Source organism: Phycodurus eques, chromosome 11 (assembly GCF_024500275.1).
Source record: "Phycodurus eques isolate BA_2022a chromosome 11, UOR_Pequ_1.1, whole genome shotgun sequence".
Classification (NCBI taxonomy): Eukaryota; Metazoa; Chordata; class Actinopteri; order Syngnathiformes; family Syngnathidae; genus Phycodurus; species Phycodurus eques.
In genome coordinates, this window is record NC_084535.1 from 9,069,477 (window position 1) to 9,212,532 (window position 143,056).

The 143,056-nt window shown below is 40.4% G+C and overlaps 4 protein-coding genes across 13 annotated transcripts; 1 reads left to right on the forward strand and 3 right to left on the reverse strand.

Moving 5' to 3' along the window:
• Positions 1-2,650: 2,650 nt before the first annotated feature.
• LOC133409379 (pleckstrin homology domain-containing family A member 1-like) lies at positions 2,651-31,215 on the reverse strand. Of its 7 annotated transcripts, XM_061689254.1 has the most exons (14): positions 31,123-31,215; positions 24,974-25,197; positions 24,444-24,500; positions 22,999-23,044; positions 19,549-19,646; positions 19,051-19,182; positions 16,911-17,051; positions 15,591-15,659; positions 15,114-15,178; positions 14,978-15,041; positions 12,368-12,457; positions 9,924-9,997; positions 9,317-9,391; positions 5,142-5,484 (listed from the first exon to the last, which is right to left on the reverse strand). In XM_061689254.1, the coding sequence occupies exons 2-14, from the start codon at positions 25,112-25,114 to the stop codon at positions 5,241-5,243; spliced, it is 1,296 nt and encodes a 431-aa protein (XP_061545238.1). In that variant the 5' UTR covers positions 25,115-25,197; positions 31,123-31,215; the 3' UTR covers positions 5,142-5,240. The 7 variants fall into 7 exon arrangements, with proteins under 7 accessions (XP_061545232.1, XP_061545234.1, XP_061545233.1 ...); XM_061689251.1 differs by lacking the exon at positions 9,317-9,391; XM_061689252.1 differs by lacking the exons at positions 5,142-5,484; positions 9,317-9,391 and adding an exon at positions 5,580-5,838.
• A 1,863-nt stretch (positions 31,216-33,078) lies between these two features.
• phactr2 (phosphatase and actin regulator 2) lies at positions 33,079-69,196 on the forward strand. Of its 4 annotated transcripts, none has more exons than XM_061689247.1 (13): positions 33,079-33,342; positions 56,816-57,001; positions 57,076-57,150; positions 57,275-57,418; positions 58,897-59,145; positions 60,651-61,164; positions 62,366-62,547; positions 62,617-62,773; positions 62,927-62,982; positions 63,916-63,977; positions 64,848-64,985; positions 66,314-66,390; positions 66,923-69,196. In XM_061689247.1, exons 1-13 carry the CDS (start codon positions 33,204-33,206, stop codon positions 66,936-66,938), a joined length of 1,995 nt encoding a protein of 664 aa, XP_061545231.1. In that variant the 5' UTR covers positions 33,079-33,203; the 3' UTR covers positions 66,939-69,196. The 4 variants fall into 4 exon arrangements, with proteins under 4 accessions (XP_061545231.1, XP_061545230.1, XP_061545228.1 ...); XM_061689244.1 differs by lacking the exon at positions 33,079-33,342 and adding an exon at positions 40,442-40,532; XM_061689243.1 differs by lacking the exon at positions 33,079-33,342 and adding an exon at positions 47,170-47,401.
• A 6,775-nt stretch (positions 69,197-75,971) lies between these two features.
• sf3b5 (splicing factor 3b, subunit 5) lies at positions 75,972-76,720 on the reverse strand. The gene is made up of 2 exons (XM_061690362.1): positions 76,641-76,720; positions 75,972-76,398 (listed from the first exon to the last, which is right to left on the reverse strand). The coding sequence occupies exon 2, from the start codon at positions 76,395-76,397 to the stop codon at positions 76,137-76,139; it is 261 nt and encodes an 86-aa protein (XP_061546346.1). The 5' UTR covers position 76,398; positions 76,641-76,720; the 3' UTR covers positions 75,972-76,136.
• Positions 76,721-94,144: 17,424 nt separating this feature from the next.
• Positions 94,145-116,227, reverse strand: oprm1 (opioid receptor, mu 1). Its single transcript, XM_061690820.1, has 6 exons — positions 115,968-116,227; positions 98,253-98,602; positions 95,794-95,969; positions 95,202-95,380; positions 94,334-94,517; positions 94,145-94,150 (listed from the first exon to the last, which is right to left on the reverse strand). Exons 1-6 carry the CDS (start codon positions 116,225-116,227, stop codon positions 94,145-94,147), a joined length of 1,155 nt encoding a protein of 384 aa, XP_061546804.1.
• Between the last annotated feature and the right edge of the window lie 26,829 nt (positions 116,228-143,056).

The window sequence follows — 143,056 nt, forward strand, 5'->3', positions numbered from 1 at the left end:
GTATACCGGGGTCATTCCCTTTAAAAGAGGCGCAATAGTCTCACGTGGAGACTGGAGCGTTGAACATTAGTGGTAAATACAGAATGAGCTGGAGAAAACTGCTGGCGACTTAAATATGTCCACGGACCTCATGTATCCATATCCACGCCAAAGATCACGCGTCATCAATCAACCAGAATTACGTCCGCATAGGTTGAACATTCCGAATTGAATTATAACAGCTACCTATTTCTGACAATTTGTCCGTAAACAAGCTGTTCTGAATTGTGATGTGAAAATTTAGCTAATTTACATAATCCCACCCCGAACCCAAATTTCTCCACCCGTGACTTGGCAGCTAGGCCGGGTCAAAGATTCAGCACCACTTTTAAGTGACAGCCAGAATAGTGTCTGAAACAACATAATTTTAAAGCCAAAAGGTAAGCCGAGGTGCATTGCGCTTTGTTGGACGCACAGGTTAGTGTTATCAAACAGCATCAGCTTCTGATAAGCAGCACATACCTAAGTACAGTTCAGTTGCATTTAACTATTAAGTGCAATACATTTGCATCAAATCTTTAAGAAATTATTATTTTTTTATTTACATTTTTATGTAACTTTTATGAGAAATACATTTTAATTGAATCATTATGTATTTTTAAAAAATGTCCTTTAAATATTGCTTTCATGTTCAAACTGAAAATTTTATAGTTGCTTCCAATAATATTAAATACACTCGTCAGGAATAAAACCTCTGTCTCATTTTTGACAAGCCCACTACACTACTGTATTTAATTGTTTTTATTTTTTTCCCCACCTTTATTGATTTGGGTGAGGAAATTGAGAACACTCAATTGCAAGTAATTAATGTTGGTCATGATGGTGGTACTTCATATGAGAGTTTAATATTGTTTTAGGTGGTACCTGGTGTAACAAGTTGGAGAAACACTATGCTACAGGTCAAGTCCTATCTGGAGGAAAAGAGTTATTTTGTAACCATTGGAAGTGTTCAATCTCATTGAATGACGATGACCGATGGGGTGCCTCAAGGGTCAGTTCTTGGACCACTCCTGTTCAGCCTGTGTTTGCTACTGTTGTGTCAAATTCTTCAGAACTTTAATTTTGACTATCATAGCTATGCAGATGACACAGTTACAATATATCTCGGAGTGTCTCCACGTGACTACAGTTCAATTGAGGTGCTGTGTCACTGTCTAAAACAGATAAATAACTGGATGAGCGAATATTTTCTTCAATTAAACCACAAGAAAACTGAGATACCATAATTCCTCGTGTGTAATGTGAAAGTTGACCTCAAAATGTCAGTAAACCCTTCTACCTATGTATAGTGCATTTTTACAATGCATGATTTTGCTTCTACCCGTATGATCAAAACATTAAGTATTATCTGTATTTTGTTAGTTTTTACAAATAATTATTCTGAAGTTAAGCACTTTATATGAACACGTATTCCTTTTTTTTTAAAATTTACTGGCTCTTATTTTGAAATTCACAGCCCTACTTTTATTTATTTAATAAATTAAATGTTCTATTTTTAGGGGGGATATGGTAAAAGCAGCAATCATTTGCAATCTGGACACAGAGGGGTGAACATCTACTCTGGAGGGAGTCTGAGTCTCAAGAGGTCCCCAATAACAGCACATAAAACTCACTCTTTTGAAAAAGAGAGGACAATATTTGACCAAATTTATACCTTTGTGACAGTGTCAATCAAAAGTGAGCATTATTCTTTGTAAATACAGATTTTGGTCATACCCACGTGTACCTCGTGGAGTGAGTGCATAATTTTGTATGCATTAACTCACGTTACTTCATTACTAGTTGAGAAGTCATTAATTTAGGAGAAAGACGTCAGCGAGACCACAAATGGCGAGCAGACGAGACAGGCAGATGAAAAGGACCTCATGCGTGCAGAAAATAAGGAACACCCGAGGCCAGGTCAGGGATTGGCGCCTTGTGACCGATCCTGGTCTAAAACAGCAGGCGGGTATATAATTAATCCATGTGTGAAGCCCCATGACTGTCTTCGGCCTCCACACCAAACCTGCAGTGAGAATTGCAGGACAAATGTGCAAGGATGAGAGTACAATGCTGCTCATTTAGCCCAGATTCGAACACCGAACATCAGGGGCATGAGGCCCGCGTGCCAACCACTAGTGCAACGTGCTGCCAGGAAGGAGGTATATTGACAGAAAATATATTGAAAATACATTTAAAGTTACATTTTAACATTTAAAAAAACATTATGAATTTCAATACAGTATGACACTGTCATAGAAGTATTAATCTAACAATATGCTCATTATTGTAATTATAGTGGGCAGTGTACCTATATGAATAAACATTGTTAAAAAAGTAACTCTTCACATTAATATCACGTGACTCCATAGATAAGTGTAATCATGTTACTCAGGTGAGTCAAAAAATATTTTGGGAGGGGGAATCCACAGAAACCCCATTTTTTCCCATAAATAGTATCTTAAATTGGAGGTAGCCATAAAAGCACCACAGTGAAGGTTGTTGTCTGACCACAAGAGGGCAGAGGGAGCCTGGTTGAGTGGCACGCTCACCCACCACCACTACGGGCCCCACATGAGCGCAGCACACTGAATAAATATTCAGCACTCCCATGCACATTTTTACTGTTTATTTAATCCACATAATAAATAGAGACAATCCAAAGCAATTACATCAGACTGGAATGGATGCTAAAATAGCTTCAGATGTGAAATGAATCAAGTTTGAATGGTGAGTACTGTATATTAGACCACAGTGGAGAGAGGGTCTGCTACGGTAACACATTGGGCAATGAAGCAAAGAAGCCTACATGTACTATACTGTATATATGTACAAAAAGAAATAAAAAATAAATCACAACTAATTTGAATGCACTCATGCGGACAAAAGAGCGGCTCTGGATGAACAATCTAGAAATGGGCTAATTAATTGACTTGTATTGTGCTTCCTTTAGACAGCATAGCAAATAAGTTTAGAATTAATTTTAAAGCTGAGCAATACATTTTGTCTCAATGGCTTGAAGACACAATGAATCGACAACACCGCACAATGAATCGATTTTGCCCATCCCTAGTGGGGAGTCATTAAAATGTACAAGATTTACTTGTCTGTTTAAAACATGTTTTTAATGAAAACAGCATAACGACAAAGAACAAAAAAAAAAACTTGCAGTGCCTCGGCGACTGGAGTGCTACTGTTAGCGGTGAGGCTAATTGAGCTCGAAGAAATACGTCAAACTTTTAACCGCTGCAACACACACATAAACACACACATTTAGTGTCAACACAAACTTATTAATATCGTTAGCCTAATAGCTTATTTGCCCAAGTCATTTTTAACTTAATGTAACACTATCAATAAAAATACCAATGTGCTTGCTAAAAATGGTCTTTTTTTCTTTATGTCTGTATCATTCCATGTCATGGTAATGAGCAAAGGTTGAACTGAGGCAACTGCACTCGTTTGTTGAACTAGTTGTTTCTGTTTTTTTTCTTCTTCGGAAAACCCCCCAAAATGACTTAGGCAATTACGCTATTAGGCATAGTTGCAGGTAGTCCGAAAACAGTCCAGGATCTGTGTGAAAAATCCAAACAGCGGGCTGGAGAGTGACACTGGTCAAACAAAAACAGGGTTAAATCCAGTGTTAAGAGAGTGTAAGAACCACACAGCTTATTTATACTCGGTCCATTAGAGAGATGAAAAGTTCAGTCCTCTTGTTTTTTTGTGATCCCTCAACGCTCCCTTTTATTCTCGGCACTTAGTGGTCAAAGAGGTGCATCCTCGTGAAGCAGAACATGCCCTCGAAATCCAAAGACAGTAAGACCCTTTTTCATAGTGACATTGTAACCCCCCCCAGCCACCTTCTCTTTCACTACCTGTATTCGCTAATGTGAGGAGATGCTAATACATTAATAAAGAGAAAGTGAGTTTGAATACATGAATCACATGAATTCCAGCGTGTTGAGCATTAGCATTCCAATTGTCACAGCTCGGATTGTTGTCTTGATTTGTTTTAATAACAGCTGACAATAGTTTGAAACGGCATATTATTGTAAGTACAGTGTTGGCGATTTCCGCACAGTGTGAGCGCTTTGACCGAGTTTAAGTCGAGCGTACTGCTTCCTTTGGTCGATAAAGACCAGGGGTGGTCGTCAAACTTTAGTACGCATGGGCACATGCGTGTGTGTGTGTGTGTGTGTATACACACACACACACACACACACACACACACACACACGCAGTGGATGTAAATATTTGTTCTTTTTTTATTCTAACAATAAAATGATAATTCTCATTTTGAAATTGTATTTATAATTATTTTAATTAGAATTAAGCAGTTATTAAAGTACAAGTAAAGTACATACATACGTGGGAATTTTTGTTTTTTTAAATTAATCAATTAACCAATTGTTAAAGTCATTTCAAATACAGTCAAATACATTTAAAATGAACCAATTTCGGGCTAAATTAATCCAACAAATATCCAACAAATATGACAGGACTTGATGATGTAAATGCTCAGAGGGCTGCATTAAAGAACGTAGCGAACCGTACGTAGCCCACCACTGCTACTGCTGTAATCAGCCAAGACAAGGCTTTTTCTCATAATTAGTATGATAAAATCTGACTTATACAGAGATGAAAAAGCAGCTCTCTCCTTTGGCTAGCAGGTCTGCCTATATTAGCATCTCAGCTGATGTGTTTTCACACTCGTCTGTTTGTCCTCACCCTGTCTAGCGCTTCTTTTAGTTACTTTTTTTTTTTTTTTTACCTTTCATTATGACGCCATTAGTGAATTCAAGCAGCAGATGTGAAGGTAACTGCAGGAAGAGACTGAGCTAAAGTGGTCTGATGTCACAGTGAAAAGGGTTCGTTAGTCATTTAGTTTGCCGAATAAATACGCCAAGGTAAATAAATGAGCGGGTGGACTGCGGGTGAAGACTGGGTCACCTTTGCACACAAGTTCAGAGGATGACCCGGCTTTTTTTTCGTGTGTGTGTTAGCACCGACAGCACCAGGAAGGGAGGAGCTTTTAAGTTCAGCACCGGCCGCCTTGTCTCCACTAAAACACTTCCTCATTGCGTCAGCCGTTTTCTGTTTAACAAGTCCTGCTCAGACCTCACTCACTGGCAGGTCGGCGTCGTCCAGGTTCAAGGGCGGCTCGTGGACGTGCGGCTCCAGGGCACTCCGCCGCCGCCACGGCGACTCCTCGGCGCAGGGGCTCACTTTGCTAGGCGCGCCTCCTGCAGGGAGAGGCGGGCTGGCGTGCGGCTGCGAGTGGGCCGGGGTAACAGGCTCATGAAGTGCTCGCTGTCCCACGCCAGGCTGCGAGCGTGGGCCGCACGCGACGAGGGCGGCGGCGGCATCGCCCCAATCTGGCTGGCGGGGTGGCGTGGAGGATACGGGCGAACGAGGGACGGGGGGGCCCGCGGGGCTGCGGTAGAATGTGGAGCGGCCGCTGTGCTCCTGCAGAACATAAGCAAAACCAATAAACAAAAATAAGAAGTCACACTCTGGACATTAATACAAATAAAAAGGTGTTAGAAAAAATGAGACCAGCCTGTGAGGCCTGGATTAGGCTTTAGCAGTGTTGGTGCGGCAGGTTGGAGGACGTAGCATTGTTAGAGTGAACATGGTGGAAGTAACACAAGTAGTAGTAGCAGAAGAAAAGGTAGTGGAAGGAGTGGAGAGTCAACAGGTTTTTAGTTTGGTAGTCTGGACATGTTGTGGAGGTGGAAGTAGAAGTAGTAGAAGAAGGAGAAGGAGGAAGCCTTAGGAGGCCTCTGTGCTCAGCAGCTTGTCGCTCTCAGATTTCAGTCTCTGGAAACACACAGCACACGTGTCAGAGGATGGAGCCAGGTGGCAGCGGGGTGTTTACACAAACGTTAATGTGTCACATGTAAAAACACTAGTGCTGCGGAACGTGCGCTTATGCAGGATTTGGCGGTGAAGTAACAGTTTGATGGCTCCAACGTGTTGGAAGAGACAGACAGAAGGAAAACTATCCATTTACAAACATGCTATGCAGGCACATCACTATCCTATTTAGATTATCTCCATCAAATTTGAAAGATTTAAATTGAAATCTTTTTTTTTTTTTTTTAGATCTAGTGGAACCTCCAAAGTGGGGGGGAAATGTTTTCTGAACAATAAATAAATAAATAAATAAATAACATGGCTCTAACAAAGTGCTGTACATGGTAAAGATTGAAAATAAGAAAATAAAATATGTATATAAATAAAATATTTTCTGATTAAAATATACTCCTTTAAAAACAAACTCCTTCAGCACCTCCACTCTATGTTTGACCAAACTGTCACAGTCCTTATGAACTACGTTTCAACCAGACGCACGTCTGCCTTACATTTAAGAGGTTGTGGCATCGATTCTCCTGTGTGGAGTTTGCATGTTCTCCCCATGCTTGTGCAGGGTTTAACCGGTTACGCTGGCTTCCCATCACATTCCAAAAACAAGCAAGTTAACTTCAGTGAAGACTCCGAATTGTCCACAGCTGTGAATGTTAGTATGAATGATCGTTCATCTACATGTGTTCTACAATTGACTAGCGGCCAATCCAGGATGGTTGGATGGAAGTTTAAACCGTCATAATTTTTCATGCTATTGAGAGGCCATGACAGAAGGGTACCAGAGATGGCAAAGAGAAAGTATGGTAACTAAAATTGAATTTATGATGATTGTTTGTCATTTTCTGATCTTTCTCCGTCTTTAACTCAACTTACACACACACACACACACTCTCTCTCTCCTTGCCTCTGTCTGGTCTGTGCGCAGTCATTGATTTCAGTAATTACCGCCTGCGATACAGAGTTCATTGGCTGAAAGGATGGCAGAACTTGCATTCGATTGGTCGTATAGTTCATCACTACCGTAAAGCATGAAATATGTTGTGCCAATTAAAAGAGAAGCAACCTGTATGTCTTGAATTATAACCTCTTTTTTGCCTATGGTGTGGGTCCGTTTGGGACTGCTTCTGGGTCCAGACGCGGACCGTGAGTTAGTGACCTCTGTTTTAAACAATGTCGCAACAATCGAGCAAACCAGCGCAAGCTGTTTAGCTCCATAGCACATTAGCTAGTTAGCTTGCGGGTTAACGAACATAATAAATAGTTAACTTTCCCTAAAATGCCCCAGTTGCTTGCATCTATGGAGCCAAAGCCGTTCCGCTAGCGGCTCGGTTCGTCACGAGCAGAGCGCCGGGTGTTACCCCAACTATGAAAATTTATTGAGTCTGGGGGGGGGGAAAAAAAAAAAAAAAAAAAAGTCTCATGTCCATTGTATTTTATGAGTTATAAGTGTTGGAAGTGTTTAATTTGTTCAAAGTAAAATGAAGAACCCTCGAGAGAGAAAAATATTTCCTTCATCTCCCTTCACCAAAACCCTCATCTGTTTGGGTACATGATGATGATGAGTTATATTTTTATTCCTTTCGGGCCACATTTACCACGACTTGACTCAAAGTTTTGCCACTTACAGATCATCAGATTGGCAATATGTTACAGAGTGACTACAATGAGCAAAAAGGACACTGTATGTACCGTTATGGTTGCATTATACTGTCCTTGTCACGGTCACGGGGAACAAAAACAAAACAAGCTACACAGTGCAACATATTTAAGCCGACAGTACCCATATTTAAAAGAGACACTCCACAGCCAGCGGTGCTAATGTTATGTAAAGTAGACTAACGTTAATATCACTGATTTGTGCTATGTTAACTTCACCTCTGTCTCTCGGGCCCTGCGATGCGGCGTTACACTTGGCGGAGAGACAGGTCTTTGTCACATTTTGCAACCGCTGTCTACCCGCTCATCAATCAAACGCTTCAGTTCCGCGTCCACGCATCGGTGAAGTAAGCACGTTGTGTCACATACGCCAATGCCTGCTTCCGTCTTCCCGACCGTCTCCGCAATAATCGTAGGTCAGCAATGTTTGTGCGTCAGTGGACCCAGATCCACCATGTTTTTGATCTGACCTGATCATTTTTGTGCATCTAGGACGCGGGGCGCACATCAAAGCACTTCTCTCGCCCCATCTAATGCCTCAATTTAATTTTAATTATTATTTTAAAACCAACTCGGAGCAAGGAGAACTAGCCAATCAGTCATTTGCGCACACCCACCGTGCACACAGAGGCTCACCGCAGCCTCTCACAAAGATTATTATTATTGTATATTATTAGTATTGATTATTACTATTATAGTTTCTTGACTGGATTATTTAACTCTGGTTAGCAACAAAAGTTAAAAGAAGGTTGCACACCTCTCTCAAGACAAATCAAGGGTAAGGATATATACCGATGGTGTCCTATACGCGGATGCTGCATGGCTGAGCTTGGAAATCCACAGCGTATGTGACGTCATCATTCTCACCAAGTTGTCTGGTAAATTGATCATCTCTCTTATAGTTTTAATTGATCGTACATTACCAAAAAATACAACATCAAACCGGTAACATTTCGTGTAGCATTGCACGCTCAAAGCCGACCGATGTGCACTCTAAGGCAGCCAGGGAAGCGCAATACATCAGTGGCCCTCGGGATCTTTTTTTTTTTTTTTTTTTTTTTTTTTTTTAATAAAGTTTAGTGCATTGGAGGAGTGTCTTTGGGCAGACAAGCGAGGGCGCGGGACTGAAGTGAGGTGACATTAAAATTTTGCTCGCAGTTTGAAAATTGCATACTGTACCTATAATTTATCTTTATGGCAGTCAAGAATGTTAAAATGCTACTTAAAAACTATGCACTTAATGCAGGTTTTATGATGGCAAGTTTGAAACAGGAATGAATTAATTAACTTTACATTATTTCCTATGAGAAAAAATGTGAGGAAATTAGAACAACTTGTAAATCAACCAGTGTCACAATGGATTATATCCCACTTTGGAGGTTCCACATACTCGTAGTACCTCAGGTTAAGTTTTATAGTGATTTGGTATTTCAGGGGGTCCTCGGTTTACGACGTTCGTAACTTTGTGACATTCGTAACTTAAATTCAAGTCAGAATGCGCCACAGTCTATCATTAACCTAGACTAACACAGTAGTTAGTCATGATTACAGTAAATATATGAATGAAAAATACTTGTAGGCCAGAATATATAAGACAATCAGATGAAAAACAGCTAACGCTGCAGTGCAACACAAAATTAAACATGTACAGTACTTATGACGTTAGTACACAATTAGTGATAAGGAAGGTGTGGGAATTCAACGAGGGAAACTACTGCTGCGTTTACAGGAAAAAGGTGTGGGGGGCGGGGTGGTGGTGGAGAAAAAGACATACAGGCTTCGAACAGGAGGGAGGAGGAGACACAAGCAGGAAGTCACACATCTAAGACAGGTGCTCAGCTGCAACAGGCTGCAGAGAGAACAGAGGGCAACGAAGGAGGGAGGGAGAGAGGGAAAAAGAGGATGTGAGAGACTCACAGAGCGCAGGAAGAATCACATTCATGTAGCAAGTGTGGGGTGGCATGTGTTTGCATTAATTTACAGCGAATCATGGAGAGCTGTGTGTGTGGGGGGGGGGGGTTGATCCAGGGGTTAGATGTCGTGACTTCTGCTGCATGTGTGCCATGCTTGTGGCCAAGTCAACTCAGCCAGTAAGCTACGTGACAAAACGTAAAGCGAGGCGCATGAAAGAGGCAACGGGAGGCGTGAAGGGAAGAGAAGGAGCGCTTGTTGGGTTATCAGCCATATTCAGGGTGTGGTCGGGTGTATTTAGAAGGGGGAAGGAGAAAAGGAGCGTCAGTTGTGTCGTGATGAGATCTGATCTGCTTTCGAGGAGGAGGAGGGGCCGGCCAGTGAGTAGAAAACAGCGTTAAAATAAAATAAAAACGTATAGTTTAAAAAGGGGAGGGTTGTTGTTTTTCTAATTAGACGAGCTGACGTACGTGCTGCTGCACTCCCCAATTCGTGACGTATACCTCTGTATACAGGGGTTCGACAGCCGTCTGGCCTGCCGCATCTGCAACAACACAGCGCAAAGCAGGGTTAGAGCAGATGGGCTGTCTGCCCGAGGAGAGAGAGGGGGGGGTCGAGGGGAATGAAAAAGATGCAAGAGAGAGAGACAGAGAGACAGGAAGACAACAGGTGGCCGAGGAGGGAGGTGGAGGGAACAGCTGTGTCACCACATCGGGTACACGTGTAGAAACAAAACAAGATGGAGGTGGAAAAAGAGCTACTGTCCCCCCCTCGCTGGTGATACGAGGCTCCTCCGTACTCTCTTGATTATTTAAGTTGAGGTCATGTGGCATGCGGTGAGGGATGTCTAAGGAGTCAGTTAAAAGTCATTACATTCACTGCATGCTCAAAACATCTACATTAAGCCCCTTGTCCACATTTTCGCAGCACTATTCAGCTCCTAATTTACCCTGTCAAGCGTTACACAGTACAGTGAACCCCTACCGATTTAAGACTCACTATTTACAAACTCCCCTACTCCTGAATTTGGAACCTTAAACAACTACTTCCTGAAAGAGCCAAGTTAATGGAGGAGTAGCCAAAGTAGTAGACAAAATAATTTTTTTAATCGTCTTACAAGTGAGGATAAAGCCTACTAGTACAGGGACCTTAAGATGAATATCAAGGATACTAAATGAATGCGCAAATGGCTTTCCATAGGCCAGCTTGACAGCGAACAGCAGTGTGATGGAAAATTCCAGTAGCGGTCCGACAAACAGGCGATGCTCCTTGAGGAATAGGATTGGGCATCGAGAATCGAGAACTGATTGGAACCGCGACTAACATTCCGCTTCTACCGGAATCGTTGAAATTTTGCAGCTGTGTCACCACATCGGGTTCACTTTTGCACTGATGGTTTTTAGCATTTATTTTAGTCCTCAAAACAACGTAAGAGCCGATGACAGGAAAAAAAAAGCTTAACATTGAGCTAAAACTTCACAAGGTCAAGCGAGCAACTTTACATCATCATGAATTGGGACAAAATTCACATAAACGTTGTCTCACAGTATCGCAAACACTAACCTCATGCCTAATCGGTGGGTAGGTAAAGGAATAAACGTTTTTTTAGCATTTGGTTCCATTACTTTCGTTTTAAAAATTCACCGGTGTAGTGTGAAGTTACTTTTCGTGCCAAAATGCTGAGTTCTGGTGTGTACCTTTCAAAATAAAAGGATTCAAGCTTAAAACAGGAAGTCAAGTTAAAACTTGCACATATGAATCATTTGACATGATAAAACAGTCCCAAATAACTATTTTAACAATGCTATATTTAACCTTTAGCTGAAACATTAAATTATGATTATTAAGTCAACTGGGTTAGTTCCACACACATTCCCTTTTTAGTTCTGATATTGATACTCGTTATAAATAATTTTATTCTATGCTGCGGGGTGCTAAGAAAATGGATGTTCATAATTTGGACACCCTTTATTTGAACCATGCAAACTTTTTTGACCCAGCCCCCTAAAAGAATGGGGCTCGAGAATCGTTTGGGACCGGAATCGTTCGAATTCAAACTCTGCTCAACCCTATGGAGGAAGCAGGGTGGGAAACGTCCCAAGATGTTGCAGTGAAAGGTCTGGATCGCTATTCGCAGCGATGGAAGTTACCAGCTAACTAGCTGGTAACGGTTAGCTGATTAACAGTAAGTGTTCAACTAAAGATAAAGTATTATTTCCGATGAAAATTAAAGTACGTATCTACATAGCAATGAGTCAGAAACATAATAAAACAGCTAATACGAAAGCAGTACTGAAGTTCATATTTTATGCCCTGCAAAGCGGTGACACACATGCCAGTATCCTCGCATTTCAGGTGCAATTTATTTTCCCATATTAAATAATAATAATAATAATTTATAAAAAAAAAAAAAAATTTTTTTTTTACATTTTTAGATGGGTTTTCAACAATATTAAGGTGTTTTTGGATTATAGTTAGAGGTATATTTCGCATTTAAACTATTAATATATGCAATTGTAAAAAATTTGGGAGGGACATATTCAATACTCGCAAATTTTTGCTATTCACAGCAGGAGGAGGGTTCACTGTAAAGGGCTCAAAAATAACTGATTCAGGCAGTAACACTTTTTGACATCATTTAGCTGCAACACTCCAAAGAGTGAAGATAGACACACTGACATTTTGGCCCCTTAGTTACACTCAGTCCCACTGCTGATTTCACACTCATTGTAAAGTTAGGGGGGGAAAAAAAAGCTATCAATACGTGCCTAGCTGAACTGAACACTACTGCTTAGTGGAAATGAGGCTTCTGACTTCACGGAGGCCGTAGTTGTGAGTCAATAGTGTTTGGGGTCCATCAGTTCAAGTAAAATTCATGATGACGGCATTGTTCTGTTGCGTGAGTGACACATACTGTGGCAGCGGACCTCCCGGGTCCACGCTGGGCCACGATTGCCCCCGAGACAGCCTTGATCCAACTATGCATTTCCTCGGGACTGTCCGCCTAGGAGATCAAGTTTATTACGTGTGATTCTCTGGTCAGCCACTTTTAAAATACAACTCCAATTCCAATGCAGTTGGGAAGTTGTGTTAAAACAAATAAAAACAGAATAGAATGATTTGCAAATCGTGTTCAACCTATATTTAATTGAATACACTACAAAGACAAGATATTTAATATTCAAACTGATAAACTTCATTGTTTTTAGCAAATAATTGTTAACTTAGAATTTTATGGCTGCAACACGTTCCAAAAAAGCTGGGACAGGTGGCAAAAAATACTGGGAAAGTTGAGGAATGCTCATCGAACACCTGTTTGGAACATCACACAGGTGAACAGGCTAATTGAGTATATAACCCATATAACCCATGATTGGGTATAAAAGGAACTTCCCTGAATTGCTCAGTCATTCACAAGCAAAGATGGGGCGAGGTTCACCTCTTTGTGAACCAGTGCGTGAGAAAATAGTCCAACAGTTTAAGGACAATGTTCTTCAACGTACAATTGCAAGGAATTTAGGAAATTCATCATCTACGGTCCATAATATCATCAAAAGGTTCAGAGAATCTAGAGAAATAACTGCATGTAAGCGGCAAGGCCGAAAACCAACGTTGAATGCCCTTCGATCCCCCAGGCGGCACTGCATCAAAAACCGATATCAATGTGTAAAGGATATCACCACATGGGATCAGGAACACTTCACTTCAGAAAATCAATGTCAGTAAATACAGTTCAGCGCTACATCCGAAAGTCCAACTTAAAATTACTATGCAAAGCAAAAGCCATTTATCAACAACACCCAGAAACGTTGCCGGCTTCTCTCGGCCTGAGCTCATCTAAGATGGACTGATGAAAAGTGGAAAAGTTTTCTGTGGTCCAACGAGTTTCAAATTGTTTCTGGAAATTGTGGACGTCGTGTCCACAATGAAGTTATACATGGATGAATGCGAAGGGTGGTGGGGGAAGAGTGAGGATACAGGGAGAAGAGATAGCAAGGGTGGATGACTTTAAATACTTGGGTGTCAACAGTCCAGAGCAATGGTGAGTGTGGTCAGGAGTGAAGAAACGGGTCCAAGCGGGTTGGAACGGGTGGAGGAAGGTGTCAGGTGTGTTATGTGACAGAAGAGTTAGGATGCTAGGATGCTGCTAGGATGAAGGGCAAAGTTTACAAGACAGTGGTGAGGCCAGTCATGAAGTACGGATTAGAGACAGTGGCACTGAAGAGACAACAGGAAGCAGAGCTGGAGATGTCGGAAATGAAGATGTTGAGGTTCGCTCTCGGAGTGACCAGATTCGATAAAATTTTAAATGAGCTCATCAGAGGGACAGCCAAGGTTCGATGTTTTGGAGACAAAGTTAGAGAGAGCATACTTCGATGGTTTGGACACGTCCAGAGGAGAGAGAATGAGTCTATTGGTAGAAGGATGATGAAGATGGAGCTGCCAGGCAAGAGAGCTAGAGGAAGACCAAAGAGAAGGTTGATGGATGTCGTGAGGGAAGACATGAGGGCAGTTGGTGTTCGAGAGGAGGATGTAGGATTGACATCATAGGATTGTAGGATTTCGGCTTGTCCCTAAAGGGACAAGCCGAAACGAAAAAGAAGAAGTGGACGTCGTGTCCATTCGGAATGTTATGGACGCAAAGTTCAAAAGCCAGCATCTGTGATGGTATGGGGCTGTGTTAGTGCCAATGGCATGGGTAACTTACAGATCTGTGAAGGCACCATTAATGCTGAAAAATACATACAGGTTTTGGAGAAACATGTGCTGCCATCCAAGCAACATCTTTTTCATGGACGCCCCTGCTTATTTCAGCAAGACAATGCCAAACCACATTCTGCACGTGTTACAACAGCATGGCTTCGTAGTAAAAGAGTGTGGGTACTAGACTGGCCTGCCTGCAGTACAGACCTGTCTCCCATTGAAAATGTGTGGCGCATTATGAAGCTTAAAATATGACAATGGAGACCCCGGACTGTTGAACAGCTGAAGTTGTACATCAAGCAAGAATGGGAAAGAATTCCACCTACAAAGTTTCAACAATTAGTGTCCTCAGTTCCTAAACTTTGCTGAATGTTGTTAAAAGAAAAGGTGATGTAACACAGTGGTAAACATGACCCTGTCCCAGCTTTTTTGGAACATGTTGCAGCCATAAAATTCTAAGTTAATGATTATTTGCTAAAAACAATAAGGTTTATCAGTTTGAACATGAAATATCTTGGCTTTGTAGTGTATTCAATTAAATATAGATTGAACATGATTTGCAAATCATTGTATTCTGTTTTTATTTATGTTTAACAAAACGCCCCAGCTTCATTTGAATTGGGGTTGTACAATAGAATACAAATACAGCAAATTTATGTTCAAAATGTGGAAAAGTGTGCTGTGAATACTTTCCGATTACACTAGATGTACAAATTATAGCCCAATAGCATGGCATCAATAATGAGAACTTCTAGTTCAACTGTAGTTATAGCAGCTGTACATACATTAATTACATTTACAGTGGCTGTACCTACATTACCTGTATATAAAATGTCCGAGACGTGGTGACCACCTCAAACAGATTGTCACGCATCATAATGTCACTGTAACACAACAAGAAAGGTAAACCTCCCACATCTTTACTGTCTCAATGAAGAACTACACTTGTTCAATACCTTTGTTTGCACTCTTGCACTTTGTGAACTTCCTTCAGCGGGATCATCCTCAGCGGATCTTTCTCCTGGAGGTGGGAAAAAGGTAAATGGGATAAATGGTTTCATTTGCAAACGCATTGTTCTAAAATCTTGGGTTGATAAGGAGACCGTCTTGCTGCAGACAGAGAGTCTATGTCCTCAGGGCCTTGTGTTATCTTCAGCACAATGAATATGTGCATGTGTGTGTATCTGTGTGTGCAGCTTAAGCTGACAAGAGACGACGGAGGCCGGAGGGGCACGGGGCATGACAGGACATGTGAAAGGAGGCAGATGAAATTCCACTGACTGCAGATAAAACATGCCAGGACACAGCACTGTGTGTTAGTCGTTTTTGCCTGACTCGCACTGCAGAGCTGATTCTAATCTGCAAGTGTCACGGATATAAAAAAAACAAACAAGATTCCTAAAGAGCGTGTTGTAACTCAAGAGCCAATTTACCAGATCTGACTTGAAGTAGCTCATGGAGTTTTCCTCCAGGAGGAAATATCGCCGTTTCCAGTTCCTCATCTACATGAAGGGAAAATGCGGTTGTTAGTTCACAAGATCCATCAGTTAATATTTGCATTTTGTGCATCAAGTGCACTAAAATCTTTGCTATAGCTCATGGTTCGGTTTTATCACAGTATGATTATTATTTTAGTATTGTGGGAAAGCTCACGGTATTGCAGGAAGATTGACGGTACAGGTGGGGCGAAGGTGGGAAAGCAGGAATAATGAAAAACCTCTCTTTTTCTTGCTCGCAGAATCCTTCTCAAAGGCTTTAGTAGTTTTCTGTGCGTTTCCCCACAGGTTTTTTGTGAAAAAGACATCATGTATTGCCTTGCACTTCTATCCCCGTCCATCCATGGTTTACATTTGTATACAGTGCATTCAAAACGATTGAAAAAATTGAAAAGTCTATTGTGCATTTACAGGAGGTCTTTGTTTTGCCACAGTTCCGACACGTTTTTAAGGTTTCGAATGTTGCACATTGAACTAGTTTGTGCAGCGCCGTGAGAATAAGTAGTCGTCATTCAGCATAACAAGGCGAGCTCAGTTATCACCATAGTTACTGTTTTTTTTTCATACAAATATTTATGACTGTTACTGCTGTTAGCGTACGTTAATGTCACCGCGCAAGGAACGGAGCTCCATCATAAACTGAGGTCCCCCTGTGCTGTGAAATATTCACGCAGACTTTGGTTTCCGAGGCATGGAAATTACCTTCATATTTCACAAGTCATAGGACTTTACATTCCCTACAGAACAGGCAACTATTGAATGGCAACTCTGCAATTAATACAGTGGTACCTTGATTTACGAGTTTAATTTATTCTGTGAAGAAGGTCGTACGTTAATTTACTCCTATATCAAATCAATATTCCCCATTTAAGTGAGTTAATCCATTCCAGCCCTCTGAAACCACCCTCGGAAAAAAGTCCCAAAAACATTCGAGCTGTGTTCCTTAAAGGGGGCGTGGCCTAGTGAGTGAAATCAGGAACATGACTCGTTAGTCTCTTTGAGCCTCTGGGTAGGAGATTTGGCTTACTGTAGCTGCTTGCAAGTTTTCTCATTTGTATGTGTTTTTGACTGTTTCTACCATTCAATAAGTGGCTGAAACCACGCGCACACGCACGCACGCACACACACACACACACACACACACACACACACACACACACACACACAAACACACACACACACTTCTATCGAGCGGTGGCGCATCTGAAGCTCACTCGCAAATAAAATTTGGGCTTGCACCACAAAGCAAAAACTCACCACGGCGCCTTGCTTGACACAGTAGCCCGACTTGATGACCGTGTGGTCCTGGGCTGGCCTGCCCAGAAAGTACGGCAGCTGGCTGTGCGAGCGATGCATTGCCTCGCGCTCCGCTCGCTCTGCCCCGTCGCCACCTTCATGCTGGAAAGGGTGACGAAGACTGGGTGAGCGAGTGCAAAAAATGACATTTGGTGGTTAGTTACGTGACAACCAATTGCAATGGACTTTTGTCGAGGGTTGCTCGGAAGAAACTATTCAATTTGGAAACAGATCCGGACAAACAACTATCTTCATTTACACTGGAGCCAAGTGAGTCCTTGATCTACCAGATCCAGATATAGCTTGGAAATGCAAATCATTTTTGCAATGCACATTACTGCCACCTACAGGGCTAGGGACGAATATCAGCACCCTGCACTTTGTGATTTAAAAAAAATAAAAAATACTGCTAAAATTCTAACGATTAGGTCAGAATACAGGTCTGGAATACAACAACATCACCCATTACATTGTTTTTTTCTCTCCAGTCGATCATTGAAATTTAATGATCACACTTCAATGTTACCTACATGATTGGAGTAGAATAACCAGCCATACATTGTGATTATTTTCTGCTATAGTTGGGCAACAAAATTAATTGATCCGAGTTCAATGCTACCTACAGGACTGGAGTGGAACAACATCGCCCCTGCCCATCAGGATAAGGGTTGGGCATTGTTTGAATTTGAGCGATTCTGGTCCCGACTCCGGTTCTTCATTTCGATTCCGGTCCCAAACGATTCTCAATTCCGATTCTTTTAGGGGGCTGGGTCAAAATGTTTGCATGGTTCAAATAAAGGGTGTTTTCTTAGTAGCCTGCAACATAAACTAAAAGGAACATTTGACTCGGCGTTCTTTATTACCAGTATCAATATCAAACCTAAGAACTAAAAGGCAATGTGTGTGGCACTAACACAATTGACTTAATATTCATTAAATATTGTTTCCGCTAAAAGTTAAATACACCAGTGTTAAAATAGTTATTTTGTGACTGTTTTAGCACGTCAAATGATTTATATTTGAAAGTTTTAACTTGACTTCCTGTTTTAGCCTTTTATTTTGAAGGGTACGCACCATAACTCAGCAATTTGGAACTAAAAATAACTTCACACAACACCGGTAAAAACTAATTTAAAACGAGACGCAAGACAGAGTAATGGATGGAACCAAATGCTGTGTAAAATGTTGATTCCTTTACCTACACACTGATGAGACACAAGGTTTGTGTTTTTGATACTGTGAGACAACATTTTAGTGAATTTTGTCCCAATTCATTGTGATGTAAAGTTGCTAGTATGACCTTTGGTGAAGTTTTACCTCAATGTTAAGCTTGTCATGCGACTCTTTCTACTTTCTTGCCAGTATGGTAATGGTAAATTATTATTTACTTATATATTTTATTTATACTTTCGCTTACATTGGTTTGAAGACTTAAAATAAACACTAAAAACCATCAGTGCAAGAGTGCCACCCACCGTTTAACTTGTTAGCTGCCTTAATGTTGGCATAGACGTATTTTATTGTTTCACTCACCCACTTGACTGACGTTCTGCGCAGTGTAGGCTGAGGCTCGGAGCGGGAAGGAGTGCGTCAGACTTCTACACATCGTGAAAGCCTCCTTAACATAAAGTGTTGCACTGAGGTGACTGGTCATTTACTTTAACATAGTTAACACTTTTGTTCGCCGCTGCCTTTGGGCACAAGCGTGTCTTCGTGCGCGTTCTTCTTTGGTTTTCGACACTTTCATCTTCGGGCTCGGCAGACTTTAGGCATCAAAAGTGGGAACCGAATTTTATTAATTTGAACGAATCCGGGAGAACCAGAATGTTAGTCCCGTTTCCAATCGATTCAAATTGGGTTCTTGATTCTCGATGTCCAACACTAGTCAGCATTTTTCAATCCAACGGGTTTGATTGACTGTGTCTTTTATCTATTTATCCGCTCGCTGTTAAAAATAAGTCAAAAACAGAAAATGAGTGATTGTTTTGTTCATAAAACATTGAAAATGGTCAAGCTTGAGTCCCCCCCCAAAATGTCTTCGCACAAAAGTTGTTTATTGACTTGACTTTGTCTTTATGACACCCGTGTGGGCTGTGTTTACCTGGGTCTGCGTCACAATGGGAACCCCTCCTATGATCTCCGTCTTATAGGACACTTGTTTCTTGGGTCCCACGGCATCCTGCAAAGACTTGTGGTTTTTAGAATTCTGCTGGCCGTCGGAGACCTTTGGAACCTGAAAAACACAGACATGCCCCATTGATGGAAAACACATTTTTCCTCACACGAAGAATTCAAAGTTGAAACAAATCGTGCAGAAAAACATCTGCATGCGGCGACTCTTGACGTGTTTTATTACTATTGTTCTGGGATGCTATGGCATCACGGCAAACAAAGCAAGCAGCCTTTTATCCCTGGACTCAACTCAACTGCAATACAGCATCCTGTTAGTCAAACTCACTCCCATTGACTTTTATCATCTTAGTACCCTCAGGAAATAAGGAGCAATTCCTTCTTCAAGTGACTCAACAGAAAAAAGGGTGCTTCATCTGAAGTGAAAGAAAGGAAGTGCATGTCACATGACCGTCTTTGTTAACCTCACCGTGATCTTAGTGGCTTTATTGAGCGCGTTGACCCAGTCCACCAGGTCCTGCTGATCGTTGGCCTGCAGGAAGACCTTCCTCATCCCGGCATTGATGACTAACGGAGCCAAACACAAAAGTAGCAAGCGCAGGGTTAAGCTTATGAATTGGTATTGAAGTTACATGATTTCAAATAATTACAATTAGTAGAGAGGAAGCACTAATGTCAAATAAAATCGTTCCTGGATGCTAGCGGACTTCTGCTTTTAGAATATTTTTCCCGACAGAGATAATCTGTCCAACCGAGTACAGTAAATCTTTTATTTCCTTATTTCCAAAAATGTGTCTCTGACAGTGTCCTTCTGAATTTGGCCGCCCACACAGGGCGTTTCTCTGCCCATGACATTACAGATAGCCATGGTGAAGATTCAGAGCCACTTTCAACCAACGGTTAGACGACACTGTATGAAACTGCAAACAAGTTTACCACTGTAGCCAGTAGCCACTGTTAAATGCACAGTCGGTGGGTCACATACTTTCTGTTGTATATTCCTTACACCTCTTGTTGAGGCCAGTCTTTTTGGAATAATTTCAAAAAACCCAAAGACAAAGCAATGATGGTCTTCCGAGGTATATTGAGGTATAATGTTCACACTTCTAATCTTTCCCAAAGCCTTTGGTCAAATTCTTAAAATTGTACAACTTCAAGGGCATGTTTCACGATACTAAAAAGTGGGAAAAGTATTGTTTGACCCTATAATAATACAAAGAGCTCTCTAAAAAAGTGCACTGGGAAACCTTTTGTGTACTTGCACATAAGGCTGCACAATTCAGCTACTTCCTTCTGCAACTGCCTACTCATTTCTCAGCATGACAAAGGCAAAAAAAAAAAGGCAATACCTTGACTGCAAATAAATATTCAAATGCCTTGTCACAGAGCAACTACATTTTTTTTAGGTCGAATGGTGAATAGCTAGGGGAGCATAGTATTTAGGACATCCTGTCTCAGGTTGTCCATTTCCATAGCACTGAGGATGTGCGCAGTGAAACCTTCACTTTCTTCTAAATGCGTCACCTGTGTCAACATCTGGTCAGGTAATTGTGCACAAGCGAGACCTCACTCTTCCACTTTCCCCCACTTTGCCGTAAATAATCGTGTGAACTGAGCTGCACTCTGTCGCCCCATGGATGCATAGCGCTCTCTGGACACATGTGGGAGTATCCCGGTGTGAGTCATTGCCGCAGACTGAAACATGTGCTGGGAAATGTAGCCCCCGCCAGCGCACGGATGGTGTGTCAGCACCAGATACAATGGCACCCTGTCCTGTCTGGTTTCTGTCTTTTCTTTCTCTTAAAATCTACCTGCGAGTGTGACCTCTCTCTGCCTTACAGTACATGGCCAGGCACCGCTTGTTTGGTATCACTGCTGGGGCTTACAAAGGAGGAGACGAAGTGGCAGAACCCATTGATGTATGCAAAACATGTGGTCTACAAATGGCGCGCATAGAAATAACCTCTTGACATCTGTGAATCAGGTCCCGATTTGAGTGGTGACATCCTGTCAGAACGCACGCACGTACACACACACCCTTAAGTCAACTTCTTGTCATAGACCAGCATTTCCTGCGATTGAAGCATTCGAAAGAGGAGTGTGATAAACAATTACAGGGACTAGAGGCTTGTACTAAAAGTGTTTTGTGCTTTAGCGAAGCTCACAAAGCTTGCTCATAATGTTTCCTCATTGGCTTGTGATGTCGCCAGTATGTGCGATTAAAGCAATGAAGCCAAGCTGCGTGCTGGGGGGCAAGCTATAAGGATTTCTTCTGGCCGGGATATTTGTCACCCAAAAGAGGTTTAGTCTCGCTGTGACCTTGTGGAGGTGAGTCATTCAGAGTTTTGTTGTTTCACGGCAAATCATCTAACTTTCCTGCCAAGCTCCACCCACACACAATGATGAAAACTAATTCTTGGAAATTTAGCATCGCTCAGCTGTTTGGTATACTCGATTCAAATTTGGTGGCAATTGGACAAAATCTCAGAGTTTTTCTTTGAAGGACTCCTGGGAAAAAAATGGCCAAAATGAGCCTTAAAATGCCCACTTCAAACCAAAATGGCAGACTTCTATGTGTTTTCGGGCAGATGAGTTTACTGCATGGGAAAGTTCTGAAAGTGGCGATTTATTACAGGTACTTGTTTTATGATGAGTCAAACTTTGCCGCCATGCTCCAGCCACACGCAATGACAAAAATTTTAATCCCTGGCAATTTAGCGCCACCCATTTGTCTAGTATTTTTGCTGCAAATTTGGTATCAATTGGACGAAATCTCTCCGAGTAGTTAGTCTTTCAAGGACATCTGGGAATGGCCAAAATTATCCTTTAAACCAAAATGGCAGGTATCCTGTATCTTTTCTGTTTCGAGCTCAATATATAGCGGTACGGTGGATTACTGGTTAGCACATCTGCTTCACAGGTCTGAGGTTCAGGTTCAAATCCGCCGTCGCCTGTGTGGAGTTTGCATGTTCACCCCATGCGTGTATGGGTTTTCTCCGGGTACTCCGGTTTCCTCCCACATTCCAAAAACATGCATGGTAGGTTAATTGAAGACGCTAAATTGTCAATAGGTGTGAATTTGAGTGTGAATGGTTGTTTGTCTACATGAGCTATGTGCCCTGCGATTGGCTGGTGACCAGTTCAGGTGTACCCAGCCACTCCCCCGAAGTCAGCTGGGTTAGGCGCCAGCACAGCCATGACCCTAGTGAGGATAAGCGGTTCTGAAAATGGATGAGTGGGAGTGTGCGTATGTGTGCGAGCACACACACACACACACACTTCAAACCAAAATGGCAGACTTCCTGTATCTTTTCAGGCATGAGTCTTTGAGATATTTTTGCAGGTCTCTAATCATGATTGACATGACTACCAAATTTCACAATGCTAAGGGAAAATGGCTTCGTAAGTTGAATTAAAAATAAATACATAAATCTAGGGGGTATTTTGACACACACACTCACATACATGTAATTGAGACACAGAGATAGTGGGGTTTTATATAGTGAAAAAAATATCTCCGTTAACTTCTCATAGCTGACCTGGAATTCTTCTTTGATCGCGAAACAGTTCACAAAGAACAAGACAATTTTATTTCCAACTGCTACTATAAGCCTTGGCCATTCTAACTAACATTTGGGCTTGTGCCTTTGTTATTTTTATTATTTTTACATGTACAAGCAAATGCTGTAAAAGCAGTATTCTTTTCAAGTTTGTATGGTCACAGCCTGACAAGAATGTGTTAATGTTGATACGCTGCCAACGCTAACCAACAACTCAGCTGCTATGCTGCCTGGCCACTTCTGCATCATTGTGTCAACTATAAACACTCGACATGCCTTTGTCTTACTTCACCCTACTTCCAAATCATCTCAGCAATTTATTACGGACATAAAAAGTGCAAGAATAGGGGCTTTCTTACCAAAACAGAACTCTGCCTTTGGCCGCAGCTTAGTGGCATCGCTGACCTAGAAGAGAACAAAACTTGCAATTGTTAGCTTTCCAGTAAGTCAAACCACAATATTGACAGAATTTTATGTTAGTGTCCATCCAACCATCCATCGATTTTCCATAGCGTTAGTGCTCATCAGGGATGCGGGTGAGCTGGAACCTATCCCAGCTGACTTTGGGTGAGAGGTGCAGTACACCCTGGACTGGTCGCGAGCCAATCACAGGCACGTATAGACAAATATCCATTAATTTTCTATACATCTCATCAAAGTGAGGGGCCTGGCTGACTTGGGGAGAGAGGCGGGGTACATCCTTGGCTGGTCACCAGGCAATTGTACCGCAAATATAGACAAACATCCATTCAACCATTTTCTATACCACTCATTCTGGTCAGGTTTGTGGAAAATTTGAGTCTTCAATGAACCTAACATGCAAGCTATTGGAATGTGGGAACAAAAGAAAATGGTGAAAATTTGGAAGCATTTCATAGTGAAATGCAAGGCAAGCAACCGTTCGTTGTAACATGGACCTTTCTCTCTGCCGAGTATGACGCCTCGTCATGGGACCCGAGAGACGAAGTTGAAATTATCCTAGCGCAAATCAGTGAGATTAACGTTAGTCTACTTTACTGATATAATGTTAGCCCTGCGTAGAGTCTGTTAATTATGAGTACCGTCGATTTATAGCCAATCTGATTAAGTGGTGAAACTTTGAGTCAAGTAGGTGAAAAATGTGGCAAATGTGGGGGAAAAAAAGTTAATTAGAAGAGGGTTTGGATGACGTCAGATGAAGAAAATATTGGTTTTCTATCGAGGCTTCCGCATTTTAGTTTGAACAAACTGAACACTTCCAAAATTTGTAGTAGTACAAAGAACATTTCTTATTTCTAGTCAGCTGGTCAAAGCTTATAATGCACATCCATGAACCTAATGTTTTAGGATGAGACAAAATCCTAGCTTCTTAAGGTAAGATGCATGAAGGTTGTTAATCCATAAACATTATCTTTTGTGCACAATGTGAATTTAAGAAATAAAAACTATTGATTATATAAAAAAAGAAAACAATTTGGCATATTCTATTAAGTGAAAGCTCTTATTTTCTCTTTTGTATTCATAATTGCGATTGTTCGATGATATTTTCAGTAGGATAGTTGAGTATTAAAATAATTATTAGGCACAGCCCTACATTCAACTCCCCCGTTATATTGTCGTACCTTTATTGTTTCATAAAACCCTTGCTTCGGGTCCCCGTGTGATTAAGATACAAAAAATTGCTCCTCAAAATTAGAAAGTTGTTCCTCAAATGAAGAAATGATAAGCAAAACTGCTCCTCAATGATAAAAAAAAATTAGAGCCTTGTAACCACTAGGTCACCCTGCTGTCTCATGTCAGTGTCATACAAGATATTTTAGCTTACCTTAGAAATGTAAGTGAGCTTCAGGGAGCCCACGCAGTCCGCGCCGACTGGAAGATTCTGTGGAATAATGACGAGAAACTTCAGTAATAGATAAAAAATCATCGATGAAAAGAAGTTGGATTGCAGGCTTCTTTTCACGGTGCCCAAGTTCTGGGATTGTGACTTTAACCTCATTAAAATTTAAGCCTTTGCATTCTATAAAAAGAAAGGGAGCCAGTGAATTATTCAAACTTTCTCTGGTGCTACACCATCTATGAATACTTCATGCAACAACTGAGCACTTAAACACACTGCCATGCTAATGTGACGTGACGACAGTCAGATTGCAGACGTGGCGACGACAGCGAGGTTGAGCCGATTGCCTCTCTTGACTTAACCGATGCATTGACCTGCTCATAAAACATTGTCGTCTCGCAGTCTACCAATGCTGATAGGCGGCCTGATAACAACTGACAATGTAGGCAGGGCGCTTCTCGGACATAGTCCTGGTGCTACATGCTAAGCTAACGCCCCCTCCGCCCCACGGTTACCTGCGGGTTGTCCATGAACCACACCAGGCTGCCCTGCTGCGTGTCCAGGATGAAGTAGCGGCGCAGGAACTTGCCGCTGCTCTCGTGCTCCTCGATGTCCAGGAAGCCACAGATGCGGTTCTGCCGGTCCACGTAAGGCATGGCGCCGCCGGGACATTCCCTGGCCTGCTCGGGCCGAAAAAGCAGAGGACAGGAGCAGAGAGAAGAAGAGCAAACAAGAACTCCTGGGAGGAAAAAAAAAAAAAGAGTGAAAAATGAGGATGAGGAATTGTCCTTATCTTGGCTACATTTCTTTAAGGCTATTCCACAATGTTTTTCCCGTGATTGACAGCAAGACCTCAGTGTGCTGCCAGATCACGTGACGCAAAACAAAACCTGCCCCACCCACTTTCTCTCTCCCCGTTTTTTTACTGGACACGTCCCTGTTTTCCTTCCCTAGTAACACAGACGTGCGCGCACACACACACACACACTCTGTCACATTCTATCCCATCTCCTCCACATACCAAGGCTTCCTCTTTCTTCCTGCTTTTTCACCGCTTTCTATCTCGCTCTCCTTTTTTCATTCCCGCTATCCCCTCCCAACTGCGCTCTGATCTGATTTGGCAAGCCTCTGGCCGGCCCACTCAGTCTCCTCCCCCTTCCTCCTAAACAGAGCGCCCACTTGAGCATGGTGAAAAGGAGAAAGACATGACAAAAAAAAAAAAAAAGAAGAAGAAAAAAACCCTTGCCGAGTGAGTTAACCCCTGCGGGAGCTGAAGTGGAAGAACGCAACAAGCACGATTTAACCTGCAGACATATGACACACACCTGAACGCTACATCACACTAAAGCCAACTACTTTGGTGTATAGAGTAGAAACACATTAAAACTGCACAATTTGCACATTAAAACGGCACAATTTTAAGTTTAACCTACATTCAGTGGAAAAATACACCTCTCTCACCCCACAGAAATATACCAGTGATGGCAAAAAGTGTGAACACCATAGAAGAAATGGAACTTCCAGCAATGTAAGAAAGCAGTACACACATCTTTGGCCTGGCTGCTCATTACAATAGAGTCCTGTCATGAAGAGCAAAAAAACGAGTAATAATTACAAATAATTACTAATAACAAGTCACTGTTGGTGTAGTGGTACACTCGCCTGACTTTGGTGCAGGCAGCGTGGGTTCAGTTCTCATTCAGTGACGGTGTGAATGTGAGTGCGAATGGTTGTCCGTGTCTATATGTGCCCTGCGACTGGCTGGCGACCAGTTCAGGGTGTAGTCCGCCTTTCGCACGAAGTCAGCTGGGATAGGCTCCAGCGTCCCGTGACCCGAACCAGGATAAGTGGTGTTGAAAATGGATGGATGGATGGATACTAATAACAATGACTGACGCGCCCTCCCCCCAAAAAAATATTTAGAATTGCCTATATTCATAGTTTAAACCATAAGTATACCACAACTATCATGAAAAACTTTAATATAATTTCAAATTCATCTTACAAGATTAGCCTTAAAAACTAAATGACTTACAGATGATTTGATTAAAGAAACAATAATGAAAATAATGCACCGGAAGTGCTTGTATACATCCAAATGTAATCTCCATAACTTCCACTAACAACCAAGGCTTAACTTAGCTTCTCCGCAACATAAAAAGATCTTTGTGCTATCACTTCAACATACTTCCTCTACAGCAATTGGTACTTTCCTATGAGCCAGGCCCTTGGCAGTATCGTGCAATATCTCGGGGCACTACAGAAAGAGCAGAAAAATACGCAAATCAGCTTTTTTTGGGGGCGAATAGCTGAATAGGTCAATTTGTGAATAGCTAATCGCGACTAGACGGGGGTTCAGTTCATGTCGATGTGAGTAGTTTTACTTTAAATTCATTTTAGTACAGTTGTGGTAAACTTATTTTTACACTTGTATGACAGTAACGCATATTGCAATGCTACTTAAAATATTGCCTGTACACAGTTAAAGGTTTTATTATGGGCACAGACCCTGTAAAGGTACATTGCTATTTCCATTATTACCTATGGAGAATTTTTCTTTTTTTAATATGAACAGATGCGTCAAGCTATGCTTTTCTTTCTGAAATACTGACTTTATTGAGAACTGTATAGGTATAACTAATGAAGTCTCAGAAGAGAGTCCGTACGACACCACGTCTCAATGTCAAGTCCTTTGTGGGTGGGCATGGCGTTACTGTAAGCATACTGTGACTTCAGCCTGTTTAAGTTCCTAAACTATGCGAGTGAGATGGCTTCTCGGAAAGAAACGCAGATAAAGACACTCTTTCTCCGCGGCATTATGAGCGTGCGGGCGGACGGGCATAACAAATGGCCCGGTTGTTGTGCAGCACAGAGTCTGTAGTGCTGAGACCATCTCAGTTAGCCGTGACGTGGACTTCAACAGTCTCACGCATACAAGCAAACACACACACACACACAATGCGGAGAAGATAACTATTAAGCACCAACACAAGCGCCGATTGTTGAGAGACTGTGACAGACACTTCTGTTAAGTTGAGCCTGCAAACGAGGTGCTGAGTTCAGGTTTAGTGTCGGAGAAATCTTTATTTATTTATTTTACACCAAGTAAGGGAAATACATGCTTTACTCAAAAAAAGTTGGGCTATTTGGCTTTCGGATTAAACTGCAGGATGAACCTAAAAGGCACTACAGCCTGAACAGGTGAACATAATTTGACCAATGCACAACTTACCGTTCTCAAACAAGGAGCGTTCAAGGACGTCACTTCTCTGACTTTCTGTTACTCTTCCAGTTCTCATTATCTCTGCTACAACCCACTGATGACATTCTGTGACACTCAAGCTCGATGGCCACTTGCCTCTAAGAAAATCCTGTTTGAAGCCTTGCAATGATGATGAGGTACTGTTTTGATAAATTGCCAATTACTGGGTAATTTTGGAAGTATTCAAATTGAAAACTTTAATGGGAATTTTGAGAATTGATGCCAATTAACAGGGGACTTAAGGATGTTTTAATGGAATCTTATTCAAGCATAAAGTCAAACATTTTGTTTCATCAAAAGAAGACATCCATGCAAAATAGTTTTCCTTATCCACATGAGAGGGCATTACAGTACCTTGTTAACAGCATGATGAAGAGGACTATTTAAATACAACTTTTAACTGAATCAGGAAATGTGTTAGGCGATTAATGCATCAAACACCTGCCGTGAATTTGACTGTTCAGGTGTACAAAAAGTCATAAAACATTTAACAGTTAGGACATGCGCATTCAAAAGTTAGGAAAAGGTCACATTATGTTCACTTGTAAAGGTTGTAATGCATTTTAGGTTCATCCTGAAATTTCACCTGGAAGCTGAACATCCCTAACGCCTTGTAAGTAGTGTATATTGAGTGAATTTAGAAAGCATGACATGAAATCCAAAAGCAGATGGTTACAAGGGAAGAGGAGATAAGTGTTCTTGCAGTGGTGGGTGGGGGGGCTACAAAGACAGAAAGCCAACATTTGCTACGCCTGGGCTTTTGTGCCCGGCGTCACGTGGCGGCCAACTGGTCATGCAGGGACGGCGGTGGGTCATAAAAAAAAAAAAAAAAAAAAACGCATGGGCCAGCTGGACACCTCGGCAGAGTCAATATTTTCATTTAGACCGTCATCTCAAGCCCCTGTTGTAAGGAACAGCTGCCGTGCAGCATGGGAGCTTGCGTGTTTCTCGTGGGGCAGCGGTCTGTTGGGTTGAGACGCTCTGCAAACCAAACAGTTCCAAGAAGGCAAGCAAAGTAGCTGAGCCTCACTGTCCAGTTTCCGCCTATTTGGTAGGGTGCTCAAAATGATTGATTTTTGACACACGTTTCTTAATCTAAAAGCCACAATATTACTTAAGATATGGTATGGTCACTAGTGCAACAAATGGATATTTAAACATAATTGTTGACAAATACTATATTTGGGTCTCTGGAGTGCCTGCCCAGCCATCACGTATGAAATTAAACAACCAGGTAAATCATTTGTGAGCTGTCTGTTGCTTTTCATCAATCTGTTATTTTACATACACGTTTTAACATCTTTTAATATGCATTCTATATTTGAGCCCATTAGTTAAAGTGGCTATAGGCTCACAAATAAGGCGGAGAAGTCTTCAAAACTCTCCCCCCCCCCCAAAAAAGCATTGAAGACCTTGCTTACATTTGCAATAGTCCATCTTTGTGAAGGACATAAGTAGCACACTTTGGGTGTCATTGTCTCACATTAGCCCAAGATGGGACCAGTTCGTGGGACACAAACAGTAGGAACGGTCAAACACCAAAACGCTTAATATTTTGAAGCCTGCCTGTCCCGTCTTATAACACACTATTACATCAGTGTCGTAAAGCGAAGAGTGTCACTTTTAGTGTCACGATGTTCGCGTGTGTTGTAGAGAACAACTTCTATGATGAATAAAGTTCTTGTCAGTGCCCAGTTGTCATCTGTGCATTAGTACAGATAACATTTCGGCAAGGAAGCTGGAGTCTGACTGCGCCCCTTCCCTTGCTCCTTGCCGCCAGTCCCGAGGTATCGCTGGTATTAATCTTTTAAGACTAACGGCAATCTGAATAGCCGCTAGTGATGCTAACCGCTATTCTCAACCACAAACATCTTATTTTCATACTCTGACCCATTGGAAGACTGTGTCGCCTTGTTGGCTGGACATTTCGCTACTTCATAAGTCTTAAAGTATGGCGACGGCAGCAGATGGACAAGTCGAAAGTCCTCTACGTGACGAGAGGCCGCCATCTTTGTGGAATTTTCGGGAGAAAAAAAACATGGAACGTGCTCTTCAAACGCGTCTTAAAAAACAACAAAGAAACAATTAATTACTAAAGAACTGTTACCTCATCCAGTAATGTCCACATTGCTCTTATTACCAGCAAGGTTGCATTTGTGTTAAATAGATCATGTTTTTAAGGCAAGTGATACCGTATCAAATGTCACGATAATGTTGAGAAACTATACTGTTTTAATTCAATTTCAAGGCTTTTTTTTTTTTTTTTACTAGATTTTCTATAGGCAATATCACACAAAACCCTTCCCCAAAAGACATTTTTTTCCCTTCACAAAAAACGTAACTTCTCTGGAACACATTCTCTTGATTTTGAAAATTATTGGTGCCTTGTACTCAGGTTGAAGTGGCCGTTCCAACAATTACATAATTTACTACAATTGACATAAAAGTGAGATGCATTTTAATTAGTTGTGTTTATTTGCTGCTGAGCCCCTCTGTCAAAACATGTTTTTTTGCGTGAAACCGGTTGGGAACTGTACTGTGCTGAAAACAATATCACCAACATGACTTTTATTAAATTAGTCGACTAAGAAGAAATCTTTAATCGTTCAACCATTGCAGTGTGTGATCTTTTATGTTCATAATTTACAATACAGTGCTGTTTTTTTTATTCATAACACGTAACGGGAAAAAAAAACAACAACGTGGTGGTTTTGAGGCGTTTGCAATGGATTGATGGCATTTGCATTCACTTCAATGGGTAAAAGTTAATTTGAAAACTCGGCAAGGCACCACTGACGGAAGTGACTGAGCCGCAATGACAAAGATGAGGGTGAGAGGTGTTTTAAAGCGGGTCAAAGGTCAACTTTACAACACAGTCATGGTCACTTTCTGCCTCCGAATGAAGCACCTCGGCCCGAACAGGTTTGGCAGGGGTCGGCCTCCCTCCCTTCAGTCGGTCACACTCTACCGCCCGTTTTCTATCTGCAACATACCGTGAATATATTAAACCATTGACACCGACTATGACCTGGGTAATCGAATCAGTTAGCCGAATGAGCAAGTTAGCATATATTTTAGCAGCAAGTGCCTTAAAGTTAACCAGGAGAAATGGCTAGCCTGCCATTAGCCCCCCTAACAAACGAGATTTACAATCTATCAGGAGATTCCTACGGGACACAGACGTTATAATATCGTGTAATTTTCATCTAAAAAAATAAATAAATAAATAACAATTTAGTGAAGAAGTTTATTTTACACGTTAACCCGGTCGGTCGGGATAATGCTGTCGAGTACCGCTGCGAGGCGTCCCCAGCTATTAACCACATCACGAACAGAATTAAACACACACAGATACGTTCAACGGCGACTCCAATACTTCCAAAAGTTAGTCACCCTACCTACCCGCAGTGTGTGACCGCGGTAACCGCCTCGCTGTTGCTGGTGGGAGGTTCGCCCTTCTCCGCCTCAGCCCATCTCTGATCCAGCAACAACGGAGCCCCAAGCACCGCAGGCGCGACAGAATGCGGAGAGGCGGAGATCGTCAATAGCGAAGATGGTCACTCTATGTTAAAAGCTGAAATGCACTGGCTTTTCGGAATGATGACGAAAGTAACGTGACGATACGAGTACGTATCGTTTAGCTTCGTTCACCTGTTTAATACATTACCAACCGAGCACGTTTACTCATTTGTATTTTTTAAGCGCCCAGAGTGAGAGGTTTTTAACTATTTTATCTTCTTGGTTAGAATCCGGCAGAGGCGGAAAAGCATGTAGCGAGTATTGATTTAGTGACATCTGGCGGTCACATTTTGTATTGACCGATAATTTCGTTTGAAACCAAAGTACAGTGCCTTGAGATAACATCCATTCATCCGTTTTCTGAGCTGCTTCTCCTCACTAGGGTCGCGGGCGTGCTGGAGCCTATCCCAGCTATCATCGGGCAGGAGGTGGGGTACACCTTGAACTGGTTGCCAGCCAATCACAGGCCACATACAAACAAACAATCATTCACACTCACATTCATGCCGACTGGCAATTTAGAGTTGTCAACTAACCTACCACGCATGTTTTTGGGATGTGGGAGGAAACCGGAGTGCCCAGAGAAAACCCACACAGGCATTGGGAGAACATGCAAACTCCACACAGGCAGGGCCGGGGATTGAACACCGGTCCTCAGAACTGTGAGGCAGACGCTCTAACCAGTCGTCCGCCGTGCCGCCCCTTGCGATAACAGTTAACTCGTAACTCAAATCACATTTCTGCACTAAAATTTATGGAAAAGCAGTTAACCCCAAACACCCCAGATTCGTTTTTTAACGTTGTTTCATTTCAAAATAGCACTCAACGGTATTGTACTGTATAAAAACACACATTTGCTGTCCACATAACCTGCAAAGATGGAACAAAACAAAAAATCAGCCAGGCAACGGCTCGTATCTAAAAAAGTGAAGCCACTCGTATATCAAGGCACCACTGTACAGTATTAGACGGACAAGCAGCGGAAGGAGGAAGAGACAGACGGACGGACAGACAAACAGACAGACAGACATTGAGGCGGGTTTAAAATAAATTTTCATTTCATCAAACAAGTAGAAAAAAAACAGAACATTAAGATGATGCATGTTGGTATGTGGGAACTTGGAAATAATACATATAGTCTAACAATGCTATATTGACATTGTACAAATTGGGAGGTAAAATATTATTGACACGGTGATATTTCATTAGCATAATAGCATCGTTGCCCTGGTCATATTTGAATGTTTTTGGAAAACAAGAAAAAAAAAAAACCACAATTTTTAGCCAACACATTGTTATTTTTTTTATTGTTATTGGGACAGTAAGTTAAAAATGACTAGCAATTTTGCTATTAGGCTGAGGATAGAACGATACAATGGTGAGTTATAATACACCCGATATGTACAGTGTATAAATATATTGGTTTTATTGCACATTGAAAGTTATATTTTAACAGAGTACAAATTGAGAGGTTTAAATATGGATTATAATATAAACCATCGTGTATAGTACATACAGTATGTTAATATGTTTGATGCACCGAACTTAACATTTGGTTTCACTGCTCGTGCTTTAAACTAACTCTCTTTTATTTTTGGTAACCATATAATCCCAACGAAAATGTTTTAATATCTTCATGACTGCAATGATGTAATGTCTACCTTAGCGTAAATCCTTAAACTCCATCAGCATTATTGCAAAAGCTTCTTCTGTCAATTCATGCGCATGTTTCATTGAATTTTAAAAATGTTGAAAGAACAGGTTTCCACTTTGCAGTCACATTTCAAGGCGAACTGCTTGTTTTAGAGGGTGTGAACGAATACAGGAAGACACGCACACCCGCTCACACAAATATACACGCACACAACGAGTCAAGTTTGAACAAGCTGAGCAGGAAAGGAAGGTGTAGGCGTTTAAGTGAACGTGGCACCTTTCTCAGTGTTTTTGGGGGGGTTCAAGCCACCATGGAGGCGGAAGAGTGGGACACTCTCACGGAGGTGAAGGCCTTCCCTGCCCTGCGACCCGAGTCCAGGTTCCGCTCCCTAAGCGATGCTTCAGGCTTTGCCACCAGAATCCTGTGGAGGCTCAGAGGAGCTCGCACAGGTAGGAATACACACTTTAGCTCACATAAGGAAACACCATTGTGCAACATTTAGATTCTTATCTATCTATCTATCTATCTATCTATCTATCTATCTATCTAAACTGTACGTGCAATGTTGTACTGTACAGGTAACATTTTTGAAACATTCTTAACTGCCACACAAGTTTAAAAAGACTTTAACCACGAAAAAATAATGAACAAAAATAATTGAAGTCAGTCAGGAGACAATGCATTTTTTAAAAAAATAATTTAAAACACTTTCCAGGTGTCTTCATAACATCTATGACATGCTTTTGTCCAAATACATTAAGGATCAATAATTACAGCTCTCTTTAAAGATGCTATTTCCTGTCTTGCTGAAAATAGCCCATTTGAAAGGGTGGCTCGAGTCATGCAACTGGACACCACAATCCATCATCTCGTGCTAGGCGAATGGCAATCACAGATTTTGTTTCCATGACAACCGAGCAAATCGAAGAGTGTAGGAAATAAATCGATGAAAGCATTTTCACTTGTGGAGGCAGCAGTTCATATACTACGCTGTGTCTATGTGGTGCATCAAATTTCAAATTCAGAAGTTACACTGTATTCTCAAAATTGACTTACTAGGTTGCCGTAATTGATCCTTAAAACGTAACGTTTGCAAACAGTAATTTGTGACATTTGTGTTTGATCATTTATTTCTTGCAGCATTTACTGCTCATCACCGCTTAATTGACGAATTATAGCGAACCTTAAATGTTGAATCGCTTTACGAGTTTGGTCGGCGTCGATTCTGTGTGTTTTGGTGTATCGCTTAAATGTCACTCTGCCCCACTTTCACAACCACAAGTGTTGCTGTGTTTCCTACCAGCCTTTTGTGTTTGAGCCTCAATCCCTCATGGGTAAATATATTTGTCATGACCAATGTAGTTTTCGTTGCCCAGCTCACATTTATCTGATGTCTTAAAAAAGATCGTTTAAAAAAAAAAAAAAAAAATAATACAGAATGCACGTCGGTAGCATTTTTAATAATACAATAGAAGCCTAATGGTTAACATGTTGAATCTTGGCCCATGATCTCGGGTTTGCACATACTTGCATGGGGTTTCTCCGGGTACTCCCACATTCCAAAAACATGCATGAAAGAGTCATTGAAGACTAAACTGTAAATTGTCCATGTCACGTACGTGGTTAGGGCGAAGGCGAGGAACGCAAGGCAAGAACATGGTGGACCCAATTGCAGGGAAGCAGGGAGGCAAGGCAGGAGTGCGGGAGTCTCAAAATAATAATATTTAATCTTCAAAAAAGGAAAACAAGGATATTGGATAAAGCAAAACTGAACAAAGTCCCACAACAGATAACAACCAAACCAAAGTAACAAAGAAACACTTGAATATCTAAAACTGGAAACAAACTATGACCTGTGAGTAAGATGTGGAATAGATAGGGAAAATGACACCTGACAATGACATACCACAATGATAAAGACAACTGGCGACTATGACATGGCAAAGAACCGACAAGAACTGAAAGAAACCAGGGAACTAAATACAAACAAATTGACGAGACAACGAGGAACACCTGGACAAGACACGAGTGGCTGGAGAGAGCTGATTGGTCGACACAAAGTAGACGAGAACAGGTGGACACGACAACCTAATGAGCACACGACAAACATGGAACACAGGAAAACATGGAACAAAACTAAACACAACCCAAACCAAAACACAGACCATGACAGTCCATAGTTGTGAATGTATGTGTGAGTAGTTGTTCTGTCTATTCTGTATGCGCCGTGCGAATGGCTGGTGACCAGTCTAGGGTGTACCCTGACTCTCACCCAATCTCAGCTGGGATAGGTTCGAGCTCACTCGCAGCTCTAATGAGTTCTGTCGAAAATGGATGGATGGAAAGATCCTCCAGAGTTGAACTTCCAAAAAGGGGCACAATTTGGAGTTCAACCATTAATTTTACCAACAAAAATGCATCAGTCGTGCTGCAGGAAATGATCCAATTTTCTTTACAGTAAATTGTCCGAAAATTATTATCAACTAAAAATTCCATATATCTATGTTCATCTTTCTATGCTAAACGAGCAGAAAATTAAAAGCTTTTCCACTAAAATTAACCTGTGCATCCACCTTGATGCCATTCATACAACAGTCAATTCTCCTAATTTCGAAATATGTATACTCTACGTTTTTTTACATTTTTGTTTAGTGGTGTGCTGATTTTTGGGCGGCACGGTGAACGACTGGTTAGCACATCTGCCTCACAGTTCTGAGGACAGGGATTCAAATCCCGGCCCCGCCTGTGTGGCGTTTGCATGTTCTCCCCGTGCCTGCGTGGATTTTCTCCGGGCATTCCGGTTTTCTCCCACATCCCAAAAAACATGCATGGTAGGCTAATTGAAGACTCTAAATTGCCCGTAGGTGTGAATTGTATGAATGGTTGTTTGTTTCTATGTGCCCTGCGATTGGCTAGTGACCTGAAGATAGCTGGGATAGGCTGTGGCACGCCCGCGACCCTAGTGAGGATAAGCGGTACAGAAAATGGATGGATGAAATGGATGGTGTGCTGATTTAAAAAAAAAAAACGTGAAAAATAGCAAATATAATTAAACGTTCGTCTTTTAATTTTTTTTTAAAGTTTTGACTTGAAAGTTAACCAGCAGATTGTGTTCCACTTTTGAAGTTCTGCTCTATTGTTTGTGTGTGTACTGCACAATAATATGAAATGGCTTTTACTTCATCATTAGGGAAGTTGTTTCCACAAATAGTCCATAAGGAATGATGTGTAGACTGTAAATAGCATGTTGACCTCCAAATGGACACTATATAGTATTACTCTCTTCTAATTACACAGGCAGAGGGAACAGTTTGGGCAATAGTGGCGGGATATACTAAAATAAAATGGGTTAAAAGTGAGGGGAGGGGAGAAAAATGTGACTTGAAACAGCAAAAAATAGGAGAGTGGGCCAAATTAGATGCGAGGATAGTGTGATTAAGGAGGAGGAGAGTGCAGATGGAAAAAGGCTGAAGAAAGGGAAGAGGAGGGGGATGTCGGCTCACTCCTTGAAATAGCTGAGATTAGACAGCCTTTGAGTTGACGATAAGCACTTGTTAGATGTGTTATTTTTGATCGGGGACAGAGCAGACATTGCCCCCAGCTGAAATTTGTGCAAAATCCTTTGAAAACCTACAAACTCAATGAGCGAGCTTCTTTATTAGGGGGGGGGGGGAAGGACAGCTTAATCAGAATTTACAATGGAAAATCTTTGACAGAGATAGAAATTAATAATGATTTCAATGAAACGTATTATGTATTTATTTTCACAATTTAGAACGGTTTCCAGGTGTTTAGTAACATGTCTGAGGCATACTTTCATTAAAAATATGAAGGGATCAAGAATTGAGAAACTTTACACACCCTATTTCTTGTCCTGGTGAAATTAGGCCATTTCGAGGGGGCCTCACTGTCTCGTGCAAATTAGTGACTGTTCACCCTGCCCCTTATAATGCCGGCCCAATGGCGAGTACAGCTTTCATACCCATGACGACTAGAGGGGTGAACATTTCACTTGTGGAGGCAGCTCTTCATGAACTCCCCTGTAGGTATTTGGCGCATGGACATACAGGTATCACCAAACACCAATGCCACAGCAACAATCAATTACTATATGTGCCACTTATCAGAAGGGAACACTGTCAGCTAACGGTAATCTGTACATCAGACAAAACTCAATGCAGCTCTGCTTACCTTCGGGCTTTGACATGATTTGTGTTTCAGACAGTGTACTGTAGTCTGAATGCGGCTTGAAAGTGGCAAGTCATGGGTGGAGAAACACGGTTTGAGGCTGGTATTATGCCAAAATGGAATGGCACTATTTTGCAAAATTCAGACCTTCTTGATCACAGAAGCATTTTCAGAAATAGGCAAATAACAAAAGATTTACTTGGTTGTGTAATTTCGCACTTGATGGGTGAACAGGCACTCCAGAGAGTTCAGCTACTTATCTATAACTACAAGCCATTAAAAAGTATTTTTTTCCCCTTTTACTATCATTCTGGGAGTAACTTAAAACAAGCCACTGAGGATTTAAATCGACACCACTGACCCCAAATGCCACCTTCAACTGCTTGGTACAGACGCAACTCAACACTGCAGTATAGAATATTGCAGAAAAATTCATTGATTTCAGTGCTTCCCCAGATATTCACGCGGGATGGGGCCGTGAACAGCAGAAATCTATAACTGACCCCCCTCCCCACAAAAAAAGGTTCATAATAGCCTATCATTGCCACAGGGTAGCATAAACGTTTGTGTACAGGAACCTCCTTAACTTACTTCAATATAGTTCCTTGGCAACAAGATGCCACAAGATACTTTTGTCTCAATGAAGCTCCATGATTTCCTTCAACACCAAGATGCCACAAGATGGCACCAAAGTAATTGTGTTATTGCTTCGGTCTGAGCACAAAAACAACAAAAATATCAGTTCCTCCCAAAAAAGTCCCCAAAAATGATGAAACAAAACATACAGTTCAATTCAAAAAATGAAACTCATATAATTCGTCCTCAAAACAGATTGAAGATATGTAGCTAACAACACCCAAAATAAATACAAATCCTAACTTCAGTTTATCAGTTTGAACATTAAATATCTTGTCTTTGTAGTTTATTCAATTAAATATTGGTCAAACATTTTCAAATCATTGTATTCTGTTTTTATTTATGTTTAACACAACGTCCCAACGGCGGCACGGTAGGCGACTGGTTAGGGCGTCAGCCTCACAGTCCTGAGGACCGGGGTTCAATCCCCGGTCCCGCCTGTGTGGAGTTTGCATGTTCTCCCCGTGCCGGCGTAGGTTTTCTCCGGGCACTCCGGTTTCCTCCCACATCCCAAAAACATGCATGAATTGGAGACTCTAAATTGCCTGTAGGTGTAAATGAGAGTGCGAATGGTTGTTTGTTTGAATGTGCCCTGCGATTGGCTGGCGACCAGTTCAGGGTGGACCCCGCCTCCTACCCGATGATAGCTGGGATAGGCTCCAGCATGCCCGCGACCCTACTGAGGAGAAGCGGCTCAGAAGATGGATGGATGGACAATGTCCCAACTTCATTGGAATTGGGGTTGTAGTTTCCCGTCGTACTGTTCTGAAATCTAAGGGAGAACTCTCAAAATTGAGTTGAGGAGAGCTGGGAGAAAATGCAAACCTCACACAGTTGAGCCTCGGATTTGAACCCAGAATCTCTCGATTTTGCGGTAGCTGTTATACACTATAACCACCAGGTACAATTTTCAGACAAACTTGAACTCTGGAGCTCGCACTCACCGGCTTGAAAGGCTTTTATGCACTACCGACTGAATATACGTAACCAGCAGTCTATAGCTCATAAAACAAAAGAGTAAAACTAGCCAAATTCCATTTCCAACCAAATTTGGTATTTCAAAATGAGACCCATGAGAGACAACATAATGACATTTAATGTGAATGCCTCATGTGGTTTTTAAACTGGGACTTCCAGTTACAGTTAAAATCTTGTGTCTTGTGTTCTAAGCAGGCTCCTTTGAAGGTAATTATGCCCCATTTTAATACTCTAAATTAGTTATTTTTATCACACAGTGAAGGCCAGCAAGTTACTGTTTATTTATACTTTCAGTGACACCATGAGTCAGGGTTTTATTCTTACTGTGTAGTTAAAGTCTTACCTTCCCAGTCTATCAGTAACTCTATTTGGTTACTAAGTAACAAATTTACTAGTTTTGAAAAAGCATGCGAATGTGCCCGATTTTGTTTCATTTCCGTGACTGCTCGTACAGCATGGTTTATTACATCCTGCGTCATTATGTTCTCTTCTGTTAAGAACAGGAAATTAAAGAAATCAAACCCTTGCAGCAGAACAACACATACATGTGATTCAATGTCTCCATGCTCAATATTGGATGGTGACTCATTATTATATTACCGGTAATTATGGTTCATCTAAGTCCCTTCCCTCATGATAATGTGTATTTTTTTTAAAGAACATACACAAGTAATTCATGTTAAAAGTATTTTGACATTGTTTAATATAGATAGAAAGGAAAATCATCCAACACAAGTGAAGGATGAAGGATATAATTAAAGGCAAAACCTACATTTATACTGTAATACTTCTACTAATAATAATATAATAAATCAAAATCAGCCAAACCCAGTCTGAAAAGAAGGAATAATTTAAGATGAAAATGTTTTCGCTTCACATCAACAAGTACATTTTATGCTGCACTTTTCGAGAAACTAAAACACACCTCAAGAAAAAAAATGTGAAGTTACACAAAAAATTGATTTCATAAATTTATAAATGGCATTTGTAGGAAAAACATACGTAATATATTTACGTATGTTTTATGTACTGTATCTGTATTAATACATACAGTAGTAAAATGTGTCCTTATACAAGTAGCAAGGGACATGGTGTTAATGGATATATGCTTGTCTCAATTCTGTCTTTAAAATAGAAACTAACTATAACAGAGTTGTTCTTTATGACAATGAAGTTATGTTTTGTGCGTGTTAAATGCTCCATTATGTACTGTCTTAACTACATTCTGAAAAATGTTGACTCTGCTACTTTGTGGCTTGGTTTTGTATCTTTTGTCATGGGACACTGTGCGACCGGTTGAAGGTGCACCTATTGTTGTAACCTCAATGTGTGTTTACTGTATGTGTGTGGTTAAGGGAAACTGACCACTAGGCAATTGTTGCTCATTTCACAGCATTCGTTGTAATAGGAGTGGATAGAAGTTGAACTTTGACTTTTTGCAGTGACTCTGCACTATGTAACTGCGCTGATTACCAGTGGCTATAAATCATATCTGGCAAACACGACACCCCTCTAGCTTTCCTTTTCGCCTCCTCCTCTTGTTTTTCTACTATCTCATTTGCATGTTGTTGCGTCACGGTGGGACCTCACCTCAATAGGGAGCCAGGCTAGGGGATAGGAGTTCGACTCAGGCAAAGACAGGGGAGAATGAGTACCTGAGATGGAAAGGGACATTAAGTTTTAATGCTCTTTACTGGAGTGAGAAGAGGGAGGGAGGCAGGTGGGAGGAGCGAGGGATGGAGGGAGGGATGGAGGAGGAGGGTGTAATGTCAGGAAGAGGCGAGGATCAACTCACACTGCTGATAATATTCCCTGGGTCAAGTCATGGAACATGATGGTGAGTTTCTCTCCATTATAAGCATTTTTTTGTTATGTTTTTTCTTTGTTTTAACCTTTACTTTTTTTGTAAGTAATTGTAAGTGACCTTTTAAGGAATCAAAAGGCTAGGTTTAACTGCTCTTTTATTCCCATCTCACGCATGATTCATGTTGTCTGTTTTACGAGGTGTGTGAGTAGCGACGTTTCAGCTTGACATAACAGCAGAGTAAGCAAATAAGGTTAGGTTCAACCAGTCAAGTAAGGACTTTTCACCTGTCAGCTTTATTTGTTGTGTTTAAAACAACATACACTACCTGCTATTCACTTTCATTTTAGACGTGTATAATGGAAATATTCCACTTGGTGCTGATTTGTGTTTCGGTCAAATGTAAACCAAAAAGCAAGACTAATTGATAGAGCATTTTAATTTTTTGAAATACATTTTGGCAAAAGAATTCAAGCAGAACTTATACATACAGTATCTACACAACAATTAAACTTCAGTATTGGATGTATTAAATAGTGACATCTATCACCAATAAATATAGATACATAGCGTTTATACTGTATATCCATCCATCTTTTTTCCACACAATACTTAATTGGGTTGTGTAGCCTATCCTAGGACTTTTGGGCAAGAGACGCAGGGTACACCCTGGACTTGTCACCAGTCAATCACTGGGCACATGTAGACAAACAGCCACTCGCACCCATGGAGAATTTAGACTTCGATTAATCTAACATGGATGTTTTTGTACCTAAAGAAAACCCTCACAAGCATGGGGAGAACGTGCAAACTCCACACAGTCAAACCCAGAACCTCTTGACTAAGGCAGATGTCCTAACTACTACTTTTATAACCTTTATAACCTTTTATATATTTATATTATACTACTAACCTTTTATATTCTAGTGCATCTTTGTTTTGTGATGAGTTTGTAAGTAAGAATTCTGACTTACATTAGGGCCAAGGGGAGGACTGCCCCATCACATCCAGAAGATGGTGCTTTTTTCGGTATTTTATAGTTAATGTTTTTGGGATTCAATTACCAGATTAGAGGGTATAAATCACCTTGTATTGTCGTCATTATACAGTCCCCTCCAAAAGTATTGAAATGGCAAGGTCAATTTCTTTGTTTTTGTTGTATACGGAAGACATTTGGGTTTCAGTTCAAAAGATAAATATGAGACAAAAGTTCAGAATTCTAGCTTTCATTTCATGGTATTTAAATCTATATGTGTTAAAAAACTCAGGACAGAGCACCTTTTGTTTGAAGTGAATTCAGAACTTTTGCAGTGGCAATTCGGCCACTTCCTTATTTTGAATAATTTATTCTTAATAACTTGACCTCTTGGTGTATGTGCGAAGCCTAGCGGTGAATGGACGGTATACGACACCACTGTTTCATACTCTATGTTTACCCTTGTTTTGGCTCAGCATCTGTCCAATACCTTCTTTTAAACTTTTAGTGCTAAATAGAGGTGAATAATCAGTGATCATTTCAGCAAAGCTCCTGAAGCCCAAGGATGTCAACGCAAGGCTGCATTGGGTGCCCACGATTGCACAGCAACTGATTGACCACACCTCGTAGTTCAAGTCTTCTGTCTCTGATAGGTTATTTTTCCTTGGGCGCAGTGGACTCTTAAATCTGCAAACTCTCCTTTAAGTAGATTTTTTCAGGTATCGGAACTATGTTTATTTTTCTAGCAACCCTTTACACCCTACATCTGAAAACGGTTATCTGTACTTTTTACTTCTTACTTTGTCTACTTTCCTTACTTACATAACGATAATAACAAGATTCGGAGAAGCAAGATCGTTCCATTACATGGCCTTATTTAACAGAACTTTTTGATGTTGTCGGCTACAAAAATAATTTGTGGCGACTGTGTCGTGTCTTGTACCAGCCCAGATACCACCAGCTTCTGGCATGAAAAAACTATGTTCTGAAAAAAATGTATATACAGGTTGGGTGTATTTTTTTTCTATTATCATTAGCTAATTTGGCATTTTTGTAACTCAGTTCACAACATTAGCAAAGCTATAGGACCACGTAGTTTTGATAGCATAAAAGCCAGAGTCAACGTTAGCTAGCGGTTGTTGTTTTTTTGTTTTTTTTGGGGGCATGCCAAGTTATTGAAATGAGTATTGAATGTAATGGGAAGTCAAAATTCGTTTTTATTTTTTACTTATCAGAAGCTGTACTTTTTTGCTTTTTTTGTTTGTTTGTTGAATCAGTGGTTTTACTTTCAGTGGTCTTTTTTTTTACACAAGTATCTGACCTCTATGTGTAGAGTGTGAGTACTTTTTCCAACTCTTGGTGCCTCAATATTTATTTATTTATTTATTTGTGTAAAAATCCTATTTTTTTTTTATTCTCAGTGCTTTCCCATTTATGTAGTGTAATCGTAGAATAAACATGCTGTGATGCTTTCTGCACACCTCCCAAGCCACAAATCAACCATCTTTACCCAGTGGCAGTGCTTTAAAAACAAACCTTATCACACCTTTGTCTGGGTAATAAAGGAGTGAAAAGCAGCCCTCAACTATGCAAACGGGACATGCAAGTGGCTGCGCTCCTCCAGTGTTTGTACTCAGCTCAGACATGACTGTGTACAGAATGATATGAAGGAGCAAAGAAAGAACGCTCGCTTGCTTATACACCTCATTCTAATACAAGTGTGTGCAAGTGAGCACCGGCTCATTTCCCCACAAACCGTGTGCCTTTATTCAGCTCTGGTTACCAAACGTTGCTTCACCACGGCCTTGTCGCCATCTCTCGCTCTCTATCGCAAGCCCTTCGCTCGAGCTCTCCGGCCGCCCGTCTGGCAGGATGTCAGCTATTGATTTAATACAGGCATCATTTTAGCATTATGGCTCATGCCAAAGAGTATACAACAAACAGGAGATCGGGTTGCAAGCGAGCTGGCCAGGGCAGATGGGAAGAGCGAGAGACATGACAGTAACCAGTCCTGTAGTACTCCCAAAAGACTATGCAGGTTATGTTTGAAGGTCAATTTCCTGACACAAAATAGTCATATTGAAACAGTGGCCACTCATTATCTGATTAGATAGTACTGTGCGACTAAGTTTAATAAATACGTCAGGGCAGTGGGGGGCTCTCAAAAGTAGCACTTAAACAATTATTAGCCCCTTGTTCCGCTGAGGCCACCTCTTTAATATTTGATGACTGCCTTTTTCCCCTCAGCCCTTTCCTTGTCCGGTCAATAAAAGTCAGGATCCCTCGGGTGAGCACTGTTATTTAAAAACATGCCGCCCCTAAAAATGCCACCTTGATGTACTTGTTACTCGAAGGTAATCTTGTGCTCAAAACAACACTATCTGAGACCATGACTTGCCTGAGACCAGATCTCTCCAAGACCAAGACAAGACCAAGACTTTTCGGAGTCGAGGCCAAGTCAAGCCCAAGACCGAGACAAGCCGAGACTGAGACCAGACTATAAAAATCTACTTTAAAAACCATGACAAGGTTGAACAGTTAAAGAGCATTCTCTCTTTAATTTTAATTTTCTTTTAAATACATTTGGCAGCCGAAAACACAAATTCAATTTTTGAATTCAAAAATTCAAATCTGAACAGTTTTTTTCAAGTAAATTCTTGCAAAAAACAAATAATTGTATGTACAGTATTTAAAAAGGAAAATTTAAAAAAGGTGGGGTGCCATAATAATGGGGCAGGGTGGGGTCTTATAATAATGCCAATGTAAAGTGGAATTAAAACCGCCTCCCGAAATATGGCTGGGGGTTTACTCAGTCATAACACCACGAAGGTTGCAGTCATTACAGGGGTGGTGGAGGCTTAGTAACATGAATTGAAGGTATTTGTTATTTTACCAAGTGGTTCTCCTTATTATCACATTAATGAAGTTGAATAATAAGAGATCAGTGCTGGTCTTGAGGGAAAATCCCGAGTCCAGCCAGCCTGAGACCGAGACAAGACCAGACAAGGCCTCTATTGCGGCTCTGATATTACCTCTGAAAGCAGAAAACCGTTGGGTTGACTTCGTCCTTCCAGTTCTGTGCCGTGTTGCCTCTGTTGCAGCTCTGATAGCACCTCCTCAGAAAGCGTAAAAATACCAAGTCAACTTGTCTGTCCCGTTCTGTATTGGTGCCCCCTCTCTCTGTAACAGCTTTGATACCACCCCAAAAAGTGGAAAATGGCTGGGTGGGCTTTGTCTTTCCCATTGTGGGTTGGTGCCGCCTCTGTTACAATTCTGATACTACCGGCCGACATGGAATTGGGAGGCCGGAATTGGTTCCTTCAGAGGCAGAGCTGGATGGATGGATGGATGGAAGTCTTTTCCACAATTCTGGCAAAGGGCTGTAAAGTTTAATACTCACTTCTCCCGCCTTGTTGTGTAAAAATCAATTGCCGCTTTATGACAAGTATTTCATACAGACATATAATTATCTGAGATGCAGTGTTGGTGTTTGAACGTACACACAGTTACGGTAACATTCCACTTTGCTGGTTTCTGTGTAAAAGGCAAAACAGAAAAACACAAACATCTTTTCGTACAGCTTTGATTCAGCAATTTTGTTGTTTTTATGTGTGAAAGAGGCCTCCTTAGGGTCTGGTCTGATGAGTTAACCGACCAGAGACATGTCCAGTGAACGTCCTGCGACCCTTACGTGTACATACTGTACCTCCTATAAGCTCTCCATTACTTTTAATTACACTTTAATTCCAGCAAGGTAGGGTGTGTTGACTTGTGCTTGGACATAAACAGCTTCAGGGAAAACACTTCATACTTGTGGTGTTTCTGAAGAGTATTTATAGCACTAGATGGCACCATTGGTCTTAGTGGCATGGTGAAAGCAGTAGGCGTGTGGCAGTGCTCTGCAAGGTCTCAATTCCACACAACAGTGATGACAGAAAACACACACACACACACACACACACACACACGCCCCACAGAGGCTGCTCTCACTCCTGTTTGTTTGCTTTTTATCAGCTGGAAGCAGGAGCGTGTGATCGGCCACGTTAGCCACCCTGAGGTCACGCAGCTAATACTAAACACTTGTATTATGACTAGCAAAGAAATATGATCAAAGACTAAAGTAACCCTCTCTGTTCTAAATATTCCCTTTGTAAGCAAATCTATCTGAGGCTACCACATGCTAAAGTGCAAAAAGTGAACTGATAAACAAAAAACTGGAAATCCCTATATAGTGACATTTAGGCCACGTCCTCAACTGTTCCTCTTTTGGTTTTTAGCAAAAGCCATTATGAAGCAAAACAGACACTAGTGTGATTTACAGTGGCGCCTTGACTTATGAGTTCAATTTGTTTTGTGACCAAGCTTGTAAGTCAATTTACTCTTATATCAAATATATTTTCCCCATTGAAATGAATGGAAATGCCATTCATCCATTCCAGCCCATAAAGACAATAAAAGCATTTTTACTGAATAGGCAGCACTTAATACACAATACTTTGCATATGTGGCACAAGGACACATCACCAAACACAAAAATCCACCCCACCCAAGCTACACTAGCAACTTCACAGAGCAATCGTGTGTGTGCCGCTTGTCAGAAGCTAACATTTTATTTTTGTATTGACAAAAACTCATTGTAGCGCTGCCGATCTTTTTTAACATCATAAACTGCATTGCTCGGCTGATCCCATGTCAGTTGTCAGAAGAGTAACACGGCACGCCGTCCAACTCTCTCATGGCCTTTTCTTGTGTAGACCTGTACAGGTGAGGCAAGGTGACCTTGGCAAAATATTTGAAGCACATATTTCAGGTCACAATTTTCTATCACAGCTGCTTTTGAAACTTTTAAATGGGCGCAAAGTCTATGGAAATTACAAGCGAGCTTCAGATAAAAAAAGGAAAAAAGGAGGAGTAACCGTCCCCAATGCACTTTTTCATTGAAAGAGCCAAAAACAGTCAAACACACAAATAAAAAATGAAAAAAACTGGCAAGGAGCATGTTCACTTGCCATTGATGCCCCTGAAAGTTGATCGTCTACGGGACTTTTATCCCGCTGAAGTGGGGGTTTCTTGGATGTCCCCTTCCAGATGGATGCCAGGGACAATCGCATTGTCCGCCTCCCCCTTTGCACTGCAGCTACATCCCTAGTTATGAGGGTGTGCACACTTGTGCAACCTCATTATCTCAGTTGTTTATTACTGACCCCATCAAAAAAAAAAAAAAATCAATTGCGTTGTACAGGTTCAGGTCATTTATAGTGGAAAAGGTTTTCAAATCTTGTCTCATTTTTCAGACTTTTTATATCAATTGAATTTATATACAAACATTAAAAAGTCTAATTTACGTAATGTGCCCCCCTTTCATCGCCAACTGATTATTTTATTTTTTTCCAAACATCTATCAGTCTTCCCATTAAATATGCGACGTAAAGGAAGTTTCCCAGGGCCTTTTTCTTTCTCCTGCTGTGCTGTGTCCAATATAAACTGCTGGTGCCCTAAGGTGGCAGCCTTTACCTTTGGGCCCCACCAGCGCCTCTAATCTGCATGGGCTGGAGGAATGAGAAGCATCCACCACGGGAAAGGAGGAGGAGGAGGAGGAGGAGGAGGAGGAGGAGGAGGAGGAGGAGGAGGAGGAAGAGGAGGGAGAAGGAGGAGGAGGAGGAGAGCAGGACAGGGGCGGGAGGGGAAGTTACGACCTAGCAGCAACTTAGTGCCGTCAGTCGAGCGAGCAAAAAAAAAAAAAAAAAAAGTTTCCTTTCCAGGCGACATGAACTCTCACGGTGGTCGCGTACGGGATTTATGCGGCGATAGGGAGCGGTGACTGCGGGTTAAGGATTGAGGAGGGCAACCTCCTCCACCGGAGCTCCGCCGGTGAAACCGAACATGGGCCAGACTGCTGTGTCTGCCGTGTCTCACACACCCAGTGGTGAGTGTTTCCTCCTCGCTTACATTTCGCTATTTTTTATTTATTTATTTATTTATTTTTTACCCCCAAGACGTGAGGCAAGTCACTTTTTGCCTCCTTGTCGTTTTAGGGTTGTGCACGTTTTTGGTCACATTTCCACCGAACTTCAACTTTCAAGCTAGCTTTCACGCTAGCTTAAACGCGTCAAAGTTAAGTTTAAACCCACCAGTTTCGTCATATGTATAGATAAATTGGACGAGTTGTTTACAAAAAGATTGACTCGTTTCGCTCTTGTAATGAATGTGTTTCGTAAAGCGTAAGTGACTTTACTTTTAACTTTAACACCTCACCTTATCATTGGCCCCTTATCAAAGAATACAGACCGAAGCTGATCCAGTACATTAAAGTCTGCACAGAGGAACCTGTTGGACTTGACAGACTCTTTTCAAAGCAAACATTTGGTCGTGCCGCTTCTTCCCAGGAAATGTAATCCAGGATGCACTAGTAGTTTTGCTCGGGTCACAACAGTGACTGTTTTGAACAACTGATCTGACAGCTGTTAACAGTGCAAATGCACTATAGTTGAGTGTGGATTTGGCCTATAAATGTTACACAATTTTGGTGCGTCAATCACTTAACAACTCTACTGTTCTTTTTTTAAAAATTATTATTATTAAATGGGACATATGGGCGGGACGGTGCATGACTGGTTAGCACATCTGCCTCACTGTTTTGTGGACTGGGGTTCAAATCCCGGCCCTGCCTCTGTGGAGTTTGCATGTTCTCCCTGTGCCTGCGTTGGTTTTCTCCGGGTACTCCGGTTTCTTCCCACTTCCCATAAATATGCATGGTAGCTTGATTGAAGATTCTAAATTGTCCTTAGGTGTGAATGTGAGTGCCAATGATTGTTTCTATGTGCCCTGTGATTGGCTGGCGACCGGTTCAGGGTGTACCCCGCCTTCCGCCCGAAGATAGCTGGGATAGGCTCCAGCACGCCCGTGACCCTAGTGAGGAGAAGCGGAACAGAAAATGGATGGATGGATATGACATATATTATGGACAATTGACTTTTTAACAAGCAGCTCAATCTCACAGTTCAGAGGTTTGGGGTTCAAATCTTTGCGCCGGATTCCCTGTGTGGACCTCACATGTTCTCCCCATCCTTACGTAGGTTTTCTCCTGATACCCCACTTTCCTCCCACATACCAAAAACATGCATGTTAGGTTCAATGAAGACTTGAAATTGTCCATGGGTGTGAATGTTTGTGTTGTGTGATTAGGTGGCGACCAGCCCTTGGTGTACCTCGCCACTTGCCGAAAGTATGCTTGGCTTCAGCTCAACCTTATGAGGATAAACTGTACAGGCAATGGATGATTTTTTTTAATGTCTTGAGTGCAAATAGATTGGTCCCTGGAGTATCCATCCGCCCATCCATTTATCCTCATGAGGGTGGTCATACTTGGCAAATAAAGATGATTCTGATTCTGATGATGAGGATCGTGAGCTGAAGCCTATCCCAGCCAACTTTGGGTGAGAGACAGTCACGAGGTACAGCCTGGACTTGTCACCAGACAATTGCAGGGCACATATACTGTATAGACGAACAACCATTCACACTCACTGTGACAACGATGGAGACTTGCTTTTGAAATATGGGAGAAATCCGGGGTACCCAAGGAAAACTCATGCAAGCACAAGAAGAACATGCAAACTCCACACAGGAAGGCCGGAGCCAAGATTACCAGCATTTACTGTAGTTTCTACTAAATGACACTTTATTGCTTCGTGAAGTTGTTCGGGGGCTGCATGTTTTTGGCGATGTGTCCATGTGCCACACAAATGATTTGATTGCCTTGGGCGCTCTCTTGTTTTCTGTAGGCTTTACTTGTTCATGATTTTTGGGACCGATCAGCAAGTTTAAAAAAAACGATCACCGATTTGATCACAAGATGGAGCAATGTGTCTATTTAAATGACTTATTCATTTACTGTACATACTTGTGTACTGTATCTCCAAAAATATTCTCAACTCAGGTCATATATTCTAGTCAGTAAGGTCAAACCAATATTACAACGTGACAGAAATAATGGGTGCTAACTTACTGTAATTAAATTACTTCACACACCGAAACTTAAACTTAAAGCATAATTCAACAGAATGCCTGCATGTTTACGTACAACCCTTAGTGCTAGCACTAGCTTGCTAGGCTACATAACGTTTTGTTGGCTGCTTGTGAGCCGTATCGTATTAAAAGTACGTGAACATACCTCAAGCAATCCTTGAACGAGCTGCTGCTCCTGAGTACCGGTGACCACCACCAGGACACGTTTGCCCCCATTTTGTTAATTTTTTTTTTACTAACACAATACACACGCGATCCATTGTTGTTGTCGTGGCCGTGGTAACGAGTGTATCCAGTCGCGTTTGATTTGACAAAGCCAAGTATTCGTAAATGACGTCAAAAGACTCGTAATAAGGCTAAAAATAAACTTGCTTTTGGATTAAAATATACTGTATATGACGGCGACGCAGAGTAAACGAGGCGATCAATGATGTAATTGATTGGATCTGCGAATTATGACATGAAAGCCGATCAGCCGGTCAACATAAAATGCTAATTATCTTCCGATATCGATCAAGGCGATCAGATCGGTGTAAAGTCTAGTTTTCTGCATCCTGGGCTCTGAATGAGCCGATTTCACTTGTTAAAAAGTATGCTATAAAAATGTGTCTACAATTATTGATCCTTGGGGTATTTTGAACAAAGCATGCTGTAGATATGTTATTAAGACATCTAGAAACCGCTTTCAAGGAGAGCAAGCCATTTTAAACACTTTAAATGTGTCAATAATTTATAAAAATCACAGACCAACCTGGAGATTGACCAACAGAATAGATTTGTGAAAAAATGTGAAACTGACCAAATGTGGACATACCGGTAGGTTTCCCGCTTGATAGTGATGATATGCACATGCACTATGAAAAAAGATTCAAGAAATATATGTATTAAAAAAAGTCTGTCTTTACAAAGATAATTATACTCAGTCAGTTGACGCTGAGCACTGATTAAGCCTTTAAATTAACAGTATGTTATTAAATAGTATATAATACACAAAACGGTGTTGTGGTTAGCACATCTACTTCACTGTCTCGAGGGCCGGGTTCGAATCTCGTGCTTGTTCTCCTCATGCTCGCTTGGGTTTTCTGCAGGGACTCAGACTTCCTCTCTTATCCGAAAACTATGCATATTAGGTTCATTGACGACGCTCTCGTCCTTCGGTGTGAATGTGAGCGCAAAGTGTTGTTTGTGTATCGAGTGCATACATTTTAAAAATGCATTTGATAAATAAATAATGCAATTACAGATTTGAAAAATAACCAACCAAAATACAATTTAAAAAAATAATTAACTCACTCTTTTTGGGCTCCTGATAGGATGTTTTTTTTCTTTTTAAAGGTGTTCACATATTGTCCTAACCGCTTAGTCCATCACACCTGCTCTCAAGAACATCAACAGACTTGCAACACGACATGCTAGATAAACTATAGCTTTATTGTGAAGGAGACAGCCTCTGTGCTACTTGCATATTTCCCCATTGAGAATTCCAAAGGTGATTTGTTTCATTCTACATTGCCTCTAATTCCACCTCCCAGTACAAATGCATGAGGAGAGAAGAAAGCTCTGCAGTGTTTGCTTAAGATTCTTTATAGCCTGCCTGCTTATCAAAAAGTAAACATCAGTGTCATTTTTATGGTAATATTTGGTATCTAGGGAGAGTTTATGCTGAATAGACTTCTCTTTTCTTGTGTAGCAATACACTTGCACTGCATTATGAGTTACATAATTGTGTTGCGACATTAAAATTCTTAATTCACGCAACTGAGAGGAAAGGGGAAGTTATTCTGTCTTGTTCAGTTACAGTTTCATGCCGCAACATTTTGGCACATAGATGCTACTGCGGACATAATCCAAACCTTGAGGTCCTCAGAGAATTCAGGTTTAAGACTATTTTATTGTCAGAGGAAGGATTGGAAGCATTGACACACTTTTTCTTTGCATGATGGCATTTTCCATGCTTTCCCAACCTCCATCCTTCTTCCTGTTTGTGACTCGTGGTCCTTGTCCACCCCCCATCCCCGGTGACACGCAGTGGAGGAAGGAAGCCTCTCCCTTTCCCCCTCTTCATACACCTCCTCCTCCTCAGCACGTTCCTGTTATGAGGCCTGAAGAGGACATAGTACATACATCACCACTTCAATATTTTAAATTGCCTTGATTCGAATAAATATCAATTTTAAGGCTGTCCAATATTCATAAACTCATCAAAAAGGAAAATGTAATTCTGCTAGGACAGTGATTCCCAACCAGTGTGCCAGGGCACATCAGTGTGCCGTGAGCGCTCTTCAGGTGTGCCGTGGGAAATTATAAAATTTTACTTAATTGCTCAAAAAATTATTTATTTCCAAGAAATAATGTATCTTTATTCATCTATTTATGCCAGTGAGCCATAGTGACAGGCAGAACAAAGAAATGCTCTTCCATTAGATGGCAGGATGTCCATACAGTAATTAATGTATCCACTTTTTGTGACGTTGTTTGTTGGTGTGCCGTGAGATTTTTCAATTGGCTCCATAAAGGTTGGAAATCACTGTGCTAGGAGACAGGAGATATTTTGAAAACAGGAGCTTGCCATAGCCTTAGCAATGTGAAATTGGGTAGACGTCTATCGTAGTAGACCTACAAAAAACTCTCTTGTAGCCATGCCCGAAAAGACACAGGAAGTCAGCCTTTTTGGTTAGTAAAGCAACCTTTTTTGCTGGTTTATTTATTTATTTTTTTAAGGTGTTCTTCAAAATTGAGTTCCTACTAGAGATTTCGTCTAATGGCTTCCAAATTTGAACAATGCACGGAGAGTACAGTGGAACCTTAATTTAACGAACTTTGTAACTTGTCTGTTACAGCTGATAGTTTGATTGTGTATGTTCACTGTTATGGGTAAAATGCAGAGAACTAATTTTGTGTGCATGCATGTTCATGACAATAAAGTTGATTCTTCCTCTTCTTGATACATGGGGGGGTGGGTGATAATGGCGTGCAGCTGGTAGAACAATGCTGTGGGGGCGAGTCTAGGGTCGCTTTCATGAGCTGTGAAGTTTGCACACTTCCTTTTTTTTCACCTCCATTATGACTGGATGCCATGTGCCAAAGATGTGTACATATCGTCGAGCGTACTGTAACTCCACGACGAGCACTCGTTCTAGTAAACAACAACCATAGATGTGAATCCCTTCATACATGATGTGCCTTACTAGGGCTACGCAAAGCTAATTTCCTTGCGTTGCCCTTGATGGAATGTCGCCACATTCAACATGGCTGCCATATATGCACGTTTGTTAGCTGGATCTAGTCTTCATACTGAAAATTTGTGATAACAGTGACATAACCCGGAAATATGTGTCCCAGTTTCTATTGATTGTACCACAGCGCCAGTAAACAACAGCAGCCAATTATGGAACCAACAGACAAGCACTGGTTTAAGTAACAGCTAGACACTATTTTTGGACAGTTTTATGTCTGTTTTCCTCCCACATCCCAAAAACATGCATCAATTGGAGACTCTAAATTGCCCGTAGGTGTGCATGTGAGTGTGAATGGTTGTCTGTTTGTATGTGCCCTGCGATTGGCTGGCAACCAGTTCAGGGTGTACCCCGCCTCCTGCCCGATGACAGCTGGGATAGGCTCCAGCACGCCCGCGACCCTAGTGAGGAGAAGCGGCTCAGAAAATGGAATGGAAAAAAAAAAACATCTGACAACCGTTAAATCAAGATTCTGTTCCACTGTGTATACTAAATACAAAACATCTTCGTTGCTGCATTTAGACAGCGTGACAGCAAAATTTGATGTCTCACCATAAAACACAAAATTTTTAAGTCATGAGTTTCTTGTTTTTTTTTTTTTTTTTTTGGTGTCCAAAAAAACTACTTTATCACTGTTTATCATCATCAAGTAAACCCACAAAAAAGTCTCAAGAACCCATGACCAAAAAGAGTCAGCCATTTTGCTTCAGCTGACTGTTTTTAGGTAATTTTGGCCGGTTTCAGGTGTCCTTTCTTGAAAGTATGAGCACTACAATGACAGTTTCAAACCAAAATGGCTGATCTCCTGTTCAATTCAGGGGATGGTTTCTCTGGGCTTTTTCATGGGACTGTAATGATATACCTGTTCCCTGAATTTTGTGTCAATTTGTGAATTTGGTGTGATTAACTGATTAACTTTCCAGCGACTGTTACTTAGAAAGTGTTGAGTTGTTGTGTTTAGGAGTCAGGATACCCAAGTTATATTAATTTTCACCAGGCTTTAAAAAAAAAGTGTTTTTCAGGCATGTGGAGGTCCACCAAATAGCCAATTCATTCATCCGAAAAATAATAACAAACGACGATTCCAAAAGGACAATAATTGTGCTGATGAATTAATTGTGTGACAGTGACCCACCACATTTGGCAGATAATCCTTACTTTATGTGGTCATTTTACTGTCACTTTGTAATGAGCATGACTCCCACTTACAGGACTGGAGTGGAATATTTTTGCCCCGTGTTCATTTATCCATCCATTTTCTTTACCGCTTATCGCGGACTGGAGCCTATCCCAGCTATCTCCAGGCGGGAGGCGGGGTACACCCTGAACCGGTCGCCAGCCAGTCGCAGGCCACATAGAAAAAAAACAACCATCCGCACTCACATTCACACCTCCGGGCAATTTTGAGTCCTCAATCAACCGACCATGCATGTTTTTGGGATGTGGGAGGAAACTGGAGTGCCCGGAGAAAACCCACCCAGGCATATTTATCTTGAAGTACAGTCACTATCTGCTGTATACATAGGGATTTCCCTTTAATTTAACAATCCGTCAGCACATTTCTTTTATAGAATTAACACTGACGAGCACAATTCAGTTTGCTAAGTAACCCGGCATGCGCTGACTTCACTCAGAAGCATCTGCTGTGCTTCAAGTTGCATCTGTGAACGCTCACCACACACACACACACACACACACACACACACACACACACACACACACACACATGATTCCTGACTCTCTCATCTGGCGTGACATTGCGAGTCATCTGCTTGAAAGCAGAACGCCCCTGTTGTGAAATCTACTGTGAAACTGTCGAGTCAGCAGTTGTAAGAAGGACCCCTCGAGCTGGGAGAAGAGGTGGCCGATTAGACAGACATTTAATTAATCATCAAGGCATTCCGGAATGGTCGGAAGCTGCTTTGTTTCCTTTTTTGCTTCTCTGTCATCACCTTTTGCTGCTCATTGCTGCTCTTTTCTAGTCCCCCTTTGTTATGATTCTCTATGAGGGCGTGGGTAAGGATAAAGTATGGCCCGTCGGTGTTAATTTATAGTAATTTTTTCCTCCAATTGGTTAAGTAAAATATTTGTTTTCTTATTTATTTTTCATTCATTTATCGAATTAAATATATTTTTAGTTTTGTTGATTTATTTAAATAAAATTAAAAATGTTAGTAAACTGAAATACAGATTTAATCAGTTCCTATATTTTATTGATTAAATAATTAAATTGTAATTAATAAAAAACATGAATTATTTTATTAAACGTAACAATTTTACATACGTATTAAATATAATTTGTGAATTATAGTTAAATTATGTATATATAAGTTAACAATGAGTGAATTATTTTATTAAAACATTTGTTGCATCCACTTAACTTTAAATAATCAGTTAATTACATGATTAAATTATAAATATAACACAAAATGACAACGAATAATAATAAAAAAACATTTTACTTACATTTTAAGTAATTTTTTTTAACTTTGCTTTATTTTAACTTTTTAACTTTGTCTTTTTTTTATACCCCTCATCTACAAATGGGCTTTCTGTGCATGATTTTTAAAACCCAAATTGAGCACAAAAGTTGACCCACCCCTGTTCTACATCTGTGTGCCAATGTGGATAAATGCCCAAAATAAGTGTCTGGGGAGTGTCCCAAGCTCTGTGGTGTACTTTTTATGCCTTCATTAATCGCCCTTTAATTGCCATGTTGGACATGTATGCACACACGCTATTTTGTGTCATTTTCTCCCCGCATTATTTGACAGCCGGGCGCCTGAGTCACTTTGGTGATGTGACAACTGCATATTTTCTCTGCCTGATGATACACGACCTTTGTAACATTACTAAAATGGACCCAAGTACTGTATTTGGACACACTTCTCTTCCACCTAGAGGAAGTGAAAATAGGGGAGTTGGCCCCTTTTTTTTTTTTTTAAACAGTTATAACGCCTTTCAAGAAGGTGGGAAGGCGGTTCACACTTTCTGTTGTAGTTCATCCTAATGGTGTTTTAATCGGGTTCTTCCACACCAAACTCATGCAGCCGTTTGTGAAGTAGTCATGCACCAGGTTTTTGGCTACCGTGAATGGGCCAAAAATACGCCTGGCTAGCTACCAACGTTGCTAACAGTATGCAGAATTAATATTATCTTATCACATAATATACTCCAATAACTGTCCCACAGCAACATGCTTGACATAATTTTAAACAAATAGATAATTCAGAAAAAGTGTTCTGGCAGTGAATTTTTACAGATAGCTCTGCAATCATAACCATAAATTACATTTTACTTACAGTTGGCAAAATAATTTCTCTGTTTTCGGTTTCGGCCAAGAATTTTCATTTCAGTGCATCACTATTATGGACCTTGCGTGGTGGACTGGGTATTGCCTAAACTTTCCACAAAGTTGGACGCATACAATTATCCGAAATGTTAAGATGGAAAAAGTGGCAACTAAGGGACTAAGTCTAATCACCGATGGATGGATGAATTTATGAATTTAATGTAAAGTGCAATCATCCCAATCAGACAACACGCTGAAAAGAAAAACATAAAAAAAATTGAGTAAAGACTTCATTTATGAGTATAGTTATAATTTCACCCCTAAAAATATCTTTAACATCACAAGATAAAGTCAGGTGACTAATGCTCTACTGTACTGTATATTTGTGAAATTAGGAGCGTATATGAATTAAGTCATAAAATTATGAGGAAAAATGTTTGTTGTATTATGAGAAAAATAATATTTTTTTAATAGGAGAATAAAGATTTAATTAGCTGTATTTCTCTGAGGAAAAAAGATGAAAAAATGTGTCATGAGAAAAAAGATTTGAGAAATAAGTCGTATCTTTTAGAAACATTTTGTTATATTATGAAAAGAAAATATGAGAAAAAATATTTGAGAATATGAGAACAAAGTAGTATTTCTATGAAAAGTAAATTGTTATATAAAAAAATAAAGTTCTAAAATGACAAAAATTAGGTCTTTATTGTTATATTATTTTGTTTTAATACTCCATCATATGAGTCAAAGTTACTGAGCAAATGTCTCCCAACATTCCCTCCAGTTGATGGTTTGGAGAAATCGTCATCACTGGCCAACTGCGATGTGGTATTGGACAGCGGCGGCGACGCCCACAATGCACCTGAGTCACGGCAGCAGCGAGGAAAGCTGTCCACTCTAGGCAGACTCTTCAAACCCTGGAAGTGGAGGAAGAAAAAGAGCAGCGACAGGTTCCAGGATCTCTCCAAAGGTCTTCATCTTTTGTGTCTTTGTATCTTCAAGCAGACCAACAGGCTTTGACCTTGAAGTCGTTTGTTTGTGCAGTTTTGGAGAGAAAAATCTCAACGAGACAAACCAGAGAGGAGCTCATCAAGAAGGGCGTGCTTGTCCCAGAACAAGGTTTGTCTATTTGCTCTTACCGCTACGTAGAGGACTCGAGTCGGATGTACTTCTTTAGGATGATTCGACTTTAGCGGAGGTCTGCAAAATAAAAGGGGACTGATCTTTCTTTATATGTCTTCAGCAAATGAACTCGTCAGCAGGGAAATCCAGAATGGTCACGCCAGCTCCAGCGTGTCACCGGAGGAGGTCAAAGTTGAGATTGAAATCAAATTCACCCAAGCTGTGGACCCTGCTCCTGGCCCTGTGAGCACCGTGGACAAAAGAGGTGACATATTCCATCTAATGCTAGATGTTGAGTGTATTTTAGCATTGATACTGCCACAGTTGCAAGAAAAAGTACAGTATGTGAAGTGAACCCTTTAGAATTACCTGGGTTTTTGCATAAATTGCTCATGAATGTGATCTGATCTTCATCTAAGTCATAATAGTAGCCATACATAGTTTTGTTAAGGTAATACCACAAACAATTAAAGCAGTACCTAGGAGTTTAATTCATTCTGTCACCAAGCTTATAACTCAATTTGCTCGTATTTCAATAAAATCTTCCCTACTGGAATTAAATGAAATGCCTTTAATCCGTCCGATTAATTTTTCTGTCGATGATAGCTATGTGTCCAGGCCCTAAGGAATAGAGCATTCGCAAACCATGATGTCTCGTCTACCATACTTTACAGTTGGGATGAGGTTTGTGCTGTGCCTTTTTCCCCCAATCCACACATTATGTTGTGTGTTCCTCCCAAGCAATCAGCTTTGGTTTCCTCTGTTCACACAGTAGTTTATCATTAGCCCTGTGGAACATCAAGGTATTCTTTAGCAAACTGCAGACGTGTAGCAAATGTTGTTTTTTTTGGACAGCAGTGGCTTCCACTGTGGTGTCCTCCAATGACATCCATTCTTGATAATGTACTTATTGTACATTTGCCAGCGATTTCTGTAGGTCTTTAGCTGCCACTCTCAGATTCTACTTCGCCTCATTGAGTGTTCTGCACTGTGCTCTCTCAGTCCTCTTTTAAGGACAGTTGCTGCTAGGGAGAGTAGCAACTGTGCTGAACTTTCTAGAGAACCTGTCTTACCATGGAATGATTACCATCAAAGTTTTTAGAGATACTTTTCTGACCAAACACTCCCAATCGCATTACATTGATTGGACTCTAAATTGGCTGACTGCCGTTAGCATTAGCATTAGCCTCGGGGTTTGACATACTTTTTCCATCCTACACTGTGAATGTTTACATAGCGTGTCTCATGAAAACATAATTGTTTGTGTGGCATTAGTTTAAGCAGAATGTTTCTGTTGTTGTGATTTAGATGATCAGACTCATTTTATGACACATTTATACAGAAATCCAGGTACTGTATATTGATAGTCATAAAGGGAGCAATCTTACACATACCGTGTCTTAATTGAACGTGTAGTGGCGAACATGTAGAGTGAGAGTACTATGTGTCCTGGTTTTGTCGTTGCGATATATTGCAGTAAGTACCTTTTCCGGTTTAATTGTTATCGCCCTTCTTTTCCATCCTTGCTACCCTTCTTTGGTGGCATCACAAAAGAAACACTTGTGAATTTAACGACCTACACGATCCAACAGGTTCAGTTGTCATCCTCATTCGACTGACCCATCCCCTTCTCCTTTCCTCTTCCTGTATGTAACTACATGTATGTCCATCTGCATGTCTTAACTTGCGTTCAATCTCCTTTTAACATTTAACATCCCCATCTGCTCCCTCTAACCTGATCAGAGAAAAGTGACACTAAACCTGTCCCCCGGGCGGGTCAGGCGCCCCCGCGGGATGCCCAAGTTAGGAAACAGCAGAGCGCCGCTCTGCCTGCCTCGTCCAAACCTGCGGGTGGCGCTGCTGTCACGACCAGGCACAGCAGGGACGCTTCCTCGGGGGCTAAAAGGTCCGTCAAAGCCCCAGGGAAGTTGGGCTCTGTGGCGCAAGCTAAAACTAACCCGCGGAGTTCTAACAACAGTAGTCGCGTGATTGGTAAGTTTAGCTGATTTGATATTCTTTCATGCAAGTGTACACAATCCTGTATGGATTAAATGTACTTTCACAATACTGGTAGTTTTTCCTCATTTTCTCCTTCTTTTCCCCGTCATTTTGAGGTTGTATGTTTACAATGCAGTTTGTAGTGCCAGTATGAATTTTTTGTGTTTTTATGTTCCAGAAAGCTAAAAATAAATGTTATAGAGATGTGCTATGATTGAGCTCTTATCAAATATTTTACTTGCCATCCTTGCAACCCTTCTCTGGTGGCATCACAAAAGAAACACTTGTGAATTTAACGACATACACGAACCAAGGGGTTCAGTTGTCATCCTCATTCTACAGACACTTCTCCTTTCCTCTTCATGTATGTATGTACATTTGAGTCTTTATCAAATGACTTAATTCTTGGTGGTATTCCTCAACCTTTTTTTGTCATTTTGGGGCCTAAGCTAAATTCTTCTGTGACAAATAAAATGCGTAATAACACAGAAGCAGTGAGGTGGACAAGTGGTAGGCACATCTGGCTCTGTTCTGAGGTTTTGTGTTTGAATCTGCCTCTGGCCTTGTGTGGGCTTTTCATGATCTCCCTGTGCTTGCGTAGGTTTTCTCCACATCCTCTGGCTTCCTCCAACATTCCCAAAAACATGCATGTATGGTTAGATCAAGATTCAAAATTGTGTGAATGGTTGTTAATATGTAACCACCTGTCATTGGCTGGCATCGCGTCCAGTGTCTCCTCTGCCTCTTGCCCAAAGTAGTTATCTCTGCTTTAATGGGCGCCGTACCTGCATTAATCACAGGGTGTGACGTCCAATTGAAGAGAACAAAAATCTCTCCCCAGATAGACTGCCTGTTTTTTCCCCTCAGGAAATGTTGCCTCTATTGAAGGAAATACAGTACATCAAGTATGCACATACTACCGGTAAATACAATTTAATTTATTGTGCTTATTAAACTTAAAAACCAGAGGGTCTTTCCACCAACCAGCCCAGGAACTTTGAGTTACTAGTTGCAAAAGGTTCCTGTGGCCCATCAGGTTTGCGTTTCCGTCACACTTATTAGTTCAGGGTAGATAAAGCAAATGAAGCTGATTTTGAACAATACGGACACCTACTGGATATAAAAAATTCTGGCATTTCAAGCTTTCAAGTTAATATGGTATTTTATATCTAAATGTAAATCTAGGTAAATACCTTACCTAGATAAGGTTCAATAAATAAATAAAAAAAAATATATGACTTCACGGACAGCTCTTAGTCAGTTTTTAAATACAGCAGTGTGATTTGGTATCTGTGAATGCGTTTGGATGGAAAAAAAAAAAATCAGACTGTACATTGCAAATATTCATTTGTGAACATACAAACACAAAAATCCGGGCTTCAATTCCTTGTCTTGCACTATGGCAAAAGCAGCATTTTTCCACACACTGGAGCTGTTGTAAGGGGCATCCAGAACAAAGACATGTAGGATGCGTCTCATTTTTCTGTTTTTCTTTTCAGCCAAGTCCTCTCTTCCAAAGAAGACGCAAGGAAGTGCAACAAAAACCACCACCACCTCCTACTCCACTGTCCCTCCTCGCTCTCGCGCACCCAAGGACGGTGAGTCGCATAGCAGAGGTGACAACACTCGGACCAGCCGTACAGCAGAAGTCAATTCTCAGAAAGCTTCTGCGGAGATTCCCGGTCAGCCAGAAGAAGTCAACTCCTCGGACCCCCACGGGAGCTCTTCTCAAGTTTCTCTCCCCGAAGTTGAGGAGACCCCTGTTGTTTTTCAAGCCGCACTGGAGAAAAAAGCTCCTTGCGGCGATTCTTCTGCGGGCCAAGAGACCCTCAGAGATGCATCCCTCGAGCCTGTCGTCCACTCCCCACACATCAACACTTCCACAGAGGACACTTCCTTCACAGAGGGGGTCGTTGAGGGCAATGCCCAGCAGGAGAAAGATGAGAGGACCAGAGGGGAGGCAGGAGAGGCGCAAGAGGAAAACGGCGAGGCTGCTGAGGAGACACACTCAAGGTGAACTCATCACTGGAGTAGTTTTATGAGCTGTATGGATTAAACAAGTAGAGAGCACTCAGCATTCTGATCTCTGCCAATACTTGAACATTTAAATTGTGTATAATTTATTGTGTCTTGAAGCAGCAGATGTGAAATGGGGTTACCAGGACAACTAGGTTAACGTCTAAACATAGCAAGTCAGTGTGATTTTGGTCTACAATGCACATTATGCCACAACTCCTCTTTCTCAATATGACACTCAAATCAAAACAAGAGTTAAGAACCTTTAGATTCTGACATGCCATTAAAAATATTCTAAGGAAATAGTAATTATTATCTATATTAAGTGAACAGAAACAATTTAGGTTCTTAATAGCTTAAAGGGAGGTAATATAATGTAAAAGGCATAAAATTTGGAGATTTCATGATTTTTGTTTGACCAAAGAACAACCCCCCCCCCGCATCTGATAACATTTCACAGAGATATAAGCATCGAAACATTGTGAAAGGGATTTACTTTTAAATTTTTGCCAAACATATACCATCTGGATTGGATCTGGATGCATTCAAATGGCAAAATAAGATGGCAGATGTAGTTTGCCTTGTTTTTCTTTCTTTTTTCTTTTTTTTCCAAATACATAGAAGGTATTTTTTTCTTTTCCTTTTCTCTTTTTTCTTTTTTTAAAATCTATTTCTCAGTCACCTATCTGGCAGGGAAGGAGCCCGAACTAGTGTGAGAGGTTGAGAAGTTCCGACAAGACAGAGTCGGGCTCTCCTCCACATACAGCTTGGACTCTGGCTCCAATCCTCTTCCCCTCTGGAGTTGCCCCCCCCCCACAGTGAGACCTGGAAGGGCGTGATTGGGAGGAGGTGCCCCCCTATCAGAACCAGAGCGGAGTTCTGTTATTGGACTTATGTGCTCATCATGGATGGTCCATAACAAACACCATGTTCATGTGTAAGGGTATCCATATGTGCACTTGGCACCAGGACACCCAGGCTGCCCAAAATGAATGCCACTCTAAAATGTGCAGTTTTATTGTGTTGTTCATCTTATGAAAAATGGGAGTAAAAATAAAAGTTTTGTGTTTACATTCTGTTCACTATTGGTTAGCAACAAACCAACCAACACTGAAAAAACCTACCCGGGTGGAGGTTGTATGTAGTGTGTTTGATCAGTTAAATATGTGCTTACATTTGCGTTGTGTTGTGATTGTAGCCCAGCTGATGTGTACACTGTGAAGCCGCAGAGCCACAAAGTGAACATCCAACAGGCAGAGGTGACGATGATCCCCGACCGGCCGACGGAGAGCCAAGCCAGCGACTCGGACTCAGACGGACCCATCCTGTACCGCGATGACGACGAGGAGGAGGAAGAGGAGGAGGACGAGTACCTCAACAGTATGGAACTACCTCAGCCATCAATGAATGTCTATTGATGCATTTTGACTGAACACTTTTCCCCTCCAGGCTCTCTGGCCAGCAAAATCCGGCGACGGGACACCCTGAACATAAAACTGGGCAACCGGCCCAGCAAGAGGGAGCTTGAGGAGAAAAACATCCTGCCGCGCAGCTCTGAGACGGAAAGACACGAGCTCCGCCAGCAGATCGGCTCCAAGCTTGTCAGGTGGGCATGCATTTCATCACAGGCTCAGCCTGCGGTTGAGAGCGCCTTTAGCACTTTATCAAAGGATAAAGAAGTCATATTATCTTTAGATGTATTACTACACATGTAAATCTGTTCATGCACACACAAAGTAAAGACTGTTTCTCATTTCAGGCAGTTGAGCCAAAGACCAACCACTGAGGAGCTGGAGCAGCGGAACATCCTCAGACGTAGGTCATCAAACATTGCTGTGTATGCCTGGGAGGCAGGAGTCTTCACATTAAGACTGGATGCAGCAACTTTGTGGTGCACATTGCCCTTTTTATCGATGACTTTGACTTGCTTTAGCCATGTAGTACAGAGCAGCCAGGACTGAGACGAGCGCCACTATTTGATTTCCTGTTGTATAGTTACCATCATCATCATCACTTTTTTTTTCTCCGAGTTGTGCAACTTTTGTGACATATTTTACAAGGAAATGTTGGTAGGTGGACGACTGGTTAGAGCGTCTGCCTCACAGTTCTGAGGTCTGGGGTTCAATCCCCGGCTCCGCCTGTGTTGCGTTTGCATGTTCTCCCTGTGCCTGCGTGGGTTTTCTCCGGGCACTCCAGTTTCCTCCCACATCCCAAAGACATGCGTGGTAGGTTAATTGACGACTCCAAATGTGAATGTGAGTGCGAATGGTTGTTTGTTTATATGTGCCCTGCGATTGGCTGGCAACCAGTTCAGGGTGTACCCCGCCTCCTGCCCGATGATAGCTGGGATAGGCTCCAACACCTCCGCGACCCTTGTGAGGATAAGCGGCTCAAAAAATGAATGGATGGATGGTAGAATTCACAATTTGTACGTCTTCAAGGAATTTATTATTATTATTTGTTTTTTATTTTTAAAAGGTTCTGCTGTATCATGAATCTACCTAGCGCTGAACAAAACGACTTTATAATGTTTGGCTAATGAAGAAGTATTTTACAAGCTACATTAGTTAGGGTTAGTGGTTATATACAGAAGTTAAAGGACATCATTTGGCTTGGTTTGACGAAATTGACGTAACCAAATGGCTTCATATCTACTGGAATACTTTTAATAAAACCCAATATCATCTTGCGGCAGTTATAAATAGAAGTGCAAAGCTAAGTAGGTGTGAAACTTTTGTCTGCGTGCAGAGAAAAACGAAGTGGAGGAGCATGAAGCCAAGCAGGAGATTAAAAGGAAACTCTCTAGAAAGGTAAGCGAATAAAGCAGGGGTTGACAAACTCTGTGCTCAAGGGCCACTTTTGATTTTTAAAATGGGTGAATGGGGCAGGTCATTTGTAGATGAGGTAATAAATAAATAAATAAATCTTCATTAAAAAAGTTCTTTATAATAAAATAATCATTCTCGTTTTTTATTTCTTATGAATGTCATTGTATGCTATCAACTGTTTCATAAAATGCCATGCAAAATTGTTTATTCCACTAATATTTTTGTATTGCATGTAAAAGACAAAGTATTTCAATTTAAAAAAGCATTAATCTTTTTTAAGTTCATAATTAGATTTGATTACCCAATGATTCAATAAAATGTTTTGTTTACTATTTTTTGTTTTTTTAAATTTAAAATTAATTAGATTAATCAACTAATGATTCAATATAATATTTTGTCATTTTTTCTTGGACTAATGTTTTGATGTGAAAGAAAAACATTTTAGTAATAAAATGCATGCCCATTTTTTTAAATTTAGAATTTAAAAATGATAAATTAACCAATGATTTAGTGTTTTTATTTATTCATTCCACTAATCTTGTATTTTGCATGTAATTCTTTTAGTCGTTAAAGTATTGTTAAAATGTTGATTTTTACAAATTGTTCCATTTTATTTACAATTAATCAATTAACCAAATATTTAATTCTACAATTTTTTTATTTGTTTTAATTAATCAATTTCAGAAAAAAGATAAATTAATGCAACAAATTACAGGACACTTGATAATGCCCGATGGGCTGCATTAAAAGACTGGGTTGTATTTGGTCTGTGAACCATACTTTGCCCACGCCTGCCACAAAGGAAGCACACACCATCTTAAAAGTGAGGACTAAAACTGTCATTTTGTACAGCTCAGCGTGCGGCCAACGGTGGCAGAGCTCATCGCTCGAAGAATCCTGCGTTTTAACGAGTACGTGGAGGTCACAGACGCCAAGGACTACGACCGCCGGGCGGATAAGCCGTGGACGCGACTCACACCCGCTGACAAGGTGAGGCGGGCCCACAATGCTCTTTTTGTGTACTTTCCCTTTAATCTACAATTTTTAACTCTCTATTTACCCCCTCTCTCGTGACACTAGTGCTTATGCCTTGTATGGACTTTTCACAATACAACATACCAAAAGTAAAACCAAGCAGTTACACAAGGTTGTTCATTGTATTCAGTAATTTGAGAGATTTCATGCATCAAGGCTGCTCTCTGCTGCTCAAATCTAGTGCTACATTAGCTGACCATCCATTTTTTGTAACGTTTGTTCGAGGCTTTACACGATCAGGATTTTTGGGGCCGATCACTGAGTTTAAAAAAACGATATCCGATCAGAAGATGAAGTAATGTGTCTATTTAAATGACTTCTTCATTTACTGTATATAGTTGTGTACTGAACACTGAGTATCTTCAAAAGTATTCTCTATTCAGGTCATGTATTGTAATCGGTCAGGTCAAACCAACATTACAAAATGACAGAAATAATGGGTGCTAACTTACTGTAATTAAATTACTTTATTGTAATTAAATTACTTCACACACACCAAAACTTTAGAGCATGATTCAACATTTATTATTATTATTTATTTATTGTCAGATATTTACAGTACTACGTCAAAAGACACGCGACAAGGCTAAAAATAAACTAGCTTTTGGATTCAAATATACTGTACATGAGGGTGACGCGCAGTCATTGCTCGTACCGACGAATTATGACATTAAAGCCGATCAGCATAAAATGCTAATCATCGCCGATACCGATCAAGCCGATCAGATCGGTGTAAAGTCCAGTTTGTCCTAGTCTGTTCCAGCTGACTTTGAATGAGATGTGGGATACAAAAGACACAACTAACAACCATTCACACTCATATTTACACCTGTGGACTGTTTAGTCTTCAATGAATTTACATAGTTGTTAATTGTTAGTTAGCTAATTAGTTGTAAAATAATAAAAAAAAAAAAAAGACTTTAAAAAATGTATGACTAATTTTGTAGTTGTAACATTTCAAGTTTCCAAGTACTTAAATGGCAGGCACGATGCAAGGATACAGTACATGTACACAGTAACGAAATTTGTTCCAAATAAATGCTTTTTGTTGGACAGCAACATAAAATAGCTTCTTAGGTTCACATGAGGGCCTTTAAACAGCCTCAGAGTTCAATCAGGGCAACTCAACTGGGAATGTGCATTAGCCTGGCCAAAGCACAAGGCCGGTGAGCAAATAAAAGTGGTCGTTTACGGCTTAATGTAGTTTTTCATTTGTGTGCGTGCGTGTGTGTGTGTGTGTGTGTGTGTGTGTGTGTGTGTGTGTGTGTTTTTTCACGCTCTAGGCGGCCATCCGTAAGGAGCTGAATGAGTTCAAGAGCAGTGAAATGGAGGTGCATGAAGACAGCAAACAGTTTACCAGGTACACTGAAGTGTTCGCCTGTGCTTTTAAACTGGCTCTTCCGTGCTGTCAACGCCTCTATTAACTAAATTTCTTAGAATGGAATTTTGGAATTAAAATGCATTCCTATAATTAGATTTTAAATCTATTTCTTTACTTAAATGTATTTATTTTCTTTATGCATAGTTATAATCTCACTCCGTTCCAATAATTATTTAAATTTATTATACTCATTTAATTACATTCTATTTAAATGTTTTATACTCATTTAATTACATTCTATTTGATTTGAATTATACTTTGTATTTTAAGTTAGTATACAAATAAAATGACATTTCAATAAACAATGAAAATTATTTAAAATATGATTATTTTAATAATAGTAGCACATGTGCCCATATGTTTTATGCAATTTTAGGAAATACCAATTTTAAGTCATAAATGTATACACAGCTAGCATGCATAATATTGCCTATTTATTTATTATATATTTCAAAAGGAAAACTTCTGGAATCTGTATAACACATTTTCAAATATTTGTATGCATTTTCAGATTTCACCGGCCTTAATGAGAACTGGACATCAGCATCAAAAGCCCCCCCAAACAAAGAAAAGTCCACCAGGCCATCAGACCTGCTGCTGTCAGTCAGTCTGGGCATTCCACTCTGTCTACTTACTTGCGCAGTAACAACAAATGCAGGTTTGTCTTAAGGCCCTGGGCTCCCCGTGTGGGCCACTCGTGGAACTTTATTGCACATACTGTACCTATACTCAGAAAAGTGGTTTCCCGTTAAGAGTGATTTATTTATTACAGAGTGTGAGGAGGACTTGCTGGAAAACGTGTTTGTTTTTCGTTTCGCGCCGAGAGGTGTAAAATGGTGCGTTATTACAGGTATGAATGTGACTAAAGAGAACTGCAGCTTTCGTGCAAATGCTACAGTATGCTTTGTTCTGACCCGGAGCACCAACCAATGGATCATGAGGCGCTGTTGTCAAATGATTGGGCCACTAGAGGGCATTACGACATAAGCACATTTGCTTGCTGAGCTGCCATAGTAGGTAAACTGCTGTGGACCGAAGGACCATGCCAATGAGACCTCTATTGCATTAATAAATGCTAAAAAAAAAATCTCTTAAGTGCTTGAAATACTCTTTGAAAGTTGCACTTTTTAAGCTTTTAAATCAGTTTCAATCAGTTTAGCTTTCTTCACACAGTGTCTTGTGTCAAAAAGCTAATAATACCTTACAAAAACAAAGAGGCACTAAATCAATCAACTCGCCATGAAGTAGTATTCTTTTCCCATTTTCATTTCCGCAAACATTCTTTTTTCTATGTCTATCTGCCCTTGGTGGTTTGGACCCCTTATGACATAGCAGTCGATATTTTGCCCTACTTTTTATCGCACTCATGTTAAATGCTGATGAATCATCTCGCATTCAGAGCACAATTCCATTAACCAAGCTACGCCGAGCTCAGTTGAAAAAGTACGTCTCTACGCTATGCTGCTTAGATCCCTACAATGCTGTATTTGTGTAATTGTGTAAAATTTGTCAATCTACAACGTGCTATTAAAGAAGAGTCAGTGGTATGGAGGCAGACACGACGGCTAAGATTCCCATTATCCTAGCCAAAAGTGTCCCCCATTTTACAGGCTCTTGTTCCACATTTTGTGAGTTAATCTGTGTTATTTCCTGACAATGCACAATGTTTTTCAGGTAACCGTGATAACTTTTGAGTTGAGCGCCAGCTAAGTAGCCGGCTAACTCAGTTGTGCTAACTTGTTAAGAAGCACTTTGTCGTAGTCCAGTGAACAGAACATATCTCTACATACTGCGAGTTAGTAATTTTTAGTTGTTTTCCTGAAAAAATACAAACTCAAATAATTTCTAGATGCATGTTTTTATTCAAGGACAACTGTGAGTTAGTGAACTAGTTGGCTAATTTGCTTGTGTTAACCTGTCAAGGAGATAAACTATATTCTACGCTACGCTGCTTACATCCCTAAATGCTGTTTTTTGCGTAACATTGATCAAGCTATGATTTGCCATTAAAGGAGAGATGCCAGTTTGGAGGGAGGCAGCATTAGCATTCCACTAGCTCAAAGCTAAAAAATAAAGTGTCTACCTTTTACAGGCACATTGGATAATTCCAGAACTGAAATTCTCTGAACTTAGCATACAACTGGAAGCTGTTGACATTAGACCTAAGTATTCTTGTCTGATTAATCTGGACACATGTTAACTCGCTGGCAAGTCTCACCATTGAGTGTTTATGCTAAGCTAAATCACCTTGCTGGAGCTAAAACCAAAGTGAGGCACCGTAACTTCAAATTGTGAAGTACTGCGAGTCAAGTGGAAGTATTTAATAGCAAAGTGACCTTTGTTTTAAGAGAGGAGACTTTGTCTAAACAACCAGAGAGTTGGCTCGATTTTTGTGCATTTGCGTCTATACACCAAATAGGCCAACAGGTTCAATTAATGATGATTTTGTCACAGTGTGTGTTTGGGATGAGCAAACCTTGTCCATGTGCAAACATAAACTCTCAAATCCAAAACAGTCAAATACAAAGTTTATGTCATGTTCCTGCTAGCGTGGTAGCGTGACAAAAAGTGATTGACAGTCTCATCAGGAAATGTACAAGTGTATGTGTTGTTGCTGCTTCTTTGTATGTACGTATAACCTAAAGTCATGTACAGTCGAACAGTATTCCTTCTTTATGTATGATGTACTGTATATTGATTATTTTGTACAGAATGTATATGGAGCATGTGCATACACGGTCAATTTTATGCTACAATACAACTATGATGTAATTGTTTTAAATTACTTACTTGTTTGTCTTTATTCGATTTGGATCATATTATGGTGCAGCATGGTTGTTTGGTGGTTAGCATGTCTGCCTTGCCTTCAGGTGATCCAGGTTTTCTCTGCCTTCTTCCCACATTGCAAATGTGTATGTTAGGTTCGTTGAAGACAAAATGTCCATAGGTGTGAATCTGAATTCATGTTCGTCTATACAGAGGTGCCTTGTGATATGAGTGGCTTGATTTAGGAGTTTTTCTAGATATGAGCCATTATTCGACTGATTTTATTTTTACTTTTTTTTTGTGTTGACTTGCAAGCGCAGACTTGACATACGAACGCCTTATGTTAACAGTGAACTTAACACAGTTTCAAGTTGCTATTGCCGTTCGCAGTGGAAGTTCACTGCCAAACTAAACATCAAACAAAGAGAATTGCACCTTGTGTATTTAAAACAGCCACATATTTTTTCAGTCCATTACTGGTAACTCTACTTAGCAGCCATGTTGCTGTGCTGTAACAACCCTTTAAGCAATGGATTGAACACAAACGGTGCAGCAACATGTAGACGGACAATATAACAATACAATAATATTTATCCTCTGCATAGAACATCTTATATTAGTGCCGTACTGATGAGCTGAGAGAGGAGGTTAGACATCTCAATGAAGCGTTGTGACACCCCACTGCAATGTGCCGCTGCATCCAGGCAGAACAGCGTACAGCAGCCAATCCTATTATTTGTGCCATGTGATTGGCTGGCGACACGCCAAGGTGTACACCGCTTCATGCCTAAAGCCAGCTGGGATAGACTCCACCTCAACTAATAGCAACCTCAAATAAAATAAGCGCTTCAGAAAATTGATGAATGAAGGGTCAAATTAGCCATTGATGACCTTGTGCAAGCATCATTCATTTGCAGTCTGGACGCAGAGGGGTGAACAGGAGTCTCCAATAACGCCACAAAAAGTCACTAGATTTGTTACTAGTTGCTGTAAAACATTTTTTTTTTTTTTTTTTTTTTTTTTTTTTTTTTATAAATAGTCACTAACTGGGCAGCACTGGGTTCTCCATCCCTGGTAACAAAAGTCATATTCTGCATTTACATGATCGAAGCACACCCCAAACAAAGAGTGGTTTTAATCGGAGTGTTACAAGTGGATGTTAGAAACCTTTTATTCAAACTCCTGGGAACTGTTTTAAATTGTGAGAAAATTTGTATATCACAGTATGTCTCCTTTAAAATATGTGCAGCCTCGGTTGTGTCAGAGTTACTCCCTTTGGTTACTTTGGTTAAAGGACAAACCTATCAGCTTGAGTTCATTGTCCTTAACGACCACTGTCGATTAAGCATGCAGACAGCTCGTTAAATATGTTCTGCTTGAAGCCAAGCGAGCTTGTTAGCCAGCCCGCTGACCTTAGCATTAATCAACATGTCGTTGGCGTGCTAGCGTGTCTGCCCGCTGCCATTAGTGTTAAAAGGTGAAGCAGCCAGCAGGAAATCAGTGTGGTTTCGTTTTACAGTGGACACCCCAAAGAGGAACATAACGACGCAGGTTGACTTTTAAATTATTTCTTGTTTTCAAAACGATTTTTCCCAAAGGAAGTTAATGAGTAATTGTGTTTGTTTTTGTTTCCCAAAATCAAATTGTGGCCACCATAAAACATGAACTGCAGAGGTAATATTTATCAATTGCATTAAACTATAAAATGATGCTATCCACAGTGTGATGAGTAAAGGTACTCACCCTGTGAAGACGCCTGGCAGTGATGTTGTTCACCTAGTGGTGTGTATAATCTTGGTAAGATTCATTTTTGTGTAAATTAATTATTATTGATTTATTTATGTATTTAATTGCTCGTTTTTTACTGAGCAGCCAGACACTTTTCTGTGTTTCTCATTTACATTTGAAGTACCATTCCAAATGTTATAATTCACAACTACTGCATTATCTTGTCAAATTAGGGTTTTACCAGCATTTGGGAGGTAAATTGGGTTTTCAAGCCTGAGTTAGGGTTCCAAGACTGAATTTGGCTTTCAAGCAAATGTTTGTGTTTCAAATTGAATTTTAAGCCTAGTTTATGGTTTCAAGCCGGGGTTAAGATTTATGTTGAGCAAATTTAAGGGTTTCAGGAGAGGTTTTGAGTTTTTTTCAGGGTTTCAACCCAGGTTTTGAGTTTTAAATGTCTGGTTTTAATCTTGGGTTACGGTTTCCAAAAAAAGGTTGGTGTTTCACGATAGGGTTTCGAGCCTGGGTTTGGGTTTTAAGCAAAAGGTTTGGTTTCAAGCCTGAGTTTTAGTTTCATATTTGGGTTAATCTTGGGTTAGGGTTTCAAGCCTGGGTTTTAGTTTCAGATTTTGGTTAAAAGCCGATATGTTATTGGTTATGTTTTCAAATAAGGGTTTGGTTTCAAGCCAAGGTTAGGCTTTCAACCTGGGTTTGGATTTCAAATTTGGGTTTCCAGCAAATATTGGGGTCCTAAAGCCTAGGTTATGGTTTCAACCAAAGGTTGTGGTTGTTTATTTACCCTGCTGACCATTACAACATTGAATTTCCGCCTCAGATGTGGAAGTCTTGACGGAGACAATTTGTACCTTATGGAGTTGCAAAGGAACAGGAGGACAAGGAACCTCAGCAAACCTGCATCAAGGTCAGAAGCTCATTTTGTGGCAAAACACCGGGTTCACTTGTTTTTTGTTGCTGTTTTTTTTTAACCATTGCACCGCCTTCTCCTGTGCTGAAACTGGTGATAAAGCCAAGGATGATAAATCTCTCATCGTAAACCATACACACACGCACACCCATAGACTTTACAGTGTCGATATTTTGCTAAGCAGTCCTTCTCCTCAGGGGAGTCGGCATTGCCGTAAAACACCCAACAGTAGGTTTAGTTATGGGATGACAAGGTTGATTCCACCCCAGAGGTGTTGGCCGCAGTTGGGTCGTTATCGCAAATGAGAAAGCGTGGAAATGAATCAGTAAGCCGCCCTGAAGCTGATTAGGAGTCAAAACGTGTGACACTTTTCATATTCCACCGCTTCTCGTCGTCCTCATTACCTGCGGGGATGACTAAAAGCAAATGCAAAGTGTATTTAAAGTTTTCGAAGGTGCACTGGGTTTTCTATTTTTGTCCATGTAGTGTATTGGTTCACAAATGGGTTGTAGTTCGCCTGTATGCTGTTTTCCTTTTATTGATAGTATGAATGTTTGTTTAACTCTGTGTGCTATCAAAAACTACTGTACATTAATTTAAAACTAAATACATTACATTATAAATACAAAACAATGCTCGAAGAATAATTGAAATATTAATATTCCTGATTGAATTAATGTTTACATTATTTTATCTTTTACAATGTGAAAATGTACTAAATGATTAATTATTGGACTAATATTAAAATATTTGAATGTTAAATATTAAAGGCAATTTTATTTTCATGTGCCTGCTATAATAAAAAATACTGCATGATAAAATTGAATAATGTACTGTATTGTTCAATAGCCTCACATTAGAGAGTGATGGCTAAAGAAGGGAAAGCACAACAATAGAGGAGAGCAAAAGGATGGTAAGCATATTGAGAGGCGGTGGGTGGCAAAGAAGACCACAGATTGCATGGGCTGACCACTTAATGTTTTTTTTTTGCGGACAAAAGTGATTGTGTAATCATAGATGGGGAGGAGGTGATGGTCCGCCAAGATGCTCTCATCAGCATGGACACACGGACCAAGTGTTTATTACTCAGCTGGGCTCCATTGCGCGCAAACAATCAGCTGCTCATTTTACCCCAAACTAGTGGAGCAAGCTTACTTCAACGCAAATTTAAGGTAGACTGGTTTTTAAATACATCTAAATGAGTAAAAAAAAAAATCTTATGCAAAAATGTGTTGCGCGTGAGACTTATCTGCAACATTAGACCTTTGTTGTTAAAGTTGTGATGGAGTGTTTATATTTTTAAAAGTAGGCTTTCAATAATAATATTTATATACAGTGGTGCCTCTTAAAGGACACTTAAAAATAACTTGGGGGCTTATTAAAATCCATATTTGAGTGGATGTGTCTATTCAGGTTTGGAAATGGTTTCAAGCCAAAATTAGGGTGTTAAATTAGGGTTTCAAGCCTGGGCTAGGGTTCCAAGCCGGAGTTAAAGTTTCAAGCAAAGGTAGAGTCACAAATTAGGGTGTCAAATTGGACTTTCAGACAAAAGTTAGGTTTTTTTTTTAGGGTTAAAAGTAGGGTTTCAAATACAGATTAGTTTCAAATTGGGGGTTCAAACCAAGGTTAGGATTGCAACACAAGATTAGGGTTTCAAGGCATGGTTGGGTTTTCAATGTTGGGTTTTAAGGCAGTGTCAGGTTTTCAAATTGTGGTCAGGTTTCAATTCACGGCTGTTGTTTTAAAGTTTCAAGTTTTATTTTTAACACTTCAAGCCTATGTTAGGGTTCTTCTATGTGCTTGCGTATAACCACAGCAGCTCACCTGCAAGCCTCATTACCTTCAAATAAGGTGAGTCCTCTTCTCATCTATTTAGGTACTTGACTCTCAAGCACAAGAAGCAATGTGCGTGTGTGTGTGTCTCCATTATAATTACGTAAATATCTAGGAGACCTGGATAAGCTTAAAGATGATTTAATATTCTTGCAAGAAAGAACAGCAGCAATAGAGCAAAAGCAGCTCGTGAAGTGGATGATCGAAGAGAACTTCTAGCTTGTCTTTTCTAGCGGCTGTCACGCCCCATCAACTGTCTCCTCTAAACATGGACTGTTCTCTGAGTTCCTTCATCTTCTCACATCCCTGAAAGATGATCCCGTCGGACTTTTTTTTTTTGTCTTTCTCCTTTTAAAAAAAAAAAAAATATTTCTCTGATGTAATCAAACAGGAATTACAATAGTCCCCCACCCACAAACATACTCAACAGTTTAAACAGTCATTAGTCAATATTTAGAAAGTCACATAGAGTATGAGACTGTCAGAATGTACAGAAGTTAATCTAGCATTTACATTCTCTGTCAGTGTGTGTCTCAGTATGGTTGTGTGTGTGTGTTTGTCTCAGTAAATGTGTTTTTCTTACATTGTGTGTGTTTCTGACCCACTGCGCCCCCCTTTGCACGCCAGTACGCCACTGTGTGTGCGTCTCTCACAGCGAGCGTTCCATGGCAGTGTGGTTTCCACCATGGAGGCCAGATGGCGAGGACTTACCTGGCTCGGAAATCTCCCCAAAAAGATGAAGGCGAGACATGGTGTCTCAACGCGGTGATTTCATCATGCTGACTCGTTGCCTGGCAATAACAACAGTGACTCATGCACAGCATCTTCGACGCTCCCCAGTGTGTGTGTGTGTGTGTGTGTGTGTGTGTGCGTGTGTACATGCAATAAACAACCTGGGCACCAGCAGAAGCACCACATGACTGCCAGGCTTCTTCCCTCTGAAGCCATTTTCAATTTGTATCATCAAACATATCTCCTCTAAGCACATTACGGATATTATGGGTGTGAGAAAAAGTCGGGTTTCAAGCAAGGGTTAGGGTTCCAAAGTTCGGTTTCAAGCAAAGGTTAGGGCGTAAAGACAGAGTCAGGGTTTCAAAATAGGATTATCTTTTCAAAGTGTGTGTTTAAGTACGGGTTAATGTTTTAAATTGGGGTTTTAAGTCTAAATTGGGGTTTCAAGACAGGGTTAGGGTTTTTAAATTAGAGGTTTAATATATTTGCACGGTTTCAAGTTGGGTTTTAGAGTTTAGAGGTTATCGTTTCAAATTGGGGATTCATGACAGGATTTGCATTTCAAATTTATTTGTTTTAAGCAAGGGTTAAAGTTTTAAATTGAGGTTTCCAACCTAGGTTATGATTTCAAGTAAAGTTTTGAGTTTCAAATCAGGGTTCCAAGCTTAATGGAAAGGTTTCAAAACAGTATTATTGTGGTTTCGAAATAAGGTATCAAGCCAGGGTTAGTGTTTTAATTTAGGGCATAGTTCAGGTTTCAAAATGGGATTAGTGTTTAAAGCAAAAACTAAGATTTTAAATTAGGGGTTCAAGTCAGTGTTAGGGTTTCAAACCAGGATTAGGGTTTCAAATTAATTAGCAGAGCAGTCTTCATGTGAAAATTTAATAATGGGAACTGTGTTTACTGTTTAAATGTGTGTTAATTTAGGGCTTTTTACTACTTGCCCACAGTTTGTATTTCCCCCCATGAACTCAAAGGCACATTTATGAAGAAATATCAAACCCAACTTTAATAAATTCACCATGCCGCTTTGGCCAAATGGAGACTGTGTATATACATATAGTATATATGAGGATAAATAAAATCATGCATCACACTGAGATGTCTCTAAAAAAAAAAAAAAAAAAGTCCCTTTGCAGCTCTTGTATGAGATCAGGAATGTTAAAACTAATTTTTGTCATAAGCCACATTGTAGTTATTGTTTCACTCAGAGGGCCGTTGTGGTTGTGAACCCATGTGAGTATGATCGCCTCATTACATATACACAAATGAATGGATAGTTTTGAAATCAGAAGCCAGTAATAACTGTTTGTTCAACTACAGTATTATTACATTTATTTTAAATGGGGGCTTGGTAACAAAAAAAATGCTTGCAATGTCAACATTTTTAAAAGTGAAGACAATTTGCAATTTTAGCAAGAAACATTAAGTTGATGAACATTATTTGCTGTCACGGGCCACATAAAACGATGTGGTTGGCCCCTGGGCCACCAGTTTGGCACCTGTGCACTAGATGGTGTGTATCATGAAGCCAAGCTACTTTTCATGCATATTAAATGATTCCATAAAAGACAACCGTGGAGAGAAAGAAAGCTTTAAGAACACCAACAAAAGTCCTCTGTAACTTCAACTAATGATACTAAAGTATCAACTCCCTCCCCAAAAAGTCCAAGTGTCTTCTGTATATGTAAAATAAAAAAGGAAGAAATGAGGTGGCCACAAAATGGTGTCGCAGGTCCAAATCTATGATTCGTCCGGCTTGTCTGCGGGGGGTCCACACGGCTGGAGCATCTTCTCCATCAGGTTAAAGCGGACCCGGGCTTTGCTCTCGTTCTCGGCCACGGAGAAGTAGTTGAGCAGGTCGAAGTGGCCCATGTACGAGCAGTGCGAGTCTCGGTGCTGGTTCACCAGCCATTCCCACTTGCTGGTGTCGGCGTGGCCGGTGCCGATGTACTTGGACTGGAGGTGCTCCAGCTGGCTGTGGATGTTATAGCGGTCCGTCATCCTAGAAAGCGAAGGGAACACGCACGCAAGGTCGGTAAATAAAAACTTCTCGGTTGGTAGCGAAAGCTAACCATGCTAACAACCGTAAAACAAATCGGCAGTAGTGGACGGCAACGGCTAAGCATGCTATCCTAGTCTATCTGAATTACAGTACGGCGAACAAACCCGACATAGCTAACTACTATTACACATATCATAATGTAGGGTTCTTCATTTGAATCAAAGTCGTGTTAAGATACTCACTTTAAGATTGTTTGGTGAAGCTAGCGATTTACGACTTGGTTTCAACGAAAGACTTCCGGTCTGTGTCCGTCCGGGAAAAGGTTCCGGAGCAGCAATTATTTATTTATTTATTTCTCAGCCGGCACAACGACAACTTCAATCTAAGTTTTAAATGTTATTATCAGATTATTATGTAAAATAACGTTTGAATATACAAAATATTCTGCCAATGATCGATAAAGTCTGTAGTATAAAGTCATGTGGAGGACACTTCCGGGATGTGTACGACGGAAAACGTGCACCGATAAGAAAACTGGCGTTGCATTTTTTTCACCTACCTACCCTTCCTTTGAATATTAGGACTTTAATAGTCTTTCCCCTTTGCTTATAGAAAAAGCTGAAATTGACATTATTCAAAACAGGTTTTGCCGCTCCCTTCTGCAATTTGCTTTATTATTATTTTTTCCTGCTACCAGTTATTAGAATATTTTTTTCCTTACAGCCTGCTTTTTTATTTTTTGTTGTTATTTTTTTGGTTTTGCATTTCCTTTTTTTCTTTTACCGGGAAATAACTTTGACAGAAATTATGGCAATATTTTTTTTCTTGAAACATAAGTGCTTCCTTTTGGAAGCACTTTTGGAGTCCTTTTGTAAAAACATACCACTACTACTACTACTACTACTACTAATAATAATAATCATTCATTTTATTTATTAGCACCTTTCGGGGCATTCAAGGTCACCCAAAAACATACTTAAAATAAATCAAATAATATAATTTTAAAAAACACATCAATTGAAATGGCAAATGATTTGGGAAATTAATGTTAAAGTGAATAGGCAGTCCGTAATAGGTGTGTCTTGAGTTTGGATTTGAAAAGGATGAATAAGTCTGTGTTTCCGAGATCAGGTGGTAGTGAGTTCCAAAGACAGGGGGCAGAGGGGATGAAGGCTCTGTCCCCGACGGTGGATGGTGAGGTGGATGGAGGACGAAGCTCTGAGAAAGCAGGTGTGTTTGGCAATGTGAAGGAGGTCAGCAAGATATGGCAGGGGGAGGTTATTTATGGCTTTGAAGATGCAGATTAGTATTTTACATTGAATGAAGTATTGGACAGGGACTGGAGTTGTTGCAGAGCTGGAATGATGTGGTGAGAGAAGGAGGTCCTTGGGATAATATGGGCGACAGTGTTCTGGAGAAGCTGTAGTTTTTGTAGTGACTTGTGGAGAAGACCAAACAGGAGAGAGTTGGAATAAACCAGGCGGCAATGATGTTTTGAAAGTGAAAGTATGCAGACCGGGTGATGTTGTTAAGGTGCACTCGGAAGGAGAGTGTGCTGTGGAGGCTGACACCCAGACTCTTAAACTGTAAGTGTAATGGAAAACATGTAGCGTATGTAAACATGATCCTTAATAAATTAAAATTGTATATGTTCAACAATTTAACATAAAATGAGATGTCAAACTGCATGGCACGGTTGGTCCATATTTTTGTCGTTGTCCTCTGGCTGTCTCACAGTATTTTCTCATGTAGATTTGTATAATATGCTCTATTTGCTTTTACTCTGCTTTGTTTTACTATGCCATCTGCAACCAGGTCAGCATGGCAAATGAAAACCTGTTCTCGATTGCCTTATCTGGATAAATAAAGGTGTAAAAAATAATAATGAAAACGGGTAAGGCAAGGCAACCTCTGCAAAATATTTGGGACTTGGAAGCACCTACAAGTGAAAAATGTCTGACGTAAATAAATCATTTCTTTTACAGCAAATACTGTACCTGGGCATTATGGCTTTGGCAATGTTGAGCACAATTAATTATATGATTACATTCCACTGGGCTCTTGTCATACGGAAAACAATGTAAAATTGGTTCTGTCTTTTCTCGTTCTTACCGGAATGAAAGTCACTAGTCCCTTTAAAAATGGAAGACTAGTCACTAGAGGGGTTAGAAAAGTCGCTAAACTGGCAACACTGACTGTGCTTTTGTAAACCAGCTCCTCTCTGTTTGCTGCCATGTTGTTAATGTAAACAGTGCACTCGGCTGGGACAAGCATTGAACAACAGAAATTTTGAGCAAAAAAAAAACCAACAACTCCGTACTAATAAACCCAAAATAATTGATAACATTTATTCATCTTCCGCGGCACGGTGGAGACTGGTTAGAGCGTTAGCCTCACAGTTCTGAGGACCCGGCACAGTTCACAGTTCTGAGGACCCGGGTTCAATCCCCGGCCCCGCCTGTGTGGAGTTTGCATGTTCTCCCCCTGCCTGCGTGGGTTTTCTCCGGGCACGCCGGTTTCCTCCCACATCACAAAAACATGCATTAATTGGAGACTCTAAGTTGCCCGTAGGCATGACTGTGAGTGCGAATGGTTGTTTGTTTGTCTCTGCCCTGCGATTGGCTGGCAACCAGTTCAGGGTGTACCCCGCCTCCTGCCCGATGACAGCTGGGATAGGCTCCAGCACGCCGCGACCCTAGTGAGGAGAAGCGGCTCAGAAAATGGATGTATGTATATATAAATATATATATATATATATTCATCTTCATCTTCCAGTACTATGTAAAAGAACAAAAAAACATTAGACAAGATAATTCAATTAAGTGACACAAATTATATTCTCGTTTTTATTTTTAAATACTTCAATAGATGCCTTGTCACTACCGTGCATTCACATGTTCCTCTCATTTAAAATATATGCAAGCAATAGTCCCAAATCCAATTACACTGTCAAAAAAAAAAAAAAGATAGCTGCATGGAAACCACTCTCAAGTGTGTGTGCACGTCAACGTATGTGCATCTACGTATCAGACGTGTTTTGACACTCTAATCCGCCTTTTCATTGTCAAGAAGCTGAAGTTGAGGACCCTGACGCCACGGTAACCACATCCAGGAGGATAGCAAAGCGTGTCCGTCATGCTACAGCTGCACCAAAATGTCAGGGGCCCATGTGTCAGCCTATTACCTTCCATGTTCCTCTCTGAGAAATATCGATTATATAAAAATGTGTGTCGATGTTTCCTGTTATTTTATTTTTATTTTTTTGCGGAATAGGGAGGAAATTGACCGAGCGTTTATAATTTACACATGGGAAATGAATCCATGTTACTGTTACCACTTTGCACTTTTTCCCCATCGTGAGGAATGGATGTGGTTAGAACTCCTGATAGGATCAATAAAATGAGAGGCATTGCAATGAAGGAGCGGAATAGAACAACAACTGCGACATTCCGGGCGGGCGCTTAGAACTCCTCATCATCATCATCATTATCATCACCGCGGGAGATTAAGGGAAAAAAAACCATCCCCAGCAAATGTCATAGGAGGTGGTATGAGCCGTCTGGATGCTACAAGCCATTGAAAAGGACTCATGAGAGAAGCACGGTTCATCATTATTGATTGGCCATATTGTGAAGATGGAAAACAAACACATTGTAAAAAAACAAAAAAGTAAATTGATAAAAGACTATCACACTTCTTCAGGGAGTTCTAAAACAACTACTCGATAGGTGGATCCAGACCTATACAGTATTTGTAGATTTATGTTTTCATTAGTATTGTTTTTTTCTTCTTCTTTCCATTCGTAGATTACAAACACTTGCAGTTTCACCCCTGAGAAACAGAGGGGGTTGAATGACAGGTTTTTACGTTAAGTGCAGTACTGAATAGAGAGAGGGTATAACTTTCATATATGAATACTGGTCAACGTCCAGGTTTAATTCAAACCTTCACATATAGAGGTCAGTCAAACATCATAGCACTTTTTATGATTCATCAGTGCAACACTAGGCCAAGTACCATTTTCACGATGGCTGTGCTCATGAAAACAGGCTTCACCACAAGTCTTATGATCAATCTGTGAAACTTTCTGGCAGATTTTCAGGTCATTGCGTTATGAAATGGATGCACACAGGAAATACACAGACCAATCGCATACGTTGGGAAGAACGCCATGAAAGTATCTTGATTGTAATTTACTTATCATTTTTAGTCGTTAAGCATCGTATAGGTTAGTTAAGTGCAGATTGAAGGTTAACGTGTACTCAGATCGAGGCGAAATCCACTTGGGTGGAGCAGATGTTTAATTTCCCTAAAATGAGAGTATAGATGCAGTCATGAACATGAAGCCTGACGCCCTCGACACCCACTCGGAACAGTAAATGAAGGAAATGGAATGAGCGGTGTTCGTGCTGCGTATCACATTATGCTTTTCCTTTCTGCGTGTGTGAGTGTTTGTGTGTGTCCTTGCGTGCATGATCATGAGTAATGTTCAGAGGCCTGGTCTCCAGTTTTCGTTTTGTTCATTGTGTTGCGCTTGTGTAACCTCATTTGCATAACTTCTAAAAAAGGGAACATTGAGGATGCCTGGATAAATAAATAGGCCCACTAAAAGCTAGTTGTGAGACAACAAACACGATAAAATTAGTTTATGTTGCGACTATACGCCAATGTTTCCACAGAGAGAGAGTGAATGTGACTCAGCGGAATCTGTGCTGAGCTAGCGAGCAAGTTATGTCGCAAGTGAGCATCTGTGTCTGGGTGCCCCACAAGAGCATAAACCGAAACTTATAGCGCAATCAATCAATCAGTCGTTCGATCTATCGATCGATCTATGAATCTGTATGTCTATTGCAAGATAGCGACTGAACTACATTTTAGTACCTGGCTGCCCCACAGGATAATAAACCCAAGCTTTTAGTTACCTTGTTTCAGATAGCTCCACTAAAAATGACCAATGAATACAATTCAGACAAAACTATCTATTGAGCTAACTGGCTAAGTAGCTAGCTACTGAGAAACATGGCCAGTTGACATAAGTGTCTTTAACTAACTCGTTAGAAAGTAAGAACGAAAGTACCACTAATTGACTAATAAATACAACTAGCTAACTTGCAAGATAGCAATCGAGTTACATATCAGTACCTGGCTGGCCCACATGTTCATAAATGTAACCTTGTAGCTAACTTGTATCAGACTAACTCCGCTATATGACCAATGAATACAATCAAAACTATTGAGCTAGCAAGATAACTGGCTAACTAGTATGCTAGCTGTCAAGCCACATAGACATCAGTACCTGGCGTGCAAGATAAACCTAACTTTTAGCCAGCGTGTTAAAAAGTACCAACACTAAATGACAAGTAAATACAATCCAAAATAAACCATGTCTATTCGTCTCTTGCACGAGCTAGCTAACTAGCTAAGTACCAAGCCAGCTGTTAAGCTACTACTCTTGGGAACTATCCATCCATCCATTTTCTGAGCCGCTTCTCCTCACTAGGGTCGCGGGTGTGCTGGAGCCTATCCCAGATTTCATCGGGCAGGGGGCAGGGTACACCCTGAACTGGTTGCCAGCCAATCGCAGGGCACATACAAACAACCATTCACACCTATAGGCAATTTAGAGTTGTCAATTAACCTACCATGCATGTTTTTGTGATGTGGGAGGAAACCGGAGTGCCCGGAGAAAACCCACGCAGGCACGGGGAGAACATGCAAACTCCCCACAGGCGGGGCCGGGGATTGAACCCCGGTCCTCAGAACTGTGAGGCAGACGCTCTAACCAGTCGACCACCGTGCCGCCTCGTGGGAACTAAGAAAGTACAAATACTTTTTTAGGTATCTTTAATTTATTATTCCGACTTTTTACTTTTCAAAGTAAAAAAAAGAAAAAAGATATCTGTTCTTTCTATCGCTTGTTACTTTCTATACGCTTGTTACTTTTTTCAATCTCTGCGGTTGACGACATGATGTAAAAAAAAAAAAAAAAAAAGCCACTAAATAACAGTGACAGCATGGACATGAGAAACATAAACATGGGAGCATGAAAGTCGATGGTAACCGATTCTAAGAATTCCCCATCCCCATGTCATTATTTAAGATAATTGTTTGATGTCGTCAGCAACACATCGATGCCCCAAGATATTATTAGTCTAAATGTTTAGCTATCATCACCAAATCACTGATGCATACATTCAAACTAATCTCTATCTAATGTCTTAGTTAGTTAAGTCGCTAAGGAACAAGCTCGTTATTGTGCTCCAACGTGATCTACAAATCTACAGTAGCGATTTAGCTGTCTGGAAGTTATTATTCCTGAACACACTTGCTATTTTCTCAACTTGTAACAACTCGAAGGTGAGTTCTTGCAAATATAAAGCCCATTGCTAGAAATGTTTGGGAAATTACAAGCGGCGGATCAGAGCAGGAAGAGTGAAAGCCCAACAACGGTGCCTTTAATGACTTTTGGAGGCAATCCGCAGAAGTGTGAAATGATGGGACGTGTTAGGACAGCCCCGTCGAAAGAAAGGTGCAACAACTGTGCACTGAGCCTTTCTGAGCGTGTAATTACGTTCACGGATGTTGTAAACTGACGGACAGGCCACCATGTTACCTGCAGATGGATGTACATTCATGTTATTGTTCCCTAGTCTAGTGTTTCCCAACCTCTATTGAGGCACATATTTTACAAAAAAATCTAAATCAAACAAAAATGTCACAAAAAAACCGCGTTGCTGCAGATCATTAAAATCCGAAATCAGAAATTGAAGCCCCTCTAAAAGGTTTATATTTGCCGATAGATGCCTATCGATGGAAGCACACATGGGGTTCACTGAACAGTAATCCCACACATACAATCCCAATTCCAATGAAGTTGGGACGTTGTGTTGAACATAAATAAAAACGGAATACAATGATTTACAAATCATGTTCAACCTATATTTAATTGAATACACGATAAAGACAAGATATTTAATGTTCAAACTGATACATTTACTGTAATTTCTCGTGTATAATGCGCACCCATGTATAATACACACCCCCAAAGTTGACCTCAAAATTCTGGAAAACCGTTCTACCTATGTAAAATGCATTTTTTTCAATGCAATGTTTTTGCTTCTATCCATATGATCAAAACATGAAGTATTATATGCATTTTGTTAGTTTTTTTTCAAATAATTATTCTGAAGTTAAGCACTTTATTTGAAGACGTAATCCTTTTTTAAAATTTACTTTAATTTAGCAAATTAGAAAACACACAGTTGTGCTCATATGTTTGATTACCCAGGCAGAATTTGTAAGATGGGTTCAATTCTTTAAGGAAAACATGAAGGACCAGGTGAAATCTTTATTTCAATGGGATTCAAATTAGCAGCACGGTGGTCGACTGGTTAGAGCGTCTGCCTCACAGTTCTGCGGACCGGGGTTCAAATCCCGGCCCCGCCTGTGTGGAGTTTGCATGTTCTCCCCGTGCCTGCGTGGGTTTTCTCCGGGCGTTCCGGTTTCCTCCCACATCCCAAATACATGCGTGGTAGGTTAATTGAAGACTCTAAATTGCCCGTAGATGTGAATGTGAGTGTGAATGGTTGTTTGTTTATGTGTCCCCTGTGATTGGCTGGCAACCAGTTCAGGGTGTCCCCCGCCTCCTGCCCGATGATGGCTGGTATAGGCTCCAGCACTCCCACGAGTGCTGGAGCCTATCACCAGCTCCGCTCCCGGAATCAGAATCAGAATCAGAATCATCTTTATTTGCCAAGTATGTCCAAAACACACAAGGAATTTGTCTCCGGTAGTTAGAGCCGCTCTAGTACGATGACAACAGACAGTCAATTTACAGAACACTTTGGAGACAGAAAGACATTGACAAAAAAAACAGTCACTGAGCAGTAAAGGGTTGCTAGTTATCTGGTAATGCTGGTAAAAAAAATTTTAATGTCCCCATTCATGGCTTGTTACGGTTTCCAACCTCCACTGTTCGACCTACAGGAGCAGGCGGTGGCAGTCCCCCCCCGTACAAGATCACATCCAGAGAGTCCAGGCGGTTTGGAAGGACATCCGGGCAGCGCTGAATCGGTCCGCGGCACGCAACAAGCAGCTCGAGGACCGCCATCGCTCCCCGACGCCCAAATAGAAAGTGGGTCAACCCGTCTGGCTCTCTTCCCACGACCTTCCACTTCAAACAGAGTCCCGTAAGCTCACACCACGCTTCATTGGTCCTTTTCCCGTCACTAAAATCATTAATCCCACTTCCGTCCAGTTAAAACTTCCACAATCCCTAAAGATTCATCCCACATTCCACGTCTCCTTGCTGAAGCCTGTCTCCACTATAACCTTGCCTCAATAAACTGTTCATAATTTTACATCTGCCACCACCTACTATTGGGTCCAGCTCCTCTCTATTCGTGACATTTACCTTACAAAGGAGAAAAAAAAAACAACTTTAAATCTCCATAATGCATATTGCAAAATGTGTCCGATGAAATCAAGGTTGAACCTTTTGACGATAATTCCAAAAGGTATGTTTGGTGTAAAAACAACACTGCTCATCATCAAAAGAACATGAAACATGCTGGTGGGAGCATCATTCTTTGGAACCATTTTTCTTCAGCTGGAACTCAGCCCTTAAATATGAACGGCTTTAAATGGCAGTCAGTGTTAGCACAAAATATTCAAGCTTTTGCTAGCGAGCAAACATACCAGGGAAAGCCTAATAGAACAGCTAAACTGTATTTGGGGTTAATCAGAGGCACTTTAAATGGTGGCAGGCATATTGTTAATTGTGAACATAGAAAAAAGTTTTAGTTATCCTGGTCCTTTTTTGGCACTAACATTTTGGTCCTTGTCTTTGGGTTGTATAGTTTAGTTTTCAAATTTTCCCAAAACAGAGGGGAAGTCATATGCAGATAGCTTACCTTCATAAATAAAGAACACAGAAGAACTGCGGCATGAAATTTGAATGGTGGAACTGTGTGCTCATATAGGGCAGGCCTTGAGAAGAATCCTATAAAAAGACGGCAGGAAACTGACTGAACTGATTTGCCTTTTGAGTGCAAATAATTACTGCCATTCATCGCACAGTATGCAATCACCGTTTAGCTGGTGATAGAAGAATTCCCATTAGGGAATTTAGTCATATTTAATGTGCAGTATCCCATAATTATTATTACAGTGGAACCTCCAAAGCAGAGAAACACCTATTCAATTAGTTAATTGATTGCAGACGATCATCGTAAAATCTTTATTTACAGTGGACGCAGTGTTTTAGGTAACCTTTTACCTTTCTTAGAGGAATGGAAAATTTACTTAAAATAGTTGGGTCTCTAGAGTGCCTGCTGTCTCTGCTCTCTCTGCCTATCTCATGAAAGCTTGTAAAAATACAAAATAGAATCATAAAAATTTTTTTTTTTTCAAACAAATATAAATGGAAAAATTAAAACCATTTTCTACAAGTATTATTATTACAAAAATATTTTACTCATTTTTACTTTTTAAATGTTCTGTAAAATCTTTTTGTGAAAATACTTAAAATACGACTCCAAATTGGACCTTCTGTCATCATGAATTTAATGTCTGGTAACAAGATGTGTGCATGTGTTGTGGTTCTATAAAACAGCATCCAACAAGCTTTTATTTTCTTATAGTTGTAATTTATACGCATTTACACAACACCAATGAGCTGTAAGCAGTACATACATCATCAAAAAATAACAGCAAGGACAATAATATATACAGCAGATTATTTACTGAAGACATAAGTTTTATCAATATACTGTACTTTTTTTTTTTTTTTTAATATAAGACTGCAGATTCAATATGACCACAGTGGAAGCACAATCCACCATCATTATAGACCAGATTTCTTATGGCTTTTAAAACAAATTTATGTGTGTATATGTATATGTATATGTATATATATATATATATATATATATATATATATATATATATAAAAGAAGCAAACATTATTAGAATAATTGAGCCACTAAGCACTAGAGTGGGCTAACTCCATTTGTGTCATTTTGCAGGAGAGTGATTTAAAGTTTTATGGCTGCAATAAAATCCGGGGGGATTTATCTTTAGCTTGGGGATTTATATGGCAGTAATTACTGCACATTACTCTGGAAACTTATTTTTACAAAAAGTGTGTTTCCTCAGATTTTGGCATTGTGCAAATTAAGAATAGTTTAGTTTAATAAAATTAGCTGAATAATAATAATTCTTCTCAATTTAAGAAGTATTTGTAATATTATAATATTTAAAAATAAATGTAATACAAAATAAAGTTTAGTGCAATAGTGGTCCGTGTCCAAACATCAGTCAAATCTATCAACATTTCATGAATGATGATAAATAAAATTCACATCTGGCACCCAAGCTAAAACATCTAATCTCGATACTACGCAAAAAGGGAGTTTGCCCATCAAACTAAATCGTGATTTCGACCAGTGCTTATTGAAAAAGATATGCCTTTTCTCTCCTCATTTATGCACATAACCCTAAAAATGACAACAAATGGAGTTAGCCCACTCTAGGTCTGAGTGGATCAATTTAAGTCAATAGTAGGGCAATGCAGCGATCTTTATATAGAAAAAAAGCGGCACGTAGAATATTGAGTTTTACAGCGACGGTGAAAAGGCAGCTGGCAAAGCGCACTGCCTGGCCGGTAAATCCAATCAAGTTGCACACACTCTTAATATGATTTGACAATGGCTCCGTAGCGTTTTTTCATTAAGCCTGTGTGCAATGTCACCAACATTTATTTCCCTACAGAGTGGCATCCATTTGCCATCACAAAATGATGCTGCTAATGATGACACAGCACACAAATCTTACTGTTTATGGAAAAATACTCTTTAAAGTCAATCTAAAATAATGCCTCATGCTTCCCGAACCCGTCACCCACAATATGATTTTTTTCCCAAAGGAAATCATGGAAATTGTTTCAGTGTCATTTCAGCACCTTAGTTAACTGCACAGGCAATGTTTTTATCTATGAATCCATTTTCTACACCTCTTGTTTGCATTAGTGTTTATTTTTGGTAACAATCCTGACTGTTGTACATGTTTAAAAAGTAGTAACCACTATTAATAGTACATATAAACAATAGTCCCCTTTAGACTGCCTCTAAAAGCTGGAACAACCCCACCCAATTTTCTGAAAATTGTACAAGAGCCGTAAAACTGCTGGATTACACCAAATTAGATTTGGGTTTGAAGCCTGAGTTTGGGTTCCAAATGAAGGTTTCAAATTCAGTTTTGAAGACAAAGTCAAGGTTTCAAATTAGGGTTTCATGCCAGGGGTTAGGGTTTCAAATTACGGTGATGTGGCCAAACGCGACTGAATTGATGCGCAGTGTGCAGAGTTCTGCGACTAGTTTTCATGAGTGGTTTACTGTCGGAAACTAATTTTGCTGCTTTTATATATACTGTGTGTGTATATACAACCCCAATTCCAATGAAGTTGACACAGTCTCGCATTTCTGAGGCCACACGCACACGCACACACACACACACACACACACACACACAAAACCCCAATTCCAATGAAGTTGGGACGTTGTGTGTGTGTGTGTGTGTGTACATGTGTGTGTATATATATATATATATATATATATATATATATATATATATATATATATATATATATATATATATATATACGTGTGTGTGTGGCCTCAGAAATGTGAGACTGTGTGTGTGTGTGTGTGTGTGTGTGGCCTCAGAAATGCGAGACTGTGTCAACTTCATTAGATTTGTGTGTAGTACACATTTACTGTTTATCACCGGCATTGGGGAAAAACCTCACAAACGCCAAAAAAAAAAAAAAAAATTTTTGTTGAGCCATTAAGCCCTTTTTATCACTAAGATATAGATCAATAATTTGTAAACGACAGACCGACGTGGGGACTGAGCAGTAGTATCGATTTATATAAAAATAAAAAAATAAATAAATATGACAGTGAGCAAATGTGTACATATTGTAGGAGGTTTCGTCACGACGCCAGCGTTATGTTCATTTTCAGTTTCCAGTCTAGGTTAAGTATTGAAATTGGGGTTTGAAGACAAGGTTAAGGTTTGAATTTGGTTTCAAGCTTTAACACAAAGTTTTGTCTGACTTTGGAGTCATGTTGCCCTGCAAATGAACATAACAGTCTGTCTATAAGAGTCCAAACGTGGCCTAAAGACCCCAGTTGATCTTTTTTTTTTCTTCCTTTAATGCCCCCACAGCAAACTGAACTGCTTTTCTCAAGGCTACAAAACACAGTTTATACTAGTTGCTCAACATTCAACACTGCCTCATTTTTTTTTCTTTGAAGTGCTTGACCTTCTCAGTCACTTGAGATGTTTTTCTAGGAAATGCCTCATCACGGAAAGAAGATTGCTCACCATTATCATCCTTTAGCCACTTTTTATCGTGATGGCGGCGAAGAGGCAAACTCTAAAAAAATAATAATGATAAATAAAAATCATTCAAAATATATTTATCTATCCACATAATGTATAATGTGCTTTTTTCATTGAAATTCAAACAATGACTGAGGTTTCAAATTAGGGTTTGAAGATAAGGTTAGCGTTTCAAGTGCAGGGTAGAGTTTCAAATTAGGGTTTTATATTGGGGTTAGAGTTCCAAGACCGAGGGTAGTTTTTCTAATTAAGGCTTACAGTCTGAGTTAGTGTTTTAGTGTAGGATTTGAAGCCAAGTGTTTTCATACAAGTGGTTATTGTTTCAAAATTTGGGTTTCCAGTCAGGATGATAGCTTCAAATTAGGGTTTCAAGCATAGGTTAGAGTTTGAAATTGGAGTTTTAATCCAGGTTTATAGGGTCTCAAATTAGGGTTTTAAACCTTGGTTCAGGCTTTTTAGGATTAGGACTTCAAACAATGGTTAGGGTTTCAAACAAGGGTTAGGGTTGTAAATGAAGGTTTTGAGCCAGGGTTAGCCAGAGGTCAGAGGGTTTCAAATCAAGTTTTAAAGCATAGGTCTTCATTTTTGACTTTTTAAAGACCTTTTAAGAATCCACCAAGTTTGCCTTGGTTAGCAAATATGCTTCCATAAGGAAACTCCATCCACATGTTTTCATGATGGCCAGGCAGTGAAGAAATAAACGACAGACACCACAGACGGCAAAGCACCATCAGTAAAGTACAACGCACATACGCCATAAGCCTCTGTTTAAAATACATCAAGTGAGCCTCTGTCATGGCCACCGTCCACCATGCACACACGACCGTGTCGTTAAAAGTGTGCAAACACACACGCGCTAATGCGCCGGCGAGATTCCCGCGTCATAAACACAGATGGCAGTTTCCCCTTTTAAGTCCATCCAATCGAACACAGAAGACGATGTGCAGAGCTGGTCTGTCGTCGAAGTCCAGGCACAGGTTGGAAAAGTAGCAGTTCGTGTGAGTGCATGGTTATGTGTGTGTACTGTGTATGTGTGTGTGTGTAAGCTTTGATGATATTAAAAAAAATTAATAAAATTTAATTAGTAGGAAATGGGCGACTGGTTAGAGCGTCAGCCTCACAGTTCTGAGGACCCGGGTTCAATCCCCGGCCCCGCCTGTGTGGAGTTTGCATGTTCTCCCCGTGCCTGCGTGGGTTTTCTCCGGGCACTCCGGTTTCCTCCCACATCCCAAAAACACGCATGAATTGGAGACTCTAAATTGCCCGTAGGCGTGACTGTGAGTGCGAATGGTTGTTTGTTTGTATGTGCCCTGCGATTGGCTGGCAACCAGTTCAGGGTGTACCTCGCCTCCTGCCCGACGACAGGCTCCAGCACGCCCGCGACCCTAGTGAGAAGAAGCGGCTCAGAAAATGGATGGATAGTAGGAAATGCACACGAAAAAAGCATTCCAGGGACATAACGTTAGGTACATCAGCACAATAGAAATCCATTTTCAGTTTTTATTCGATAACCTTGATATCCATGTGCTGTACTCTACAAGTAGGCTCTTTGTCCTCATTATTAGTCCAACTTTGGCATACTAGTACTGTAGGTAGTGCTCAAATCATCTTTCCCCATTGAAAGGAATGGAAATGTCATTAATCTGTTCCATCTTTTATTCCCCCGAACAACAAAATGTTTGTTCTTTAATAAGAAAAAGAGCACTTTTTTTCAAATATTGCACTTTAAAGAAATTAAGGTTTTTGCTACACATTGTGCTACTTTGTCAGGTGTACGCGCCTTGACCACCAGGGAGCAGTATAACACAGACATAGAAATATACATTAAGGAGATGGTCAGAATCGCTTAATACACTGCAGTAGTCGTTCTTTACAGAGGACGAAGAATATATCCCTGTGAGTATTGTTATAGTTTCAGTCTACATGTGGTGCTTCACTGTTTGTGTTCAAATATCCGTTGCTTGAGCCCACCTATGGTGTTTGCCATTATGTGTTAGCATTAAGCTAAGCTATGTGGTTGTTTTAAATACACAACATGTCATTCTCGGAAGACGGCTCTTATCCCTGCATACTCCTAAGTCAGGTCACTTGTATCTCAGGACAACAATGTATTTATATTAATTAAAAATAATATCAGGCAGTGGGTGATATTAAATAAAAATCGGAAGCAAAAATAAAATCATTCGATTCAAGATTTGTAACTGGTTTCAAAGAAGAAAGATTTTTGTTACAAAACGTAGACGTGTGAAAGCCAGCACACATTTCTCTTTTTCCCCCCTCTCTGACTTATTGTTTGGACAGTTAATAAAAGCCTCAGTGGAAAAAGAGAAACAATGCTTAGTCGAGGTACTGAGTCATCATTGGGAGGTCTACCTGCATTTAAATGTATTGCAGTAGCGAGCAGGTTAATAGTCTTGCCATACGTCATTTATCATTTTTACGGCCAGTTATACTGGAGTACGTATCGCCCAGGGGCAACCAATCTTTTGAAGTTGAGCGCCACTTCATAGGTACTGATTAATACAAAAGGTTACCTTTTTATTAAGTACCTGAAAGTGATACTTTAGTAAAAGTGCAAGGATTTTGACATGAAATTACTTGGGTAGAAGTTAAAGTCTCATCGTAGGATATTACTCGAGTAAAATTCATAGCTTATACATTGCTGTTTAGACACTGAGTTAGCACAGTTACTGTAACATTGATGCTAATTTCCTTTAGCCCGTCTCTAGCGTTATGTTAGCATTAGGCTAGCGGGCGTTTGTTGTTTGATTCTCGTTGCTTTATGATTCGGATTTACAATACATTTCAACTGGTAGTGACAAATAAACAGTTTGAAGTAAGCATTTTTTTCCTCTTATTTGAAGAATTGTTTGCTATCTGCTGAACCGTACACAGCATGTTCAGTTGGCACAGAATAGTCACTTTAAGAAAAATAATAAAAAAATACCGGCACTAAAAACATGTGGTATAGTTGCATTTCTGACGCTGAGATATTGCGATACTTTTCTAGTACAAGTATACCGTGCAACCCTACTAGTTGTAGGACAACTACATGTTACTTGTAGGACAAAAATGTGCACGAGTGCCTACTGAAGCACCAGATGTTCACTAGTAGAATTTTATTATGTCACTTGTAGTACAAGTAGCATGCAGTTGTCAACTACTTCATGGTTTTGCCTCACTAGGAACACGCGGTTGTCCTACTAGCATGCCAGTGTTGTCTTACTAGTGAGTACAAAAGTGTACTAGTACATGGACCCTAAGTCAAATATCAAGAATATTTATTACTTGCCCAATCGGTAGTACTAGTAGGCCAAAAGCACCACTAGTAGGGGGGGGGGGGGAACTTATAGACTTAGTTTTCGTTTAGTGTGGCTCTTGATGTGGCTTTTTACTGTTTTTTTGATGTGGTTGTTGATCCTGTTCATTAATTGGTTCTTAATTTTTTTGATGTGGTTCTTGACAGGTTCTTGACTTGGTTCTTTGTGTTTTTTGACCCGATTCTTGGCTTGGTTCTTGGCTGGTTTTGATGTGGTTCTTGGCATGGTTCTTTATATTGTTTTTGACTTGGTTCTTGATATGGCACTTGATTTAGTACAAGTCATAGTTCTTGACTTGTTTGTTGATGTGGTTCTTGACCGATTCTTGCCTTGTTTTTTGACATTGTTCTTGACAGAGGACTGACTTTGTTGTTGAGTTCTTGACCTGGTTATTGATTGATTCTTGACTTTGTTCTTGACTTGGTCCTTGGCTGATGATTGACTTGGTTGTTCATTTGGTTCTTGACTGATTCTTGACTTGTTGCTAGACTGATTATTGACGTGGTTGTTGACTTGGTTCTTGATGTGGTGCTTGACTTAGAACCAACCTGACTTGGTAGTTGACGTAGTTCTTGACTGATTCTTGATTTGGTTCATCCATCCATCCATCCATTTTCTGATCATCCATTTTCATCCATCCATCCATCCATCCATCCATCCATCCATCCATTTTCTGAGCCACTTCTCCTCACAAGGGTCGCGGGAGTGCTGGAGCCTATCTCAGCTATCATCGGGCAGGAGGCGGGGTACACCCCGAACTGGTTGCCAGCCAATCGCAGGGCACATACAAACAAACATCCATTCGCACTCACATTCACACATCTACGGGCAATTTAGAGTCTCCAATTAATGCATGTTTTTGGGATGTGGGAGGAAACCGGAGTGCCCGGAGGAACCCCACGCAGGCACGGGGAGAACATGCAAACTCCACACAGGCGGGGCCGGGGATTGAACCCGGATCCTCAGAACTGTGAGGCTGACGCTCTAACCAGTCGTCCACCGTGCCGCCTGATTTGGTTCATGAATGATATTTTTTTTTGTTTTTGACTTGGTCCTTGGCTAATTATTGACTTGGTTGTGGACTTTGTTTTTGACTAATTCTTAATTTGGTTCATGAATGATTTTTGTTCTTGAGTTGTTGACTTAGTTGGAGACTTGGTTCATGTTGTGGTTTTTGACAGATTATAGACTTGGTTTTTGATTTGGTTTTTACTGATTCATGACTTGGTCCTTGAGGTGGTTCTTGCTTACTTATGAATCCAATCCTTGACGTGGTTCTTGATGTGGTTCTTGGCAAGGTTCGTGACTCGGTGTTCGACTGGTTCTCGACAAAGTTTTTGACTTGGCTTTTGATTTGCGTCGTGACATACAGTAGTTCATGGTTGTGTCTAATGTGGGTCTTGACTTGTTTTTTTAAATTTTTATTTGGTTCTAGCGCCAAAGCTCAGCTCAGTGTGAGGGGGGTAGACATACAAAGCTATGTTTTTCCTCCTATTTCAGCCAGTTACTAAGACAACCTCAACTCTCTCATTTGAGATATTAGCTGGAGGATCAGAGTGAAACAGTATTGCCTTGTACGGACATGTTTGGGGTCCTTGGCCTTGACGGAGGTCTGCAGTTTATGACAAAGGCAGAACTTTGGTTCAAGCTCTTGTATTGAATCTCATTAGAATGTGCAGGTGTACCTAATGCAGTCAGTGGGGATGACGATGATGAAGAGCACAGGTAAAAAAATAAAAAATAAATGAAGTAAAAAAACATCATAATAATAATAGCCAGCATCTTCTTTACAATCGGGGTTTGTCCGTGTTGCCCCCACACTTCAGTTTCCGATTGGTCCTGTGCCATTTGCCGACTTGGAACATTTTTCATCACAATCAGTGTGTGTAAATGTGGGCAAATTAGTGCGTGTGTTTGAGTAATTAGAGCCCTGTGGTGACTTGTGTGACTTCCGAGTTGAGATCGTCGTTGGCGCTGCCGTCTTGACAGTGCAAGTAAACGGACGACTCCTCCACGGCTAGTCATACCTGCCGAGAGACACGAAATGGACAGCAGGTTAAAAACGTGAGGTAACAGCGTCTTAAAAGTCATTTGGCCTCATGAGCTTCTGGCCATAATTTAGCCAAATGTCTGTTTCTATTTACCATAGTAGTTTAAAGGTAGATTATTCGTCTTGACTGTAGGGGGGAGGTTTAATATGTCCACCATACCTGCTGATTGGACCTGTCTCCCATCTTCGCGCTGTTGGGCTCGCGCTGCGGCGCCCTACGTCCCGTCGTGCCCACTCGGGCGGAGTTCTGCATTTCCAGGAGCGAGGGGCCGGATGAGCAAAACTCGCGGAAACAACGCTTGAAGTTCTCGTCCAGATAGCCATAAAGCACGGGATTTAGACTGCTGCAGTGTGCAAAATAAGCCCATTATTACATTACAAAAATAAGAATGCTGCCACAAAATTGAATTAAATAAATAATGTGCAACAATTGTGCCTATTACTACGTCAACATTTGTATTATGATGAGAATTAAGTCTTATTTTTAAAATAAACACATTACTACTTAACAGCAAGCAGCGTATCATGCTCTATCGTGAATAAAGGTTTTCAAAATAATCCCATTACTACATAACAGCAAGCAGCATATCCTGCACTGTTTTCAATTAAAATGTGAAAAATTAAGCTCATTCCAACATTTCGGCCAGCAGCATATCAGGCATTGTCATGACTAAAACTGTGAAAAACATAATTCCAATACTATATTGCCTCAAACTACATTTAATTCAGTCTTGGGCAAAAATGTGCAAAAATACCCACACAGCATACCATGCACTGTCTTGATTAAAATTGTTTAAAAAAAAAAAAAAAGGAAGCACGTCACGGTCTTGCAGCAAGCAGTATTTCATAGTCTTTGCTAAAAATGTGTGAAAAATAAGACAATTACTTCATCATTGAAAAAAATAAATAAAAATAAACACCATCACGATATTGCAGGATATCATACATTGTCATGAACAAAACGCGTTTTTTCCAAGATGTCACAGTCAATAGTTTCGTGCCGGTCGGTCCTGTGTAGTGGCTGGTACCTGTTTGTGTAGCCCAGGGCGATGCAGAAGTGCCAAGTGATGGTCTGCAGGGTGGAGCTGGAGATGTTGATCAGGGCGATGATGATGACAAAGATGTGGATGGGCGTCCAGCACACGATGAAGACGGCCACCACCACCAGCACCATGCGCGTGATACGACGCAGGTTCCTGTCCTTCTCCTGGCCCCAAATTACAACAATTAGCTACCAGGAACTCACTTTGATTTCACAGTTCACGTCCAAACATTGTTAATCTCCATTAAAGCGGGTGAACATTTCCCCAATATTGTTTTTTTTTTTCAATATATAATCACCACAAAATGATTGTTGCAGGGTGGTTCATTTATGAAATCAACTCAAGTCGGTCGCCACTTTGGGTTGCAGTTGATTGAGTTTACCCTTGTTGCTTTTTTATCAAGCGAGCAATGGCGTGCACGCCTTTTCAAGCTCCATTCTCCCGAGAGTTAAAAATCAATTAGCACTTCAGTACTTGATCTGCATGCTAATGCCCTGCAGTGTCCATTATTTAGCATTGCATTCCACTTTGCATTCGTTACAGGAAAACATGAATAGTAAATGATCGGCCGGTGAACCTGCGAGCCCGACAGCATTCGCACGCTTTTGAGGCGCAGGACCATCAGGCCGTAGCACACGGTGATGATGAGCACGGGCATGATGAAGGCAAAGATGAACACGCAGATCTTCAGCAGGATGTCCCAGTACCAGGAGGGGTGGGGGAAGATCAGCTTGCAGTCCACAATGCTGGAGGCTGTGCAGGAACGCGGACAAAAGAATACATGAACACACAAACGCACAGTATTAGCATACTGCCAAAAAAGCTGGAATCTTAGGAGGTACAGTCGTATTTTTCAGAGAACAAATTGGGAATCTTAAGAGGATGAAATTGTAATTGTACAAACATAAAAAGTAAGAATTATATGATGATAGAGTTATATTTAAAAATAAAGTCTTTTTTTTTTTTTTTTTTTTTTAGAGTTAAAGTTGTAATTGTACAACAATAAAGCTGGATTCCGTTTGTTTTTTTCCAAGATAGAAAGTCATACAAAGTCATATTATTTCAAGATAAAAAGTAATCTTTTGTGGCAGGGTAAAAATAATAATTTTAAAAGAATAAAGTGGATTTTTATTTTCTTCAAAATAAAAAGTTTTACTTTTTAAGAATAATATCTTATTATTTCAAGTCATAATCTTAACAGAGTAAAGCCGTATTATTTTATGATTGAAAACAAAGTCATATTTTTTTAAAGCTGTAATTTTACAAGAATAAAGTTCGATTTCTTTTTTCTCCAGATAAAGAGTCATATTTTTCTAAAGAGAATTTCTATTATGACAAGAATTAAGTCTTACTCTTTTGGAGAAAAAATAAGTCATCTTATGAGAATAAAGCAATAATTATGACAACAATGAAGTCTTTCATGAAATATAAAGAGGCTTTTTTTTTTTAGAAAGGGTCATAAGAGGAAAGTATTATTTATTTATTTTTTTAAAGTCAATCTCTTGAGAACGTCTTTATTTTTGGAGGTAGAAAAAGTTTTTATTTTACAAGAATAGTCAGGTTTTTCAGAGAAGAAAAGTTAAGTTATAAAGTCATATTTCTTGGAAGGAAATGGTCTGAAGACAGTAAATTCATACTATTTCCATGTAAAAATTTGGCCATGTGGCCTGTGTTTGTCCTTCTGTTGTTTTGGTGTTTAATGGCTAATACAAAATCAGGCTGTGCAACATGTAAATACAATGATGAAATGGCTAACAAAATCGCAGAAATTTGCTCTAATTAAGAATAAGGTCTGGAGTGGAGCTCCTCCCATCCACGTCAAACATAATTCAAGCAAATTCAAGTGTGACAAACACTTCAGTTGGTCTATTGTAAAGAGCCCTATTTACTACTTATTCTCCAGTGAAAGACTTCCCGGTGACTCATTCGTATGGGTCGCTGGCATTGTCAGCTTAACAGCAGAGGTAATGGAGAGAAAATGGCCAATTAAGATGGCCAAGCGTTATACAGCTGCTGCAGTATTTCGAGTAAAAGGCCAGTGGGAGATTTAAACACATGGTGAAAGCCTCAAAAACTCAACAGACAGCACATTTAACCTCAGAATATTATATAGGAATTGGTCTCTATGCAAGATAGTATATGGAATCCTCTTGTTGCTATGTTACAAGGGGTCTATTTAAGAAATGTTATTCAAGACAAGTGCATGGTATGCTGCTCGCTGCTATGTCGTGATGGGCTTATTGTTGGAAAAACAACGAGATAATGCACGATATGCTGTGCTTGCTGTAATGTCAGGATACATTTACTTTTGTTGAAATTCTTGACTCGAGACAGTAGATGACATGCTGCTTGCTGCTGTGTCACGACAGAGATATTTCGGAGAAATTATATGGTCAAACAGTGCATGAAATGCTGCTTGCTGCTACGTCATCATAGACATATTTTGGGGAAATTATTTGGTCAAGACAGTGCGTGATATGCTGTTCGCTGCTACGTTGCGGTAGATGTATATTTTGTAAGTTATTTAGTCAAGGCGGTGCATGAACTGCTGCTCTCAGCTAAATTGTGATAGACATAATTTTTAGGACGTTATTTGGTCAAGACAGGGCATGGTATGCTACTTGCTGCTATGTCATGGTAAGACATTATATTATATTGTATTATATTGTTTTAGGAAATTATTTAGTAAATACAGTGCATGATATGCTGTTCGCTGCTACGTCATGATAGATCTACTTTGGGGAAAATTAGGAATTAGTAAATGCAGTTTTTGATATGCCATAAGAGACACATTTATGAGGAAATTATTTGGTCAAGACAGTGCATGATATGCTTCTTGCACAATGTCATGAATTATTTTTTTTATTATTTTGTCATACAGCTGTTTGCTGCCACATCATGATAGACATTTTTTTTGGGGGGGGTGGGGTGGGATTAGTCAAGACACTGCATGGAGTGCTGCTTTCTGCTAACTTGCGAGCGACATATTTTTGGAAGTTACTTACAGTGGTCCAGACAGTACATATGCAAACTCACGAGTGACAACGGTGGAGGCCATGAACATGACAGGCAGGCCGATGGCAGACGACAGGATCCAGTTGCACACGTTGACGATCTTGGCGTTGCGCGGCGTCCTGAAGTCCAGAGCCTTGACCGGGTGGCACACGGCCACGTAGCGGTCGATGCTCATGGTGGTGAGCGTGAAGATGGACGTGAACATGTTGTAGTAGTCGATGGACATCACCATCTTGCACAGGATGTCGCCGAAGGGCCACGTGCCCATCAGGTAGTTGACGCTCTGGAAGGGCAGCGTGCTGGTGACCAGGGCGTCGGCCAGGGCCAAGTTGAAGATGTAGATGTTGGTGGCCGTCTTCATTTTGGTGTACCTGCCCACAAACAAAATATTCTTCTTTGTTGGCTTTTGATTTTGATCGTTAGGTTGACTGTACACTATATATTAGCTTGTCATTTAGTCTATGATGTTTCAATGAGGCAGCACAGTGGACGACTGGTTAGTGCGTCAGCCTCACAGTTCTGAGGACCCGGGTTCAATCCCCAGCTCCGCCTGTGTGGAGTTTGCATGTTCTCCCCGTGCCTGCGTGGGTTTTCTCCGGGCACTCCGGTTTCCTCCCACATCCCAAAAACATGCATTGATTGGAGACTCTAAATTGCCCGTAGGTGTGACTGTGAGTGCGAATGGTTGTTTGTTTGTATGTGCCCGGGGATTGGCTGGCAACCAGTTCAGGGTGAACCCCGCCTCCTGCCCGAGGATAGTTGGGATAGGCTCCAGCACGGCCGCGACCCGAGTGAGGAGAAGCGGCTCAGAAAATGGATGTTTGGATGTTTCAATGAGACAAATTTCATTGCAGCGTCATGTTTTCTCTACTTAGGGATTCTTTGCACCACACTGAAATGAACAAAAAAAAAAAGTAAAATCAATAAGAAAACAGTCGAGAAAAAAAGTAACAGAAAATAAAAAATCAGCAAGTCATTAAAAAAACCTCATTCTTATGACAAATAATATGACAAAGTCCTATGAGGAGAAATAAGTTGTAACATAACTAGAATAAAGTAAAAAAGGAAAGAAAAAAAGACAGAAAAAAGTAGATTTTCTGGTGAATATTGTATACTCTATACTTTGAAGACATAAGTCATAATATTACTGGAAAAAAGTGGAAATATTAGACTTGCGTCATAATACTATGACGTGAATGCATAATATCAGAATAAAGTCTGGATATTATGACAAAAAAATATTATATTAATTTTATGAAAATAGAATAATTATATTAAGAAAAATTGTCTTGCAAATACAAACATTTTTGTCATATTATGAATCATAATATCAGCAGAGTAAAGTCAAAATCATATGAGAAAAAAATGTCTCAATTTTTAATGAAATCATAGTATTACATTGGAATAAAGTTGCAATATGAGAATGTCATTGAACTGTTATGAGAATAAATGAGTAATTTTAGCAGAATGAAGTCAAAATGCTATGAGGAAAAAAAAATCCTAATATTACAGCATTATGTTTATATATTATGAGAATTCCATCTTAAAATTATCAGGAAAAAAAGTCACAATATTACTGGAGAAAATGTCCCAATTTGATGAGAACAAAGTAGTTATAAGGAAACTCTCAAAATGATTTTTCAAGACTTAAAGCAACAAGTTGTACAGTATTATTATTATTATTTTTTTATTACTTCAAAACATCATGACTTTCTGGAGGGAAGACCAAGTTCATCGTTGTCGGTGCAATGTGCCTGGATTTCGGACAATTTCCCTTTATACTGCTTTAAAGTGCACTCAGTCTCTTTAATAGCAAGAGCACAAATTGCATGCGGTGAAAAACACTCCAGTTCCACTTTCTATTCAGTTGTTATTTTTGGACAAAAGTCGGAAAAGCGAGAGAATTGAGGACTTGAGAGACCGAGTATAAGAAAATCCCGAAAATATCCATTCAGACGCCGCGTGAATAAGAGAGAAGATGGAGTCCTCAAAATCGGGAAAAAAAATTGTCATTTGAGGCACAGTAGTTACAGTGTGAATGCTCGTCTCAAAATAATAGAATATAATTAGATGCACATTAGCTTTCAAGTGAACGCAGCTTGCACAAAACAACAGTAACAATAAAAGTAAATATATATTGTTAAACCATGAGGTCACCACCAGGCTTGAATGTGAATGACTGTCTCACAGCATGCACACATAAATAAGAACAACTTAATTAGCTTAATCGTGAATGCTTGTCTCTCAGCAGGTAAACTGTATTCAGAAAATAGATTTATTTGGATGTTCAATTGTGTTAGCATGCGTGTAAATTTGAGGTGCAACAATTAATCGATTAATCGACAGCTAATCGGTTATCAAATTAATCAGTTAATCTATTTTGATAATCGATTAATCATTTAGACAACTTGTTTAACTTGAAATTGTCCAAACCCTCAGAATTTCAGCAGACAGATTATCTTTTTATTGCAGACATGTGCTTTTACTTTGGAAAACAATAATCAACATGTTTATATATGACCAGTAACTGAATCATAATCAATTTATTTGCATTTTCTGCACCGCCGTCATGGTGAACGACTGGTTAGCACATCTGCCTCACAGCTCTGGGGACCGGGGTTCAAATCCCGGCCCTGTCTGTGTGGAGTTTGCATGTTCTCCCCGTGGCTGGGTGGGTTTTCTCCGGGCACTCCGGTTTCCTCCCACATCCCAAAAACATGCACGGTAGGTTAATTGAAAACTCTGAATTGCCCGTAGGTGTGAATGTGAGTGCAAATGGTTGTTTGTTTCTATGTGCCCTGCGATTGGCTGGCGACCGGTTCAGGGTGTACCCCGCCTCCCGCCCGAAGATAGCTGGGATAGGCTCCGGCAGCCCACGACCCTAGTGAGGATAAACGGTAAAGAAAATGGATGGATGGATGGATGGATTTTCTGCACCATCAAATTGAAATGTCTTGGGTTTTTTGGGGGGGATAAAGGGATGGATTTTTAAAAATCGATTAATCGAAAAAATAATCAAGAGATTAATTGATCCATCCATCCATTTTCTGTACCGCTTATCCTCACTAGGGTAGCGGGCGTGCTGGAGTTTATCCCAGCTATCTTCAGGCGAGAGGCATTGTACATCCTGAACTGGTCGCCAGCCAATCGAAGGGCAACAGATTAATGGATGAGTAGAAAAAAATGATTGCAGCCATTATGTAAATATATTAATAATCAGGAAAACACTTTTGCGAAGAACCATCTCCCAGGTTATACACAATAAGAAAACATAAAATTGACAAACCAAACTTCAGTGTGAACGCTCATCATTCAGCATTCACATAATTCTAAGAATATAGTTTGGGTTGGAATGGCTCTCACTAAGCATGCACACAATTATTTAAAAATACCTCGCTTGACATTTTATAATTTTAGTATGAATGCTTATCTCTCAGCATGGTCACAATAACAGTAAAATCAAAACCATTCCTTTTCATGCACCACAACTTTAGTGTGAATACTTGTCTCTCAGCATTCACACAATAACATCAAAAAATACTAATAATTTGACACAACATAGTCTTAGAGTGCGTGTCTATCAGAATGGACAAGATATTAGAAATATAAAATATATTTGGATGCATTATAGATGAAGTGAGAGCGCTTGTCTCCCAGCATGCGCACTATATTAACCCTTCGAAGATTAACTCAATTTAGTTCACCGTACTGTAGCGTTTGTGTGAATTTTTGCTATTCAGCAATCATAGAATCATCCGTCCATCCAATTTCTTTTACCGCTGTGAGGCAGATGTGCTAACCAGTCGTCTACCGTGCCGGCTCGTAGAATCATAAGAGGACAAATGTTTTAAAATGAGGCACCGTAGCTTTAAGAAAGTAAACTTGTCTCTCAGCATGCACACTATAGTAAAGATATCTAATAGGTTGCACCATAGCTTTAGTGTGAATGTTTGTCTCTCAGCATGCGCTCCATAATAACCTTGTGAAAAATAATCCAATTTGTTGGTTTAGTGTGAATGCTTTGTCATTCAGCATTCACATAATCAGAGTGGGGAAAAAAAGATTTAATGAGTTGCCATAACTTTAGCATAGTATGCTTGTCTCAGCATCCACACACTAATAAAGATATTGAATATGATTATCGCTCATCATGTACACACGAGTAAAAATATCCAATATGATTGTCAGTAATAAGAATATCAAATATAAAATGTCTCACAACTTGCACACAACAATAACACGATGAAAAAAAGAACTTGCAGGGGGTTGAAGCCCCCCTAAAATGTTGTTGAGACTGTGCTACTACACAGAGTTTAAACTGGGTAGTCAACGCTCAACTGGTTTTCCGTAGATCTTAGTTTGTTTTTGTGTCTTTTTTTGTTGTCCTAAACGTGTGAAAATGGTGCTCCATTATGCCGGGCAACATGTTGGTCCAGGCAAATTATGATCCCAACGCCTTCATTTCATATGTCCTCCCCCTCGTACATGCTTGGACATATCCGCACATCGATTCCATTAGGCTGCGCGAAATAACAGCGACGCATTGCAGCAGCCTGACTTCGTGCTATCGAACCCTCACCGTCGTCTTCTTGTGTTTATATCCGCAATAAGCCCAAATCCTCTTAACAAGCGTCCGTGATGACATGTTTGTTCATTAAATTCTAATTAACACTGACAGCTTGCCAGGCTCGTTATTACCGAGCTTTATTGGTCCGGGGACGGTTAGCTGAGGTGATAGCGTGTCACGTGGTACGGCGCGGCAGAAAGGGCCTTGGTTTTAAATGCCCTCGTGGGCCAAATCGTTCTGGTTCAAGCGTGTTTTTGTAGTAACTGCGCCGAACTTCCGAAATACTTTTACGGATCCTTTTTTTTCTTTTCACGGCAAAAACCCTATTAGTTTTCAACAATATCTAGTTGTATAACGTCATAGCGGAGGTCAGCATGTATTTCATTTCAATTCATTCTCCATTCTGAGAAATATGTTTTCAGAGCACAGGTGTGCAATTATGTAAAAGGCCCAGTTGGTTCAGCTGGAGTTTGAGAGAGACTCAACCCGAAAATGCACCGTTGCAAATTGAAAAGTGCCCCCACGCGCATGCTTTGGTACAAGAGATGGGTTTGTGTATGAGCGCTGTTCTGACGCCGATACTTGGAAGAAGCCTTTGGATTTGGACTTATACTCAACACAATACAGCCGACACAATTGTGCTCCAATTGGTAGTTTTCAACACAGCGTTTGTCTTGAGCGGTGTTGATGCCGTTTTCTACTGTTATTAAAGAAATATAGTTATTTAAGTAAATTGCACATCGTCACATTGTGTATACTTTTCCCAAATAGAGCCAAGCCGGCACAACATAGCAGCAGGTGTTTGATGTTCAAAGCGCTCTTAGCAGTTGTGTACACCATGAACTGTTTATTTACTATAGCCGGTTAAGTTAATTCTCGATCCAGAGGCAATGGTGAAAACAGCTACGTATATATGGCTCAAGACAAACGGGAAAACGTAAAGGGACTACTGTCCAAATCCACACAATTGTCTATTATTGATTTGCTTTGTTGCGATCCAGTGCAAGAGCTTAAATTAACACTCTGAGGTATTCGTTAACAAGACAGACTAAAACCACAATAACAAACAAATTGTTAATAAATTAATACCTCTGAGGAGAGATGCTGTGAAAAATTCTTATCGAAGCTACAGTGAGACAAATGATCTCGTTAATTAGTATTGCCACAAAATTGTTAAAAGAAATAAATACATCAGGGATTTGTGAATAGTAGTGGCACAAGTCAATACATTAGGTACCCTCGCACACTCGTACAAAAGCCAAAGCAATAATAAAAGACTTGGAAATGATCTAAAAATACAATAATATTCAGCATAAATACACAAATATTTGATCAAAATGCTAAAATATTTCGGGAAAAAACTAAAACATTAGATAAAAAATACAGAAATGTTAGAACAAATAAGACAAATATCAGAAAAAAAGTATACAAATACTCCTGTCATTAGAACATTTTTGGCAAACAATACAAAATAGTGGAGATGAAATGCAAAAATGTTCGATGAAAAATATTTTTAAAAAATACACAAATTTTCCACTAAAATACAAAATATATTACAAAACTACCAATGTGGTGGGGAAAACTAAAACGAAAAAATTGTAACACTGGGATATCACTTAACATCATATGTGAGTCAAGGCAGGTGAGCGAATACTTTTGGCACTATAGTGTATATACTGTACATAGCTAGATTTTTATGAAACAAGCATGCATTGAGTTCAAATTCCTTCTCCTGGCCACTGCATGTCCGTTTGTCAACTTGTTGTGACGCACAATTCATAGAGCGCAACTTGTCGTAGCCCTATTGGCCCAAAGAGGAGAAAAATGGTAAATACGATTCATGTCCACAAGGCTGATTGAGTGGAGTCGTCTTGAAAGAGGAACTAATTTGGGATTTGGGGATTTCATTTGGTACTAAACAACTGCTCTGTATGAAATATAAAACTCATATTAGAAATATGTGCTGGATTTCTATTACACTAATGACTCTAACTTCCAAGTTCTAACTTCTTATTTTATGTGGCCTGCAAAAGTAAATCATATGCGTCAACTTCCATGATTCTTGCTAAACTAAACAAATGGTCATTTGCAATAAATAATAATGTTGACATATTGGAAGCATTATTATTATTATTATTTTTTTTTTACATTTATTTTTACTAAAACCCTTTTTACAGTAAATTCAACAATTGCTGAACAAACTTATTATTCTTGACTTCTGATTTAAAAACTAGTTATCAATCAATTTGTTGTGTATATATAATAATATGATGAGGCGGTTCAACATTTATATGGTTTTATAGTCATAACGACCCAGAAACCATAACGACAGGAACCCGTAACTACAATGTGGCCCGCGACAAAAAAAAAAAAAAAAAAGAAGTTATAAGTAACATTTGAATATTCTTAGCTCTCATGCAAGAATAAAAATTTGGTGAGTCCCGTCACATCAATTTTACACATTTTCAATACATTACGTTCTCATTTTTATATTACAGCGGTACCTTGATTTAGGGGTTTCAATTTTCCCCATTGAAATAAAGTGAAATGCCCTTAATTTGTTCTAGCTCCCCCCACCCCCCCAAAAAAATTCCACTTTTTTAAATCTTGTTTTTAGTGAAGAAAAATACCGCTGTATTGTAGGGGGAAAAAACGAATAAAATATGATAAAAGTGAATGTATAAATTGTCCATAGGTGTGAATGTGAGTGAAGACTTGACTGGCGACCAGTCCACGGTGTACACCGCCTCTCGCCCGAAATCAGATGGAATAGGTTGCAACTTACCCTAACCCTAATGAGGACAACATGCACCACTGGATATTGTAATTGTTACAAAACACACAGTTGTCAGCCTTGTTTGCAATTACGTATTACATATAATGTTATGATACACAAGCCAAAGATGGAGACGTTGGCCCTCAACACGTGGCGTGCTTCAGAATTCTTGCAACAGTCATGATGAGCAAGCTGATATTTGAATGAGATGTATATGAGGCATGATGCAAATAAGAAAGAGGAGGACGTCACAGCTTCGGTCTCCTGTTGTTTTTACTTTGTCGCCATCGGTCATGATTGTCATCCATTACACATAAACTCCAGCTGCAGATGATTAGAGTTGAAAAGAGGACGTTCTAAATTACGGAATCACGAGCCTAACGCATTTGAGACGGGTTCGAGAGAGACACATCGCAGATTTACAGTGGAGCACACTGGTTGACTTGGAAACGTTTTGTTCCCAGAGGAAATCATGTAAAATTAATTTTCAAAAACGGTTGTTGGATAAACCCTCCTATTATGTTGTGGGTGAAATTGACCCATTTTAAAGTATAAAAATCTACAAGAATATTATTTTTTTTTTTAAATGTGGGGTCCGGGGAGGATATGTTCTTCCCCAGCCTTACCTCTGAATGTTTTTCACAATGTCAAAATGACTCCACACACATTGAGTTACATTGACCCACGTGAACAATTATATTGTTAACTTTCATGCAAGTGTTGGGGGGGGGGGGTGAAGAAAAGAAAAACGTCGCTGGAGAAATTCATTCATTCAATTCATTTTCAAATGTCATACAAGCATTAAAAAATAGTAATATTACTTCATCAAGAAATTACAGAAGTATTCCACTTTCTTCAGTATTTTCCGAAACTTCTGCAGCACTTTGAGGACCATAAAAAACCTCCCTTTGAAGCCTTTGAAACTCCCATTCTTAACTGTCATTAGAGTGTTTAAAAAAAAAAGTGAATTACTGTATAGAAACTGAAATTAAAATACAGCCTTTGACAGGCACGTAAGGAGAGGGGATGACCTGTTTACAAAAAAACCTTCCTTAGTAGCCTCCGCAATGGTGTTCATTCATTCATCTTCTGTCACGCTGATCCTCCACAATGGTGTTATCACATTAAAAAATGTTAAGAAAAAGCTGGAGTATTGCACTTTTTCCAGTAACTTCCTGAACTTTGGCAACACCTTGAGAACCTTTCCAAAAAACAAAAAACAAAGCCCTTTGAAGCCTTCATAAATGCGACAAGCCTGCCACAATTCAGTCATTTCAACAAAGCCAAAGCATGCTTGAGCACAACATCTTGCAGCGGCGGGCCATTAATCTACTGGACTGGTGTTATGCAGCACACTAAACATCGTTTGTCATGGTAGTGTGAAAGTGTGCTGCTGCCGTTTTGATATTTTTTTTGCCGCCGGTAACAACACTATCCATGCACCCGGAGGGGTTCTGGGGGATTGTGGAGGGCCACACTCTGTGAACCATCTCTGTAGGTTTCCATTAAATTCAATATTTAGGAGCACAACTTCAAGGGATGCGTATTCCGTGCCAGTACTGTTTTCCCGGTTCCGAAAGAATCTAATCAAAAACTCAGCAGACGAGAAAGGGTCCCACATGCTGGTGCCTGATCACATTGTGAAAAGTTATTTGTCGTCGCATTAGCGCTAAGCTAGTGTCGTTTATCATGTTGATTGCATTCTGGCGGACAAGGCACTCATGCAATCATCGTCGTCTACCCACGCTCGCGTACAACAGTGGAACATGCTGGTCAGCCTCTATTTTGTTCAGATTGCAAAATGTACCCCATAGCAATCAAAATGTGGCCATCATATAACGCAGGGGTCAACAACCTTTCATACTCAAAGAGCCATTTCGACTGTCTGCCACAGGAAAGAAAGGGGGGGGGGGGGGGGGAACGCTGCGGTTGACCCGCTTTTGTTGTGTCCTTTGTGTCCGAGAAACACATTTAGCGACAGCATCCATCAACTAAGTAAGGCATGTGACTATGCAGGGAGCTCAATATGCATTCATTAAATACTCAAGGTCAAACGCCACAATGTCTTTTAGGAAATGCCTGTATCTGCTGGCAGCCTCAATCATAAAAACATACACTAGACCATCAAAAGTCACAATGGAAAGAAAGAAGTACATTTATAGTTATATTATATTTATATGTATGTATTTCTAAACTTTTCAAGAGAGAAAACAACTGAGAACATGTGGTTGCAGAAGTGTGCACACCCTCTTATATCTGGGACATGGCTGTGTTCAGAGCTAACCAATCACATTCAAACTCATGTTAAATGGGAGTTAGCACATACCGTCCACATTTTAAAGTGCAGATGTTCTAGTAGGCTTTCCATGACCAGTTTTTGCTTTGAAGGTTTTGTGCTAACACTGACTGCCTGTTCATAATTCCCTCCACCGGGACTAAGTGCCCAGTTTCATGCTGAAGATAAACAGGCCCAAAGCATGTTGCTGCCACCACCATGCTTCACTATAGGTATGACATTCTTTTGATGATGATGATGTGCAGTGTTGTATTTGCTGCAAAGATACTTGTTGGAATCATGGCTAAAAGGTTCAACCTTGCTTTCAGTGGACCATAACAAACTCTCCCAAACACTTGTGGGGAAATGTCTTATGGTACCACATATGAATATATTTTGGAGTTCATTTCTGACATTGATTGAAGCCGAGGCCTTATTATGAAGCGATCAAAGGAAACGTAATTTTCCAGCATGATTACCCATGAATGACTAAAAAGCTGCCAACCATTTCAAAACGCTGCCCAACTCCAAGTGAATTATTGAAACTGTAGAAATCATCGTATTGAAAAAGCACCATCTTTGTGTTGTTGTTGCGTTGAGGGACTAAAAGAGACAAGTTACCCCAATGCCGACTCTGGGTAAGAGAGTTTGCCTGCTTGTTGCCACGGTAACAAAGCAGACGTGCGGCCGTGCCCTGTTGAGGAGAAGAGTTGGAGGTTGCGCACCTTGACCCGCAAGACCTCACAAAATGATTTCACGTTCAAGACGCACACACGTGCGCATGTCAAAAATTAGCTTTATTACTCTCTCTTGTACACAGTCACACACACACACACACGCATGTAATGGTCCCTGTACTGTAGAACCCCCTCTCCTGCCTTTATGCGTCTAAAAAAAAAAGCAGCAGGAGCAGTTACTGAGCCTCAGCAATTGCTGCAAGGAGAGAAAAGTGGAATCAGATAAATATTGATTCGGAACTGCTCCAGATGATCTACGTGGCCCAATTTTGTGCTGTCGTATTGGGCTTTAAGAAAGTATTAATGGTTTTTGAAATTGCGCCATGATAGGGGTATTAAGAGGTGCGTGCATTAAGTTAGGTTCTCACTGAAGGCCCAGGAACAAAATGCTGACAATTGTAACAATACAATGAGTGAAATATGTTTTTTTTTCTTCTCACATTTGAATGGATGCCAAGCAGGCTGCTAGCGTAATTAGCATGTAGCTGCCATGCATGAATGCTTAGGACATTTGTTGACATTTCAAACTTGAAAAGTACCTGCACTCAACTATTGAATATATAACCCTATTTTATTGCAACATTTAACAAATTAGGTTATATTTCTGTCAGATGGAATCCCAGTCGCTATAAACATATGGACAGCGGCAAGTGATACGCCACCTAACCCTTTCCACCGGAAATGCTCAGTGTTGTCATGCATATGGCCCATTCCCAAGATTCCTCTCTGCCGCATACGCCACTTGTTGCTAGGCAGAGGTCATAAGGCTCAATCGTAACAGCAACATAGGGAAAAACACACGTGAAGAACTAACAACAAAAAGCAACACTTTAAGGTAAAGTTAACGAGCCATTTCACAAGTGAAATACTGATCTGTATTAAATATAAATAAGGATCAATCTCAATGCCTGTGGACGTTCAGTAGGTAATTGAAATGATTGATGATACCTGAGGGGGCGGAAACATCTATATGCAGAGCACCAGAGGGCCACTTTGCACTTCCACATTGATCACCCGCCATGTTATGTGTTGGGCGTTGACACAAATCCGTGGCATCAAAGAGGACATTTGAATATTCCATAATGTTGTGTCTGTTGATATTTATGTTGCGTAGACTAGACCAAGACTTTGAGTGCATCACTGCTTTACACTCAGCTCCACAATATTGTGTGTCCATGTTTACATGCTGTAGACTTGAGACTCTAACATGATTGCTCCGCCATGTTTTGTGTTTCCATGTTTTAGTCTCTTGTGCTCTGAAATTTGATTGCTCCACAATGTTGCGTGTCCATGTGTATGTTCTGTAGGCTTCGAGTCGGACTTGTTATTGTTCCACAATGTTGTCTGTGTGTCCATGTTTTACTTTTGATCGCTTCACAATGTTGCGCCCATTTTAAAATGTTTCTTTTGTCTAAATATAAGTGCATTACTTTTTGTGCAAACTCTTACTGAATTCGCTTTAGATCCTGCTCACGGTGGACACATAAACAACTTAATGGCATTTCCCATTACAGTTTTGGCAGCAATTTAGAACAACACGCCATCAGTTTGGATGTCTCCCAGACATCTGTGCTTTTGTTTACTGGCGGCTCTCAAGAGAAGCAATAAGTGACAGTGACTTTACTCCCACTGTGTGTTTGGAACTTTCAAACGGGATTATGAATGGAATACCCACGTGAAGGCACGGTGGACGACTGGTTAGAGCGTCTGCCTCACAGTTCTGAGGACCGGGGTTCAATCCCCGGCCCCGCCTGTGTGGAGTTTGCATGTTCTCCCCGTCCCTGCGTGGGGGTTCTCCGGGCCCTCCGGTTTCCTCCCACATCCCAAAAACATGCATGGTAGGTTCATTGAAGATTTTAAACTGCCCGTCGGTGTGAATGTGAGTGCGAATGGTTGTTTGTCTGTATTTGCCCTGCGATTGTCTGGCAACCAGTTCAGGGTGTACCCCGCCTGCTGCCCCAAGATAGCTGGGATAGGCTCCAGCACTCCCGCGACCCTTGTGAGGAGAAGTGGCTCAGAAAATGGATGGATGGATGGATGGATGGATGGATGGATGGATACCCACGTGAAAACCATCATGGAAATGTGCTCATTTCGAAAAAGTAAGCCCCCTCTGCCTGGAAACTCTGCAGAGGGTGACATTTGTCTTGCCAGTCTGAGGGTCGCATGCATCCAGGTTTTAGACTCTGACATCATTGCACCACAATGTTGTGTCTATATTTGTGTTCTGTTGACTAGACTTAAAAACTAAGATGTGATTGTTCCACATTGTTCATATTTTTGGCTCAGACTTTCAAGGGTGATTGCGCCACAGTGTTGTATGTCCATGTTTATGTTCTATCGACTTAGTTTGACGTGATCACTCCATAGTGTTGCGTGCGTTCATGTTTTAGACTCTGTGATTTCTCCACAGTGTTGTGTCTATGTTCATGTTCTGTTAACTTAGAGTCTGACCTGTGATCACTCCACAATGTCGTGCGTGTCCCTGTATATGGTCTGAAGAATTAGTCTGACCTTATTGTTCCACAATGTTGTGTGCATAAATGTTTTAGTCTTAGACAATGACATGCTTGTTCCACAATGCTGTGTGTTTCCATATCTATGCTCTGCAGAATTAGGAGTACCACATGTTTTTTTCCACAATGGTGTGCGTGTCCATTTTATTAGTCTTAGATTCCGACGTGATTGCCCCACGATGTTGTGTGCCCGTGTTTGTGTTCTGTCGACTAGACTCTGACATGTAATCACTACACAATACTGTGTGTGCCCATGTTTGTGGTCTGTAAACTAAAGCTCTGGCACAAGGTCATTCCACAATGTTGTGCACTTTCATGTTTTTGACTTTGCAACCTCACAGAGGGTGACATTTGTCTTGCCAGTGGGATACTTTTCATAATTCATAAACAACACAGAGGCTCAAATGTGAGTGTAACTCTAGCTTTTTTCTTTTCTTTTTACATACCGAGAGCTGAAGAGGGGTCTTAGGGGTGGAAGAAGTGATGTTGCACATACCCATTTTGCACACCCTCGAAACGCTTTCCACTGTTTCCATGGTAACAAGAAGCCCCACTCCAAGCCAGCACTTCCCACTCACCTAACTGCAACTGATTTTTTATTTTTTTTATTTACTCAACGCTTGCTAACGAGAAAGTTCGAGGATAAGCACGAGGGGAAGTAAGAGGGGACGTAAAAGGAGATAAAGAGCGAGAGGCCATTCGTTACCCTTTATGGCCTTAAGGGTTGCCACGGGAACGTCTTACTCACCCACTTTCATCTCTATTTAATCTGGTCAGATTGCATCCCAGACCACCAGCGTAAAAGTGAGGATGCACATTTTTCTTTCTTTTCTTTTAAATTCCCCAGGAAATGTCTACAATGCACCATTAGCTAAAAGGCTGTTAACACTGATTGTGGAAGTGAGAGGAAGTAAAGCAAGGAAATTTTGTCTCACATTAGTGCACATCCTTTACTTATCGAGAACTCTAATGGGTCAGGAACCTTGTTTGAGGACTAAAGCAGGTGTGTGCATCCACATTTATGCACTGCAGACTTAGATTTTGACATGTGATTGTTCCACAATGTTGTGTGCCCAGATTTATGCTCTGTAGATGCACATTTAGACTCTGACATGTGATCACTTCACAATGTTGTGTCCATGTTTAGACTTGGAGTCTGATATGTGATCGCCCCACTATGTTGTGTACATCCAAGTATTAGACTTGGATTCTGACATGTAACCACTGCGCAATGTTGTGTGCATCCATGTTTGGAAGACTTCACTAAAGCTGGTGCTGCGCTTCCATGTTTACATTCTGTAGCTTTAAACTTGGACTCCATAACGTTATGAACATCCATGTTTTAGACTAATACTGCGACATATCGTCGCAGTATTACACAATGTTGTGTGTGTCTATATTTTTCTGTAGACTACTCCTAGACCTTAATGTTCTGTCGACTTAGACCTTGTTATGTACTGTAATTTCTCCACAATGTTGTGTGCATCCATGTTTAGACTTGGACTTAGTCTGATATGTGATCACTACACGATGTTGTGTGTGTCCATATTTTTCTGTAGGCGACACCTAGACCTTTATGTGCTCTAAACATAGACCGTCATGTGATTGCTGCACCATGTTTTATGCGTCTATGTTTCGACTTGGTCTTAGAGTCTGATACAGTATGTGATCACTCCACACTATACATCCAAGTATTAAACTTGACATTTAATTGGTTCACAATGTTGTTTACGTCCATGTTTATGGTCTGTTGATGTAGACTTAGACTCGCTCTGGCGTGATTGCTCCACAATGTTATGTCTGCCCGTGTTTTAGACTTACATTCGTTTCATAATTTTATGTGTCCATGTTTATGTTCTATAGAGACCTAAACCTGTATGTTCTGTCGACTGACAGTGGATTTAAAAAGTCTACACACCCCAGTTTAAATGCCAGGTTTTTGTGATTTAAAAATGAGGCCAAGATAAATCATTCAACAACTTTTTTTCCCCACCATTAATGTAACCTATAACGTGCCCGATTCAATTGAATTATGTTGAACGGGCTGACTCCCATTTAACATGAGTTTGAATGTGAATGGTTAATTCTGAGCAAATCCACATCACCAGGTATAAGAAGGCGTGCACACATGTATAGCAACATTATCTCAGTTGTTTATTTTTACTTCTCCTCTCAAAAAGATGTTGGTTTTTTTTCATTTGAGTTGTACAGGTTATAGGGTACATACAGTATATGATAGAATTTTTAAATAAGGATTTCTCTTGGTCTCATTTCTTTTTTTTACATGACAAAAACCTGGCATTTGAACCGGGGTGTGTAGACTTTTTATATCCACCGTAGCCTAGACTTAGACTTACATGTGATTGCGCTGCACTGTTTGTCAACTAAAGTAAATTAAAATTGTGCTTCGTTAAAAAAGTTCCCAATCGGAATAATGAGGTCGCTATCTCGCAGGCACAGGAATATCTCAATCAAGTCAGTTACTGTTGCTAAGCGCCACTGAGAATAATTGCTTGATTATGCATGGGGTTAATCATTGGTGGAGGTCTACATGCGTTCTCTCGTGTTTTTAGCTACGCGTTTAGTCATGATCCAGAGCAAACAAACCAGCGAGATGTCTTAAGATAGCGTACGTACAAATGCCATACAGTATGTTTGCCCCCTGGCGCTGCATGAGTTTTAATTATTTTTTTTTCTTAATGCAAAGCTCAGCAACGCAGGTGAGAAATGAGGAAGGGGGACACTTAGGAGCTTTCGCTTCGCCATCACTCAAGCGTGTTGTGGGAACGCACTCAGGACCGCCCACCTGTCACCTGACGTCCCCCCCAGCGGTCGTGAAATAAGCATTAATGCTGAGTCCAACAGACAGCCAAGTCTGTGTGCGTATGTGTGTGTTTCTGTGTGTATGTGTGCAGACACGCATGCTGAAGTGTGTTATGACAGCGGAAAAGCGGTCTGCTAACTTTATAGCCCAGCTAATGAACCCATAAACGTTAAAATGGCGTCCAATTGCGGTAATACAGTGGAACCTCAAAAGCAAACTGTATTGACATCGAAATAATCCGTTGCGCAATCTTACTTTAACTGTACAGGCAGTTAAAGAACATTTTAACATTCCTAATTATCATACGAACGTAAAATACTTTAACGACTGCTAAAGGGGAAGTTGGCAGTTTTAAAAGATCCAAATGTCGCCTCACTTTACTAATACCGACTTTTAAACATGGCCACTCATAATAGCATGAAAGTGGGTATTTGTGATAAGTAGTCAAAGAGAAAGCTGACCAGCGTCAACAAAGTAGCAGTACTAGCAAGACTAAGCTAACATTATCTAGCGGACGTTAGCCACGGCTGCTACATTAGCAGCGTGACATATATTACAATAACGCTAAGTTTTTTTTTCAGTTTGAAGTTTAAGTTGTTGGAGTTTACAATTTAAAAAAAAAAAAAAAAAAAGGCGATAACCATACCTGTCGAGCAGAAATGTTGCCAATTCTGCATCACTTCTGAATCCTCTCAGCTGCCTGAGGTCCCTTTGCACGCTTTCTGTTTGCGAGTCTTATGACCAGATGTCAGCAAATGAGGATTGGCATTCTTTCCCCCCCCCCCCCCCCCCCAGAGGTGTATACAATAGTTTAAAATAGTTTCAGCAAAGCTCCTGAAGCCGTAGTTGACAGGTCAGCACGAGGCTGCGTGGTGTGACCGACTATGAGTGTGCTCACAAGTGCACGGCTAATTATTGACACCTCATCGGTCATGCATTCTATTTCAAATAGGTTGTTCTTCCTCGGGTGCGATGGTTTCTAAATAATAATAATAATACAATAGAAAAATGCAAACTCCTCCTTTATTACAGATAAAACAATATGTGATCACTGAGTAGACATCTAATGAGGTGGACTGAGGTCAGGAGCACAATAGCTGTCTTTCATTTGGAATAATTGTTGTAAACGTCAAAGAAAAGCAATAAAACAACAACAGTTTATTATGCTAACTGAACTGAGGTTTAGTGGTCTCATGTGAATAGGTGTTTCAAAAACAAGACAGAAAAAGACAAATAAAAAAAACAACACTTTTGGTGCAAGCCTGTGTGCATTCATTTGCAGTAAGTGTTCAAAACAAAAGCTAAGGTGAAACATGACTAATTTTGCAAAAAAAAAAACCACTAAAAAAGCCAAAGAAAAAGCCAACCTTCAACTAATGTCATTTTTTTTTTAGAGTAAGTTTGACAAAAAAGAGCCAAACAGGGTAATACTCGCTGAATTGCCATCCAGCAATGTACGCTGAGGTTTTTGCGTGATGTCGTCTTTGATTTTTGCAACAACAACAACAACAAAAAAGCCAAAGAAAAAGCCATACAAGTCAGTGACCCCTGGACTAAGAGTCAAGAGAAGTACAAATTTCACACACACAAAAAAGACAAAGAAAAAGCAAAACAGGGTGATGCTCGCTGAACGGAGGTCTTTTGAGATTCAGGTACAAATAAGTGTTGCAAGAAAGCAAAAAAAAAAAAAAAAAATTAGCAAAACTGGTTAACGCTCACTGAACTGAGGTCTAGTGAGGTCAAAATCGAAGGAAAAAGCTGAACGGGGTGACGTCTAGCGTGTGACGTCATACACACACGACTGACACGATTTTCAGATGAATAAGCAATAGTACGAGCTTAGTTTTGCCTTGGCGGAGGTCTACCTGTCTAAGCTGCTCGAGCAAGTACAGCGAACCGACCACCCCCCAACCCCAAGCCCCCCATGCAGTGGGGAGAACGGCGAGAGGGTCACCGTCCCATCGGCGCGCAACTCCCGGCGAGTTTTTACGCACAAGCGTCCGCTGACTCGACAGCGAACAAACAAAGAAGGCACGCGTACCTGACGATGATGTACATGACGAGCACGTTGCCCACAAGCCCCACCACGCACACGATGGAGTAGACCGCCGTGATGACGATGGCGATGATGACCGGGTTGGCGTCGCCGTAGTCCTGCTCGCCGCTCGGTGCGCGCTCCCCCTCGCACCCGCTGCCGTTGGAGCTCACGTTGCCTCGGCACAAGCCGCCGCTGTTGTTATGCAAGGCGGCCATTTGGAGCCCGTAATCCGCGTCCGAGAGGTTGCCTGCGGCGCTCTCCATGGTTCTTAAACCAAAAACCAAACCAAACCAAACCAAAATGAAATAGAAAGGCGGGTGCGCTTGCAGGAGGTGGAAGATGGTTGTGGACCAAAGTAGAAGCTGCGAGGATGAGGACGAGGTTGAGTTTGAGTGAGGCGGGTACGGGACAGGAAAAAAAAAAGAAAAAGATAGTGTAGTTGGCCCCCTTTTTTGCTTCCTCCCTCCCTTTCTTGACTCACCTTCCTCCCCTCCCATCCTCGGATTCACACTCACCTTCTTCTTCGTACCATTGCGGTGCATCATCACCATTGTTTAACCATTCAATTTCATCCTCTTTTTGTCCCCCCCCACCAAAAACCGGGTGTGATATTTATTTGTGCGCAAGTAATTATTATTTTAAAAAAAATCTACATGAAGAAATCATCCCAAATTGGACAAATATTTGCTGTTTTGCGTATACACGAATAAGAGGCACAAGAAAGCCAGAGCAAAAAGTTAAGCAGATTGACGCTCATTGAGCGGAGCGGTCGCTAAACTAGCCACAAAAAGCCAAAGAAAAAGCAAAAACACGACGCTCGCTGAACGGAGGTCTCATGTGCATGAATAATTATCTCCTGTGACAAATTAGTGTTGCAAAAGAAGCTAGAAAAAGCCAAAGACAAACATTTCGATGCTCACTGAACTAATGTCTTGTGACATACGCTGAAGTCTCGCGTGACGTCATACACGGATAAGTGTTTTGCAATAAAAGCCAAAGAAAAAGCAAAATGAGTCGATGCCCGCTGAACCGAGGTCACAAAAAGCCAAAGAAAAACCAAAACGTTGATCGTTGACTGTCACTTCGCTGAACCGAAGTCTAGCCAGGTGCGCTAAGGTCTTGTGTGACGTCATGCACAGATAAGTTTTCCCCCAAAAGCAAAACGGGTTGATTCTCTTATGCGTGTCAGAATCTGTCAAATGAAATTCAATCCAGATCAGATTCAGACTACACTTGGCGTCAATTTAGATTTCCCATTCAAAGGCTGTACCGTAAGTCTTTTTCCACAAACTGAGGAGCAAAACAAACCAAACTGCATTTATATATCATATATTTTGCGTTTATCTGCAACTTTAAATGTTACATGAAAAATTCAACTCAACATGATCAGACACAGATTCATTTGTTAGTGCTTATGATGTAGAATCAAATCTACATCTGTCACTACCTTGTAAAGCGAGTTGAAATGAGCGGGGGAATGCAGCCCGTTGTGTAATCCAATCGGGATCGATTTTAATCAAGATAATGTCCCTCCTTATCTCATTACAGGCCCGGAGAGTCCCAAAAGGGGTGAAGAGATCACTTATTAAATGTGCCAGAGGCATGTCTGCAGTAACACCGACAAGCGCCGCCAGTCCTCGGTGACATTGCCGCACGTTTGCGCTTGATGTAATCAACATAATCGGACAAACAAAACAGCTAATTTGATTGATTTTGGAGGGATGAATCAATGGGACGGCACGGATTTGAATTGTCCCCGTTTGTCCCTCAGGAGGCTTTTCTTTAAAACAAGCTCCCTTTAATGACTATACAACGATGCAACTGTACTTGATGGAGTGGATACTAATAAGGATGTATTTGCTGTGGAATGCCTCTCAGGGTTTCAGTACAATTACAATTAAAGCAGTCGCTAAATTATCCCAAAAAAAAAAAAAAAAAAAAAAAAAGTCAAAACATTACGTACACGTGGACACTACCCAGAAAGTCAAAGCAAAAATGCTCAAAATATCACAAACATATTTGTAAAAATATTGGACAAAAAAATAATATACAAATATTCAGGGGGGAAAAAAACAAACATTTTAGTGGAAGAAAGAAAAACAAGGAAATGTTTGATGAAAGACCAAAATCAAGTAAAAACGTTAGAAACGGAACACAATTCTTTGGCAAAACATATGAGACAAATAATTAAAAAATATATTGGAGGAAAATGTTTTTAAAAAAGTAAACAAGTTTGACAGAAATATCAAAAAGAAAAATTATAGCAGCATTATAATAACTACTACTAATAATAATAAAACTACATGTACAGCAATATATATATATATATATATATATATATATATATATTTGCTCGAGAGTAAAATACAAAAATATTAAATGGAAAAATGCAATCATCTTAAAATATATGCTAATATAAATACATTACATACAATACAATACATAAATACAGTGGATATATATATACTGACAGATACAAACATGACAAAAATATCAGAATTTTTTTTTCTAAATATATGTTCAATTGAGGTTTTGTGTCAGTGTCTAAAACAGAGAAATATCTGGATGAGCCAAAATATTCTTCAATTAAACCACAACAAAACTGAGATAATTGTTTTTGGCAATAAAGAAAAGAGAATTGCTGTTAGTAAATACCTGGAGTCACTCTCTTTAAAAACCAAAGACCAAGTCCGAAACCTTGGTGTTCTTTCAACAGTCATATCAAATCAGTTACTAAAACTGCCTTCTACCATCTGAAGAACATATCCAGAGTGAAGGCTTGCATGTGTCAAGCAGACCAGGAGAAGCTCCTCCATGCTTTTATCTCAAGTAGACTTGACTATTGTAATGGTCTTCTGACAAGACTCCCTAAAAAGAGCATTAAACAGCTGCAGCTCATTCAGAGTGCTGCAACTCGGGTTCTGAGCAGAACAAAGAGGTCAGAGCATATTACTCCAATTCTAAAGTCTTTACACTGGCTTCCAGTCAGCTTTAGAATATATTTTAAAGTTCTGCTACTGGTCTATAAATCACTAAACGGTTTAGGTCCCGAATACATGAATGAAATGCTAATGGGATATAAACCCAGTTGGGCTCTGAGATTGACAGATTCACGTCAAATAGTGGAGCACAGAGTCCCAAGCAAGCATGGTGAAGCAGCATTTAGCTATTATGCTGCACACAAATGGAATAAGTTGCTAACATAAGTGACATCAGCCCCAAGTGTGCAGGTTTTTAAGTCTAGGTTAAAAACGCTTCTTTTTTCCCACGCTTTTTAGAGCATTTCCACTTTTAAATGATATTTCTTGCACTGTATGCTGTTTTAATTGTATTTTTATTTTGTATTTTTTTTCTATTTGTTTTAAATGTTTGTAAGCTGATTTTTTTCTTTGTTTTTAAATGCTCTTAATCATGGAAAGCACATTGAGTTACCTTGTGTACTAAATGCGCTATATAAATAAATTTGCTTTGCTTTGCTTTTCTTTAAAACCAAGGTAGGTGCTCAACCTTGATTTCTGGCTTACCGTTACACCCAAAATGTCTCATTGGCGTTACAAAGTTTTGTACAAAGTAGCTAAAAAGTAAACCATATGTTCTTAGTTGGATATTTTTTTCATAGGCACTCCAGTCCCATTGAACCAAAACAGATGACTTTTTCATTGCTATGGATTTTTACATTTCTTTTGAAAAACTACCTTGACTTGTGGGATTTCGAAGTAATAAATTGCTTTCGGAAGATAGCCTCTTGATTTATTGAAGCCCGGCACTCGCCGCCAGTGAGAGAGGGCCCACTTAGCGGGACGGATGAACTCCTGTCCTGTCAAGGCTTGGTTATTTTGGACAGATTTAGAGGTTTTAATCAGAGAGAAGGGTTTATTACGACAGGGCACAGCGCAGACCGTCACCGCGGGGTATACGGTACACGTATTTAAGATGAACTATATTCATTATGAATAGCTTTCTCATTTTAGGGCAAAAGGAGCAAACAAAGAAATGTAATTTGAATGAAGTGGAGTCATTCCATCCCATTGGGGGGAAAAGGCTTCATCTCATTGCCATGGTGACTACTTTCATAGTAGCCACACAGGCTGTGTGTGTGAGTCATGTAGCACAGTGCCTGTTAACCCTTTCCTATAGCCCCTCCTTGTTCTTTTGCCGGTAAACTATAATTAACTTCATTGTCCACCTGATAATAAATCATTATCAAGAGTAAATGAATCCAGTCTGAGTGTGAGAACACCACTTAAGGTTAATTGGCTGATTGGCGTTTTCCCTTCAATGAGAGTATAATGTGGTGGAAAAAAGGTATTAGGTGGAAAAAAAGATACATTTACCATAATATTAGTGCGACTTTCCGTCAGCCCGTGTATGGCATTTTGCATAATATGTTAACATTGAGCTAGCGGACTTTCATTTGGTAAAATTATATGGTTTGGTTGAACGATTGTGGTGTTTAAATGTACAAAGCTGAATTCTCTTTTGTTTTTGTTTTTTTGGTGTCAGTTTTACAGTAAACTTCAACTGGGAGTGACAAATAAACAACTTAAAGCAAGTAGACTTTGCCTCTTTTTAGGAGAACTGTTAGAGCGAGTCTTTGTTTTGTTTCCTGAAAGTGATGTTTTATGATAGTGGCCCATTTAAAAAATGTTTTATTAACTTTTTGTGTAAATGTGTTGAAAGCATATTGGAGGGGCAACACTGTTTTCAAAATGTCTTTTAAAATGGTCTCTATAACTGGGGATTTTCACCTACAGTATCACAGGTGTGTCTGAAACTAGCCCTGCTGGAAAAATGGGGCCTCACTGTCGATGCCTCCCCCCTCTGCAGTTAAGTTGATAAGCAACTTTCTTCTGATTGGATCGATTTTGGGGAATCAACGCCAGTGTCATCTGAGACACAATCTATCACACACGTTGGTTGCAGCATACTATCCCAGCAATTAGACCAAACTACACATTTGCATTCCGTGCACATACTGCATCACATACTAGCTGGCTGGTGTCAGAAAAGAACGTTTATTTATTCCGATACGCTTTGTAATCCTCGCACAGGTATATCTCTCGCCACGTTTAATGTCGCCGCAATTGCTACGCAGAGCTGTAATTTACAACAGTGATGGAAAACCAGCGCTAAATAAAGCCCTTGGGCATATTTCATATTTGTTATTACAAAAAAATCCTGTTCCACAAGGGAATAAATCATATTATTATTATTATTTGGGAAGGGGTTGTTTATTAATGTATTGGAAACCCAGTTGCTACAAATATTAATTTATTACATAAGAATAATACCAACAACAATGTCGCAGCTAACACGAATATTGTAATAATAATTACTAATCATCAAACCAATACATCTTATTATATAAATACTGATGTTAGTCATAAAAGAAACAAACGTCACTCATACGTCTAATAATATTACACATTGTTATACAAATGATATTAAAGCAATCGTGCTAATGCTAAATCATGCAAAAATTAAGCGACACTAAATAATGTGATTGGCTGGCAACCAGTTCAGGGTGTACCCCGCCTCCTGCCCGAAGATAGCTCAGATTGGCTCCAGCGCGCCCGCGACCCTGGATGGACTAAATAATGTGGATGCTAATACTAAAATAATTAAATGTATTTCCTATAAGTAAAAAAAAAAAAATAATAATATTTTTGTTTGTTTGTTTGTTTTGACAAAAACAAAAAGGATACATTTAGAAGCTACATCACGTGCTTTCATTGGACAACTGCGATATGCTAATGCTAAAAATGTTTTTGATACTACTTACACTAATCCTAACAATACCAATGTGGATTCTAATACAAATGCTAGTAATTTCATCACTAATTCTACCAGTACTAATAACAAAGTCTTTGTTAAATTATGCTAATGCTACCAATATACATATTTTTAAGTCATGGTAATGCTAATAATCCATATGATGAAAACCAAGGTTGACGATCATATAATGCTAACATTGCTTAAAAATAAATAAAGAAATATTTTTGTAGTAGTAATTAAACCGCCACTGACAGTAGGCCTAATATAACCACTACAGTAGACACAGTACTGTATTTCCATCATAAATACTAAATGATTATAAATTATATTAATAATAACAACAATACATTCCTGTGACAGCAATACAGGATGTGTGGCATCTGGAAAAAGACAAAGTAGAAGTTTCTCACGAATGACTCAAAGTATCGGAAAATATTCTGAGACACATGTTCCGTGCTGATAACACTCACAGGCACGCGCACAGGCACACACACACACACACACACACACACGCACGCACACACACATGCACACGCACGCACACACAGACTCGCACAAAAAAACAGACACATGCATCACTCGCAATTCCGCTGATGGCCTTGCGGCATTTTGTCACAGTCGCCCGTAAGTACACAAAAGAAGATGTTTATATTCATTCAATATGATGAATGAGCTCTTAGTCCAGGAAATGTGTGTTTGTAGCCATCTCACGAAGCAGGGGAAAAGACTGAGCAGATGAAACCGTGCGTGTGGAGACGACAACAAGAAGCAGCTGTCACGAGTGGAGGAGAAACTCAAACATCCATACATGGATTTAAATTAGGGTTTCTTGGCTGGGTTACGCTTCTAAAGTAGGGTTTCATCCCTGGGTAACTGTTTCAAGACAGGGTTTGGGTTCCAAATTAGGGTTTCAAGTCTAAGTTAAGTTTGGAAAGCAGTTTTTCGGTTTCAATTTAGGGTTTCAAATTCTGGTTTCAACCTAGGGTTAGGGTTTCAAACAAGGGATAGCTTTCAAATTTTGAGTTTTTGGGTTTGAAAGTAGGGTTTAAGATGGCTTTGAGGTTTCAAGGCTTGATGAGACACCCCCCCCCCCCCCCACCCCCGGCCTCCCCTTTGTGCACAGCGCAACAATGGAGTGGCTGTCGTGTGCAACGAGGCACAGCCAAGCGTCCACAAAGGGAGCGTGACAATATGGCTGACGCACAGCAACCGCGGTTTGATGAGAGATGTGTTCACAATGGACACAGCAGTGTGTGCGCGCGCGTGCGTGCGTGTGTGTACACACAGAGTTACATAATGCAAATGACTTCTCAATTCAGCCACTGACAGTTTTTGTATAATGCTATAATATAACAATAGATAAGTGCAGAAAACGTGCACAGACTGAAAACAATTTAGTGCGGAAATGTTGAGATATATTGTTAAACTCTCTTTCACCATCTCAGTTCCACAGTTATATTTGAGCAGGGTTAAAACTTGGCCGAGGAGCTGACTTCTGGCAGCAGTCGGCCCTTCCCCATTCTATCGGTACCGAGCGCCTTCAGTGGCTATTCGCCGCAATTGTTACTTCCTTATCGCTAATAACTTGGCCCATTTCTACCACTAGAGCGTGCAGTCGGCCATTACGCTATGCCTCCAACATCTTCCCTGAAATGTTATGGTGTGTTTTGTGTTATTTGTGCTACTGTGTCTCTGTCGTGCGCTGCTCGGAGCAATGCTGCGGCGAACCCGACGGTTCTGACTCCTCCGCCCGCCAGCCCGCCCGCCGGTGGCTCAGTTGTAGCTGCCTTTGCTCTGGCACAACAGCGTTGGGGGCCGTCCAACTCGCAGAAAGATAAGTGTTTATTATGTGCGCTAGCTCACGAGCTAACAAGCGAACTGGCCCGCAAGCTAACGTTGTTTTTGTTTTAATCATTCAAATTTGGTCAACTTGTTAACGACACTGATCACTATGGTGTGTCAAATGTACAAGACATTTTTTTGGTCCCTTAAAAGGGTCTCCAAAATAAGGTTTCAAGCCAAGGTTAGTATCTTAAAGTAAGGTTTCGTACCTTGGTTAGGAGTTTGAGCATGGATTAGGGGTTCAAGGAAGGTTTAGAGTTTCAAGTAAGGGTTTGAAGCCAATGTTAGGGTTTCTAATGAGGGTTTTAAAACAGGTTCAGGGTTTCAAACAAAGATTAGAGCTTAAAATCACTGGGTTAGTTGTCTCAAATGAGGGTTTGAAGCCAAGGTTCGGATTTCAAAGTTAGGGTTTCAAATCTTGAGAGTTCCAGTTTCAAGACAAAGTCAGGGGGTCAAATTCAGCTTAGGGTTTCAGATTAGGGTTTCAAAACAAGGTTAGTGTTTCAAAACAGATGTGGGGTTTCAATTTAGGGTTTCAAGACTGGGTTAGGGTTTCAAACCAAGGTTAAGGGTTCAAATTACATTACATTATTATTACAAGGGTTTGGGTTCATAATTAGTATTTTGAAACGGTTATAGTTTGCAAGTAGGATTTCAAGATGGGCTTGGGGTTTAAAATTAGGGTTTCAAATTAACTGAGAAAAACATTTCCTTTTTAAATATATTGACATTTATGAGGTGTTTTTTCTTTTATGTGTACAAGAATGAATTAAGTGAAGTGGTGATTTTGCAAGAAAAAGTTCTAATTTTTAGAAGGAATAATTGTACAAGAAGAGTTTTTGGGATAATGTCAAATTTCCCAAAAAGTAGAATAAAGTTGTTGTCTTAAATTTCAGAAATCTAGGTTAGAGTTTCAAAGTAGGGTTTGAAGGCAAGGTTCTGTTTTCAAATTAGGGTTTCAAGCCTGTATTAGTGTTTCAAACCATGCTTTCAAGCCTGGGTTAAGGTTTCAAGCAAAGGATATCGAATTAGGTTTTAAAGCCAGGCTTAAGGGTACAAACTCGGCTTTCAAGCCAGGGTTAGGGTTTTAAATTGTGGTTTGGGTGTCAAAACAGTGTTAGGGTTTGAAGCCAAGGTTAAGAGAACGGTCGTATTCGAATCAGCATCATCTTTATTTCGCCAAGTATGTCAAAAACACACAGGGAATTTGTCTGCGGTAGTTGAAGCTGCTTTAGTACGACGACAGACATTGAGAAAACCATTCACTGAGCGATAAAAGGTTGTGAGTAATCTGGTAACGCCGGGAACAATTTTTTTGCGACGGTTGACACAAGGCAGTTGGACGGCGTGAGAGGCAGCTGTGGCGAAGGATGCCCCCTGAAGTCCACAATCCTCTCTCCAGTCTTGAGCGTGTTCAGCTCCAGCCGCTCCACTTCCTGTCGATACGCAGACTCGTCACCGTCTTTGCTGAGACCGATGACTGTGGCGCGTTCAGGTGCAGTCGTTCGTGTAGAGAGAGAAGAGCAGCGGAGAGAGGACACGAACTTGGGGCGCCTGTATATACAATTAGCACAGGAAGCTCACGGTCCACACCCCTTTTTTGGTTTGTTTAAAAGCAGTACTGCCATGAATCTAATTATCTCAATGAGCCACGCCGCAGTGGCTGTGTTGACAAGCCCTTGCGAATAAATACGGGGCAAATAAATACCTACCTACTTAATATCTACCGTTATGCCTCTGAGTGCCAATTTACCGGGAAGCCATTCTCAAGCTCACGGACTATGTTAACATCCGTTGAATGTAAACAGGTGACAGCAAGGTGCCTCGTTGTCTCCGAGCAGGAAGCCGTGTACAGCCTTTGTCAAGCACCGCTGTAAATATTGTCAAACACAGCCGGAGGGTCATGTAATCGTAAGCATTCTCGCCGGGAGCGCCCTGGTCATCTTCTTCTTACGAACGCAGTTCCCCGCCGAGTACACAGCTCATCAACACACCTCAATTTTGAATTTACTTCAGCTCGTCAGAAGTGTGAGAATGTAATAGAAGTGCACGAAACGAGCAAAGTTGTAATGTCACGAGGAAAAAGTTATACTGTTATGAGGGGGGAAGTTGGGATTTTACAAGAGAAACAAAGGATGAATTTGACAAGAAACAGTTGCTATTTTTCCGGGACGATGTCAGAATTTTATGAGGAAAAAGACGTGTGTCGTTTTAAATGTGTGGGGGGGTGCACGTGCCTGCGTGTCAGATAAGTAAATGGCTGATGATGATGCATGTGAGGTTTTTAGTGCAATTACTCTGTCATGTACTTCCGTGCAATGTCTGTGTTCCATTATTCTCCGGAGGGAGGAGTCATTATTGTTGTATTTAATCTCTAATATATTCTTATAGCCTTGGGAAAATCTGTTGAGCATCAAATTATTATTATTATTTTTTTTTTTACAGTTTTTTACAGTTTTTTTTTTTTGTTTTTTTTTTACAGTTTCACATCCTGTTCCTGCACACACAAAAGAGCTTGCATCCTGTTAATATCACTTAATGGCGTTTCTTTATTGACCTTTGCGTGTCTTGTGCCCACGTGGCGCCGAGCAGGAAGGACACTCTTAATTAATATCAGCACGTTCTGATCCGGCGGCACGGTCGCCGACTGGTTAGAGCGTCAGCCTCACAGTTCTGAGGACCCGGGTTCAATCCCCGGCCCCGTCTGTGTGGAGTTTGCATGTTCTCCCCGTGCCTGCGTGGGTTTTCTCCGGGCACTCCGGTTTCCTCCCACATCCCAAAAACATGCATTAATTGGAGACTCTAAATTACCCGTAGGCGTGACTGTGAGTGCGAATGGTTGTTTGTTTCTGTGTGCCCTGCGATTGGCTGGCAACCAGCTCAGGGTGTACCTCGCCTCCTGCCCAATGACAGCTGGGATAGGCTCCAGCGCGCCCGCGACCCTAGTGAGGAGAAAATGGATGGATGGATGGATGTTCCGATCCTGCCTTCTCATTTACTACGTGATTAAACGCAAACTTACATCTAATATCGTGGAAATGACCACACAAGTTGCAAAGGCCAAAAAGGGTCCAAAGTAAAATTATCAAAAAGGATTTTTGTCATGCAGCAAACTGTATAGCTAATCGGACCTGATGTGCAACACAATAACATAATGTACAACTAACACAACCAGACTCCTGCTATCCACAGTAAATTATGACATGATATTCTTAAAATGTCTGTCCAACTTGTTCAACAAGAAAAAATTCACCATCTATTCTGTTTTTTTTTTTTATATTGCAAATGCATTCTAGGAAAATAAAACCTTTTTTTTACAAAAATAATTATTATAATATTATGATTTTATTCTTGGAAAATTCAAACTTACTCGAAAACATTTTTTACTGAATGTTACAACTTTTTAATTGCAGGCGTATTTGAACATGTGATATTAAAAATTAAGACTTTCTACAGAATAAATTCTCCTAATATTAGTATTTTATTCTCAGAAAATGGAGACTTTTTTTTTCTAAATTCTAATGCTATGACTTCATTATTAGAAAATTAAGACTTTTTTTTGTGAAATACAATTCTCATAATACGACAAGATCTTCCTCCCATCCCCCCTCGCCTGAAACCAACATCCACTAAGATGCGAAAGGCCACTCCTCCACCCATGAAGAATCTTATCTGCAAATCTGACGGCGTCTTTTCCAGAATAAGTCAGACCCCAATGGAGATCAGGCAATTTTCATCCCTGTAATTACAAGGGACTTAAAGTTGGCAATGGTATTGCTCTTATTTTGAAGTCGTTATTTCAGTGCAAACAAATTATACTAAGTGATTTTAACTCTTTTGAATATCACATTTTTTTAGTTAAAGGTGACCCAAAGGTTGTTGTTTTAGTCATTTCTAGACCTCCTAGATACAGTAGAACATTCATGGAGGATTTTTCAGAACTGCTGTCAGTTATTTGTACTGACTATTTTGTCATAATGGGAGACTTTGACATTCATTTTGACAATAACTCTCAAATGTCATGAATGCTGTCGCTCCTATTAAAACTAAGACAATCTTGAGGTGACCAAGAAGGCGAACACCGTGGAGGAGCACAATGATGGTAAAGACCTCTCACTCAAAGTTTAGGAAAGCAGAACGGAAGTGGAGAAAAACTAAACTCCAAATGGACTATGACCTCTACAGACCAGATCTTTACAATTTTAACCAAGAGTGAGTGAGTCATTTTTCTGAAATCATCAGTAAGAACTTCAACAATAATCGCACTCTGTTTGCTCAACTAAAATTACGACTGTATTCTCAGAAAAGGAATTATATTTCCACTCCAAAACGCTCATATTATGACTTTATTACTCTAAAATTAAGACTTTCTTTCCAAAATGAAGTCTACTTATATTATGACTTAATTGACATAAAATTCCAACTTTATTTTCAAAGAATTAAGACTTTTTCTACCAACCAAAAATTCTGAAAATATTGCAACTTTATTCGCTTCGTTGCAATGTCCGACTGTGCGTTTGAATGAGACAAACCCGCCCCCCAAAGGTGAGTGATTTCAACCTACATTTGCTGTAATTCTTTACCCTTTGCGTATTTTGTCAGAATAATGCCACAGAACCTTTATCAAAACACTTCAGAACTGTTTTCAGTAGCGAAAAACAAATGCATACCTGTAAGATGTATTCTGAATCGCTGCTGAAGTCAACCAATTCCAATCAGCCCCAGAACAAACGGAGTCACTTGTGTGTGATAAAAGCTTTTATTGTCATGTTACTTGAACAGAAGCTCATTGTGGAATGCTGAACTGCTGTCAATCAGAGAACCGGCGTGATTCATCTCTGGAAAAACAAATTCAGCTTGTTTTGGAGAAAAAAAAAACATTGGATGATGTGGGCGGGAGACAAGCACTGAAAGCTGTTTTTGTTGTTGTTGTTTTTTGTTTTTCCCCCCCCCCCCATCAGTTTGTGAATATTGTTGTTGCTATCGTAAACGCTTCACCACTTGAACAGGCAAGGTTTGAAGTCCCATTTAAACATTGCCAACTGTAGCTCTCCATCAGCTCAATGAACCAGATGAGTGTTCCCGTTTTGGGAATAATACCGTTGGCCATTATGATGGTACTTGGAGAGCTAAGTATTTTTTGACCTGGTACTTTTTAAAAAGTTTGAGAATCTGATGATACCTGCTTCCGATTGGGAATCGTTTGGGCGAATTCACCAGTAGGAGTTCGTCAAAGAACGAGTCCTGAAATTTGGCCTGCTTCAATGGCAGACGTCCTGTGCAATTTCAGCTGATGGGTCCTTGAGACTTTTTCACGTATCCTGTTATAAGAGACACGACCACCATATTTTGTGTCGATTGGTGAAACCAGTATCTGTGGCTACCTTTCCAGGACGTGCTCCAGAGTGAGTTTTGGGGGTTCGTGTTGGGGACCCCTAAATTGTATACCCCTCATAGGTATTTCTTGTAATTTGTTGTCGTGTAAAATAACTAAATTATTCATGAGTGACTTTTACAATAAAAACTTTTATTTCTCAAGGTTTTAAAAAGTGTGTAGAAAACAAACTAAACAAAAAACTAAATGCACTACTCACTTAGGTTTGCTTGTATTGTGAAGGTTAACCATGGTTTCTTTTTCGACTAAACTTCCCGCGTGTTTTGGAGGCATTAGTCAACAGTGATGATGATGATGATGATGATGATGATGAAGTAGGCCATTTGCTGTGCCACTGTCGTAACATTGTGTGCTGCACTACACAGCATTAGTCAGGCACTCGAGTGAAGCAAACGTTGACTATTGGCCTCCAAAACAAACAAAAGTATGTCTGCTAATGTTTCCATCATGTGTTTGTTTGAAAGCTTATTTTGTAACGTGTGTTTCAGTCATAAGTGGAAGCAAAATGGTTTCTTTTCTGGCTTTAGGTTACTCTGAGTCACTTTACTAAAGTGATCCGGTTTACTTGCGTCAATGCTGTTTGCCAGCCTCAGTCTGCCTACTTGAACTTAAACAGATTCAACTGAATTATCCGAGGCCATGGTGTTTCTTGAGAGTCCGCTAACTTGAGTCAGACAACTGATAAAAACAAATAATCTCTTTCTGCAATGTTTCTGATTAATCCTCTAACTCAAGTCAGTGAACCAAGTCCAAAATGTTACTGTCGGTCTGCTAACTCGAGACAGTAAACCGATTCAAACTAATTGTATCTATCCGTTGTGTTTCCGATAATTCTGCAAACTCAAGTCAGAGAACCAATTCATCTGTCTGCAGTGTTACTGCTGGGTACACTAGCTTCACTTGGTGAACCAATTTAAGGGAATTGTGGTCTTTCTGGTGAGTCCACTAACTTGGGTTAGTGAGTTAACCAATTCAACTGAATCATCCGAATTCACAGTGTTTCCAGTGAGTCTCCCGACTCAACTCAGTGAATCCATCCAAATAATTCATCTGACTCCGCCGTGGGTGAGCAAACTTGACACGGTGAACTGATTGAACAGAATCATCTGAGTCTGTGGTGTTTGCAGTGATGCGATTTAAGTGAATTATTTGAGTCTGGGGTTTTTACAGTGAGCCCACTACTTTGCAGGAGTGAACTAATTCAACTGAATCAACCCAGTCCAAAGTATTTCCGCCAACTCGTGTCAGTGAACCGATTCAAACAAGTCACATGAATCCAGGGTGTTTCCAATGAGTCTGGTAACTCGAGTCAGAGAACTGATTTGAGTGAATCATCTGAAATTACAGTGTTTCTGGTGAGCCAGCAAACCGAAGAGAGAACCAAATCGTCTGCAGTTATTTTCCTTTTCTTTTTACAGTTTTTCCTCATTTTGTTTGTGTGAGCATTAACTTGCAACACTTGTTCTTTAATCTTATTTGAGGTATTCATTTGGGCTTCTCGCCCACTAATTATTTTTCAGCTTTTTACTCTTGTTAAAATTTGAATCTTTCTAACTGTGAAAATTTGGACAAACAATGCTTATTTCACTGTGTTCCAAACTATTAGGCATATGCTGTTTTTGTTTGTTTTCCTAATTCGTCATCAAATCCATTTTAAACCTTCCTTTTAAGCATGTTCCACAGGTTCTCAATAGGGTTGCGATTAGGGCATGATGGTGGCGACAAAATGAGTTTTTTTCCCTTTATACCCATAACAGCCAAAACGTAAACAGCATTTCCTGCAGTGTGGGATGTTGCTTTGTCTTGCTTGAAAATTATAGGGCCATCTCAATAAATTATAACATGTAAATAGTGGAAAACAGAATTTATTTCAGTACCGTGTAGAGACTGAGCTCTGCCCAAAGTAGCGAAAATCGCCTGTAAGTGCTGTCCCCGCTAAAAAGGTTTATTATTGCTGATAGGTGTCTCTCCTGTGAGATTGGTTAACAGTGGCTGAAATACAGCTATTATGACTGCAAGCTATTGGAGGATCTACTCCAGACCCCCCCCCCCCCCCCCCCCCATCCCCCAGCCTCAAATACCTGCTTGCTGCTCATCAGTGCCTTTTTAACTGCTGCTCTCAGAATACCATGCATTTGCCTCACAGAGACCTCTTCTTAACATGCCCGCCGCCCGAATGAACCCGTGATGGTAGATTTTGATTGGCGCAGACTCCCAGCGGCACGCCAGTCCGTCACGCCAGCGACGTCCTCCCTCCGAGTGGGCAGGAGGGAATGCTACCTCTGCTTTTAATTAGTCATTTTTAATTACAGACTGGAGATGCTTCTAAAGAGGGAGAAGCCTGAGCCATAAGATAAGGAATGATAACGTTTTTGTATGATCCCTAGTACTGGTGAGTACTTTAGAGCCTCATAAATGTATTATTATCTTAGCATCCCTAAAAGTACCACTGGTAAGAGTATTAATTATTATTATTTACAGTGTACTTCATTCCCTACTTATTATTCCAAGGCAAAATAAATCAACATTTGAAGGGCTTTCCCATATGCAAAAACTCGTTTTATTATTATTATTCAGCCCCCACAGCCAATTTAACTTAGCAACATGAAATTTGGTAGACATGTCAATCATGAGGAGATGACCCAAAAAGTCTCAAGGAGCCAGTCTTGCACTGTAAAATGAAGGGGCATTTTAGAACCAATTTCTGGGATCCTCAAAAGGCAAACACCTTCTTGAGATTATGTCATAGGTTACTAGCAGAAATGAATAGACAATTATGTTGATCGACTTTGGAATTAGCAATTTGATTATGGTTATGTTGGCCATTTGCAGGTGTCCTTTCAAAGCAAAATTATTTATATAGGGTATTTCATACACAAGGTAACTCAATGCGCTTTACATGATTAAAAGCATTTAAAAACAAAGAAAAAAACAGCTTATAAACATTTAAAACAAAGAGAAAGAAATAAAATAAAATAAAAATACAATTAAAACAGCATACAGTGCCAGAAATATCATTTAAAAGTGCTAGCTATGATAGTCAAAATTGAAGTTCTGAATTATTTGACCAAAGGGTAGCACTTTCAAGACAAACTCCAGCTCGAGATTTTGTCCAATTGCAAATTCGAACAGAGTACACTAGACAAATGGGCAAGACTAAATTTTCCCCAAAAATATTCGTTGTTGGGTGTGGGCGGAGTATGACGGTTAACTTTGATACCTGGCCATTAAATACAAAGGTCTCATAACTCGGCTCCACAAGGTCACAACTTGATCAAACGCTGGGTCAGTTCAACATTCAGCTTTAATTCTCTTTTTTTTCTGATAGTGTACATTATGCACTTTAATTTGAATTGCAGTGTTTTGATGTCCAAATTTGCCATTAAGTATGCTGATAATACAACCTTAACAAAGGTGAAGTCAATTTTAAATTGCTAATTCCAAAGTCGATCACGCATTGAAATTGAAAGAGTCCACGTTACAGCATTTCATGGTGCTGTGTGGTCCGGTTTTTATGACAAGTGGTCTCATGAATTTATTCAGCACTATAAATTATTTTTGAATGACTGTAATATTTTTAGGTGTAGTTTCCTTCGCAAGTACAAAAGTATTCAGAAGCAGAAAATCGGAGTGAGTCATTGCAGCTAGCAGATGAGAAGAGCTCCAATACTCACGTTTAAAATAATCATGAGCATAAGCACAGAAGCTCCCATTCGTGTTGCACAAATGGCTCAATCAAATTAAAAGTCGAGGTGAAGGCCCATATTATCCGCTTTCGAGATGAATGGGGAATCGACAAAAGTGGAGAGAAGCTTACTTTCAATGAAAGAAAGGTGAATGAGAAGAATGGGTGACTCACACAGGAGTTCTATCGAAAACACCTCCATTATGTCATCCATTCCCAAGTTGTAAATATGATGAATATGAATTATACTAAATTGTAGTAGTAGTTGCAATGTGGTTAAACATAGTCAATTGAGAAGGTGACAGAAGATGGAAAAACAGTCAGAGTCATTGCACAAACACTGACCATCTTTTGATGTTAAACGCAAAGAATTGGCCTCAGTCTTACAAAACTTTTGGATGGGAGGTTTAATGTCTTTCCCCTAACCAAAACGAAAACCAGAGAGGGGGCAATGGGTTGAAAGCAAGCAATTGTAAAACAGAGAGAAGATGGAAAAAAAGTCGGAGCCATTCTACAAACATTGGCCATCTTTTGATGTTAAACCCAAGGAATTCGCTTCACGTTTCCAAGGTTTTGGAGGGGGGTGTATGTGGCTTTGCCTTATGCAACATGAAAACCAGAGGGCCCTCAATAGGTGAAAAACAAGCTATTATGAAACTTAGAGCCCTTGCACACACATTGGCTCTCGTTTGATATCAAACCCAAGAAATTGACTTCACTGTTCTAATAATTTTGGAGTGCATGTGTGTCTTTTCCCTAACCAGGAGGAAAATCAGAGAGCCGTATATGGGACGCGATGGAACGTCAGTCAGACTCAATGCACAAACATTGGACATCTTCTGATGTCAAGTCAAACTCAAGAAATTGGCCTTACTGTTCCAATATGTTTTGGAGAGGAGTTTGCATTAGATGACTTTTCCCTCTATGGAAATCAGAGAGCTGGCAATAGGTGAAAAACAAGCTATTGTGAAGCTGAGAATAGCTCATTTATGAATGTTAGTCGAAGATAGCTGGGATAGGCTCCAGCACGCCCGCGACCCTAGTGAGGATAAGCGGAACGGAAGATGAATGAATGAATGAATGAATGAATGAATGAATAGTCTAAAAATGGCGTGTACAGCTTTTTCAATTGACATTTTAAAACTGAAACAGTCAAAAGACCTCATTGACTTTGAAAACTGATTGAGAGGCGAGCATCTTTTGGGCAGTCGATGAAGGATGAATTTCAAGCGAAGCTGAATTATTGAACACCGTCTCAGTAAAGGTGATTCCGAGTGAGATCTCTCCGAATGGAATCCCATGAATATTACAAACAATGGTCTTGACAAGTGGCGGCATGGAAGTCACCTATGTCCCCGGGGGATGCCCGTGTTTTGCCTCATCAAGCCTCTGCTAGGCTGAAAAGCAAAATCATTCCAATGTCCTTGTCGGCGTCTACGCTCCTCCAAAAGTATTGGAACAGTAAGGCCAATTCCTCCAAAAACAAAAAGATCCATGTTTGCGCAATGGCACTAATCTTATTGCCATCTTCTCTCTGCTTTACATGTTCTTGCTTTTCACCCGTCGACAGCTCTGTAGGGAACTGTAAATGTAGGCTGCACAAGCGAAACCCAAGACCTTTGTTTTGTCTGACAATTAATTGTGTGTTTTCCCGATGTTCTGTGTCTCAGTTGTGAGTTCTTGACAAGTTGACATTTAGCACCAGGGAAACTTTTGCTTTTATGATGGCGACATTTCTTCTTTTGTGCTTTTTCGGGCTTGTCATCTGTCATCAGTCAATAATCCGTAAAATGTCAAATTTCCTGTGGTATCCAAGCGGAGCCCTGCAGCCGGATTAAATAAGAATGCACGTTTGTATTCGCTATCTCTGCTCTGATCTGTTCGAGCACACCGGTTTAAAACTACTCAAATATAGCAAGGTGGTTTTGCGAGAGTGCCCACATTCCCGAGGCAGATGCATGTAATCTCATACAGTAGCTCAATTTTTGCCGCGCTGCAGTAATACAGAGATTGTGTCAAGTGCAGTTGGGAGTCACTAAAGCACGTTTGTAAATTATGGTGGACCCTGAAGAGATTAGAATGGTTGTTGCCATAGTAGCAGTTTTCTCAGAACAATCCACTGACAACCTCGTATCTCCACTCCCATAGCATAATGACATTCATCGTGGTCTCCATCGTGGGTACGGAAAGCCATTTGCTCAAATCATTTAGTTCATTTTTTTCCCTCAATGTCCACACAGCACCCCATATTGACCGAAAAAGTGTTCAAATTGTTACAATTTTTGCAGATTTATTAAAAAAGAAAAACTGAAATGTCACACTGCCATAAGAAGTCAGACCCTTTGCTGTGACACTCATATATTTAACCCAGGTGCTGTCCATTTCTTCTGATCATCCTTGAGATGGTTCTAAACCTTCATTGGAGTCCAGCTGTGTGTGATGTGTCTGAATGGACTTAAAGCTCACAGAGCATGTCAGAGCAAATGAGAATCATGAGGTCAAATGAATTGCCTGAAGAGCTCAGAGACAGAATTGTGGCAAGGCACAGATCTGGCCAAGGTTACAAAAAAAAAATTCTGCTGCACTTAAGGTTCCGAACAGTGGCTTCCATAATCCTTAAATGGAAGACATTTGGGACGACCACAACTCTTCCGAGAGCAGGCAATCCGACCAAACTGAGAAATCGGGGGAGAAGAGCCTTTGTGAGAGAGGAAAAGGAGAACCCAAAGATCACTATGGCTGAGCTCCAGAGGTGCAGTCGGCAGATGGTTCTCCCATATAGAGGTTCTAGAAAGACAACCATCACTGCAGCCCTCCACCAGTCGGGGCTTTATGGCAGAGTGGCCCGACGGGAAGTCTCTCCTCAGTGAGAGCCATGCGGGTTTGCTAAAAAACACCTGAAGGACTCCAAGATGGTGAGAAATAAGATTCTCTGGTCTGATGAGAACAAGATAGAACCTTTTGGGATTCATTCTAAGTGGCATGTGTGGAGAAAACCAGGCACTGCTCATCACCTGTCCAATACAGTCCCAACATTGTTATTGCTATTGGAGCTGTGTAGAGGCCACACACATAGCAACCAAGTCACATGGATTTGTGTCTACAGATACATGGAAGTCAATCAACGCCGTTACATATTCACAATTAAAGTCTGGAGTGTCCAGGAGTTACTGAGCAGGCATGATGAGAACAATGGATCCCATCCCACCCAGACAAGAGGGAAGGGCAACCTGCCCACCTGGACAACCACCCACCTCAAGGGAACGAGGGCAGTCTGCCAGCCCCACCGAAGTGCCCCTGACCAGCCAACCAATTTTTTATTAATTTTTTTAAATTTGTTTTTACATGAATAAAATTTTGCTTTGCATTGTTTTGATGAAATGTGGTTTGTTTTGTGTCTTTTCTGATTGTGATTGTTTCTTGTGGGCCATTGCAGAAATGCGCTTCAGGTGGTGTATTTGTTAGCCCTTTCCTGTTACTTTGTTCCCATTTCTGCTATTCAGCCTATACTGTATGTCGTACACTAAATGCACTTGTATAAGTTAATTATGCTGGCGGCTCTCCTACTCAGGGTACTGAATGCACGATGGACTCATTCGCTTGTGTTGCATGAACACAGCAAAGGTGCAGCCTTTGAAGCAAAAAAGAAACACTGACCGAGGTAATCTCGACCTCTAAATATTGTACTCGCTCTTTGTTTGAGAGCCAATAATCCCCCAGAGAAGCTTGGGAGGTGACACCAGGGATGTTTCATTATCAGATGTTCCTGTTCATCTACTCTCTGAATCCCTTCTTTAAATATACCCAGTCGGGCGTTTACATCGTTACAAGCTTTCGCTGCATTTCATTACAGCCACCTTCCATATGCAGAAACAAAGCAAGATGAAAGAGAAGGTTCACCACCCAGTGTTTATCCATGGCACATCCACTGTTCATGCCTATAACTCCCACATCGTGCAATAACGCACCCTATGTTAATTGACAACCTTTGTGTATAAACGAGAATGCCTATTCTCACTGTAAATGGTAGCTGACCGTTAACTGAAAACCTTTTCCATTTATTATGTAAAATATGAAGGGAGACACTACCCCTTTTCCACTGTATGGTAACCAGGTAATTTCTACACCATTACTGGTCACTCATTGGGTGACATAAGGAGGTGATTGCTATGCCACGCAAAGCTTCAAGATTGATTTTTCCCCCCCCCAACACAAGCGTGTGATTGTTATGCCACACAGAGCCTTAAGCTTGATTGTTTTGATGGCATTAGCATGTGATTGTTATGCTACACCTAGCTTGAAGAGTGATAATTTTGTTGACACAAGCATGTGATTGCGCAGACACACACAACTGTGACAGTTTGAGCGACACAAGGGTGTGTTTGCTATGCCACACACAGGTTTGAGAGTGGTTGTTTTGGCGACACAAGTGTGTCATTGCAATGCCACATAGCACGGAGAGTTATTTTTTGACGGCACAAGCATGTGATTGTTACGCCACGCATAGCTTTGAGAGTGATTGTTTTTAACGCCACAGGCATGTGATTATTAGGGCACACATGGCTTTAATATGCCTCACATAACCTTAATTGCCACATGCAACTTTAATATATCCAACGGTGCCTTGACTTTCCATACATGAGTTCATTTTTCTTTTGTTTGAATTATTTTACTTCATTTCAGACTCTATCAATTGTTGGCTGTGAACCAACGCTGAATCTTACTTTGGCATGGGACCTTATGGCAACTAGCTGTAGGTGGCTCGACAGAGACAAAAAAATAATTTTTTTCCTAGGAAATTGTTTCTCCATTACACAAGACCAAATTGCTTACTTTACACGCCACAGTCTCCATTTTCCTGCAGAAGTCCTTAGTCTCCTCTTGGATTAAAAAAAAAAAAAAAAAAAAAGTGTCTCCTTACCTACAGCAACATGTCAAGAAGTAAACACCGGAGACCATCATTGTCCGCCATTGTTTTGTTTGTTTAGCATGTCTTCTTATGAATGATGTCCTCAGTTTTTTCCACCATCCAAAACCTGAGGCGACTGGTGCTAAGCTGAACAAAGTAGTGTGCAAAAACCGGTCGACAAAATAGGGCGCCGTCACATGTGTTTAACATGATATGAAAGTATGAAATAGCACTGAAAATCCACACTGACGTAACCGTGACACAAATCACCTTTGTCAGCGAGCGCAAAAAATAAAAGTTACGAGGGGTCTTGACTTTTCCCAAATTACCGTACTCTATTTTTCCTCATCAGGCAGAATAAACAAAGAACTCGTAACCTTAAATAACATTCCCTCATAGTATATTTCCATGCGAATGACACAAGCGCACCAGGTTAGTGTGTCGTTATGAAGTCATCAGTCCAATGGAACAGTGAACAATTGCATAATTTGACACTTTCATAAAAACTGACTTGGATTTGGACAAACGCGACAAATGCGGACCATTAAAATGTACCACTGCACCAGATGTCGCTGTGTTATTAACTTATAAATGACAGTTCCCCCCAGACGTCTGGTAAATACATATCACAACAATCCCCGGAAACAACATACAGTGGTGGGACTCAAAGAGTTTGTTGGTCGAATGACTTAGAATTTGACTTCAAATTTCAAGGAAAATCTGGTGGAACAATGGTGGTCAGATCAGCTTTTCAAGTGGATTAGTAAGTGTGTGTGAGGCAGACAAGTGGTGAAGGGAGACTTTTAATGCATTCTGTAATGTGAGTGGATATTGATCACGTAGCGTTGTACAATTACAGTGAGAAAAATGTGGGCGATTAACTCTTTCACCGGAAAACATTTGTGTGTGTATTTCAAACATTGCACCAGGAAAAGTGATGATTCACCCACATTCACCACGGGCATGACAAATATGTGAGTGTTGAACCCTTACAATGGGAAAGGTCTGCGCGTTTCAGTACCCACAGCCCTCGCGGGCGTAATGGAACATTTTGATGTTGAACCCTTTAACCGGGAAAGGTCTTGAACCTTTTCACACAGAAAAGTGTGGGTGTTGAAATTCCCACATTCCTTGCAGGTTCCACAAGTGTGGATGTGGGTGTTGAACTCTTACACTGGTATAATTGTAGGTATTGAGACAATTCATTTCCCGCGTGTGTGACGAGTGGTGTGGGGTTTGACTATGGGTGTTGAAACCTTTCACCGATAAAAGTGTTGGCCTTGAAAAACCCATATTCCCACGGGTGCAAGGAAAAGTGTGGGAGTTGAACCCTTTGACCTTGAACAGTGTGGCTGTTAAAACCTCCGCATTGCCCATCGGTGTGAAAAAAAAAGCGCAGTTGTTTCACACGGAAATGTGTGGGTGTTGATACACTGAGACTGCCCCCAAGCGTGACGTGTTGTTGAACGCTTTTGCCGAGATCGTCCCAAAAAGTCGGATATTATGGATCCAGTGGTTTTCATCAATGTCTCTGTCCTAAAACGTCAATGGAAAACTTTTCAAAGGCCAAGTCATGAGCTGAATAACCTTTCCAGAATGGTCTATTACCAAAATATTTATTGTATTGTGTCAAGCCAGGGGCTGTGTAGCTTGGCTGCTGATTGTAAGTTCCAGGTTCAACTACGGTTGCCGTGGAGACATTCAGACGTAGACCCGCTGCACGGAATGAACACTGAGGTCCCTGAACATATTATCCTGCCGCTGATTCAATGGCTGACTCATTGCAATTTTAATTGCGTTTTCCTCCATTGAGAAGTAAAAAAAAAAAATTATGAGAAAGGATCACTTTTAAATTCCTCAGTGTAGGCAAAACAGTGTACAAGTCAATGTAAAACAACAAAGTATAAGTATAACTCATTGTCGGGTGACTGCAGATCATTACAAAGTCTTTGATTAAGAAAGTCCAGAAAAACGTTGACTAAAAGCACTTTGTTTATGAAAATTATTATTAATTATTATTTAAAATCTAAATCATACAGAGTAACACAATCACTGTAATAATAATAGCCCACTAGGCTGTTTAGAATGGCCAATTAGGCGCTACCCAATAGAAATTAAGCCATTTTGGGGCCTGACCCTCAGTTTGAGCAACACTGGTCCATGTGCTGAAGCAATATGACTCAGTCTTGTTTTGTACCTGTAGAATGGAAGCCACACACATGCTGTTTGTAAGGGCTATTGATCATCACGTGCTCGTAAATGTCCCTCTACGATCTCTCATGGACACCAGCGCGGCGCCACCATTACGGATGATTTGTGGCTTCACCTTTTATAATTTGTCAGTCACATTTGTCGTTCACCTCCCGAACGGCATCAGCATCAGTCACACGTACATTGGTGGCAGACATACAGAATGTGTTATGATGATGGAAAAAGCCACTCATGGGAAAAAAAAAAAAGGGGGGTTTTCAAGGAAAGGCCACCCGTCTGTGCACCTACCTGTCACTTAGAGTAACTCCCCGCAGGGCTTACTCAGCTCCAATTTACACTTTCGATTGACCTGCAGAAGAATTATAAGTAAATGTGCACAAGACCATACAGTGCATCTTTATTAGGACCTTCAAAAGTTGACTTGGTAGCCAGAGGCCTAGCAAGCTGTGCAAAACTGTGGGGAGTTGTATTGTAACATTTTCAAGTACGGCTAATTTCCATGGTGTAGCTTAATTGTTACATTTTGTGAAATATGAAATATGAGTGTTGAAAAACCTCATCTCTCCGGGTGTGACAAAAAGTGTGGGCGTTGAAACACTTGTATGCCTTGTCAGTGTGACAAAAAGTGTGGGGTTTGAAACTCGGGATGAGCGAGTACCGATACCAGGGAGCAACACAAAAAAAGACAAATCTGACATCAAGACATCCTTGCCACTAGTTGGCGCTACACTGTGGCTGTTTGACACATCAATCATGTGCATCAGAAAGAAAGAGAAGTCTTTGTTCACAATTATCTGTCATTGTAGCCCTCGAATTTGTAGGTGTTGAACCCATTCACAGAGAAAAGTGTGGGTGTTAAAATTTCTGCATCCCCATGTGTGCGATGGAACTTTTGGGTTTTACATCCCCTGTGGGTGCAACTAAAGGTTCGGGTGTTGAATTCACCGAGAAAATTGTTGAAACATCACACTCATCCATTCTGAGTGTGATGAAAATATGAGTGTTAAAATCTTTCCCTGGGAAGAATCTGGGTCTTGAAACATCCACATACCTGCGTGTGTGACAAAATGTTTGGGTGTTGATTTTGCCAAACAAAGTAAGGGTGTTGAGACACCCTCATCCCATGCGAGTGTGACGAAATGTTTGGGTGTTGGAACATACACATGCCCCTGCAAGTGTGGGTGCTGAATGCTTTCATCAGGAAAAGTTTGGGGAAAAGTCCTTCGGAGGTACAATGGATTTTTGGGGGTTTTGAAAGCTTTCACTGGGCAAAGTGTGGGTTGAATATTTTCAACACACACGGAAGGAAGCACCGCAAGTATGGTTTTTGAAACACCCTTATCTCCTGCTGGTTCAACGAAAAGTGTGAGTGTTTCATAGCTTCAATGGTAAAAGTATGGTTGTTGAAACAACTGCAGCTCCTGCGGGTGCAACAAACAGTGTTGGTGTTGAACCCTTTCAACGGAAAGAGAATGGGTGCGTAAACACCCACATACCCCACAGGTGTAGCAAAAAGTGTGGGTGTAGTCGAACCCTTTCACCGAGAAAAGTATCAAATCTCCTGCCGATGCATTGTGTGTTGAAACCTTTTTACCAGGAAAAAGCACAGGTTGAAACTTTTCACTAAAAGAAACAGCAAGAGTGTGGGTGTTGAACCCTTTGGCCAGGGAACGTTTGGGTGTTGAAAGACATGCATCCCCCTGAGGGTACAATAAAGAGTGCGGGTGATAAACCTGTCACCAAGAAAAGTGTAAACTGTGGGTATTGAAACATTTCACCAGGCTAAGTGAGGGTGTTGAAGCAACCACACCCAAAAAGACACAGCAATCTACCAATTTGGTTTGAAGCGGCCATTTTAGGTGATCATTAAAAGACTTTGTCTAATTTGCATTCACATTTGAAGTATGATTAGTAAAGTATCCTACTGTGCTTTGATTGTGGTTTTCTCAGCTTTTGAGAGCATACTTCAGTGAGCTATTTGGCAGCTCTTGACCTTTTCGCGCTCAGTCCTGTCGTACGTGAAGACGAGCGTCGCGGTGCGAGGCCACTTTAGCTCGCTATATTAGCGAGGCAGCCGCGGGGATGAGCCCAATCGTGTTCCATCTCGGATGTTGATGCGTGACCTTTTCACCCTCTCTCAACAGATGACACCTCCTTGTACTTAAAAAAATAAAAATAAAAATAAAAAAAACAGAAAACAATGCATAGCTGGATCGATCGCTGCCGAGTGCGGTTTGTGTTTGTGTAAATTGTTGGCTATCGAATATTTAGTTGGAGGGAAGTGGTAGTTTGTAGAGGGGATAACAAAGTGTTTGTTGCTAAGTCACACTCGTGAAGACTTCTGTACATTCAAATGACAGAAGTCAAGTGTGTGGATGTGTGTGTTTGCAATAGACAGAGCAGGGCTTTAGTGCCCCCTTGTGCGACAGCAGAGAACAGTCATCACCACTGTTGAACTATTTGAACTATTTTTTTAAAACCATTTTCGTACCACAGTTGAAGTTTATCTTGTCTTGCTTTATTTTAAATATTGTATTTTATTATTCTGATCCAGTGTTGTGTGAATTACTTAGAAAAAAAAAACCTTGCATTTCAACCCCCACTAGTAATTGTTGTCACGTGTGTAAGGAAAGTGCAGTTGAAGTGCATTGTGGTGCCTCAAGGGTAGACACTCTTACCGGGAAATGTGTGGGTGCGACATAAAAGGTGGTGTTGAAAGGTTTCACCAGAAAAAGTGTGGCTGTTGAAATGTTTCGCCGGGAAAAGTGTGGGTGTTGAAACGTGCACATCCTCCGTGGGTGCAACAAAATTGTGGGTGTTGGAACCCTTCACTGGGGGAAAAAATGTGGGTGTTGTTGAAACTTTTCACCGGGCAGAGCGTGTGGGTGTCGAAATCTTTCACCGCAGGTGCAACAACAAGCGTTGGTGTTGAAACCTTTCACCAAGAAAAGTTTGGATGTTCTAACGCCCAAATCCCCGCAGGTGGGATGATAAGTGTGGGTGTTGAACCCTACTTTGGGGAAAGTGTGCATGTTGACCACCTGTATCCCCTGCAGGTGTTTCAAGAAGTGTCACCTTTCATGGGGAAAAGTTTGGGTATTGAAACACCGACAATCTCGTCGATGTAATACTAGGTGTGGGTTTTGGAACCTTACACTGGGAAAGGTGGGGGTGTCCAAAGACTGGCACCCCCACGGGTGTGACGAAAAGTGTGCACGTTGAACCCTGTTACAGAGAAAAGAGTTGGTGTTGAAACAAATGCATCCCTCTCAAGC

What these genes read in the sequence shown, in the direction of transcription:
- phactr2 (XM_061689247.1), top strand. Translation starts at nt 33,204, where the DNA reads ATGGAGGCGGAAGAGTGGGACACTCTCACGGAGGTGAAGGCCTTCCCT. An exon ending in GAGCACCGTGGACAAAAGAG is followed by an intron (nt 57,419 to 58,896) that starts GTGACATATTCC and finishes TAACCTGATCAG; the next exon opens with AGAAAAGTGACACTAAACCT. An exon ending in GACTCACACCCGCTGACAAG is followed by an intron (nt 64,986 to 66,313) that starts GTGAGGCGGGCC and finishes TTCACGCTCTAG; the next exon opens with GCGGCCATCCGTAAGGAGCT.
- oprm1 (XM_061690820.1), bottom strand. Translation starts at nt 116,227, where the DNA reads ATGGAGAGCGCCGCAGGCAACCTCTCGGACGCGGATTACGGGCTCCAA. An exon ending in GTCATGTACATCATCGTCAG is followed by an intron (nt 98,603 to 115,967) that starts GTACGCGTGCCT and finishes GTTTGTGGGCAG; the next exon opens with GTACACCAAAATGAAGACGG. An exon ending in GGCCTCCACCGTTGTCACTC is followed by an intron (nt 95,970 to 98,252) that starts GTGAGTTTGCAT and finishes GTTCCTGCACAG; the next exon opens with CCTCCAGCATTGTGGACTGC.
- sf3b5 (XM_061690362.1), bottom strand. Translation starts at nt 76,397, where the DNA reads ATGACGGACCGCTATAACATCCACAGCCAGCTGGAGCACCTCCAGTCC.
- LOC133409379 (XM_061689254.1), bottom strand. Translation starts at nt 25,114, where the DNA reads ATGCCTTACGTGGACCGGCAGAACCGCATCTGTGGCTTCCTGGACATC. An exon ending in CCATTGTGACGCAGACCCAG is followed by an intron (nt 17,052 to 19,050) that starts GTAAACACAGCC and finishes CACCCTTTCCAG; the next exon opens with CATGAAGGTGGCGACGGGGC. An exon ending in CCGGGAGGTCCGCTGCCACA is followed by an intron (nt 9,998 to 12,367) that starts GTATGTGTCACT and finishes GTGTTGTTGCAG; the next exon opens with ATGCGGCAGGCCAGACGGCT.